The 121896-nt window shown below is 35.3% G+C and overlaps 1 protein-coding gene across 5 annotated transcripts; it reads left to right on the forward strand.

The window, feature by feature from the left end:
* The first annotated feature begins 22461 nt into the window (after positions 1-22461).
* On the forward strand, positions 22462-109570 carry LOC145664584 (AP-4 complex accessory subunit Tepsin-like). Of its 5 annotated transcripts, none has more exons than XM_081731371.1 (9): positions 22471-22739; positions 38054-38126; positions 40143-40234; positions 52136-52297; positions 71006-71171; positions 74467-74658; positions 74784-74922; positions 77361-77477; positions 108824-109570. In XM_081731371.1, the coding sequence occupies exons 1-9, from the start codon at positions 22659-22661 to the stop codon at positions 109095-109097; spliced, it is 1296 nt and encodes a 431-aa protein (XP_081587497.1). In that variant the 5' UTR covers positions 22471-22658; the 3' UTR covers positions 109098-109570. The 5 variants fall into 5 exon arrangements, with proteins under 5 accessions (XP_081587498.1, XP_081587502.1, XP_081587500.1 ...); XM_081731373.1 differs by lacking the exon at positions 22471-22739 and adding an exon at positions 23908-24501; XM_081731372.1 differs by lacking the exon at positions 77361-77477 and having other exon boundaries at positions 22462-22739.
* The last annotated feature ends 12326 nt before the right edge of the window (positions 109571-121896 follow it).

A 121896-nucleotide genomic window follows, 5' to 3' on the forward strand; every position in this document is an offset into this window, starting at 1 on the left:
GAACAAAAATTGAACTTCAACGTTTATCAGATATCAATATGTATATGTTTGTAGAAAAATCGATTCGCGGAGGTATTACTCAAGCTGTTTTAAGATATGCCAAAGCTAATAATCCTTATGTACATGATTTTGATGCGAAAAAAGAAAAATCTTATTTACTGTATATTGACATGAACAATCTGTACGGACTATCAATGATTGACTATTTACCATATGGTGGTTTTCGGTGGAAGGATAAAATTGACAATTGGCAAGACAAAAAGAAAATTATCAATTGGCCCACGGATAGTGAATGGGTTTTTTTCTAGAAGTGGACTTAGCCTATCCAAATTATTTACACGAATACCATTCTGATTTTCCGTGTGCTCCCACTAATGAAGTTACACCAAATGGTAAATACTCAAAATTACTATTGACACTTAAATCAAAATCGAATTATATCTTGCATTATAGAGTATTACAATTTTATCTAAAACAAGGTTTAATATTGGTAAAAGTACATAAAATATTATGGTTTCGTCAATCTAAATGGCTTGCATCTTATATACAAGAAAATACTCAACGCCGTGCAAATGCTACAATTGAATTTGAAAAAGATTTCTATAAGTTATTAAATAATTCTGTATACGGAAAGACAATGGAGAATGTACGAAAACGAATTGATATAAAATTAATTAACAATAAAAAAAGTGTAAAAAATTAGTAGTGGAAGATCAGTTTCAAAATTGGGTAAAATTGGCTGATAATTTGGCATTGTTTCATATGGTAAAAAAATCTGTAACCCTTAATAAACCAATTTACGTAAGAGCGACAGTTTTAGAATTATCAAAATTAGCACTATATAACTTCCGTTATAATATAATGAAACCTCGATATGGAGATAAAATTAGAATTGCGTATATGGATACTGACTCTTTCATTTACTATATTAAAACTAACAATATTTATAACGATATAAAAAATATGAATGACTATTTTGATACCTCAAATTATCCGGAAAATAATTCTTTATATAGCACAAAAAATAAACACGTTTTGGGTAAAATGAAAGACGAATTAGGTGGAGTTCCTATGATTGAATATGTTGGGTTACGAGCAAAAAATTATGCAATAAAAACTGGTGAAAATAAAGAATTGAAAAAATGTAAAGGGATCAAGAAAAATGTAGTTAAAGAACAAATTACGTTTGACGATTATAAATCATGTCTATTTCAAAACGAAACGATTCATAAAACACAATTTGAAATTAAAAGCAAATACCATAATTTAACAACAAATCAGGTGACGAAATTAGCGTTAGATCCGTATGATGACAAAAATTTTAAATTGTAATATACACACTGTTCCTTGGGGGTATCATAATAAAGATTTAACATGTAAGATTTGTATATTGTAAATATGATAATTTTTTTGGATATATTAGTATTAAAAAATATGTCACAATCAGTTCGAGAACAAATAGTTGCAAAATTACATAAAAGTGCAAGACGAAACTATCCTCGAATACCCGTTATAACGAAAGGGATTCATGATTTATGGCAAGCTGATTTAGTTGATATGAATAGTGGAAAATTGAAAGGTCTAGCAAAAATTAATCGAAATTACAAATATTTATTAACTGTGATAGATACATTCTCTAAATATGCTTGGGCTATTCCTGTGAAAAATAAAACTGGGAAAGAAATTACACAAGCATTTATAACAGGACAGAGAAAAGCAAACAAAAGCCCTAATTTTGTACAAACTGACAGGGGTCGAGAATTTTATAATTCAGAGTTTCAGAAGGCGATGAACCAAAATAACATTAAACATTATTCCACGTACAGTGATGTGAAAGCAAGTATTATTGAAAGATTTAATAGATCATTACCTAATTTAATGTGGAGAAAATTTACACTGCAGGGAAATTATAAATGGATTGGCATTCTGCCGGAATTACTACATAAATATAATAATACTATTCATTCCACTATTAAAATGAAACCTATCGACGCTATTAAAAAAGAAAATGAAAAACATGTATTGACAAACATCTATTGCAAAAAGTTTTCTGTGATAAAAAGAAAAAGTAAATTTAAGATAGGTGAATATGTAAGAATTAGTAAACTTAAGCGTCCTGGTTTTGATAGAGGTTTTACACGCAATTGGAGTACAGAAATTTTTCGAATTGCTAAAGTTTTCTTCACTAATCCTCCGACATATCACTTAGTAGACTCAAATAATAAACCTATTGAAGGAAGATTTTACGGACACGAATTACAATTAATGAAATTTCCAAAAACATATTTAATTGAAAAAGTGTTGCGAAAGAAAAATAATAAGGCCTATGTGAAATGGTTACGTCTGCCAAAAAGTGAAAATTCTTGCATTGATTTAAAACAAACTATATTGTAGAAAAAAGAGGAGTCAAGAATTTATAGGTGAAGCATGTCGTCACAAGTATTTCTTGTAGATTTTATAATTTCAAAAGGTGAATTTTATATTTTAAATTCTAGCAACAGTGTAAATTTTTGTTGCTTAGTTAAATTGTCATCGTCATCACGAGGTCTGTCAGTATCACAAGTAAAAAGTATATTAAATCAAATTTGTTCTTCCACAAACGCTGTTTTTTATGTAAAGGAGAAAAGAAAGCAAAATATTTAAAAACGCTATTTAAAATAAATTCAATATATCTGTAATAGAGATGGAATGGAAAATTCCTTTTACATGTATGGTAGCAGGTCCTACAGGCTGTGGAAAATCATATTTTGTTAAAACATTTCTTGACCATTATAGTAAGTTATTTAAAAATATTGTATGGTGTTATGGTGAATGGCAGCCGTTGTATGATACTCTTTCAAACTGTACGTTTAAAGATTTACCTCAAAATAATGAATTTCAAGCACATGAGGGTCCACATCTTGTCATTATTGATGATTTAATGCGTGAGTGTGACCATCGGATTGTAGATATTATTACTAAGGGTAGCCATCATAGAAATATAAGTGTAATATTTATAACACAGAATATTTTCCATCAACAAAAAGGAATGCGGGATATTTCGTTAAATTGTCATTATATTGTTTGTTTTAAAAATCCTAGAGACCAAGCTCAAATTAATTATCTCGCACGACAATTGTATCCAGGTAATACAAAATTTATTCAAGAAGCATATCAAGATGCAACTCGAATTGCACATGGTTATTTACTCTTTGATTTAAAACAAAATACTCCTGATGAGCAGCGAGTTCGAACAAATATCTTTCCAACAGATTCTTTTAATTATGTTTATGTACCTGTAAAAAAATAATTGTAATATGGTTTATATTCTAACAACTATTTGTGATTTAATAGCCGTAAAAAATGATTAGTAAGGAAAATGCACATTTGATAAAACTTTTAGCAAAGTCAAAACCGAAAGCACGTAAGGCAATTTTACAAAATGCACATCCTGATTTAATTCGCTCTATTTGTGAATGTTCCTATAACGTATTACAGGGAAATGTTCCATTAAATAAAACAGAGAATAAATAAGCTAAAAAATATAAAAAGGAACTGAGATATTTGGTGAAAAAAGGTCCGTCATTAAAACAAAAGAAAAAACGAATAATTATACAAAAAGGTGGTTTTCTTACTGCATTGCTTGCACCTATTATTGGAGGTATACTATCTAGTTTAATTAAATAATTATGCAAAACGCACAAAAACTTATTTTAATCTCACCAGAAAAATTACATCATTATCAAACGATATCTAATCTTGATGATGAAATGAAAGAAATTTTAAATAATAAAAGTTTAAATGCAGAAGAAAAATGGACAAAATATAGAGAAGTCTTACAAAAATATTTAAATATTATACAAAAACCGGCAGCAGTTACAACAACAGCAACTACTACTAATACGGAGGAAGAAGAAGAAGAGGATGATGATGAGGAGGAGGATGATGATGAAATAATATCTACTCTCCCTGAAATTTGTAAACGTAAAGCAAGACCTTTATTACGTAAATTGAAACAAAATCCAAATATTCAATGGGACGATAATGGAAATATGAATATTAATAATAAATTAATTACAGGTGCAAATATAGTGGATTTGATATCCGATTTTGTTAGATGTCGTAAGAAAAATATTTCAGTTGCTGGCTGGAAACCTTTTGCTACATTATTAGCAAAGGCCAATATACCCTTAGAGTACATTGGTAATCCTCAACGAATAGATTATATTAGAAAACTAACAGAAGACGAAGAGGACGAAGAGGATGGTCCTCCACTAGTGTTGTAAATAGAAAAAAAAACGGTTCGTATTTTTTCAGAAATGTACGTTTTTTTTAGAAAAAAACATTGGCTCTCGTTTTTTTTCTAAATTTCGTTTTTTTTCAAATAGTCATTTGTAATGCATCTAACGTCTATTTAAGTATGAAATATTTTTATGTAGGTGTAATCACCGTAAAATGCAACATAAATTAAACGCTAGATACTGATACGCTACAAATATTTTACAATTTACATGAATACCATACCTATTAACAATTCGGGTTTCAGCAGTTTTCATCAATATCAACTAAGAAATAAAAGCAGAATTGAAATTTTGTTTTTTCGTGAATGCAGGCCGTAAGTAGGCCTTCGGGAATAAGTACGAAAATAATGTCACGAACAGTATAAAATTCCAATAAGTTGTCTAAAGGTAAAAACTAATACTAATTTGCCTAATAGTATTTTTCTAAATGTCATATATAAATAATTTGTCGACTAGATATATATGATATGCAGAGCCGGCTCTACCATATATGCAGTGGCGTATTTACGATTTTGTTTCGGGAGGGGCTTTGCTAACTTTCGGGGGGGGCTTTGCCTGAAAATGTGAAAATGCTGCAAGATATTTCATATACTTTACTATAGTAAGATTTCGGGGGGGGGCTTAACCCCGGAAGCCTCCTAAATACGCCACTGTATATATGCAACACGTGCATTTGCGTGGAACGGCAAGCTTGGATGGTCCGGCAAAATCAGTCATAAGTATATTATTTAAATTAAATATTTCTTGTTGGAAACAAACTTCATGATGATGGTAGTTACATTTACTAAGCTGACCTATTTGAATAGGCCTACAACATTCATAAATTATGTTTAGGTTGCATTAGTTTAAGGCCACATGGACAATGCTAAAGAAAATGGTCAAATAAATCCGAGCACAAATTGCTTGATTGTTGTCAAATGCAAGAATTCAATTCTCGAATAGTAGAGAATATCTGTTCCATTTAGTAAGTTATCACAGTTTTGATATGAAAGTAGTCTTGTTTTTGTCAGAAGCAAGTTCCTTATCATTGAAGATAGAAACAAGTTTTTTTTAAAAAAAATGTTAGAAGATGTAGAAGAAAAATCAAGAAATAAAGATAAAAGAGCTAGTTGCACTGGAATTGCAAACTGATACATTGAGATTGAAGCTCGATAGTGAATTCTATAAAAAGGATTACCATCTTTTCTCTGCAGGTGTATTTGCTTTATCTTTAACTATCATAATAGATTAACATTTAAAGAAAAAAAACAGACACAACGGAATTGCATTTTTAGTAAGTATTTAAGCCTTTCTGAGTGCGACTGCACTTACATCACCTTTGTTGTTCATGCTGGAGTAGCATACTTAAAATCATGACTTCTAAGATTTGTTCTTTCTGGTGAAAGGTGGAGGCGGCAAATTATGCCATTGCACGAGGCGACAAATTGACTAGGACCTGAATATAGGATGACTCAATTTGAACTAATGCAGGGTGTTTCAAAATTAATATTAGGGTTTTGAATCTTTGTAGTATCTATTACAATTATAAATATTATATCAAATGAAAGAGCAACTCAAACAGTTTTGTACGCACGCATGTACATGCATTGTTTCTTCTGTCTGCCGTTAGAAAGAGCAAGTAGCAAAGATGGAGACTAGAGAGCATAAAGCCTTTTGTGTTTTAATAAAGACTGAACCTGTACAGTGCAACCGTCTGTGTGAGGAATATTAAGGAGACGCTTGCAACTACGTCTTTATTGTTTGCAGTTGCTACAAGTCTAAAGCCTACAGACTACGGTTTACGTGCCAATTTCGCAAGTGAAATATTCCTGCATAACAATGAAGATTTTCTGGATCGTGTCGTCTTCAGTGATAAATCGACTTTTCACCTAAGAGCTAATGTGAACACTCATAATGTTTGCATCTGACCGTCAGCAAATCCTCAGGAGATGGTACAATTGAAACGAAACTCCCCTAAATTGAATGTGTTTTGTGCCATATGGCGGAAAGTTTATGGGCCTTTCTCGCCTATCGACTAGATGTGTTCCGTGTGACGAATGAATCTCACATTGAACACTTGTAGCAAAGACTGTTTGAGGTGCTCTTTTACTTGATGCATTGCTTATAATTGTACGTAAAATGTAATAAGTACTACGAAGACTTAAACCCCAAAATTTATTTTGAAACACTACATTTCTCACCAACAGTGTTGGAACTAAGATGTAAAAAGGAGAGAAAATTTTCCTTATAAAGTTATTGTTTACAACGATATTATTATTAGTCGAGACTATAACTACAACAACAACACGAGTTAGTAGTCAAAAAAATGTAATCAAATGTATACTCGGTGGCCCAGGTGGCCAAAGTGCACACACAGGTGTGTCACTTGTTTAATCCGCTCCAGTGTGGACACTAATTAATATATCGGGATATTATTCTTGCCAAATGTGGTTGGACTATAGTTTATCATATTAATTTCTTTTTCTTCTGGTGTCCAATTTCCTTCTCAAATTTAACCCCAGTCAAAAATTCGAGAATTTCCTAATTTCGAATTTCCTTTACTTTTTTTCCCTGTAGCTTCCTTCGTTGTAGAAAGAGATTCTTAAGACTTGCCAGGTAGATACCTCGGATGGATACCTAACTGTTGACATCAATTGGACGGGCCTGCGCGCAGTGTTGCCAATTAGGGAAATTAAAATTCCCCTATATTTTGGCAAAATATTAGAAATTTTTGTTTACAAATCCGTACCTATACATCCGAGTGCAAGTCAACTTACGCCAATCGAACATTTGTCCTTATTTAACAAACGAAAGTACAGATAGTTACAATGGGGTAATTAGCGGGTGCACGTAAAATTCGTATTTAGGTTCTAGCCCTTGATTTTTCCAGTTTTCCCTTACTTTTCTCTTTACCGCAATATATTTTTGGTAATTAGAAGCTTTGTTCCTTAAATATCGCCATAATACTTGTAGGATATATTAGTGGTGTACCAATGTTTAATTTAAGATAGTTTGCGTCTGTTTGGTAGCAGTGTTGCCAGCTACAGAATATTTTAATTCCAGATTTTAGCGGGAAATTTTGGAAAAATTATATGTTTTGTCTCTATTATTTCCCTCTTGTTGGCTATATCGGAACAAACGTACAAGTATCTGGAAGTCTCGTCTTTGCTCTACACAACGTACTATATAAAGTTTCAATAGGATAATTAGGGGAAGTACAGTTGAGGTTTACAGTAAACCTTGTTCTCTAATTGGAAAGATAACTGTGATTTTTTTAAAGGTAGAATGAGATATTTTTATTGACATGCTTACTTTATTAGATATCGTCACAATACTTGTAGGATATATTAGAGGGATACCAAAGCTTATTTTAATATAGTTTGTGTGTGTCTGCTAGTAGTGTTGCTAGCTACAAAAAATTTTAATTCCAGATTTTAGGGGCAAATTTTGGGAAAAATTCCCTTTTTTATTTCTATTATTTCCTTCTTGTTGGCTACATTCGAACAAATGTACCAGTGTCTAACAGCCTCATCCTTAGCCTACACAGCGCACCATAAAAAGTTTTACTAGAATAATTAGGGGAAGTACAGTTGAGGTTTATAATAAACCATGTTCTGGAAATGGTAAGAAAATGGTGAATTTCTGAGGTAGAATGAGATTTTTTTTTTAAATTTCATGCTTACTTTGTTATATATCGCCATGATACTTGTACGATATATTCTTGGAGCACTACGGTTTATTTTCAGATAGTTTTCGTCTGTCTGACGGCAGCGTTTCCAGCCAAAACAATTAATTCCCGCTATTAGGTGAAAAATTCGGAAAATTTCCCTTTTCCCCTCTATTATTACCATCTTACTGGCTACATTGAAACAAACGTACCACTACCTGAAAGCTTCCTCTTTGCCCTACAGAACGCACCATAAAAAGTTTCAATAGGATAATTACAGAAGTTGTACCCCGGCATATTTGATTTTTGCTTCTGAGGCGTAAAAAGTGTCAAAATTTCATGTGTATGACAGAATTTTTTCTTTCCCTCTTTGAATGGAAGCCAGCGACTTCAGAATTTCACTGTACCTTGTCAACACACCAAAGATTTGTTTAGGTGACTTGAACCCATATAGCAGCAGTGGTGCTAGATACAAAAAAATTTTGAAATTCGGTTAGGAAATTTTTTGTAAATTTTCATCCCTACATTTCCCTCAATAATTTTCCACCCGTTGGCAACACTGCAATACAACTTACACAAAAAAATAGCCACATCCATTTTCTTAAAAACAAGGCCTTAACCATATCAATCGAATGAATAGTTTTTGAGCAATAATTCACTAACTGGAAATGTAGGAAGACGCCAAAAATGACCTGGGGCTGAAAGGAATAATCTCACAATTTTGCTCGTATAGGTTCAAAGAAACAAACGATTTGTAAGTTCCGAGATCTTCGACTCAAGTTCTGTTGATTATTTCAATGATCTGCAACATAAATCAATAAATAATAGTTGCCAGAAAAAAAACACTTTTGAAAAAAAAAACATGAAAAAGAACGATGTTTTTTATTGAAAAAAAACTTCACAGAAAAAAATCGTTTTTTTACAACACTATCCTCCACCCCGTAAACGCAAATGGTGTACTTATAAGCAATAATAATAATATTCTATTGTAATCTATTGATATTTTTAAGTATATAGAAAGAAAGAAAGAAAGATGAATGAGCCCTACCTTAATTATTACATACATCAAGCAGGAGGTGATTATAACGTGTATAGAGGTACAGCATATCAAGAAGGTTATGGCATTGGTTGTTTTCTAGGAGGTTTATTTCGTACTGTATTTCCTTTATTAAAACAAGGTGCAAAAACTGTTGGTAAAGAATTGATACGTACAGGAATTAATGTAGCAGGAGATGTACTAGATAATAATAGACCTATTGAAGGGTCTTTGCATGATCGATGGCAAGAAGCTAAAACAAATTTAAAAAATAAAGCTCAAAATAAATTAAATCAAGTGTTGGAAGGATCTGGAAGAAGAAAAAGAAAGTTCATTTTAGTGGTGGTGGTGTGAAACGGATAAAAAGATCCAAAGATATTTTTGATTGATTATGGAGCAAAGTGATAGTTTTTATCTCACACTTCCTAGCAATAGTTCTATGAAATATTTTCCTCAAAATACTCTTGGTTGTTATACTACTAAATTATATCAACCTATTGTACTGGAGAAGGGAGTGTGGGAAACAGCTGTTGTTGAAGTACATTATACAAGTTCGTTTCAGAATGTTTCCAAATATACAAATAATATTTATTATCGTCTCATGAATACAAAAAACTGGAACATAACTCAAATCTTACCAGGACACTATTATAATGTTGATGATATTCTATCTCAAATTAATCATAAATGTGATATATTAAATTTACAATTAAAAGTCAAAGCATCAGTGAAACGAATTGAGGTTAATAGAGTAATAAAAGATCAAGAGAAGCACATACAAGTACGCCTATCTCCTGAACTATCCAGAATACTAGGTTTTGATCATATACAGCAGGAAGATATTGCAGTTGTTCATCATGCTCGTTATCCACCTGATTTACAAAAAGCGCTACCTACACTTATGTATATTTACAATGATATTGTAGAACCACAAATGGTGGGTGACACCGTAGCTCCATTGTTACGTATTATAAATACAAATATTACAGAGCATGGTATTAATAATGTACATATTTTTGATAATCCTCATTATGTCACCGTGCAACGTAAACAATTTGATCAAATTATTATTGATTTAAGAGATAGTACAGGTAATCCACTTCCTTTCCAATATGGCAGTGTATGTGTAAAATTAGATTTTCGTAGACGTAATATGGTATTGTAAATTTTACCATGTGTGAATATTAATAGTAAGAAAAGAGAAAAAATGCAGTGTGAGTGTATGAAATCAGAATTAGATTTATTTGCTGGTTTACCCACTCAAACCAGTATTATAGGTAATAAAATAGTTCCATATAAGCCTGTGGCTTCGATAACTGATAATGCACCAATAGAATTTGTAGTCCCCGGTTATGGGGATGACTATATTAAATACCACACACAATGTTATATGTTAAAGGTAAAATTACTAAATCAGATGGTTCTAATTTAACTTATGCCGATAAGAAAATCGGCCCTGTAAATGATTTTCTCAATGCAATGTTCATTGAAGTGCAATTATATTTAAATAATCAACTTATTTCCTACTCTTCACATACATATCCATATCGATCGTATATTGAAAAACTACTAAATTATAATGCTGAAGCTAAAACAACGCATCTTCAAACATCAATGTGGTTTAAAGATACTGCAGGGCATATGGACAGTGTGGCCGATGCTAATGTAGGATTTAAACAACGTTTTCTTCTCACTACTTTAAGTCAGTCATTTGAATTATTGGGTTATATTCATGCTGATATTTTCAATCAGGAGAAATTTTTACTGAATGGTGTACAATTGCGTATTAAACTAATTCCAGCTAAACCTACATTTTGTTTAATGGGTGACGCAGATGCTGATGGAAAAGTTGTAATTACAGATGCAACATTGCTTGTGAAAAAGGTTGATGTATCACCAGCAGTTAAAATAGCACAAAATAAAGTATTACAAAATCCTAAATTTAGAATAAAATATCCTATAACAAAAGTGCAGGTGAAGACAGAAACTCTGCCACAAGGAATTATGGATAGTACACTTCCAGATCTGTTTTCAGGTCTAGTGCCTAAATGTATTATTATTGGTTTTGTTACTAATACTGCTTTCAATGGTACTTATCAAACAAATCCATTCAATTTTCAACATTTTAGTATGTCATTTTTTACACTGTATGTTGATGGAACTCCAATGCCCTTCAAATCTTTACAGCCAGATTTTGATAATAAGCTATATGTACAAGCATATTCTACGTTATTTACAGGTTCAGGTATTTATTATTCTAATCAAGGTAATAATATTTCACGTGCTGAATATCCTAATGGTTATACTCTACTGGTGTTTGATTTAACTCCTGATTCAAGCGCAAGTGCTGCATTTCATCCTAGTCCGCAACTGCAAGGAAGTGTACGTTTAGAGGTTCATTTTAAAGAAGCACTGCCATCTCCTGTAACAACAATTATTTATGGTGAATTCTCTTCAGAATTAGAAATTGATTTCCAGAGAAAAATATATATTAATTAAAGAAAAAAATGTTAAATACAATTGAGCTTTATGGAGCATTACAACAAAATTTGCCTAAAGATCATTTTATTGGTGTGTATGCTGCTGATGAGTTACCTTTGTTTATTCATACATTTCCAGCCGCCATAATTATAAATACTGATTCTAGTGATAAGCCTGGTGAACATTGGGTTGCTGTTTATATATCTAATATGTGTGTGGGAGAGTATTTCCATAGCTATGGTATACCTCCCTATATACAACATCATATAAGGTTTTTAAAAAGAAACTGTTTGTATTATACATGGAATAGTAGAAGTATTCAAGGTGATTTATCTCAATTTTGTGGACATTACTGTTTTCTATATCTAGCATGTCGTACATCTGGTTATTCGATGCAGGATTTTTTAAACAAATTCCCATTCACTACTATTGATGCTAATGATATTATGATTTATTCATTTATGAGAGTATGATGATGTTATTTTTTTAAACTCCGCCATTGCCGGTCCCAAGCCCTGGATGAGAAAGGAGGAGGTTTGGGGGTGTTGCTACCCCCGTAAAAGAAAATAAGCCCTGCTATGTTACATTAAAATAGGGGTTGGAAACGAGTACACTTCTATTCTCTGCTATGTTCAAATAGGGGTGGAATACACCCCCCGTAGTCTTATGTAATTTCTGCTATGTTAAAATAGGGGTTGGAAACGAGTTCACCCTATCTGCTATGTTTCGTAGTCTCTGTCTGATGCGCTATGTTCAATTAAGAGTTGAAAAAGTAATCATAAAAGAGAACGAGTTTACCCCCTTAAAAATCGACTATGCTCAAATAGGGGTTGAAAAATAGGACAACTGCTATGTTACATTAAAACGAGTACACCCTTAAAAGGGAACGTACTCTCTGCTATGTTCAAATAGGGGTTGGGAAAGAGAACGAGTTCACCCTTTAATAAGGGTTGATAACGAGTTCACCCCCTAAAAAGTGGTCATAAAAGACCATGGGTTCAAATAGGGGTTGGAAAATATACCATACTCTAAATAAGGGTGGAACGAGTCTTATGTATCTGCTGTGTATTCATAATCTCAGTGTAATTTCTGCTATGTTAAAATAAGGGTTGAAAGGGAACGAGTTCACCCCTTAAAAAGTCATAAAGTAGTATGAATACACCCTTGTTATGTTACGTACTCTTTTGTGTTATTTGTTCTGCTGTGTGTTATCTGCTTTGCTGTGTGTTCATAGTCTCAGTGTAATTTCTGCTATGTTAAAATAGGGGTTGGAAAATGTGCTCATAAAAGAGAACGAGTACACCCTTGTTATGTTACGTATTCTTATGTATTATCTGCTCTGCTGTATGTTCGTTATGTTACGTAGTCTGATGCTCTGCTATGTGTTCGTAGGGGTTGAAAAATATGCTCATAGAAGGGAACGAGTTCACCCCCTAAAATGTGCTCGTAAAAGAGAACGAATACACCCCCTAAAAAGTGGTCATAAAAGGGAATAAATTCACCCCTAAAATGGAGGTCGTAAAAGACCGTGGGCTCACGGTGTACGGTGCTCAATTTCCCAGGGGCTCCTGAGTTGGCCTAGGTTGTCTTATGTTGGCCTAGGTTGGCCCAGATCGATCCATTTTCTACTACTGAAAACATTATATTATTTGATGAATTATAGTTTATATGTGTTTTGTTAAGAAAAATTAAATATTACGATGATCACACTCTATGTGTTTTGTTAAGAAAAAGAAGCAGAGCTTCCACAGGAAGCGATTTACAGATGGTGATCAGAAAAATGGAAACACCTGAACGAAATTGCAACTTACCAGATTAATATGATGTCGGGCCACCTTTCGCCTTAAGAACAGCCTTGATGCGACGTGGAATGGAGACATAGAGGTCTTTAATGGTAGCAAGTCAAATTTTACACCATTCCTCGTGCAGGCCATCGGCCAATTCTGTGAGAGAGGATGGAGGTGGAAATCGTCGCCGGAGTCGTGTTTCCAAGACGGACCACATATGCTCAATTATGTTGAGATCTGGGGATTGGGCAAGCCAGGGGAGGTGTTGAACTTCATCCAGATGTTCCTCAAACCACGCTGCAACAACGCCCGCTGTGTGAATGGGTGCATTATCATCCTGGAAGATGACGTCATTGTCCGGGAACAACATCCGAACCATAGGATGCAAGTGGTCTCCTAAAATTGCGACATAATCGTTGGCAGTTATTCGTCCGCTAAGTGTGACCACAGGACCCAATGAAAACCATGATATGGCGGCCCACAGCATCACCGAGCCACCGCCATGTTTTACAGTTGGGCGGAGACAAAGCAGATCATAAGCTTCTTTGAGATTTTTCCACACATAAACACGACCCGTGGTTGGGAATAGGGTGAAGGATGACTCATCCGACCATATCACACGTTTCCAGTTCTCAACGGTCCAAGTTGCATGGTCGCGGCACCATTTGCGGCGTGCGAAAGCGATATGGTCCATGATGAGCGGTTTGACCCGTGCAACACGACCCCGTAAGTTCATGTCATGTAATTCGCGGCGGACTGTGCTTGTCGAAACAGGGTGGGGGAGGTGCTAATTGAGTTCCTCCGTCACTTGCTCTGCAGTGGTACGACGGTTCTGCGTGACAATGCGCTTTAATACCCGGCGTGACCTGTCACTCATGATTTTCTTCCGCCCACTGTTCCGCTTTCCCGACGTGGTTTTCCCGTGTGTTGTGTAGGCCGTCATCACCTTTGACACTGTCCCACGCGACACACCTAACCCAGTAGCCACTGCCGTCACACTCACTCCACATAACCGCGCACCAACAATTTGCCCTCTTTGAAAATCTGAGAGGTCTCCCATTTTACACTACCTCCGTCTGTTGCAGCCACTGGACACTGCTGTTCCACTGCGCCTGACGTAGTATGGAGACCGACCTAACACACCACCACCAGCGGTCCGGCGCTGCGGGCGCAACGACACCACGGCCAACCCATACATCTGACGTGTTGCCACCTACAGGTGTTTCCATTTTTCTGATCACCATCTGTATTTACAAGGTCACAGCATATAATTAACACCGAGCTGATGAAGCGAATCATTAAAAAATGCTCAGCAAACGATCCAAGTAAAATTTCAAAGGAAAACAAATTATTTACAAGTTGACAGTATATAATTAACACAGAGCTTCTAATGAAGCGAATTATTTACAAGTTCGAAACGTAGTTTCTCTTAATGAGTTTTTATAAGAAACGATCCACTAAATAACTAGAACTTCTGATCAGCCGAATTATTTACAAGTTGACAGCATAACTGTTTTGAGCTTGCTTAGCAAGCGATCCGTAAAAAATAATTTAAATAGATACAAACGAATATTTTTTAAAAAGTATACTAAATATTAAATATATATTATACATGTTACACAGTAACTATTTATTTTATTTTAAATAACGATGTGTTTCATGTATAGTATAGTCTTACCGTTAATTATATTAAATGGAAAATATAAACAGTTAACTATGTTTATTAACTTGCTTTTTTATATCCGTATACGTATTCTTGTATTAAAAAAGTGTTTACTTTTCTCTTTTTTTACTCGTGTATATAACATATAAAACGTTCAGTACCTTAATTGCAAGTATGTAATGTTATACATTTCGGTTGATGTAAAATAATATTATTATATGCTATATACAAATATTGTAAGCCTTACCACTTATACTATATATCAGTGATGCAAAGAAAAGCCATTAAAATCCACTATAGTGACCGCCATGTTTCTTTTTTAAAACAACGCCATCTGTGCACACAACATTCACATTGGTGTGTATAAGACTGTGCGTGTGTATGCATATACCATAGCAACTAACCGACTGTTGTTTGGTTTTATAACCGGCAATACTCCGCGCGGTTTCCGGGCGTAAATATTTTACGCGTCCCGCGTCGCGAAAACCTTTTTCCGGGCGCGAATAGTAATATCATTCATTTTACCTATTAGTGTAAAAATATATCCTTTAGCAAATATATTTCCAAAGTTTCAAAAAAATCGACGCCATATTGTTTATGCAAATTCATTATTTTTTAAAAGTTACATTGTTCTAAGTTGTATATTAGTATTCATTAGGTCCTAAGCTTCAAGAAAATATCTTTCTTTACTTTCTACGACCAATAGTTTGCCTTAAAAAGCAAAAAATGTATTGTGATCCACCTCATTTTTCCAACGCCGCTGATACTTCCGAAAAAAATTGTCTAATTTCATCGTGTAAGGTGTCATTCTATATAAATTTGGACCTGACAAATCTATTTCTCTAGTCAATTTTGTTCTAACATTAATAGATTAGAAGTTACGCTCACTTAAAATCATCATATTTTTATTTTAAAGTTACAATGTTCTCACATGTATATTAGTATTCGTTAGGTCCTAAGCTTCATGAAAATACCTTTCTTTGCTTTCTACGACCAACAGTTTGCCGTAAAAAGCAAAAAAATGTATTGTGATCCACCTCATTTTTCCAACGCCGCTGATACTTCCGAAAAAAAATTGTCTAATTTCATCGTGTAAGGTGTCATTCTATATAGATTTGGACCTGACAAATCGATTTCTGTAGTAAATTTTGTTCTAACATGAATAGTATAGGTGTTGTGGCCAGTTTAAATACATTATGGTACAAAATCTTTCTTTTTTCCATCAGCGCCATCTATTCAAGCAACATTGTTAGTACCCTGTTGAACTTTGTGCGTCTACCTTTGTAAGTTAGCGTGTGTTGTTATTCCTGCTAACGGCAATGTCTCATACGTTTACCGACAAAAATATTCTGTCGCTTCCCGTGTTGCCTAATGAAGTTTTTATTTTTTCCCGCCATATTTGATTTGTTCGTATACAGTTCCCGTACGTGCCTTCAAACACGTATTATAGCGGCATGCAAGAGGACAGTCTGTATTAGGTAAGTTACAAATTTTTAATTTGCATAATCTATAACGTCAATGTGCTTTGGAGTAGTAACCATAAACGTGTAATGTAGCATTACATAAACATATATGATACTCAAAACCTAATTTTAACTCCCATTTCGCCTTTCGAATGGTAAAAATACCTTTAAAGTAACGCTAAGTAGCCAAAAATGATCACTGAGAAACATCTACATATCCTTCAATCTTAGTTTACTTCCAATAAGCCTCCCACATAAACATATTCTGTATACGCCCCTGTTCTTAACAAATCATTCATATCATACAAACAAATCAATCCTTTCGTTAATAATTAAACTCAACCATTTGCTATTCGTTTTTAAAAATGTATTAAAATTCATTCACAGTTTACGAAAACACGCAAATTATAGCCTCCAAAACAAGTTTTATTCCCCCTACTCTTTTCTTCCTTGCAATGGAATGCCATAAACCCATCCCGCTTTCACTTCCCATTTAGCGCTGTTGGTGCTTGCATTCAAAAACACACACACACACACCAATACAAGTATACATTTTCCCCCTCTCCCTCTTTCTTTGAAAGTGGAAAAAGTACCAACACAAGCTATTCCTTCCCTCTCTGCCGTCTCCCAAAAACCCCCTCTGCGACCTTCAGCGTTCATTGAACCAATTTTTTTCTTTTTTCCTCTCTCTATCTTAGATACCCCCTATTCGTTTGTCTGCGTTTAAAATTGCAGGTAATCTGTCTCCCCCTTCATTTTAAATCATCTTCTACACCTAGCAAACAAGTGTGTATATATATATATATATATATATATATATATATATATATATATATATATATATATATATATATATATATACCTCTCTTTGTGTTAACTCATACATTTTTATCAAGTATTTTGTATATTACTGCAGCAAATACAACAAACCATCTCCCATTTTCTTTCTTAATTTATCGGTTAGCTAATCTCAATGTTTTTGGCAATCAGTTAGTGGTAAAGTCATTTTTGATAATTTAATTTTACTTATAGAAACCTGAGGTTCAATGTTGCGTTTACAAAAGCTTTTTAATGACTTCTATCCTTAGCCACTTGGATTTAGTTTGTACTTTGTATTTCTATTTCTGCGAGATTCATCTTACTTTTGTCCTCCCATTTTTGTATATGTGTTGACTTTTTCTAGTTAAAAATTAAAAGTATTTCCTTTCTAGCTACATAACATATTCAATTGGAGTCTTCTAGACTTGATATCCTAATAATTTTACTATTATCCGTTTTTTGGTTCAAATATATATGTTAACTAATACTACAATAGCCTTGGCTAGTGTACTTACTAATGCTTTTAATATTTTGTAAGCGATTATACTTTCTATTTTTGATATACGATAATCTCTTACTATTTTAAAAAGTTAAAATTTGAGCACTGTAATTTTTCAGCATGGTTAAAAATTATAATAACAAGACCAAAAATAAGTTTCACCTACATAATATTTGCTATTTACTATAGAGCTCACCAAATCATTTAAAATTTGTATAGAAAGCAAAGAGTGAAAATATTAACTGAGTTTCCTTTTATGAGATTTCATTGAAATCGATCCGTAAAAAATTATGAGAAGTTAAATAAGTCAGGAGTTTTCGTAGAAAAAAAAATCGGTTAATAATACGAGAGGTTAAGTAAATAAAAACTTTACGTAGTAAAACAAACTGTCCAAACATTTTCTACAAGGCCTGTTACTTGAAATAACACGAAAGAATTATTCGTGAAATCAAACTTTTTAACTACTTATGAGTTTCCAAAAGAAACGATATAATACATAAGCTGAGTTTTCTTTGGAATGTTTAACACATTCACACAGTGTTCGAGTATTTATTAGGACAATATAAATAATTAGTATTTTCGAAACATTTCTTTTTTATTCGTTCACAAATAAATTATTTAAGTTTTAAACTTTTATTGTACTCTAAAGCAAAATATATATTTCAAGTTCTAATACTTTAGTAAGTATTTTATTATTCGTATTTATCTTTAAATATTTTCTTAAATTGTAAAATAATATTACGAAAAATGAAAATAATGCAAACATGTGAAACAAAACTAATCGGCAAATAATATAAGTAAATGCAAAAAAAAATAAATATCAAACATATGTTACTTTCAATCATTTTCAAAAATTTTTCTAATTATTTATTTCATTAACAATTTTTTTTAAAAAAACAAGAAAATTATTATAATGCAAAAGTTTATTTCATTATATTTTCATCACATTACAATACAATAAAATTACAATAATAAAAAACTTAATGTTATCCTCAATCATTACACAATAATAATTATTATTATTTCTTGTATGCATACAATACATTTAATGTTATAGAATGTTTTATTTTCCAAATTAAAAATATTAGTTACTACAAAAATATTTTTATTCCACAAATGTTTTTTTCTGCACCTTTACAATACAATGTTAAATGTTATTTATAAAGTTCATATATAAGGTTACGTATATGTAATACAATACAATAATAATATTGGACAAATTTAACATAATTAAATGAAAATATTTCAATTCATTCGAAGTTAATCCGTGTAAATTTAATGTTCAATTTGTTTTTGACATGGTAAAATTTTATATTTACGTCTAACAAAACGGATTAACGAATTCACTGTTCACGCACTTTGCGTATAAAGTTTATACTTGAAATTTCACTATAATGTTCTTCAAACAAATCAATAAGAGTTATGTCGTTCGATAACAGCAAAAGTTCCAATATCATGAAGAAATAAACATTGATGTTCAAGATGCAGGAAACATTGTTCACAAGAAATATTATTAAAACGTAAGTATGCACTTATAGCTTTTAAAACACAAACTTCACTAATATATTCTTCACTACATGATACACAAATCATGTTTTATCGGAAACATAATATTCAAACATACATAGTCAAAAGTTTAAAGTATAAATCGTTGTTTCACTTTTTGTATGTCTTTATACTATTTATACAAACACAATGTTCACTTTACATCTGCAGTTCACTTCACATATGCTTTCTATCTTTCATTCTAAAAATATCAATCACTTCACTCAAAAATTTGTTGTCCCTTTCTTCAATGAGATCATAATACATTTCATAAAACATCTCCTGTGTACATATACCAATTACATGTGATTTGGCATAGGTATAAAACAGTTCATCGAGTTCTATTTCTATTAAACTTGATATTGCTCTTTCCACCAATTCTTCTTCACTCATAAATAAACATTCGTCGGCCATTTGGTTCTCCACACTTTCAAAGCAACCAGTACAAATTAAATTTTTTCGTCTCCCAATCTTTAATAGCATTTAAAATGCACTTTGAGTCCACTTTAAAATTTCCGCACATACAATCCAATCTACAAAATCGTGACGTTCTTGAAAACAAAGATGGTGATCCTGGTAAAAATTTTTCTTCAATATCTGTACAGGCACGTAGCCAAGGGGTGGGTCCGGACCCACCCCTTCGGATCCAGAGACGAAAAATATTAAGGAAGGATAAAAGAAAAGGAAACGAGCAGAAGATGAATCAACGTCAAAAATATAAAGCTACAGCAATTGTTAGGTTATTCTTTCTTATGAGGAACTTTATGTGGAGGAAACCGGGGGAGAGGGGTACAGTTGAAACCCCCTATTATTGTAACGAAGTATTCCGATTCCCTCTATCTCCATGCTAATCCTATGGACTACAAGTGACAATCGATAAACCGGTTGTCTACCTAAGATAGACTCTTAGGTAGAACTTAAGAAAGGCCCAGAATTACCAATAATATGAGTCATTTTGAATTTCACGGCAGCACTAATCCATTTCATAGGATGTCTTTACTTCCGAAAGAGATCTCGTTGCTATCCCTTACAGGCGTTAAACGAAGATAAGAAAAAGACGAAGAAAGAAGACAAGTAGAACCGAGTTCGAATGGCATCAGAATACTATATCCTTTCAATACTTTTTTATAGTTTTTTACTCAAGATTTCTTCATAGTTTTTTTTATTAAAATACTTACTAACATATCCTCATTTTATTGTCCAAAAGACCAATATGGATATGTTGCCAGTAAAATAGTTTAGATTGGTCGATCATCTAGTGTGTAACCCTTAATATACCAAGCTCAAATTACCAACGTAGATTACCAAGCTGGGGTCCTTTAAGGACCCCATGCTTTTTTATATATATATATATTTCTCAAAATTTAGTGTGTAAGGTGACTCAACTTAAGTTCTTTGGGTGTCCAAAAATATATTTAAGGTAAATAATCATAGATAACATGAAATGACGTGTTTATTTTAACAGTACTTATTTATTCATTATTTTTATTTTTGTATTTATAAATGTGATTACATATTTTTAGCAAGAGTTTCCTGACTTTCTTTAGAAACTGAATCATTTACAAACTGACTGGAAAGTACACGGACTGTTTTGTTTTTCTTTGGTACATAGCTCACCACTGCTATATTGTCTGAAAATATGGATTTTGATGATCACAGATATCTTCCTTTTTGCAGTTTCCATCTTTGAGGGAATGTCAGTTTTTTTTTCTCAAAGTTCCTGTCATGGTAATATTGTTCTTCAGTAAAAATTCAGCTGTTTGCACAGATGTAAAGCAATTGTCTGTAGTTACCCCACTTCCAGACCCAAACAGTGGTACCATCATTTCACATATTACACGGTGTCACAAATTTTTCCCTCGTGCTCCTCCTGGAAGCTTCCCAGTATAGACTTGCGTGTTGAACAAATATGACGTCTTCACGTCTGCAGCTGCCCAGACCTTTATCCCATATTTTCCTGGTTTCGATTTCATGTATTGTTTCATTGAACATTTGCCCCGAAATGGGACTAACTGCTCATCCAGTGTAGTTTCCTCAAAAGGTTCAAATAACGTCTTACAACTTTCTACAAACCAATTCCAAATTTCATTTATGGCTGCAGGTTTATCTTTTTCCTTTCAGCACGTGTTGCTTTATCATCAAACCTGATAAACTGTAGGACATGTGCAGATCTATTCTGTGTCATGGCAGCAATAAAAATTTCACGACGAATACATTCATCTGTCGTTCACATCTCAGAAATTCGTTCCTTCCGACAGCGAAGAGCTCCAGCGATCAGTAGCACACACACACACATACAAAAAAAAAAAAGCTCTCATTTCGACAGAATCTACATTGGTCCACACTTTCATTTTGTTTGGAGGATTTTTTTTGCATTGAAACCCTGAATAACACATGATGCTTCAGCATTAGTGTGGGCGCAAATTGTATATACAATTTGGTCATCAAGGAACATATTAAAAACTTCAGGCATTCTGGTTGCAAACGTAGCTGGTTGTTTTGGGCCGGGAGACGGCGAGTCACTGGCGGCTTTGCACTAGTCCATTTTTGTCCTGTCTTTGCAATGAATTCCTCTTCATCAGTATCACAATCTGATGGTTCACTAGCAATGTCACTTTCCTCAGAATTGACTTCCAGGTTGTCTTCTCATTCTGACACACCTTCTTGTGTAATGAAGTCCTCATCAGATTCACTCAGGACATCTTCTGGGCCACTGAGATTACATTCATTAAGTATATAAGCAATATCATCATCTGAGATCCGCCTACGAGACATTTTCAAAAAAAAAAAAAAAAAAAAAAAAAAAACTTCAACATTCACAATCTGTAAAAATCAAGAAATAAAGTAATTAAATTATGCAACATAGTTTATCAAGCGGGGTCCAGCCGTACCCCAGTTAAATTTTTATTTTTATCTTTTTCCAGAATGGAAGGAATGTATGTTTAATTATATAGTATACGTCTTTAAGGTATAAAGGACACATATAAAAATCAAGAATAAATTGGTTCTTATAGTTGCGGCAAATTCACTAAAAACATTCACTTGGGTCCCTAGAGGACCCCGCTTGGTGTACTAAGGGGTAACCATGGTATTTCATGTCACCCCCCGATTACGAAATCCTAGCCAAACGAAAGAATACATGTTGCCAGTAAAACAGTTTAGAATGATCGGTCCTCTGGTGTGATAACCACAGTATTTCGTCACGGACCCCCCCCCCCTATTGCGAAATCCTGGCTACGTGCCTGCTTGAACAAGCATAATAATTTCTTTAACTATCGCAAATTACATTGAAAATTTTGCGTTGTGTTGGCGCAAATCATTACGTTATAAGGCTAATAATTACTACTGGAATCATAGTGGTATGGAAGGAAGGATGTAAAAGAAAAGAAAGAAAACGCCATTTGTTGTTAAGTGCTAAAAGTCCCAGTGGAAAATAAATATGGATTTTTTAAAAATGGGAGTGAAAGGAATGGGAACAGTAGTTTCAGAAATTGTGGATAAAGTTGCTCTTAAGAATCAGGTCTGTTTTGCTCGCAGTATAAAATAGATACAAAAGTACTTGAAGTGCAAAGTATGATTTCCGATTGGGACAATGTTTAGCAGAAGGGATCCAGCTGTTTTTTCTTTAAAAAATTACAATTTCGTTAGTTTCTGTTCACAACAGGTTAGGTTAGTTTCGGTTAGGTTAGGTAACTTTATGTTAGATTATATTAGCGTAGAGGTCAGGCATAATTTTGGAAAAATGATCGAAGTTGGGGTCAATGTTCCGTTAAGGGGGTCCAGTGTCTTTGACACCACTTCTTTCTATTGATTTTCGTTTGATTACATAATATATCGTTATATTAGGTTAGGTCAGGTCAGGTTAGATTAGGTTAGCTTAGGTCAGGTTAGGTTAAATTAGGTTAGCTTAGGTCAGGTTAGGTTAGGTTAGCTTAAGGGAGTCGAGTGTAGTTTTGGACCCCCTTAACGGAACATAGACCGAATTTGGCTTATTTCTATTAAGTTAGTTCAGGTTACTTCGGGTTAGTTTAAATTCGTTTAGGGATATAGTATACATGAAGGTGCATCAGTTCCCGAATGAGCACGACGCTCATACTTTTAGGGATTATTCATTGAGTATGTACGAACTTACAAAGGGTGTAACAAAGCGACTTTTATTTACTTATCGACTGATACGAAAATAAAAAAGAACGTACCTGTACTTTATATCTGCATGTGTAGTGCCCTTGTACTTTACCTATGACTATGTGTGTGTGTGTGTGGGGGGGGGGATTTAAAGCATATCGCATGTCTTGTGCACATGGATACTTCTTACTATTACACTACGTAGAAAATTTATGGTACTTCATGTAGAAGTGGTAATAGAACACAGAAGAAACGCAGATCAGGGGGTTCTCATGTATACTATTACCAATTTTGCATTTTTTACGTACTTCTGGACCCCGTCTGCTAAACATTGACCGAGAAAACTTAAGTTAAATTGTGGATATGTATTCGTGGATTGATGTGATATGAGGTGAGAAGGCAGTAGAGCATGATCTGACAGTGTTTCAAACCCTCTGTGTTATTAACTTAAGGATATGTATCCTGCTGTAATGGAGGGAAATACATAAATGTAGAGCGAAAACTACTAAGAGGGGAGTTGCATTTGAGAGAAGTGTAGTGAATTGGGGCAAATGTATTCTCAGTGTGATATATGTATTAACATAAAAATACAATAATGAAAGTTAATCAATTAAACATTGATTCACTTGTTGAAGCCTTACATCACAGAGTAGGAAGTTAAGTTTATTATCTGAAGTCACTACAGTGATACTAACTCATCACAAGAAACCATAGAAATGTCCGAGAGTTGCGAGATCCGCATATTTGTGAAATTAACGTTAGTAAAGTGTTACGTTATTTTGAAAAACAAATGTGCAAGCAATAAAAATAATCGGAATAGAAGGGGCCGATCGCATATCTTTATATCGTGAAAACAGGAGTTTTTCACAATCCTCGCTTACGCGTATATCCACCATCGCTGACGCGCCAGCTCACTACGGACGCCAAAGTCCTGCAAATCCAGGCCCGAATGGATCTATATTCTGTGCCCGGCTCGAGCCGGGTGGAGAACGGGCCGGACCCTAAACTGGCCGGGCGTAACCGGCCTGAGAACAACCAAGTCTGATAAGTAAAGTCAATCCTTCAGTATGCAATGGAAAATTAGAAGTGTATCGTCATAATATTGCAATGTCTATTTGTCCCCCTGGAATGGAAATATGGTGTGAAAGAGTATCAAGGTTTGTTTTCTATATCCCTATTCTGTCTGTCTATGTGTTATCTATGCTTGCTCTGTCTAGCCATGTTTATTATACCTAGGTACAATAATAAAGCTCATGGACGTAAAAGTCGTATACTACACTCATTAGTGCATTACGAGTAACAGAGAAGATATGTAAAACTGCTACACCATATGTGATACTAATACTACAACTACTACTGCTAATACAACTATTACTATTACGAATGCTAGTGCTAATTCCACTATTGCTGCCACTGCTACTATTATTACTACTACCACTACTGCTACTACTCATTACTATACTAATACGACAGCGCTACTGCTGTTACTAGTAATACGAAAACAAAGCAATGAAGATGAAATCTTTGAGTTTTACGTCCGACAGTTATGCCGGCTAGGCTAAAGGAGAAATGGTGAATGAATAAAGTGGGAGGAAACGACAGAACGCCGAGAACCTCCCCTCCCACACGGTGTTTGTCCACCCAAAGTTCACTTGGCGAGAGCTAGGAATGAACCAGGGAACCCATGCACCAGAAGTGAACGCTCAACCACTGAGCCACCCTTCCAGGAACACATAATCGACCCTGGCGTCTTGGTGATTTATTTAATCATATTTTGTTATATTTGTAGTATCATACTATAAACAATACAGGAACATGTAACACCATTTGGTATTTCCCTTGCTAATTGAACATTACTACAAATTGCGCTGATCTTATGAGCACGCCAGTTCTCGGTTTTGGCGTGCTCTGTGTCTACTGGTAGCGTACCAAATTCTACTTAGTAGGTCAGGTGCTTGACTTTATCATACGTTCTTTAGGTAACTACGACTCAGGGCATATAGATGATGATGATTGAACTTTGCGATCAATTTGCGACGAACGACACTAAATGTAATTTTTGAAGTGACTAACATCTATATATTTAGTTTTTCATAAAGTAAATCTGGAAAGAAAGAGAAAAATTTTGCGTTGCACTGCGATTGCAAAGTTTGGAAGACAGGATAATTAATCGGCTCTATTGTTTTAGTCATTAATGAGTAGTGTGTACTTTGCAACACTTAACAGTTCCAAGGTACTAATTTTGCGCAGTAATACTATATTGATGAATATAGATTTAAGAAAGAGCAAAAGGAGCATGAAAATAAGGAATATTCGTGATTAACAGTGAATAGTAAACGCCAGAAATGAAACAGGGTTAATTGTAGGTAAGGTATATGAAAGTAAGAACAGGTAAGTTGTAATACATCAAAAACAGATTCATTTGGGTCTTATCTGGGTCCGCCATCTGTGGCAGTTTAGCCAAATAAGCATGTACTGTGTTAAAGAAACCGCTATATTAGCAGCTATTCTTTAGTCAGCTCGATAGTGCACTGCCAGATGTATATGCTGATAATGGTGCTTAAAGAATGTGGGTTATGACGGACAGATGGAGACCAAAATTAGGTTTAAAAAAAAATGTGTACAGGAGAAATCATTCCATGTTACGAAAAGGTAATTGAAGTGTGAATAATGTGTGATCGTAGTGATACCGAAAATCAGTGTGTGCAGTCGGGGGGTGGGAAGTATGTGATAGACTATTTGCTTTTCACAGAATAATACGTAAGGGTGTGGAAATACATAAACTGAAGTTGGAGGTATGGAGGGGTCCTGTATCGGGTGCGATATTTCAATTATGAACCTAACCTAACCTGGCATAAAGAGACCTAACCTGACGTATCCTAATGTAACCTAACCAAAAGTAACCTTAGTTTTAAAAAAGTGTGAAAAATCTACCAGGAAGTAACAATTTTTGGTAATGAATGCTGGCCCCCATCAGCCCGACATATGCCAGGAATTTTATCAAAGAAAGAAAAAAAAAAAACAGCTAATGTTTAGCAGAAGGGGTCCAGCAATTCTTTCTAAAGCGTGTTACAATTTCGGTAATTTCTTTTCACATTAGATTAGGTTAGTATAGGTCATAGGCGTAGCCACGGGGTGTGCCCAGGCACACCCTAATGGCCTGCTTTATCAAAGAAAATTAAAGAAAAAATAAGCGATATATTCCTTTTTCCAGATCAAAATTATTAAAAGTACAGATTATTTGAAATATTGAACCGCTGAGTATACCCCCGAATTCCACCTCTTTCTCAATATTGGTTTAAAACTTACCTATATTTGTGGAAATATGGAAACTGTGTGGATTTTTTTCCTGAACGCTCGAAATTAAAAACTGACATAATACAGAAGACAATACGTACAACAATAATAACAATGTTTACAGTAGCATATTTGCTGCCAATAATTACCTTCCCTTCCATTCTTACAAACAATTAATTATTGTTTTCTTTCTGTAGGGCAGAAAACTTATCAGTAAACATTTTGACAATGCATTAAATTTGAAGTAATTTATGAATGTCGCAGATGGCTTGTATTTTAATCTTTATCGACTAGTTTACTCCGTTGTTACTGTGACTGTATTTGTTTTTTTCGTATTCTGTTGCAAGCTCATATCTCAAAATGATCGATGGGACCATTATTTAATGAAAATTGCCTCTTGTTGGACGTGATATTTCGGTCGTGTATACTTACCGTAATTTTTCTTAAATAGTGAGGTTATGCTTTAAAAGAAAATGGACCGTTTTTACGTGAAACAAAAACAAACAAACAAACAAAAAAAAAAAAAAAAAAAAAAACAGAACAATTTTTAATACCTCAGCACTAGTACTGTCAGAATTCGATTTTGATTAGGAAAGGGTTCTTTCAATGGATCCGCAACAATGTCAGGGGTGCAAATGAAGTGTAAAGAAAAGAACAATTCAATAATGTACGTTCACTACTATGCTTATTGTTGGAATCTTGTACTTGTGGACTCATGTAGCTCGCGAACCGAAAATAGATTAGTTTCAGACTTTTTTTTTTTTTTTTTTTTTTTTTTTTTAAGGAAAAACTAAATTCCATTACTCTTTCATTGAAGGTATTTCATCAAGGCATGCAGTTTTGAAAGTATATGCCAGGAAACTGGTCTAAACTTGAGAACACTGAAGTCTGTCAACAACGAGATGGCCGTGGCACGCTGAAGCTGTTTCTGCAGTGAAAAGGAACAACTTGGCAATTATTTTAGCTTTGGAAGAAAATACTTAAAATAGTCATTAGGGGGATGTGAGAGCTAAAGGGAATGGACTAAAACAACAAATCAGATCGTTTGAGTTCATCTTTTATCTCATAATGCTTCATCCAATCCTGTAAATGATCGTGAAGGTTAGCAAGTTACCCCAAAGCCCAGATATAAATCTACTTTCGGCTGTATCTAGTGTGAGATCACTTCGCAATGCTGTGCAATCCATGAGAAACTCATCTTAATTCATGGGATTTTACAACGAAGCTATTAAGATCTGTGATAGTCTGAAGATTTCAATTCTCCAATAAAGATGCACAAAATTGCAGAGTGTTGACAAATCAATCAGTTCGCAGCATTTGTACGAAACAAAGGATCATCAAATGAAAAATTCTTGTTATTAGCCTCTTTCAGACTCAGTTGTTTGTGGTATTGATGAGAAATTTAGTCAAGAAACTATTGGAATCGTCAGTGCCGTGGGAAATTTGCTTGACTTGAATGTAAAGGATGAAGAAATAACCCTCTTAGCAAAAACATGCAAATTGTCAGGCGACGAGTTGGCAGCAGAAGTAAGACTTCTGACAGAAAAATCGTCTGTACCTAAGGGAAGTTCTTCTGTTCCGCTACAGGAGTGGTTTCTTTGGTTGGAGGAAGAAGATAGAATGAAGATTTACTATATTCTACTCTGTGATACAGCACTTTCCTTCTATACCTGTCACGAGCTGCATGTGTGAGAGAGCTTACTCAAGTTAAAAGTAAATTGAGAGAAACTCAGACGCAGGATAGATTGGAAGCACTGCTTTTGTTGTTTGTGGAACAAGAAAGAGCTTCGTCTATTGATGTAGATAAACTTATAGATGAATTTAAGAGTGTTGTGTCTTTCGACAGACGTTTTTGCTGGTATTTTTATCAGGGTGGATTGATTTAAATCACGTGATTTTTTAAAATAAAAATCGTTGATTTAAATCAAATTCCGAAATAAGTTAACTTAAAGTGTAAATAAGCAAAATCCCGTTTCTGTTCTGTTATTTTGATTTTAATACAATGAGACTTAAATGTATGTGCAACACAGTATGGAAACGAGTGTCATGCAGAGGATGATCAGGGAAATTCCGTTTTAAATGGGTAACGGGTGAATCCTGTTTTCTTCTCTTCATTACATAGGGTTTCTAAATCGTTAACTATGCCAACGGGAAAATCACCATGGACATTTAAGACGAAAATTCTTTTGTATCCACGTCTATTTGTTTGTTTCCAGATAATAGGGGCGTATTTAGAGGGGTTCGATCCCTCCAAAACAAAACAAAAAAAAAAAAAAAAAGATTTTTAAAACTTTAGGCGAAATGTATGTACTAAATGCATAGAAGTTTCTCGGGATCGTAATACGGCAAATTTTGGGTGCGCTAAAATATCGAATAATACTTTGATAAAGTGGATACTTTCAAATATCTAGGATCAATATTAACAGACGAAAATGATATTCACGAAGAAATTAAATGTTGACTAAAAGCAGGGAATTCGTATTATTATTCAGTTCAAGATCTCTTTTCGTTGCGAATTCTGTCGAGGAATTTGAAGCTTAAATTTGAAAGTATTTGAGAACAAGATCCTGAGGCGAATATTCGGATCCAACAGGAACGAGAATGGCGGAAACTTCATAACGAGGAACTACATAATTTGTAGGGTTTACTAAACATTGTTAGGGATATCAAGTCTAGGAGATCAGGTGGGCAGGTCATGTAGCCAGGATGGAAGGTAGTAGGAACGCTTTGAAAGTCTTAACAGGAAAACCAATCGGAAAACGGCCATTAGAAAGACCTAGGCGCAGATGGGAGGGCAATATTGAGATGGATCTCGCAGAAATAGGAATACAAAATAGAAACACGATTCAGTTGGCTAAGGATAGAAGTCAGTGAAGAGCTTTTGTGGATGCGACATTGAACCTCCGGGTTCCATAGGCCATAAAATTAGTTAGTTAATTTTGGGCGAAATTTATGTACTTTATATGTATTTCGTGCCGCTAGCTAGTTGAGATTTAAAAAAAAAAAAAAAATATGCCCCTGCTATATGTCAGTAACTTTCGTGAAAAGAAAGGTGTCATGTTGATAAACATTGCTGTACTTTTTCCTTAATGCTTAAGAAACATTGTTTGGATTGAAATAGGTTAATGATTGGGGATTAATTCAAAATTAAACCCCAACACTTTCACTTAAATAACATAATTAATATTTAATACTAATTCCCGATGCTTTTTCTTCAGTTTGCTACTTGTATTATGCAAGGAGAAAGATTTGATTTAAATAAAATAAATCGATTTAAATAAAAAAAAATCAACAAAATGATCTTTTTTTAAAATCATGATTTTTTTCCACCCTGATTTTTATGTATTTATTTGTAACATTTATGAACAATTTGTGTGTATGTGGAATTTCTATGCAGTTTGATTTATTCTACCACATAGCTATATCGAGAAATTTTCAACACTGTCATTAAGTGAACTTATATTCCTTTAAAAACATTAGTGCAATTAAAAAGGCAAGTAATTGTATTGTAAAGCTACAAAGGTATTTAGAAGGCACAAGACTTGATTTGTTTTATTTGTGCAAACCCAAATATAAGGTTCTAGCTACGCCTATGGTGTAGGTGAGTTTAGGTTATGTTAGTTTATGTTATATTATGTTAGTGTAAAGGTCTAGCATAATTTTCAAAAAAAAAAAAAAAAAAAAAAAAAAATCGCTCATATCTACTAATAGGCCTATTAGGTTAACTTAGGTTAATGAAATGAAATGAAATCTTTAAGATTTACATTCAACGTGTATTTCAGCTAGTTTAAAGGAGATGGTGATAATAAGAAATGAAGGAAATGGTGGAATGAGGAAAGTGGGAGGAAACGGGAGAACCCCGAGAAAACTCTCGCTCACGGTGTTTGTCCACCACAATGCTCACTTGGTGGGATCGAACCAAGGACCCCATGCAACAGAGGCAAACGCTCTACAACTGAACCACCGCAACTCCTGAGTTTAGGTTCAGGTTAGGATAGGTTAGATTTGGTTACCTTATGGTAGGTCTAAGTACTTAAATCATCCATTTCTCCAGTAAATTTTGTGTTTCTTACGTGCTTCTGGACCCCTTCTGCTAAACGTAACCCAAAAAACTTAAATATTTCAAGTTACACCAACATGTTTCGTGCTATCTTATTTCAAGTATGTATAGATAGAGATGCAAAAAAGCCGGCTTTTTTTGAATCGATGGTTTTTGCACATAAAAAGCAGGGTTCTTTGAAAGAAAACGAGAATTTTGGAAATATTGGCTTTTTTCATTTTCATGATTTTTCTGTTTAAATAGCTTTCTTATAGTATCAGTATCGGATTTAGAAAAATATTTGGGAGGGGTTTTTCTGAATAATGTTTGGTTTTCTAAAAATTCCTAACTTTTATTTAAGAGGAGCTTAAGTTTATGAGTACAGGCATAACAAATATTTGGTTTCGTTTCTATATTCAGCTATAATCTTCCAGATACAACCTTGAAGACCATTTCATACTGATAATCAGTGGCGGATTTAGAAAACTATTTTGGGAGGGTCTTTTCTTATTAATGTTTAGTTTTTTTTTTTTAAATCCTAATTTTTTATTTGAGGACACATTTTTTTTTTTAAACAGAAGTCCGGTTTCTTTTGCCCCACCTCGTATCTAGGATGAATATTAACAGGCGAAAGCAATATCCAACAAGAAATTAAATGTCGATTGAAAGTAGAGAATTTGGGTTATTATTCAGTTCAGTACTTTTATCTTCGTGAATTCTGTCGGGGAATTTGAAGCTTAAAAAGATATAAAACGATAACCATGCCTATCGTGCTGTATGGTTGCGAAACTTGGTCTCGTACTCTAAGGCAGTGGTCTTCAACCTTTTTCGTATGGCGGGCCATTTTCATAATCATAAAAGGCTGCCGGGCCGCATGGTTCCGGTCAAGTCCACAAAGTAATTGCAATATATATATGCTGCTATTTAGTAATAAAAAAATACTGCTTGTTTTTTCACATTAAAAATAAATGCAAATTGATAAGTAGAAAGTTCAATTGCAAATCGTAAATTACTCGTAACAGTTGAAACGAACAGTGTAAAATTTTTCTGTTCGGAATTACGCCTTGTAAATGTGCTTTGCTGGTCTCGGAGTGTCTTCTTCAATTCTACAACTTTATCCACACGAAATTGTCCTTGGAATTCTTCAAATTGGGAAGCGTGTTTTGTTTCGTAATGTCTCTTCAGATATTATTCCTTCATAGAAGACAACGAGTCAGTACAAATTAAACACACTGGCTTGTCTTTCACACTCACAAAAAAATACATGTTCGTCCATTTTTCTTGAAAGACTCAATGTTCGTCTGTAATCTTACGCTTTTTGCTAGAGCTAGCCATTATTGTGTAACTGGACGGAAATAAAACAATCTCACACACAAGCAAGTGAACTAGGCAAACACATGAGCAGCAAATGATTTAATAGGGGAGGACCGCGAGGAGGGCGAGTTTTGCAGCCCCTGCGTGTTTCGAATTATTAAGGCCCGACAGCATATTTCCATTCTAAACATTGTTTGAAGTATTACGTCTGGGGGAAAGGAGAGATTATTGGTTCCTTCCAGTCAATTCCTGAGTACAGTTTTTTTTTTCTTTCTTTTGGTTTGGATACAGTTGCTATTAATGCGAAAATGGAATTTACGGCCTTGTACATCTAAAAATGGAAACAATAAAAAAGGGGGAATGTAATTATGTGGCAGAATTGTCTGGAAAAAGTTAAAATCTTGGCTCGGTCCTCCTTTGTATTTCACTTTAAAACATAAGGAGGTCGCTTTTTAGAAGTACAACGATGTAAATCCAGTTTTCGCATCATAACGAAATATATTTGAGGGAACAAGCCAAACTTGAACTATCCTGTTGTCAGGAATTGACTGGAACGAACCAAGGTTCTCATCGTCCTCCAGACAGTATATCTCAAATAATGTACAGAATGGAAATATGTGGCCCGGCTAGAGTCATAATAATTCAAAAATTTGTCATTTCTCTTTTACAAATATTTCCTAAACGGAAGAAGGTGATAAAATGTAACTTACCATGATTACAGGTAGTATTTTAGTGGGCCGCAAAATTGGACCCGGCGGGCTGCGGGTTGAAGACCCCTGCTCCAAGGGAAGCATGCAGACTAAAAGTATTTGAGAATAACATCCTAAGACAATATTTGAACAAAAAAAAAAAAAAAAAAAAAAAAAAAAAAAAAAAAAAAAAAGGAATGGGGGTGCAGGCATCGGAGCAAGTCTCTTTTTCATCTAAAAGTTTTTTTGTTTTTTTTTTCCAAGTCTTTATCATATCAGTCTCTATTTTTGAAACATTAGTCTAGTAAGTCTCTTCTTTTTATTCTTACTTAGTCATATTGTTTGGATTGTGGCCAATGTACTAGAAAATGTCAATAATGAAATAAAAGAAAATAATAATGATGATGAATAGAAAATGACATAAATATAGTCAGTGTGCGTGTGTTTGTGTGGGAGGTTGGAGGGATTTGTCTCCCTAAAAGGAGGTTGCCAGGGAGACCCTTCTGTGTTTGTCTTACCTCTTTTGTTAACTACAAGGGAATTTGCAACATGTTACAATCTCTCTTTATTTAACAGGGTTCCCAACGACCTGGTAAACCGGGAAAGTGAGGGAATTCATCTAACTCAAAACCCATAGAATTTGATCATAATCATAGAAACCTTTAAAAACGTGGAAAAGTAAAAGAATTTTAGGTGTAGATTTATTCTTCTCAAATCCAGTTCCTAAACCTTTATTTCGCTACAGCATACTTTTGTTTGTTTGTTTGTTTGTTTGTTTGTTTAACATTCCGACTTAAAAATAATGTTACGGCTTAACGACCTAAGAGTGTACAAGCACATTATATTTCAGGTGGTAAACATTTGGTGCAAAATACAATGACTCATTCTGTTCACATTAAACGAGCGCTAGCATTTCTCAATCCTGAGGCTAGAAAATCACAAAGTAGCTGCAGATACATCAGGACTGTAGCAAGAGCACTATCTGTAGCAGTAGCAGATGATCAACTTGTTGACGAATGGAAATGTCTGCAGCTTGAGCATGAACCTGCTGGAAGTGAAATTACTTCTTCACGTATTGATAGTTACTGGGCTCTTTTATGGGACTTAAGAAGGCGGATGGTCCACCAAATTTTTTTCTAGTAAGTAAAGTAATAAAAGCTGCACTCTGCCTGTCTCATGACAATGCAGATATTGAAAGGAGAGTTTCAGTATCAAAAAATGCTCTGACAGAAGAAAAGACTCAGATGACTTGTAGAAGCTTAAAGATTGTGAAAGATGCCTTAAAGTTTTACGATAACAAATCTCATATCGTTCCAATTTCTAAAAAAATGATTACCTTGGGTCAGAATGCTCATAAGCATTACAAACAGTTTCTGAAGGAACAGCGACTAGCCCAGGAAAAAAGTGCCACACTTAGAGAAGAGGAAGAGAAGTTGAAAAAAGCTGAATCTTGAACAAAAACTGGAAAATGCAAGAAGTGCTAAGATGAACATAGAAGAAATTGAAAGCCAATTTAGTAAAAGGAAGAGGAAGTATAGTGAGACCAAAGAATCTGCAAATTCTCTGCTTGGTGAAACCACAGACTTCGGAAGGTTCTTAAAAAAGGGGACCTGAAGGAGGCACAGATCGCTCAAGGGATGTTGGAAGATGCCATGTCATTGAAAGAAGAGGAATACAAAGAGCACAAGGATATTCGAGCTCTTCAGAAAAGTGTTGAAAAGAAGAGAAATGCTCTAATTACATCGTTTTTTAATGCACAGTCAAAGAAGGACTGAAATTTATCCAAGTGCAAAGGTTGTTATATATATATATATATATATATATATATCGGGTGTTACAACTCTTGGGAGGTGAATCCTGCCACTGAGACAAGAAAAAAAGTTCTCTTGAACTTTCGGCTATCGGACATAGTTTCAGATCTACAAGGTGCCGAAAGCGTGGGGAAATGTAAGGAATAGCATCAAGAACAGAAATCCATTGCCAATTCACCAATAATATTCCATCAATCCTATGCAATATGATGTACACTGTTGCATGCCAATAAGGATGCAACAACTGACGCCAAGTTGAAATTGTGCAAGGGGACTCACTAAGAAACTGGGTAAACTAAAGGAATGTCACTAGTGGGAACGCATGATCGATATTGAAATGGGGCCAATGTGTGTGTTGATATCGACATGTAGCTAATGGATAAACGTCAACATGTCCCACTACTGCTGGGACACCGTCTCACGTGCGAAAACTAGGAAAATAACGTTATACATTCTGCTATTACATCTTTTCGGTAGAACGTAACTAGAACACGATTGTATCATTGTCCCTCTTTGTTTGGGACATTGTCCCACAGTCGAAACATATGAAAAGAAACCTCTTAATCCATGGTTCAAATTCTGATATAGCTTAAAGATAACAAACTTGTATCATGTCCCACGTATTCTAAGACATATGACGTACTCGAAATATAGGAAAATACCTCCAGAAATTACAGTGCACATACCAGGACAAATACGAAAATAGAGCTCCTCCGTGGCTAAGCGATTAGCGTACGCGATTTTGGCGTGGAAGGCCCGGGTTCGATTCCCGGCGGGAGCTCATGTGGTTCGGATTCCACGTTAATCAGTAGGTCCATGTCTCATATAGCCTCGTTGCTGAACGGGACGTTAAAATCAACTCAACAAATACGAAAATAAACTAATTTGGCACATGTAACACTAAAGCTGAAAAACCATACATATGGAAAATAAAACAAGAGAAATAGGAAGAAACGTCCTAAAGCTCTGATTGTTTACAACTGTGCAGTAGGAGTAAAAAAATGAAACTCATAAGCATGTCGGGAGGCTGTACAAGAGCGTTTGCCAAACAAAACGGGTACTCCTCAAAGAAATTAATACAGAGAAAGTGAGGCTCCCTAGAGCCTCAGGGCTAGAGCGCTCGCGTGCTCGCAGTTTCCAATCCTACTGGGAGCCCACGGCCTCAGATTCAAGACCCGAGTATTTATTTTCCTATTTTTCGCACGTAAGACGGTGTCCCAGCAGTAGTGTGACATGTTGACATTTGTCCATTGGCTACATGTCGATACCAACACACTCATTGGCCACGTTTCAATATCGATCATGCGATCCCACTAGTGACATTTCTTTAGTTTACCCAGTTTCTTAGTGAGTCCCCTTGCACAATTTCAACTTGGCGTCAGTTGTTGCATCCTTATTGGTATGCAACCGTGCACATCATATTGCATCGGTTTGATGGAATATTATTGGTGAATTGACAATTTCTTTCATGTTCTTGACGCTAATCCTTACATTTCTGACGCTTTGAACTCACGTTTACTGAGTATGAGTGCATTTCTGGGCATTTTCCGTTAAGTGTTTCCACACATGTGAATCACCCTGCATCATCTGTTGTGCTCTACCGACACTCCAGACGTCTTTCTAGAGCATTTGAGTACAAATTCGCTACACTTAATACTCAGAACGTCACTGTTGGCCAGCATCCGTACCTGGCGATTATGGAACCACACACCACGGGCATGAAGGTGTCCGCCATTTTGTATTTGTTCCAGATATCGACTTAATACAAAAGAATTATTGTTACCTGGTAGAAACCTTATCAATTCATATCCATTGAGACTAATTTTCATTTGGCAGATTATCCGGGACTTCCTACGTTCCTTTGGGGAATCCCTTGCGCATGCATGGTAGGATTGTGAAACATGCAAAATTCAATGCAGCAGGTATGACTTCTTCAGTGAATTTTTTACCCGCCCTCTTTACGTTGGATAGTTTCCGAACTATTGGCGTTCGAAAGTTATTTTCCCACGTTTTCGGCACCTTGTAGATCCGAAACTATGACTGATAGCCGAAAGTTAAAGAGAACTTTCTTTCTTGTCTCAGTGGCAGGAGTCACCTCCCAAGAATTGTAACACTTATTTTGCAACACCCGATATATAATGCTCCTGAGATGTCAAATCATAATGATGTTATTGTATCTTTGAAAAAAAAATCTCCATCCAGAACCAGAAATAAAGGCTTTGTTCTGTTGGAAGTCTTTTCAGATGAGTTGTCTTTATATATATTCAAAAATTAATGCCTTGGATCATTTGTGAAGATTGGAAGGTAGATAAATATTTTTTTTTATTTCTGGTCTTAACCGGCATCTTGGTAGGGGTAAATCACTATAAAAAATGTTACATTTTCTAACTTGTGACTGAAAGTTGATTTGTGAAGTTCCTTATCAGAGGCGGGTTGGTCTACAAAGTTTCCTTTTTTGCTTTATTTAGTCAACAAAGTCTCCTTTTGTACTTCATTTGGTCTACAAAGTAGCTATTTTCAATGCCATCAGACGCTCCGATGACTGGGGTGGTGGAAACTTCAAAATGATAAACTTCATAATTTAAACCATTTACCAAACATTGTTGGAATTATCAAGTATAGGAGGCTCGGGTGGGCAAATTATGTAACCAGAATGAAAGTAGGAATGCTTTCAAAATTTTAACTGGAAATCCAATCGGAAAACGACCATTAGAAAGACTTAGGCTCAGATGGGAGAACAATATTAATATGAATCTCGCAGAAATAAGATTAAAAATAGAAACAGCATCATGTCCGGCGGTTTTCTCGGGAGTACTTCAGTTTCCTCCCACTTTCTCATTTCATTAATTCTTTCATAATTATTCACTTACCTTAATCATCCATCTCCCTTAGCCTAAAGGGCATAATCGTGGGACGTTAAAATGAAAAAATATTTCAAAGTAGAAACTGGATCCAGTTGGCTGAGGACAGAAGACAGTGGAGATCTTTTGTGAACACTTTATTGAACTCTTGGGTTCCATAGGCCATAGAGTTAGTTAGTTAGACGGTGGCTAGATCGGGCCTGTGTCGCCTCGCGTTTGCCGGGTGCTTTCTGGTCAACAACGCAGGGTGTTACATAAAACTTCTTTTACGCCCCAGATGTACAATAGCCATGATATTTGGACTGATTCTACACAAGTCTGCAGACCTTGTCAAAACCTTAGTCCTTGGCAAAGTGAAATAGACTGGGCTAATACACCTCTGTTCTCCTTTACATTCTTACGAACTTATTATAGATCTTCAATTTCTTTTCTGCCTCACTGCCATCATTGTCAAGGCGTAGGTGTGTAAAAATGGCCCCATTGATGTTATCTGAATACTAACAATGAAAGCAGTGAAAATTCGATTGATTATGCTAAATTCGTAACAAGGTAGCGACGAGTGGGATCAATATCTTTCTGGCTTATGTGATTTTGTTTTATTTTTAGTTCTTAAATATTTCATTTTTAAATAATGGAACAGCGTTTCATAATTGAATACTTTTGCAGTTAATATTTGGAAAATGTTTTTGTTTTTACAGTTATCTCTTCTGGCTCGTGCAACTGAAGAAAACGATGCACCTACTCCAGGATACATGTATGAAGAGATTGTCAGTATCTTTTGAATTTGTTTGTTGAACCTAATGCAATGAAAACTTGAGTTGGATCATTCATCACGTTGATTATATTTGCACAAGTAATTTATTCTATTTGTTTACTTATATTAAGGTTCACCTTTGGTGGCTGCGTGTCAAATGAGAGAAAAATTACGTAAGATGTAATTCAATGGAGACAATTATTTCAGTAGCACGCTGCCAATAATTCAAAAATAATATTAACGGACATAATTTTATGCATGCTCTTTTCATAAATATAAATTTCATCACAATCATTATGTGGAATAGAGGTAACGAAATTGTATCAAAAGTCCGGTGAGGGCTCATGTGGTTCAGATCTCACGTTAAGCTGTAGGTGCGCGTCTCATATAGCCTTTTCGTTGAAATGGACAGAGAACTAACCAACTACTATTTAATGTATTGTTTTTAAATGAAGCACTATATTCACCTGATCATAGTTAAAAAACTAAACCTAAAGTTCGTATGTTATGTGACAGCGTATTTATAGTTACAAAGTATGTTTCTCTTTTCACCCCGGGGCGGTGGCTCACGAAACCGACTCAAGTGTGACACGAAATTGTGGATGAGTTTGTGCGCAAACGAAGTGTATTTGTGTACAATTAAACTCATTAGAGGGGAAAACCCTCGATCTCAACCGTTCCGGAGATATAAAGGAATAAGGGAAAGGTTGGTGCTCCGATATTTTGCGAATTTTTGAATATGTAGCGGTAGCTCAAGTAAAAGAGACTTATAAAAATAAAGAGTTCCTTCATTCACGAAACTTCAGTAATATGTCGCCTTAGACATGAGGGTTACAAAACCGAAGAGTCCATACAAATTCTAGGGATATAATGTTTTGGAGGGAGAAGGCGAAAATAAAAGAGTTCCATTGTTGCCTGAAATAGGCGTGTAAGATGTCTATGTATAGGTTTCTTTATACGCTGAATCAAATAAAAGAATCATCAAGTCAAATAGGATTAAAAATAATAGCAAGTAATATCATACAATTTTGTTTAGCAAGTAATATCCTGGAGTAGGTGCATCTTTCTTAACATTTAAATGCAATTTTCAAACATATTCATTCACAACATAGCCGAAAATCCACAAAATATCACAGCACCAGCTTTCCGCTTACTCCTCTATATCTCCGGAACGATTGAGATAGAGGGTTTTTCCCTCTAATGGGTTTAATTGTACACAAAAACGCTTCGTTTGCGCATAAACTCGTCCACAATTTCGTGTCACACTTGAGTCGGTTTCCTCGTCAGTGGTAGACCGTTCACCTCTGGTGCATGAGGTCCTTGGTTCGATCCCAGCTCGCGCCAAGTGAACTTTGTGGTGGACAAACACCGTGTGCGTGGGTTTTCTCGGGGTTGTCCTGTTTCCTCCCACTGTCTCATTCCATCATTTCATTAATTTCTAATCATCATCGTCTCCTTTAGCCTAACCGGCATAACCATGGGGTGTAAAACTTAAAGGTTTCATTTATTTTTTATTTTCTCTCACCCTTTTCTTTTTCTGGTGAGAAAAACAAAATGAACTGCTCATCTCGCCTCTTCAGGGCAAACGTGGTATTACCGCCGTGAACTTCAGAACAGGAACTGAAGCACATGAGGTTTGTTAGTGGGCGGGTGTGTAAATTCCATTAACTTACAATGTAGAAATGCAGAATTTATAGTATTTTTTCTATTATAGTATATAACGTGCCAAAATACAGTTATATTATTGAAAATGAGTTTTTCGGTGAACTTCCTATCAATATTATGAATTGTTTTACTGTATCTTCTTTAAATTAGTTAGCTGAAAATTAATGCTATATTACCGTCTAAGCAACCATACTAAGTCACCTAGTACTAACTTATGCATCATCAACTTTCGTATATTGCACGCGATATGTTGTTATTTTCAATTTTATATCATTTAATGAGTCTGATCTAAAATTAGTATAAGACAGCATGATGATCGCGGTAGAATAAAATTTTGTTTATGATTTTAAGCCTTAACTTTGTACTAGATGTTAGCTACGAGTCTCCACCTCATTGTCAAGAGTTGACCACGTTTTTGTTGCAGAGACTGGAAAGACCTTCTTTAGCTATAAAATTAAAGGTAAGGTTTTCAATTTCTTCAGTTATTTAATTTGAAACCCGAAAAATAATGAATAATATAGCACGTTTAAGATATATATATATATATATATATATATATATATATATATATATATATATATATATATATATATATATACATATATACATATATGATAAGTTGCCCAGAATCTTGAATAACTCCTGAGGATATTAGATTATGCTATATCAAAATAGAGAGAAAGAAAATAGCTTTCGATGTTTTCGTTACTAGAAAGATATGAATGTGTTAGTTTTCTAGTAAACTCGTTAGAATTTTCAGTGTTTGTATATATTGTTTATTTTATTAATGGTAATGTTTATGATAAAGATCCCCAAGTACTGATTGCCAATTCGAAGTAAATAAAAGTATTTAGTGTTATATGTGTCCTATTTGGTTTAATACTTAAAGTTTTCGGGTTACGAATAGTTAACGTGTTAGTTTTCGGATTAACTATGAAAATTCTGATTACACACACACAACGAAAAGTGAATAGTTTTCTAAATAGAAAATTGCGAGGACAAATCTAGATTTCTTCCTGATAGGCTTTCCCTATAACTGTGCTTCATTCATCAAATCATATTAAATTTTTTGGGGATAGTATTATAATGTCGAGCAACTTTGCTTCAGTAACATATACCTTTCGGCGTAAATGTAATCAAGTTTACTGATATATGGGTAAGAAAAGATGTCACATATTGTCTCGGTAATATGAAAACTCTACCACGGGCTGCAAGCGTTATCAAGCATACTTCCAAATAACTTGCAGTGAATTTGAAGTCTTCAAACAACCTTCATAAATTTCTGCATTCATTGTCCCATGATAATCGACAGGAACATCACTCGTTTTTTCACGAAACCAGATCAGTTATCTTAGTGCAGTTCTGCAGTTCTTTCTTCTTCTTCTTTTTTTTATCTGAGATTGCAAACATTAATTATCATAATCACCCACGTCCTCCTATCCTTTGGAGTGGTAAGATTTAATTTCTTCCAGATAACTGTATCGTCAATCTATAGCTGTATTCAACTCGAGTTTTACGCCTTACTAGATAATCCAGGCCCTGTCCATAAGAGCTGTAGAAAAATTGCCGATGACAGCAGATCTCTTCAGAACCTGTTAGATAGTGAATAAACAATAAAAAAAAAAATTGAAGGTAACACTTCCGCAACCGGGCCTTCATTATGAAATTCAATATTCAAGATGGCGCCCGTGCGCCAAGCCAAATTATATTTAAACTGGAATATCTTCTCACAGAAACAAGCTAGAAACATCGTTCTTGTATCAAATTAAAGATAATGGATAGTAGAAGTAAGAAAACTGGGTATATTGTTTACATGTTACCGCAATATTTAAAAATAACGGTCATTTGGGCCAAAAATCAGTTTTTATCGTGTTTTGTTTTTCATTTCATAACAAATAACTATGAAACTATTACAAATATGAAAACGCAAGCCAAAATAATTAAAGGAGTATAATTGTAACTTTCTATCGTTACTAATATCTTTAGTACATCTTAAATAATGATGGAGTTAATTAAGTTTAAGTGGCACAGGGTGTAGCGTTTTTTGGACTGTTTAACAACTTACCGGAAAAACACTCACTACGCGAAAACTTTCGGAGCTATTACTTTTCAACAAATTAAAACAGTCCATTCATTTTATCGGTAAATTAAAGGTAATAGGTTGCTGTGTCGCGGGAAATGAAATAATAATGTTATTGCATTTGTCAAGTATTATTATTTAAATGTTTTTTTCATATAATATGCAGCTCATATAATTTTTATACTGTTTTATTTTGCTGACTCTGATCTCATGAGAATTTACTTTGATTTGATGATAACATGATGCATTGTTGTGAGAGCTAGTAATATTTAACGCAAGTTTTTTTTTCTTTTTTTAAAGTTTCAGTTTTTACAAACGTATGAATTTAGGTGTGCTTTAGAGAATATTTACATATTTCTTTTCAGAATATAATGTAAAATTACTGACACTGAACATAAATACTCAGAATAATATTTAGAATTTTCCAAATATTTTAGCTAGTGCTTGAGCAATATTTGTATATTTCTTGTAAATTGAGAAATTACAGGATAAAGTAAAACTACTAAACTACTCACACTCAACACCTTAAAGTTATTAAAATAAGAAGAGATAATTTTCTAGAAATTAATCTTAATGTAATTACTTTTTATAATTTATTTTGGAATACAAAGTATAATTACAGACAAAAAATAAATTCTCAAACTAGTAAAAGGGTGTGAACATTTCTATATACCTAAAAGTAACAATAATGAAGTAATTTGCAAATGCTAAAATGTATTTTGTAGTTAATCACCTATGGAAAACAGGGAAAACAATTATACTATTGTGTAATATTTCCAATCACTTCCTTGGTATTTATTTTACGTATTTTAATATGGAATGCTACGGTCCATTGTTCTACGTTCTCAATTTGTTTACATCACATTCTTTTGCTATGAACTTAAGGACGTATCCACACACGAACAAGTACATTTGCAGTGTGAAACACAGTCTACATCACGTTTTCGACACTTACACCTTCTTGTTCCGAAACTTTTACATCCACATACACTTATAACATGTCCTGGCAAACAGTTGAGTGTTGCACTAGGAACTAGTGAGTTGTCTTCGTCTAGCTGCCAGCCATACTCTAAAGGATTGAGAGGGGCATTTCCTTCAAGCACAGTTAAACAAGTGTGTTCCATGGAGAATGACCTTTGCAAGTGACTTCTAACGGAAGAGCTTGTGGGCGGAATAGTTAACAAATTGGCCGTTTTTGAGTGCGTAATCTGTTCTTTTCGAAGTTCGTCAAATGATTTCGAAGAACTCCCACATTTGATAACTTGAACAAGGTACTTTTCTGCATTCTCAAAGTCTTTCGGCTCTTAAGACCTCTGTTTTCCGAAGTTTTAAAGCAATTTAACAGGATTTGCTTTAATAGGTGCTGATTTTGTACCTATTTTATTTGTGACATCGGAGCCTGTAAGATAATGGGTGGCAATAATGACTTCACTAAGAGGACCTGCTTTTTTAGAAAGTATGTGGATAGGAATAATTTCTGATGCGGATTTTCTCATCCATAGTTCTGCCAATCCTTGGATTTCAAAGGTTGAGAAATAATAGCAGATACACAAGAACATCTGTGTCATTGGAAATCACTACAATACGTTGAATATTTTTCCTGACACAATGCTCGATGTGAAGAATTATTCTTAAATCTGCTTCTTTTATTGGCCTTTTTAACTCTTCGTGTAATTTTGGAACATTTGAAGAAGCAGTGACAGATATAGCAGGAATTTTACCATTTTCAAGTAGTAATCCACTCAGTTACATTTGAAAGGGAATAGATTTTGCTTTTTTGCAGAGGTAGTCTTTTAAGACATCTTGAATTTCAATTTTGTTTCCCGAGGAAGCCCAAAATCTGTCCATTTGTACCGGTAGAGATGTGGTAGGTGACAGATTTGTTACTAGCATAGGTGAGGCGGTTACCCTTCGCTGTCTTTCCACATTTTTCACTGAGGTGGTTAGATAGCTATCAAACACAAAATCCTCGCGGGTGCTGCAAACACTGCCGCAGCTCCTGAAGAATACATAAAATAGATCAGCAAATGTTTGTAAGCATTTTACTCGGATTTTGCGAAGTTGGTTCATAACATCAACAATAGTTGCTGTATTCATTGATGAATGCTTTTCGAAGATGTACTCAGACGGTTCCAACAATTTCTGCGAAGTAGACATTAGTTCTGATTTGTTTGGCTTGGTGGTTGCACCCAAATTGTCCAGCAATGTGGTGGAGTGGCACAGGTCATATCGCAATATATCATCTAACAGTAACCCTCTCTCCTTAGCAATGTTTACCAGTCTTTGCACAGAAGCCAGCGATTTGACAGGTGACATCTTGGAAAAAGTGGAAGATGACATTACTTTATTTTCTTGACGGAATTGTGAAAGTTTTCGTCTGAAAGTCTTCGACAACGGAGTTGTTTTGTACAAAAAACGCTCGTTTCGGAATGCCACATAAGCTTCATGGCCACGTGTCAGGCAATTCAGGATTTCGTCTGCATCAGAATCTAGTACAACTTCATTCGACATGAAATGGTGCAACTTCACAGGACTGTGTACCTTGTACGGGTTTTCTCTGCGCTCCATAAATTCTAACATTTTGTTAATAGAGTTACGAACTTCGTCACCTACATTGCCAAGGAACTCACGATGAATTTGCAAGTCATAGTCAGTTTGTGATATACCAAGAATCTGACTGAAGGTTTGGCATATTGAAAGAACTTCATGGTATGACAGTTCCCATTCCGTAATATAGTTCTTTCTGCGCGTCTGACCCACAATTCCTCCCGATGATTTCCTTGATCTATTTATAGTCTGTTCAAGTGCATATCAGCTCCAACGACGCTAAATACATTGTTCGTTCTTCTGATTACGAAGTGACCATTCATGAACTGAGCATTTATTTCTGGGTGTTGAGTCTCCAAATTCTTCATTTGCTCAAGGTAGAGGTACGCCTATCGCGGGTAATTAATTCTATTGAATGCCATGAATACGAGAAACAACTGCTGTACAGTATATAGATGCAGCGGCCAGCCTCCTTCTCGGTCAGCTCTTATAAGGCTTCTCAGCAGAAATACTAGATGTAGAAACTGTTCAAGTGTAGCGGCACTGCTCTGAAATTGAGCTGAGTTTCTCTGAAAACCTCTGCAACGCCTTCGATATTTCTTCTGAATTACTGATCAATTCCATAAACTGATAGGAAGCATGTTCAACTTGCCTTTCTTTCATAATAGTCATAGTGTCAACGAACTGCTGGATGACAGACGTCACCTTCTTCTTCCAGGAAAGCCTTCCACTTTAGCATAAACACAACATCTGCAATCATAAACATGCCTCTTACTGCCCTAACATAGTTGGTTCCCTTTAGAATACTCTCCCTCACTTTGGACTCAAAAACAGAATTTTCTATGAAAAGAGACTCCAAACCACTACCAGATATATATATACTTTCCTATGCAGGCCAGAAGGACTTTTGTCATGTGGAATGATGCTAGCATGAGGACAATGTTTGGAAATTCATTGCTCGTAAGTTTAATTTCGGCAGCAATGTGATACACCCCTTCGTCACATTCTACTGGCATTGAAGAATAGTTTAAGTGTACAAGTAGGCTCTGGAAGTTTTTCATTGCTGTGTATACACTATCATATTCCGTTACTGGATACGGCAGTACTGGAAGAAAGCCAACTTGTTTCTTGGGAACATTTGAATCCGTTATCACGGTATTCACAGCACTCCACATTAGAGCGGATTCTTTAGTTTCTAGCTCGTACGCAAAGTGCATTATGTCTTGAGTTAACTCCTTCTGACGCAGATTATCGATGTCCAAATCATACAATTCAGGAGAAATTGTCAGTGTGTTTTGAATCGATATAGGTTGTACCTTCCTTTGGTATTTCTTCAATTCCTGAGATGGAAGCAAGGATCGAAGATGACTGGAGGTCTTGCTAATACCGACTTCAGACAATTTCGGTTTCGATGGCACTTTTGTTGGCACCTCCTGGAAAAGCACCATGACTGTATCGTAGCTCCAATGGATTCCTGACAGAATAGCTTCTTCATGGTCGAAATTGACCGTAGCTTCTATCGTGAAACTATCACCCTGAAAGTGACTTGGAAGAGATAAGGTGGAGGAATGTCTTAAGTGTATATTGTGTAAGGTTGTTTCGTGCTTGTATGATTTCTATATAGTCAACTGACACATCTAATTTGTTCATAGTTGAGATCAGTTACCTCCTTTTCCATTTCTCATGAATTGAATGTGCCGCCATCAAATGCATGGGGGTTGCTTTCCTACCACGATGTACATTGTAGAATAAAATCTGGAAGATTGACTTCAATACATTCTGCGAATTTAGATTTTGTTGGTCTGGAAATTCTTCAATATCATTTTCACTGTCTTCATCAGTGATACGTAGATCTTGGCTTGCGCCCGCAGATATGATGTTCAGCTTGTCCACTTGTAGCACTTCCGCTAGGAAATCCAAAATAGGTTGAGGAATTCAAGTGGTTGACCAGGACTTACGAAGTTGCTGACTGTCCTCAAATTCTTCTTCAATACCAAAATCTGTGTGAAGGAGAGCCGTTCGTACTTCTTTCGCTGCACTCTTAAGTATGTTAATCGATCTCAGTTTGTCGGCTACTTCTTCGGCACTAAGTAATGAACTGAAAACTAAAATCGGTTTATTTCTTTCCGAAGGCTTCGAAAACCTTACTTTTTCTCCGAAAACTTTTAAGATATAAAGTTTAACTTCATTTAAACTTCATTAAAAGTCAGTTCACTGTTTCCATTAATCAAGTCGCGAATTTCCGACAATGTCAATCCACAACCCTCATCCAATAGTTTCTTGATTATTGGCACCACTTTATTGAACACTTCACTTTTATTAGTTTTCTTAGACTCGGTAATTACGCCATCTGATTTCTGAGAACATTTATTGAACTTTAGAAGATAGTACTCAAGACAGGCCTTATGATAATATATATCTGCACCGAAAACAGAAAATTTATCCTCCAAGTCACTTTTTTGTAGTAAACACGTCATCTTTAAAGAACATGGTTGCTGATAAAAATGTAGTTGCACGATTTGATTCACACATTCTACACTTTTGTTTATTTCCGTTGTGCTTCTCTTTCCCACATACTACACATAAAATATTTCTTTGTGTCTTGTTTGAAGATGGTGATTGTCGGGCTGGAATATCTATTCACATTTTCCTTTGTGTTGGCTCAGATTGATATTTTATTGAACTTTGATCCAGTTCTGCAGTTTACTACGTTCTCTTACCCTTTTCTTTCGTAACAATACATTCTTGTTTGTATATAACTTGTAACGCGTTATTACAATGATACACAAATTCTGCACCTGGTTGAAAATCCTTAAGTCTTTTCACATCACCCTTGCGAATTTGAGCCGCAGCTATAATAACTTCTCTCCCTCGGAAATACGACATTGTCTTACTGGAAGATTTGTCACGATTCTGGCAAATGATGCAGGTATGTATATCCAACATAGATACAGAAGAAAGGGAGTCCCGGGATAGGGAGATGCCAAACGGGTTTTCTGTAGTCGTTGTTTAAGATATGAGTGCCAACTATGAATTTTTATTATTCCACTGACCATATCAGAGTCTGCAAAATAAAACAGTATAATAATTACATGAGCTACATATTATATGAACAAACATGTAAATAATAATACTTGACAAATGCAATAACATTATTATTTCATTTCCCGCGACACAACAACCTATTACCTTTAATTTACCGATAAAATGAATGGACTGTTTTAATTTGTTGAAAAGTAATAGCTCCGAAAGTTTTTCGCGTAGTGAGTGTTTTTCCGGTAATTTGTTAAACAGTCCAAAAAACGCTACATCCTGTGCCACTTAAACTTAATTAACTCCGTCATTTTTTAAGATGTACTAAAAATATTAGTAACGATCAAGGACGCCGATTTCTCTGTAAATTTTGGTGGGGGGCCCATTCAGATGCAGAAGGTGTGTATATATATATTAAGACAAGTTGCACTCAAATTATGCCAAATATTGTATATTCACAAATACAGTAGGTGTTCCACATGAGCTTTGGGGGACCTGGGCCCCCTCGGCCCCCCAGGATCTGCGCCCTTGGTATTATGTACTTACATGTTTTGTCTTCTTCATGAAATAGTTGTATAACGTTTTCTGCTTCCTTTTCTCCATCGCTTTACAGATATTTTTTTATAACTTCTTCACAATCACAGTGTATGTTCTGATAGCAGTGTATTTTCTGTTAGAAGTTGAACTTCTAAAGTGATGATTGAACATCTTGCATTTCACAGTCGTTGATTTCTTCGACTTCGAGTAATCCAAACGAGTCAGAAGGCGAATCTATTGTTTATAATCACACAACTACTCTACCAACAATTACTCACTCTTGCGCCGCGCCACCGATTTATTGAACAAATATAGTTTTTTCTTCTTTTTTAAACAGCGTTGCCAATTCAGCGCGATTTCGTCAAATATTTTAGCAACAACATTTGGTTCATTTACAATTTTTAGAATAGGAATTTAGAGATTTAAATCGAAACAGAAGTTTGACGGATATATTTAATAACTACTTTTGTGAGGTTTTTTTTTTTTTTTTTTTTTTTTGTCGCTTATTGTTCTTGTATATCTTTTCTTTTCTTAAATTATAACAAAACATGAATGATCCTTAACCAACAGAATATTATGTTTCCATTTTTCTTTTTTCATTCATTCATTCTTTCCTTTTTCTTTGCTTTTTTAATGGTCTTTTGCATTCATTCTTTCTTTCCTTTGCTTTTTAAATGTTTTTTTTCATTCATTCTTTCTTTCCTTTGCTTTTTAAATGGTCTTTATCCTTTTACGCGCGAAACTCCAAAAACAACAGAAACAATGCACGAATTAGCTCCTTTAACCAGAGGAAGAGTATTATGCGTGATGTAATTTACATATTTACGTACTGTAACACAATAATTTCAGGTCAGGTTTATCAATAAAATAGATCTGCTAAAGGGAGATACGCATTAGTAGAAGGGGAAAATGAATGACATAAAAAATAGGAAAACCGACTTCAACTTACCATTTTGCCCCCCCCCTGGAGGGGCCCACATGAGCCTTGGGGGGTCTGGGCCCCCCGGCCTCCCCAGGATCGGCGCCCTTGGTAACGATAGAAAGCTAAGATTATGCTCCTTCAATTATTTTGGGTTGAGTTCTCATATTTGTAATAGTTTCATAGTTATTTGTTATGAAAAGAAAAACAAGAAGCGAGAAACACTGATTTTTGGCCCAAATGACCGTTATTTGTAAATATTGCGGTAACATGTAAACAATATACCCAGTTATCTTACTTCTACTATCCATTATGTTTAATTTGATACAAGAATGAAGTTTCTAGCTTGTTTCTATGAGAAGATATTCCAGTTTAAATATAATTTGGTACTTGGCGCACGGGTGCCATCTTGAATATTGAATTTCACAATGAAGGCCCTGGTTGCGGAAGTGTTACCTTCGATTTTTTTTTTTTTTTTTTTTGTTTATTCACCATCTAACAGGTTCTGAAGAGATCTGCTGTCATCGGCAATTTTTCTACAGCTCTTATGGACAGACCCTAGGCTAAGATCCAAATTTATGTGAAACACCCCATACTGTGTAATAGACGACGAAATGTTCTGATAGAGTGAAGAAATTATAGTTCCGGATGTCTTCAGGTACATATTTCGAGGAAGAGTTCTTGGTGAAGGTGACATTTCTTTCTTACAATACTCACATACTGCGTCGTTGCAAACTTTGAGTAAAATCATCTGGGTCGCTGAATAGCAACTGCTTCTTGTTCACGTGTTGCTTATTCAGAGTATATCAAGATTTGAGATTTGTAAAACATTTTTTGTTGTAGCGAGTTCGGTCTTCGTTGTGTTCGATGTTAGTTTACATATATTTAACGAAACTCCTTCGTTTTTAAAACTATATTACGTAAAATCTTCTCTGTCTTTCGCATTACAGGAATCTGTATCTTGCTTTCTAGGTCTCCTTTCTTGTTCCTGATATAACTCTGCCTAAAAGGGCCAGATTACGGGTCGTACGATTCCGCAAATGTTTAACCATGGCCCAAAAAGAAGTTGAACATTTTTGATCAACGGTAAAATACGAAAAACCATCACGCTACAATCATCTTGCACAATTATCGAGGGAAATTAAGGAGCTCGACGGATAGACAGCACATTGTTAAAGGAATCGAAGATCTTTGCCTCGTTCTTTTTTTTATTTGTTTCCCAAAATAGTAGAAAAACTGTACTCCTGGTGTCTGTATCTCGTTGGGACTTCGAAATTGATTGCTCATTCATGAGTAAGGTTTTAAGCCATGGTGATCTTCGTGACGGGGACGATAGACTCGTTCCTAATATCCCTATTAAACATTAATCGGTTAATAATAAAGCATGCTGATCTAAAGAAAATTACTGCAAAAAATTCAAATTTAAATATGAAATTAAGGAATAAATTTAGAAGTGTGGTGTCTTTTGCATGGTTTCCAAATCCGGAAAAAACTATAAAACTCAGGGGAAGAAAAACTACTCTCTAAATTTGTAAGTCGAAATGAAAACAACAAAAAAAAGTATCTCGTAAGAATTTAGAATAAAATTTTACCATTTTCGAGGCAAGTATACAACGTTTCTTTTTTCCTACTTTCTCAATTACTTTATTAAAAAAGTATAGAAGAAAACATGATCTTAGTATACTCTTCAGGAATCTTTTAAGTATATACATAATACCAGTCGCTGTCTATATTAGATCGAGAAATTAATGTACATTTTTTCTGATTTCGTAAAAATCATAGTTTATGACGTCCTCTCCTAAAAAAATAAAAGTCGTTTAGGAAAGGATTGTGGCCGCATTGACCCCTTCATGAACACTATTGAAGTTCGTGATTGCTAACCCACACGAAATAGAGAAAGGTCATTCCTCTTCCAGGAAAAAAGCCCGTTAAATGGCGTCCCCGGATATACAATGTTCAGATCATTACTTTGTACCAACATATTGGTTAAACTTTGTACAAAAATTAAAAGTATTAAGCCTCGTAGGAAAACATGTTTAGTCAACCTATCATCCCACCAAAAGCGTAAAGTCACGAAATGAAATGAAATCTTTCAGTTTAACATCTCACGACTATGCCCGTTTTAGGCTAAGGGTGGCGGATGATTACGGCAAGTGAATGATGATGGAACAATTGTGGAATGAGATAGTGGGAGAAAATGGGAACACCCTCACGGAAAAACTCACGGACATGATGTTGTCCACCACAAACTTACTTGACCGGGAATCGATTCAAAATGCATAACATGAATATATGAGAAGACATATGTACACAATATACTAGCCCAAGTAATATTTTCAAACTTTCTTATAATAAATATCTTTCATTATTTATAATATTTATTTTATTATTCTTTTCCACGTTTTAATTCTTTATTCTATTACTTTTATTAATTAATTCTTTTTCTCCTTTTTATACTGGCATAGGGCAAAAATGTGTCATAAAACTATATATGCCATGTAAGATTATCTTTTATTTCTGTTAAAAATATTTCGTATAGGAATAGGAGCAAGTAAATTAACTAATTATATATTATTCATAAATCGAGGGCACAGGAAAGGAAATTACTGATTCACCAAATTATATACAAAGCCAGAAAAATTAAGATAGCAATTAATGCCTAAGGAAAATTAATATATGTATGAGGCCAAAGTTAAGTGTTTCCCACAGTAACCGAAGATTAAAGGAAATTGTAATTAGTGTAGAATGAAATGAATTAACAAGGAATTATAATAAATCAAGAAAGAAGATAATATTTAGGCTAAAATGATTAAGGTATTTCTTAAACACCCCAGCAAATGAACAATGACAAACACTGAAACAAAATCAATATTAAGTGAAATGCATTTAATGATTACTAATTAAAATGAGTAGTTTGTGAAATGTTTAGAGATGTACATTGAATTACAGATTTTCATGTAGAACTCAAGTTGGGTTAGGTCTATTGTCAGTTCAGGCACATCTCTTACATTAGCATGTTATTGGCGGCGGCACTATTCCACATATTATTGTGAGACTTGAAAAAAAAAAAAGTAAAATTTACGTACTTCATGAGTTCAACCGAGACTTCCTATTACAAGACGTAAAAACATTAGAATATATACAGTATATAAGAAATATTTATAAGTAGAAGTAGATGAGTTTTGTAATCGATTTATATGAATTTAAATACGAAGTTAATTCCGAATTATTGTGTGAATTTAAAGGTGCTTAAGGTTTTGCTCCATTTGGTGAAACATGGGCACGTCAACATACGTTGGTGCTTGAGAGAGAATGATGGCCCTATTAAAAATGCTCTGTCGTGTGCCGGTCCACCTGACCCATTGACTGGAACAGCTGTTTATGAACATGTCAGGAAGACTGCAAAGGTAAATTATTTTAAAAACTTTATTTGGATTTTATATTTTATAGTTTAATTGTTCCTAACTGCTACAAGATTTCTTGGATTCAATGACAATATAGTCGACGTACTAGTTTTAATCAAATTGTAAAATCGACGGGATAAATAATCGACAAGGCAAAATCCATAAATTCGGAGACTGCATACACTCACTGAAATACAAGCCTGTAGTTAAATAATCGATGACTGAATGTATTTTACCATCCCTCTCCTTCATAATTATTATAGTTTCTCCCGTGATGAGCGAAGTAAGTGCGAGCGCAGACACGTTCTTTTATTACTAGTCATATTATTGCTACGAAACAGGGAATGTGTACTTTTAACAGCAGTACGTAAACATTGAAGTTTGTTAGCATCTGGGGAAAAATGCCTTCAGAGTCATTCTTAATGTAAGAACTGTGCAGTGTCCCTACAATGACGACATATTCAAGTGACATCGGCGTTGTAAAGAGAGCCGAGAATCTATCATCGATAATTTGGTCGTCTGTGTCTGCAAGGCGGAGGGAAAACATTAATCGTGTGTCGCAATATGTTTGCAAGTATTGTTAGACCACTCAGTATATAGGTAATAAAAGTCAGTTTTTCAGTGGCTATGTCCCATCACATTTTTGATTTGAGGATTTTAACATTCACCGCGTGTGTAAACAGATTGTCCATTAACGTGCGAAAAAAGGGAGAAATAGATGAGTATCGGACAAGTTAATCAGAAAAATTAAATAGTGATCTTTCTTAAAGAGAAAATCGCGGGTGGTAAAATTTGGTGTACTTGTTTGATATCCAATCCAATCGGACTTCTTTCAACATTGGAATCACTATTTAAAAAGGGGGGCGCGGTGGCTCAGTAGTAGAGCGTTCACCTCCGGTGCTTGGTGTCCCTGGTTCGATCCCAGCTCGCGTCGTGTGGACTTTGTGGTGGACAAACACCGTGCTCATGGGTTTTCTCGGGGTTCTCCCGCTTCCTTCCACTTTCTTCATACCATCATTTCACTCATTTCTCATTATCACCGTCTCCTTTAGCCTAACCGGCATAACCGTGGGACGTTAAAGATTTCATTTCATTTCACCATCTAAAAACCGGTAGAATCACAACGAAGAGAGAGTCATGCTCGAGGTTTTCTTTGATCCTCAAAACATTGTTCATTCGAAATTCATTAGATTAGACCAGTAAAGGAGGAGATGGAGATATTTTACGTCGTGTGCGAGAGTCCATTTGTCGTAATTTCTTTTGAGTTGACGAAGTTAACAATGAAATCTTTATGACCGTGTTTACTTCCTGTGCCGTGTGCCTCCACTTCAGTTCTACTGGTCGCAGTTTTTTTTTTTTTTTTTTTTCGAACATCTGTGGTTATTCACTCGAATTAGTCCTCTGCAATTTTTAACTTTTTTCTCCGGTTGAAGCGAATTTTATAGACATTAGAATTAAGCAAAAGTACATCACAGGAGGTTGCAAAGGATAATTTCCAGCTTTTCGTCCAGAATCTACCAATGCCGGTCGAAGTGCATCGTTGCCCAAGGAATTACTTTGAAGATACTGATGTTTTGAAGTAATTACAGACTTTTGAATTTACTTCGTGCATATATCGTCAACGAATTTTTATGAAATTTTTATATTTTGTAAGTTGAGTCATTTATGGAATTCAAAGAGCAAATTTTATTAGATTTTACAAATATCCACAGAACTCATGGAAGCTATTCAAGGAATATTAACAAGTTCCGAGTTGTCAAAAATGGAGAAAAGATTTGTACAAGATTTTTGACACTCAGTACCTCGTAGCATATTCTTTGACTTTGGTAACAGCCCGGAAACGATTAGACATTGCAGTGAGAACTTTGTCTGTCGACTGAGAAATGTTCTTTCAGTCTTCCTTCAATTCTTGATTTTTTTCTACCATAAACCGATTTCTTTTGTTTATCATACTTTTCCAGTTCATCCCCGCAAGAGCTTAATTTTAGCGAGGTTCGATGGTTGGCTAATCCAAAACTTCAATGTGTTGACGCCTGATCCAGTTGTGAACCCCAGCTGCTTTGTGTTTCGGATTGTTATCATACTGAAATGCGAATCCAAATGCAAACGACAGCATAAAGGTTTTAAGAATTTCTGCTTAAACTTCACGATGTATCGTATCCTCAGTTCTGTAGAGCGGGCCCATACTCTTGGCAGAGAAAGGCCCTACACCAGGGATGGGAAACCTACGAACTTGGGAAACATAAAATGTGGTATTCTGGGCCTGTTGTGAAAAATGGTAAATTACATAAAAAATACGAAATATATGAGAAATATAATTTTGAAGGTATATATATATGAAATAGTATAACATTATAGAATATAGCTTAATACATTTTCATGTACATTTTTAAGGTAACTTATAATTGTAAAATAACCACAAAAACCTACGTCTATTCAAAACTGCTATAAACGGCCTTCTTGAAAAACGGGCATTGCCAACGTGCCCTTTAAAGCAAGAAAGGTTCCCTACTCTACCCCTGCTCTTGATCTGCATAAATTGCTGATCTTACTCCATGCTTCATCATTGGAATTTGATATCTTGAATGAAACTGTTCGTGATTGCGTCGCCTAATCTACTTACCCTGTCTATGCTAAACAGATTATACTTGCTCCCATCAGTCCATACCACCTATAACAATTGCTGAATTATCCATTTACAGTATACTTTGGACCAATCCACTCGTACTATATGATTTGTTGGAGAAATTAAGGGTTTCTGGCAGGGCGACGTACCATTAATCCTGCGGCTCGCAGATGACGGCGGATTGTTATTATGAATGAAATAGGCCTATCAGAAATGCAATAAGAGAAGTTGTTATGCAATCTACTAAGAATGTTCAAATATCTCGCATGATTAATATAGCGATATCGGCCACAGTTCCTTACTTATGCATTCTCTCTGTAACTTACACTGCTTCAGTAACTTGGTTGCTATCCTTCTAGATATACCAACAAACTGGTCAGCCAGTTGACAGTGCAATCTTCGTTGTCTGAAAAGTTTGTTTCTATCATTGGTCCAGGTCTCGAACATTCCTAGCACTGAAATCCAAGGCAGTTCTGATTATTTACAATGGGCAGTAAAAATAACAAAAATACCAAAAATCAAATAAGTAAAATACAAACGCAACTCATTGGTTGATTGATTGTAAGTGTAATGATAAAACACGGAACATGTTAATCTTCATGCCAAATTGAGAAACTGTTTCTAAAACTTGCGATTTTTCTTAATGTATATTTCCGTCACGTATTGCACCAGAATGCACACATCCTTGGCTATTAACTGTAAAAATCTGAGCGCAGGCTGCACTCTTAAAGTAATATTATTCTACACAGGAATACCTTCCATAACGCTATTAGTTAGTTCCAAGAAATGTGCACGCTATGCAAAACAGCGGAGTTCGAGGTCTATTTATAAGGATTAAAATTGAGTTGGTTCATCACTAAAATTTAGAATGATAAACAAGTTTAGGAAGTAAAGTAAAATATTTTTATAAAGTAAATAATACGAAAAATTCTTTTAAACATTTAAAAGTTGTTAAATATATATCTTCTCAATTGTAAATTAAAAATTGAAATGTGAGTTTATGTTCCAGGTAGGCTGAAGGAGAGACTTGTTTTGATCTTTGTCACGTTAGATGGAATGTAAAGTAGTGCAACCTTACATGTTAATAATTTTACATCAACAATTAAAAATTGAGAGAAAAATGGAAAAAGATTTTCTGTCTTTGTTACTAGTCCAGTAAAACGTAAACAAATAATAGATATAATGGAGGAGTGCGAAAACAAAGGAAGATAAAATTTTTGACAATTTTTAAGCATTATTATCCTGCTAATGAACTCTTGTCTAATTTTCACGAGATTATACTAACACTTGGTAATTTTTATTTTATTGTACTTTTATGTAACGTTTTTTAATTGAAGATAAAATTATGAACTAAATATATATAAAAGAAATATACGTATTACATACAAGAAAGAGGCAAAATAAAATTAAATAAAGTTAAAAGTAAATGTAATTTAATATGGATTTAGTACATTTCTGTATTGACATGGAGGTTGTTTCTGATCTATAGTGACAGTTACGAGATACACTTACCTCAGGAAATTCCATAACACCACCACCGATAATGTTCGATTTAGTGACCCTACCTTATGGCTATTGCCCGGTATCGAAATTTCCATTGGAGGGTGCTGGCATGCAGTCACAAACATTCCTCTTCAGACTTTCCATATGCTGTCAATAGCGCGGGGTTTTCGCTGTGCCATGGCTCGCGTCTTGAGAGGAACCAAAGGCACAATAGCTCATCGGTGATGTACCTGGGGATTTTACTGGAATGTAGATAAAGGGGAATGGCACGGATACCAGTTTTTTTGTGCCGTATATTAAAGAAAGAGAACCATCGAATGAGAGATATGCCTTCTGTTGATGAAGTCATACTGAACTTCTCTCTATCCCATACAGATGAGAAATGTCGTAGCAATAAATTTGTTTCAGAACGTTAGTTTGATAATAATTGGAATTCGCTTTAGCATATTTGATAATAATTGGAATTCATCTTAGCATTTTTGGCGACACAGTGTATCTCTACTTTCCTATTAGAACATAGCCAAAATTTTCCGTACGAGGTTGTATCTAAAAGTTTCGAGACTAGTTCTGTAACTTACCAAAATATGGCAGCGCAAGTCTGCACGCACAAGCACAGGGGGCACCAACCTTCTTAAGTCAATATGCCAAGAGACATCATCCTGTGTACATCAGAGCTGTGCAGCTGGTGCTAATTTGACCATGTGCGTTACCACGTCAGCGATTTCATCATGGACAGTTAGTTAAAACAACGAGCGAACGTGAAATTCTGTGTGAAACTGCGCAAATCCGCCACAGAGATGCTTGACGTGATTCGGCAAGTGTACGGCCATGCTGTAATGAGTCGTTCGAGGTATCTTAAGTCAAGAACAGAACCTTATATAATAACAAAAGGACATGTTTTTGATTTACAGGCGGAAGAAATATTTGCCGAATTCCTTTATCCACTAGAAGATGACTAGAGATCAGGACGACCGAACCTTGTGGTATCACAAAGTATGCTAAACAATGTCTCCCTTTCGATATTAGCGTGGTTCAGTGTTTTGTATCTATTAGTTTAAAAGTTACAAGAAGGTATCAAGGTAAATGGGCCACTATATATATATATATATATATATATATATATATATATATATATATATATATATATATATATATATATATATGTATACTGTGTGATCAAAAGTATCCGGACACCCCCAAAAACACGTTTTTCATATTAGGTGCATTTACTCATTATCAGCGACCTCAGTAGTCATTAGACATCGTGAGAAAGCAGAATGGGGCGTTCCGCGGAACTCACGGACTTCGAACGTTGTCAAGTGATTGGGTGTCACTTGTGTCAGTGATTTTCACACTCCTAAACATCCCTAGGTCCACTGTGTCTGATGTGATAGTGAAGTGGAAACGTTGAGGGACACGTACACTCGTACACCTCGTCTGTTGACTGACAGAGACCGCCGACAGTTGAAGAGGGTCGTAAAGTGTAATAGGCAGACGTCTATCCAGACCGTCACACAGGAATTCCAAACTGCATCAGGATCCACTCCAAGTATTATGACAGTTAGGTGTGAGGTGAGAAAACTTGGATTTCATGGTCGAGCGGCTGCTCATAAGCCACACATCACACAGGTAAATGCCAAACGACGCCTCGCTTGGTGTAAGGAGCGTAAACATTGGACGATTGAACAGTGGAAAAACGTTGTGTGGAGTGACGAATCACGGTACACAATGTGGCGATCCAATGGCAGGGTGTGGGTATGGCGAATGCCCGCTGAACGTCATCTGTCAGCGTGTGTAGTGCCAACAGTAAAATTCGGAGGTGGTGGTGTTATGGTGTGGTCGTGATTTTCTTGGAAGGGGCTTGCACCCCTTGTTGTTTTGCGTGGCACTCTTACAGCGCAGGGCTACATTGATGTTTTAAGCACCTTCTTGCTTCCCACTGTTGAAGAGCAATTCATGGATGGCGATTGCATCTTTTAACACGATCGAGCATCTGTTCATACTGCAAGGCCTGTGGCGGAGTGGTTACACAGGCCTGTAATGGACTGGCCTGCACAGAGTCCTCACTTGAATCCTATATAACACCTTTGGGATGTTTTGGAACGCCGACTTGATGCCAGACCTCACCGACCTACATCGATACCTCTCCACAGTTCAGCACTCCGTGACGAATGGGCTGCCATTCCCCAAGAAATCTTCCAGTACTTGATTGAAGGTATGCCTGCAAGAGTGGAAGCTGTCACCAAGACTAAGGGTTGGCCAATACCATATTGAATTCCAGCAATACCGATGGAGGGCACCACGAATTTGAAAATCATTTTCAGTCAGGTGTGCGGATACTTTGATCACATAGTATATATATATATATATATATATATATATATATATATATTATTGTGTACCACAATGTAATGAAACAAAATATTTAATTGAATTTTAAAATGTGTATAAAATAGGCAATGTATGAAGTGGAGGCAGTTTGAATATTCTTTAGGATTCATAATCCAATGGAAAATTTAGAGTGCCTTGACTTCTACAATGCAAATGACCGGCTATGACTTCTAGAACTAGGAAGACTCAGAAAGAATGTGCAAGAATGTTGACATGACGGAAAAATCATATAAATACTACCGGATTCTCTTCCGGGTATGAGAAGTTCTATTTTGACGTCGAAACTCTGCGAGTCAGATTATTCACAATTAGTTTTGTCACTCCGTCATTCTGTCCATCAGAGGTTCTGCTCATCATCGTTACCAAAAGTAAGTGATTATGCATTGTCTTCTCTAGTCTTTAAGTCATACCAGTCCATATCATGCTCTGTAGTTATTCAGTTATTCAAGATCAGTTCATTAAATTCTTATTCTAAATTATTTCTGTGTTGTCGAATTTTATCTTTGAATTTCTACTCCCATGTTTCTAATTCTTAGCTACGCCCCCAAGACTTGCATTAATTTAAATTATTTCTTGGAGGAACTGGGTGGATGTTAAGGCCATTCAGTAGTTTTCATGTATGAGAATTGTTTGGGGTTCGCAACCCAAACTAAAGGTCTCCGTTTGACATGCCTCCGGAAGTTTCTAACTGCCTTTTACGTCACAAATCCCATCACGTTTAAGGTAGATTGCGAACCTATTTTTAAGGTTTTAGCATGGTGGAGTGCGCGGTCTTTTGGATAGTGCTACAAGCTATTTTGTATGTTGAAATTCACTGTTCAAATTGATTTCGGTATCGTAATGTTTCACCAAGCGCGGGAGTGTGCAATCATATTTCAAAGAATATATAAACGTTTTAGAATTTAACTGCTAAGGTTGTATTTAAGGTGGTTTAGGAATTTAAGGTTATATTACATAGAATACAATGTCATATTAGTTATTTAAGTTAAAAGATTATTTTCCTTGCCTTATTTTGCTCATGCCCATTGATAAGTTAACAGAATTGTTAGATGACATACAGTTACATGTAGTGAAATTAAAGAAAAAGTCAGCGCAAACGCAAACAAGATTTCCACATAAATATAATACTAGGCTAAACAGCAAAATGAATCAGGGAACGAATACAGAAACTCCGGCAAACAAATCGGTTAAAGTTGATATTGCTCGAGATTTGTTGCCTATTCCGAGGTTCGATGTCAAAAGTGATGATGATATAGTTTATTTATGGAAGAATATGATGATGTATGTAGGATTAATGGTTGGGACGAAACTAAGAAAAAGGAAATGTTACCTTTAGCATTTACAGGGCAATTTAGAAAAAGGTTACGGGTATTTTTACAGAGACAAAGTGAAGAGCCACAATCTTATGACAATTTAAAAACACTTATTTTTAAGGAATTTGGTAGATCTACACTAGGTTTAGACATAGAAGATCAATTGTGAAAAAGAATACAAAAACCTGATGAACCAGTTACGAACTTTGTGTATGACATGCTTTTGCTGATTCAGAGATTTGATGACAAGTTGTCAGAGGAAAGGGTGATTGCTCTTATAGCCTCTGCATTACAAACTTATTATTTAGAGCGTATTGGAGTATATGAATTTACAACTGTAGAAGAAATGTTAGGTGTTTTAGTTAAGCTTGAGAAAAATAAAGCTCGTGTGAAGAGAAGGGAAAAACGCGAACGTAATACTTCCGTTACGAAACAATCTTGAAAGTCCGTACTTCCAAAGTTGAAAACTTCATTAACAGCAGATTCTTCAGAAGTCGAGTCAGACAGTGAAGTAGAGGTGAAAGCGCTGAACAATCAGAAAAAGAGGAAGAAAAAGAAAAAGTTAGTTAAGCAGTAGGCTAGTGAACCGAAAGTGCAGAGTCAATCAAGTAATGAGGCACAAAGTCCAGTTAGCTCCGATCAATTGCAGTCGTTAGAGAAAAAGTTAGAGAAATTAACTTTACAGATTAGTCAGCAACAATCTGATCAGAATAACAGTAATAGTAGTAATAAAAACAATGGTAATAAAAACAGAATTTTCAAGGAAAAGGGAATAATTTTTTCAGACAAAATAGAGGAAATCAGAATCATAACTCTAGTCAGAGAGGAAATTTTAGAGGTCGATTCCGTGGTAACTATAGGAATTTTAGAGGCCAGTCGAGAAATCAATTTTATCCTAGAGGTAATTTTCATAATTACCAGTTCCAAACACAAACACCTATGTATGGTAGTAATTATCAATATTATCCGACTCAGGCACAAACACATCCCATTTGTTCTGTTTGTGGTAATGGATTTCACACAGAGGATACATGTTTATTGCGGAAACAGTCTTTAAACGCGTAATGTCTGTAAATGTGGGAGGTACGTTTACAGATAACGCAGTATTCGGGAAAAAGGGCCATGTCGTAAAATCCTCCATTACCACTCAAAACAATATGATTTTAATGCCAATACTGATAGAAGATAAGAATGCTCATGCTGTGTTAGATTCTGCTTCACAGATAGCAATAATTACAGAAAATTTAGTTTCACCAAAGGCTAAGATTTTGAATATTGATACACGCATAAAAGGAATTACTCAAAATTCTCTTTTGATAAATAAAATAGCAATTGTTCGTTTTAAGATTAATGGGAGAACATTTCATCATGCTTTTCGCGTGTTAAACAATTTTTCCCAAGACATGTTGTTAGGAAATGACTTTTTAGTATCCCAGAGAGCACAAATAGACTTGAATAGAAATGTTTTGTTGCTACGTAGATTTGGAAAACCTCCTAGGTTTGCTATAAGTGATAACAGGGATATTTCAAAGGAATTATCACCACAGGCTAATAATTTAGTTTGTAATAGTATGAACCCTGCGTTTGTTTTGGTTAATGATGTTACTATTCCGCCTCGAACGAAACAATTTGTTGAAGTAAAATTAGCGAATTCAAAGACAGGAAAAGAATGGTTACTTGAACCAAACAAATCGTTACAAGACAAGACAGGAATTTTGATTCCTAGGACAGTTTTATCTCCCAAACAACACTTTGTACAGGTTATTAATCCTTTTGTGTCTTCAATTTCGTTAGCGAAAAATGAGATTTTAGGGTATGCCGAAGATCTAGCATATTTAAGTGATTTTCAATGTTTCAATGTACAGTCAGAGGATGTAGATTCAGAGCAGTTGTTGAAAGATCAGAAATTGTTTGATAGTACAAAACTAGATGTTGGTACAGAAGTTAAACCTGAGATTAGAGAACAATTGATTGATTTATGCTATAGGTATGCCGATGTGTTTGCTTGGTCAGAGGATTCTATAGGGAGAATTAAGAATTATGAGCATGTAATAGAGTTAAAAACACAGGTTCCTTTCTATAGAAGACAGTATCTCATTCCTGAGGCCCTTAGACCACAAATTAGAGAACAAATCAATCTTCTTTTAGACCAAAAAGTGATTGAATATAGTGAAAGCCCATATAACTCGCCCGTGCTGTTTGTAAAGAAGAAAAATGGAGATTTACGTCTATGTTTGGACTCACGTCTCCTTAATTCTCACGCAGTGTTACAATCTGTTTCTTTACCACCAATACATGACATTTTATCTACTATAGGAGGAAGACTGTACTATTGTTCGTTAGATATTAAGAACGCATTTCATTGTGTTCCTTTGGCAGAACAATCTAGACCTTATACAGCTTTTAATTTGCCTCAAATCGGGTCATTTCGTTATCGTTCAATTTCCCAAGGTTTCTTAAATTCTCCAGCAATATTTAGTAGAATTATGTCCATGTGTTTAGCGAACGTTTATCCTGAACATGTGATGTGTTATATGGATGATGTCCTGATTTCAACAAATTCTCAGGAGCAGATGATTGAAATTGTAGAAAAAGTGTTTCAAAGATTACGTAATGTAGGTCTGAAGCTTTCTGTTGAGAAATGTAAGTTTATCCACGATAAAGTAATAGCGTTAGGACATGAATTATCCAGGTTTGGTTACAAAATTTCGGACAAGATCATTAATTCAATCAAAATATTTCAGACACCAACATCAACTAAAAAATTAAAATCATTTTTGGGACTTACGAATTATGTTAGGAAATTCGTCAAGGACTATGCAGAAATAGTGGGCCCTCTTAAAACTGACGAGAAAATATGTGAAATTTCATTGGGCAGACGAACCCCAGAGAAGTTTTGATAGACTAAAATCAGAATTGATGAAGACATTCATATTGAAGCCGTACGATGCAAAGAAACCTCTAGCTTTGTACACAGATGCTTCCCGAAAATCTGTGAGTGGAATTTTGATGCAATGCGATGAAGATAAGAAGTGGTATCCAATAGCCTACTACAGCAGGAATTTGCGAGACAGTGAGAAGAATTTGGACATTTCTTCTTTAGAGTTGCTCGCAGTGCTAAGTGCATTCAAAGCGCTTAGAGTATTTTTAATTGGTCGAGAGTTCAAGTTGCTTTGTGACAATAGGTCAATTACCTACTTGAAAAATACCCCTAACCTACCATCGAAGCTAGCGAGATGGCAACTACAGCTAGCAGAATATCAGTATATTCCTATTCATGTTAAGTCTTCAGACAATGTGGCAGATGTACTTTCCAGGGAAACAAATAATCAACCAACAAAAGAGAACTTTGATGTTGAAGACCTGAATACATTCATTTCATTCAAGGAGGACGTTGATGTCGGCAAACTTCAGAGGGAGGACTCTTTTTGCGGTCCAATCATCCGAGTTTTGGAAGGAGAAGAACCGAAGGACGCGAAGACGGAAAACAAAAACATCCTGGAGGAATTAATTATTTATTATGTATTTCTTCTTCTTTGAGAGACTATGTTTTTGACTGTGTCCATTCTTCTAATCTAGGAGGGGGACATCTAAGTTTTTCAAAAACGTATTCAGCCGCAGTTAAGAAAGTTTACATGCCAGCTTTAAAGCAGTACATACAGAAACGTTGTCAGCAGTGTATATCTTGTCAGGTGAACAAACAAAGATCTGGTCGAACACCTCTACATCCACAAACCTATCCAGCATACTCTGCTATGAGTACGATAGTGATTGACGAGTGTGGGCCTTTTCCCTTATCGGCTACACACAGACATAATTACATTTTAACAATGGTGGATGCTTGTACAAGATATTTGGTGACTAAAAGTCTTTCTGACATTTCGGCAGAAACAATAACTAATGCCATTTATAACGAAATAATTCTCAAGTTTAGTATTCCTCAATTGATTTACTTAGATAGATTGACATCTCACAAATCGAAGATCATGGAAGAAATGGCAGAACGATTCAACATCAAGTTGAAATTTGCGAATACAGCTAGTAGCTATACCATTGGATTAGCTGAGAAATTTAACGACAAAATACAAACATGCCTTCGGCATTTTGTAAATAAGAAATCAAATGACTGGGACACGGCTTTGGCAAATATAACATTTTGTATTAATACCCACAAACATGAAGGTACCCGTTTTTCGCCTTTTTATCTTCTTTTTGGATTTGAAGCGAGAACGATGTTGGATGGAATGTACAGGATACGAGGGAGATTGCAGCGAAAAATCTTTCTAAGAGATTTGAGTCGCAGAAACAATACTTTCAGAAAAAGTACTCCGATCAAAAATTTCATTTAGGACAGAAAGTCCTAATCCAAGATGTTAACCCGCAGAAAGGAGTTCCGGCTTGCTTTGGAAACAAATTTAGAACGCAAGGGACAATTGTTGAAAAATTGAATGAGAATTCGTATCGAATTCGCTATCGAAATTCGAAAAATGAAGAAGTGGAGGATTCATTTAACATTAGAAGACTACGTCCGTTTTACGAAGATTCCAATTGCCAAATGGGAACGTTAGTGTAAAAAAAAAAAAAAAAAAAAAAAAAAAAAAAAGTGTTTATGAAATATAACATTATCTAGTATAGGTATTAACTGGTGGTGGACTATTTTATTATTTTGCGTTTTGATATGCTTCAGCGAATTCTGGACGCTGAACCTCAACCAAGTCCAGACAATCGACGGAAGTTGACATAGAAATATGTTAACATTTTCTAAATTCAATATCAAAACGTAATTTAATAATCTTCAATTGTGTCGTTTTCTATTCTATCCTTTTGGGTTAGATTAGGAATTATGGATTTTTCTTCCACACTTAGAGAAACGAATCAACATTAGAGAAAAAACGATCCTGTAAAGTAAACATTATATTAGAGAACATCCTATAAATAAATTTTAAATCTGAGATTTCATTTTCAACAAGCCGCTTAGTGGAAATTTTTATTCATTTCAGATGAATTGGATTTCCATGACTCTGATTCTTGTATGGTCCATGAGTAGCTACTGTGAGCTAAATCTTGACCCTCAGCAACAAATTACTTTAGCAGAACTAGGCATTGCTATTTCGCAAGCAGGCTTTGCAGTACATGATGCAGAGAACATCTATACTACGCTTCGGATTAATTTGGATATTAATTTTACGTTACCACACAATGATAGTTGTGCAGATTGGATTCAATTCAGGCAAGAATTATTGGAACATGAAAGAGAATTTTTTGCAGAAATTAGAGACGTTATACCATGTGCTTTCCAATTTTCGAACAATTCAGTTCATTGTGTACCTAAACAACGTAATCGTAGATCAATTGTATCTTGGATACTTGGTCTTACATCTTTAGGTCTTTCAGGTTATAATTTTTATCAAACCAGTCAATTAAAGGCATCTGTAAATGCGTTACAGGAACATCATCATTTGTTAACAACTGAAGTTCAAAATCTCAAGAAAGCTTTTAATCATGAAGTTAAAATTATACAGAATGTAGCCGTAACAGTCAAACACACTATGCTGAAAATGAAATCACAGATAGAAGAAGGATTTTGTAAAGTAGTTAGCATAGAAACCTATTTGCTTGCAATGTTTACGTACTATCAATCACAGCAAAGGATTATGAAAATGATATCTGATATTCTTCAAAATAGAGTGACTCACGAAATATTAAATTCAAAGCAAGTTTTAAGTTTAGTTAAAAACCACGCAACTCTAAAAGATACTTTGTATGTCCATGATATAGGTTTATTTTATTCAATTTCATCTGTATTTTTGGTTAACTTCAATTTTGAGACACTGAATGTTGATTTAGTTTAGAAAACACCAAACAAAATTTCAAAATTGTTTCAAGTTTCCAATTTAGGAATGTTACATTCTGATAAGCTTGTGAAGTGTAATATTCCAGAACAGGTATATGAAAGCGACAACAAATTCATGGAAATCAATAAGTTGTTATGTAAATGGCATTCATTTTTATTTTTATGCGAGACGTCTAGTTTACGAGTCACTTCTCCATCGAAATGTTTAACGAACATGGTTTTCAATAAATCATTTACTGATTGCGATGTTCAAACTATCCCCATAAGCTTGAGTATAGCCATCTTTATACTCCTGCAGGACTATTAGTTAATTCTTTAATACCAGGACACATTACAAAAATAACATCTCATAATGTTCTTCATACTGAACCGTTAGTCTATGGTAACAACAAAACACAATTTATTTTGTATGAAAACTTTGAAAACGTCTTTATAAAACACACTGTATTGCCCTCAAGGCAAACTATTAAGGAGGTCAACACGAATGTTGTTTTGACAATAAATATCTCAGCTCCACATTTAAATGTAACGTATGCAATTAAATCTTTAGATCAAAGCAGTGCTGAATTAGAATCACTCAAACTCAATGAAAATAGTTTGCATATGCTACATTTTGACAACTTGCATAGCATTTTTTCAATTGTAATCCCGATTATGTTAGTTTTGTTTCTTGCTCTATTGTTGTATTTATTTTTTAAATTGCGAAAACTAGAGAAAAATTATGCTAACTCACATGCACACAATCTTCAAGGTAGTAATCATTGAACTACTTACCGAACTATGTATACTTATTTTATCCTTATTAATATATTTATGTATTTAAGTTTATTATGTATATCAGTAACAGCATACATACCTGGAAAATATATTAAAAAAAGAAAAGAGAAACAAAATATTAGTTTTCTTTATACTTAAATACTTCCAAATATTAGTAGAAATAAGTTAGTATTGTAAGTTAATAGAGATAGTTCATAGGAATGTGGGCACTGTACCATGCATGAAGCACAAGTACACTTCCCCACCTCATTCCAAAGTTCAATATTGATTTTGAGAACTTTTTAAGTTTCTTCTAAATAATTTAAGATAGAATGATTATGGTAATAATTCATAGATGTATTTAGTTTTTATTTGAATTAACTCAATTCATGATCTAAGGCTACGAAGGTGTGAGACGTCATGCTAAATTTGTTAGTCTTATTTTCATGCAACCATGTTAAGAGTATGTTATTTTTTGTCTGCGTATTAAAGCGCAGGGAACATTTAGCTTTTATTGGAATATTTTATTAAGGATATAGAATATTAATAGTAAAACTAGTGTATTGAGGCACGAGATTCAACCTCTCTCCCTATTTTACAGGCTTGAGACCGTTCAGGACATACAATATCCTGAGCTAGGTTAAGATTGAATAACGTACCTTTTGTTCATGATGATTATAGAAACTTATAGTTGATCTCTAAGGTTCAGACAGACGAAGAGAACACAAAAGAAAGTAGTTAAGAAATAGGAAATAAGTTTTATTATTGCTTGTAGTTGTAGATATTATGTTATTTTATTTCGTTATGTTCAAAAATATTCAGTAGTCCCTTCACTCTCTTTCTTTTACAGAGATTGGACGGACAAATTATTTTTATCATCGAAGCTACGGCATTAGTTTGTATAATTATTGCAGTTATATTATTTATAAGACTGTTGTTCAAATATGATGGCACCTTCTCGAAATGTTGTATGCGAAACTTGGCAACACCGCAACCCACTGGCACTCACGTACCTCATTATGTTTCTAATCTGTCATTCGAGTCACGTGACAATCAATTTGTAATTGCAACTACGTCAAATTCATTACATTTATATGACGATGTCAATATTTCTATTCCTAGTAATTATGTTTCTAATATTCCTCTATCCAGTAACAACTTTACTTCAATTTCTTTGAATAAAACTCGTTTAGCCGTTTGCGATATGCAAATGACTATTATCTAAAACAGAGCATTCCTTTACCCTATATATCCTTCCTAGGCAATGCATGTCACGAATTTTTATAACAACTAAAAGCAACATTTCTGATTGATTAGAGGATAATTTCTACAAGATAATTATAGCAGGACTAGCTATGAAAATAAGTGAGGATGGATAAAGAAAAGGAAACAGTGGTTTCACTTCTGATGCACAACACCTCTGAACTGTAATTGAATTCACGACATTTTTTTTTTTTTCACTTTTGTTCACAATCCACTACAACTTTAAAAACACAAAGGACTATCACTATATTATGTTGGAAGCACCATGAATCACTCTAAAATAGGAAACACCGAAAACAGCAACTATTAATTTAACAAACTTTGTGCTATTAACTAACTTCACACAGACAAATAAAGACAAGATGCATTCAGCACCAGCTCTGTAGCATCTTACGAGGGGATTCTACCAATCAGTGTCATTCTACGCATCTCCAGTTTTTCCCCCCTGCTTCCGCTGTCCTTGAGCACTACTACGCTGTATTTCAGCTATCAACTGTGAATATTCAAGAGTGTTGCTAACTCTAAATATTCTAGAGTTACTGATATAGTGAAGTGATTTAATTTACTTTTTTTTTTTTTTCGTATTATTTATACATATTTAGTGATGACATAAGTGAGTTAGTGTATGTTCCTAACCAATATTTTAGTGTTGTATGCAAGCGCTTATTCCAGTGATTATATACTTCTTAAGTTGTGTATATCCACATACTTTGCGTGATTAAAACTTGGTGAATTTAAATACAGTTGGCAACGAGCTGTGAACATTCATGAGAACTTGGTCTCTGAGCCAACAACAGAGAATGCTTGTTTACTTCTCACAGACATAAAGTGATAACTCAACAGAAACATAATCTGTTATCTAACATGACTTCATACCATCTTTGCTTATTCTACTGTTATGTGTCTGCTTTCAACAGACTTTAACTAACAATATTACAGAGACTTATTTACCATTACAATAAAATGTTCTTTTTTATACAGGATAATCCAATGTGGGCAATATTTAAGAACATTTTTTTTTTAAATTTCAATCAAGCATTATTTTTCTTTTATTCATTTTGACGTTCATTTTATACATCATGTATTACATATAGGATACTTCATATCACATATAGGGTGTTTCATAATTTCTGGGTCAATATTTTAAGAAGAATTGATTATTGTTACTATTATCATTTTATGTAATTTTTGGTTTTGGTTTAACTTTTTATTATTATTTTTTCACGCTTTTGTTTCAACCACCAAAGAAACAAAATATTTAATTAAGCACAGGGAATATTGTGTACCACAATGTAATGAAACAAAATATTTAATTGAATTTTAAAATGTGTATAAAATAGGCAATGTATGAAGTGGAGGCAGTTTGAATATTCTTTAGGATTCATAATTCAATGGAAAATTTAGAGTGCCTTGACTTCTACAATGCAAATGACCGGCTATGACTTCTAGAACTAGGAAGACTCAGAAAGAATGTGCAAGAATGTTGACATGACGGAAAAATCATATAAATACTACCGGATTCTCTTCCGGGTATGAGAAGTTCTATTTTGACGTCGAAACTCTGTGAGTCAGATTATTCATAATTAGTTTTGTTACTCCGTCATTCTGTCCATCAGAGGTTCTGCTCATCATCGTTACCAAAAGTAAGTGATTATGCATTGTCTTCTCTAGTTTTTAAGTCATACCAGTCCATATCATGCTCTGTAGTTATTCAGTTATTCAAGATCAGTTCATTAAATTCTTATTCTAAATTATTTCTGTGTTGTCGAATTTTATCTTTGAATTTCTACTCCCATGTTTCTAATTCTGAGCTACGCCCCCAAGACTTGCATTAATTTAAATTACTCCTTGAAGGAACTGGGTGGATGTTAAGGCCATTCAGCAGTTTTCATGTATGAGAATTGTTTGAGGTTCGCAACCCAAACTAAAGGTCTCCGTTTGACATGCCTCCGGAAGTTTCTAACTGCCTTTTACGTCACAAATCCCATCACGTTTAAGGTAGATTGCGAACCTATTTTTAAGGTTTTAGCAAAATATATATATATATATATATATATATATATATATATATATATATATATATACACCATGGTATAACGTATTTGCACTAGCAGCCCGTTAGGTTGATGCTCGTAGAGCCATTGACAAGTAGTACGACGTTCTCTAATGTTTTGGCAAGTGTTTCTGAACACGTCCCTTTCGACGCTTCTCCAACCCCAGATCACGATGAAGTACGCTGTGAATTGTATTGTGGGATGTTTCAAAACGGTTTGCAGCACCTCTCTGCACCTGAGTTTATTCATGTGACGAGATTTTGCACTTTCCGGATAGTAGCTATTGTACGACTCGTAGAGAAGAGCGGTTGGTTTGTTTCTGCCCTACATGAATTGTCTTACTCCTCGTCTTCCTACTCCTTTCAACATACGTGCTTTCCCATTCTTCGACATGGTGAATTCACATTGCCTGCACACTTTGGTTAAGATACTATAGCTGTATTTGACACCAGTAGGTGTCGTCATGTTTCCTTCCCAGTAGGGGTCGATCTCCGGTGGCATCTTCAACATTAACCTCACCATACCTCTTACGGATAAACTGAGGTCGAATGTTGATAATGGTGTTATTCATTTCGCGCCGGGTGGCGTTACTATTGCTTTTGTAATTCGTCACAATAGACATCAAAAACAACCTCTGTAGTAATGGTGTTTGCAGATCCCATCTACATAACAGCGTTGTAAATATGAAAGAATACACCATACTGTTATATATTGATTAACTTGAAAGCAAGTTTTAAAAATACGATGAATATTGCGAACGAAACAATTAAAGTAATTGCAAATTGTAACGTTATTATTGTTTGCTTAATTTTTCTTTCAAGTGAAAATTATGAATAGGAACAACGATAGATAGGTGTTAAATCCAATTGTAAGGTATAATTATAAATCAAGTTTATTCTTTGTTTATAGAAAGTGAAAGTGAGATTTATTTATTTATTTTAATTTTTTAAGGAACTTCTTGACTTCCTCTTCGATCCCGAGACAATGGAACGGGAAGAAAAATCATCAGAAACAAAAGCTGACTTTCCTGTTAAACAACACTTAGGAGGTCTTGGGTCTGGCGGAAAATCCGGAGGAAAATATGATGGATTTGGAAGTAGTCCTGTACAGAAAGAAGGTGATGCTACCGTAACAAGTATTTAAAAGAAAGTAACAAGTATTTTTTCTTACTAGTACATCTAATGTTTATAGCTTATTTATTTCAGTTTCAGCTGCGTTGAATGAGGTAATGTTACTTATTTTTCTTATTAAAATGTAACTTCCTTTCCTTGCTCCGAAAAAAATATTGTTTAACTTCCCTTTCACAGTAACTTTTAAAAAAAGTAAAATTGCATTTTTCTGACATTTTATGATTATTTGGAAAGGGAATCTGAGTGTATTGAGTGTTTAGTTTCAAGCATTTAATTAGGAAGACTACACAGAGTTTGTAGAAAGCAGCTGCCACCAAAGCTATAAGCTATGTGTATGGAAGTCAAGAATATCGCAGCTATTATCTCCGCAAGACGTTCGAATTTATGAAACGATTTTTTATCACAAAACAGTTCGTCTAATAACTTCTTCGTAGACTTACGAGACATTTTTAGACTAATCTGCTTTCTAAGCTCAACTGTACAACTAACTTTCCAGGAATAGGTGAGTTTTAAGGCTTTTCAAATATACCATCCTGTATTCGATCCACACTAACAAGGAAAGTACTCGAAGTGGTACGCGGAGATCTGCATGTGTTATACATCGTTAGAAAGGTCACACCGAGTACACTTCCATGTGAAATATCTCGTTTGAATGGGGCCTGTAGGGTACGTTACGATTATTCACAGATACCATCTGAAGATCTGAACAATGACAGTGAAAACTGCATGCTGGATTTTGAAACATCGTTATGCTTCTGCAATCCCGTGTACAGTTGTGAGCCATATGTATGACAGATGTCTTCTCTCATTAGTAGGGATGATACCGACACCGAAACTAGTGTCGATCTCGTCTCTGTCTCGTCTTTAATTCGAGACCGAGATGTGCTTTTCCAAATCGAGACGAGACCCAGATGGAGCCCAGGCTCATCTGGATACATACACGTATATATTCATTCTGTACTTTTGCATTTTTTGTGCGCCATATTGGTCCGTCATACTAAATTTTGCACTTTTAACATTGGATTCGTACTCCGCGATCACGAAAACCTCTGTTTACCCGCTTCCAGATCCATAGCAGTGTTTTGCCTTTTGTCCGACATCTTGGATCCGCCATTTTGAATTTTACACTTTTGGTATCCGATTCATACATAGCGACGTCGAATATCTCTATATACCCAGTTTCAGATCCATAGCTTGTTTTTTGTAATTTGTGTCCGCCTTTTGATTTGTAAACATTTGATGTCAGATTTGTATTCAGTTATCTTTTAAACCTATGCATACCAGGTCTCAAAACAATTATGTCCACATTTTCTGTAGTTTATCGCGGAGCGTGCTTTGTTCGGATCTTCAAATGGTCCCCACGCCCCTTACAGGCCGCATTCAAGTGAGATATTTCACATGTGAGGTGTACTTGGTGTGACCTTTCCAACGATATATAACAAATCCAGATCCCCGCGTACCACTTAAAGTACTTCCCTTGTAAGATCACAGCTATGCTTAAAGGCACTCGGTTAGACTTAACTAGGGTCATATATCGGAAGAACTTCAGCTGATTGGAATGGAAGAAAAAACAGTATGGTCAATTATTTAACCCTATCAGAACTCCCAGTGCCGAGTTTTTACATACTATGGAAAAAAACTAACGATTCTAAGTATAGGAGTCTGAAACAAGACAGTGTACTGTCTCCTATACTATTTGACATCATTATAAAAGGCATATTTATCCTACTTACAAAAGCAAATGTTTTAGGGCGTCACGTTAATTCGTAATAGCAAACGTCACGCTAATAGATGTCGCTGGAATGCTAGACTTGTCGACTTAAAGCAATTGTTATGATTTAATTGTAACTTAAAAAGAATTGTTTTAATTTACGGTCATTATTTCAAAACAGGACAAAGGCCGTAACCATATTTAAATTTGAGCAATAATATTAGTGCAATCTCTTATTGTTTGGTGGGCAAACTAAAAGATAAATAAGGGGGGCGCGGTGGCTCAGCGGTAGAGCGTTCACCTCTGGTGCTTGGGGTCCCGGGTTCGATCCCAGCCCCCGCCAATTGAACTTTGTGGTGGACAAACACCGTGCTCGTGGGTTTTCTCGGGGTTCTCCCGTTTCCTCCCACTTTCTTCATTCCACCATTTCACTCATCTCTCATCATCACCGTCTCCTTTAGCCTAACCGGCATAACCGTGGGACGTAAAACTTAAACATTTCATTTCATTTTTTTAAAAAAGATAAATAAATAAATAAATGAAGTTTTAAAAATAAATAAATTTGTTAAATGTAAACAACTAGAGCTTTTAACTTAGAACGATTTTAGCCTATAGTGTGCAGCCGGCTAAAGGCCAAGGCGCAACAACTAGTATTAGAGTACGGCTGGCCGCGCACTGACCAAGTGAATGTTTCAGGGTCACAACAACACCACACAGCACTTGGAGCAGTGTCGGACGCCTACCCTCATTACGGGAGCATTTCGATTGGTGCGTGCGCAGATCGAGACCGCATATTTAAAACATGCACTGGTGTGAATATACCACGCACATGAAATTACCATGCTCGTTTGATCCCTCAGTGTGCGGCCTATCTAAAGGGACAGAGGAAATGAAATGAAATCTTTGATTTTTAAGTCCCACGGATATGCCGGCTAGGCTAAAGGAGACTGTGATGATGATAAATAAATGAAAGGTTGGAATGAAGAAAGTGGAAGGAAACAGGACAAAAATCCGCGGAAACCCACGCACACGGTGTTTGTCCACCACAAAGTTCACTTGGCGCGAGCTGGGATCGAACCAGGGACCCCATGCACTAGAGGTGAACGCTCTAACACTGAGCCACCGCGGCCCCAAGAACAGAGGAGTAGAAACATGCTTATATTCGCAAACGACATAATAATTTGCCAAGACCACAGAAGAGCACCGAACGTAACCACTCCTCCAGAACAGGAGATACAAATGGAAGTAACACCATCTGCAGGCTAAAGACATCATTGACCTCTCTTCTACGACGCAAAATTTGCCCAACCTACGTCATGTAATTTCTCAAAACAAAGAAGGTAGGATATTTTTTCGACAGGCCTCTGTTGAGATCATTTAAATATGAATCTTATATCCTGCTTGCCTCAATTTTAATTTGAACATGTTATCAGGATAGGTATTAAGGAAGTGACGTCAAGTGTCCATTACCATATAATAATAATAATAAAAAAAAACAGGAATAAAGATTATTACTATTCCGAGTGATAAATATTCTACTTTTAAAACAATAAAACTTATTTTGTTCTCAGAGACAATAACTGAAAAAATGGTGGACGCCTTCAGTAGGTTTCTTCAGCAGTCTGACTCCACATCGGAAATTGTTAAAGCTGCAATAAGTTGTCCTGTTGGCAATTACCAGCCGGTCAGTTTATCATCCGACATTGGAAGCCAAGTTGCATCTGCGTCCACGCAACTCCCAAAACTACCGGTAAGGGTGAAAGGTAAATATTGTTTATTTTTCTTTAATGATAAACAATGCAATAATTAAAAAAGGAGATTTTTTTATTTTTGTTTTCATTACACTATATGCATTCCAAATAAAAGTAACTTAATTTTTGTTCTGTAGCTCATGTTCCTGGAAGAGCTGGTGGTGGCTGGGATTCGGATGAGGAAGGGTCGCAAGGACAAGAGGCGATTCAGGCAGCTATCCCGTCCCATACAAGTAATCTGTCCTTGGATTCGTTGGAGAAGCTAAGCGATCATGGGTAAATTCTTGAACAATTTCATTATATTTCTAGTAACTTCTTTGGTGTTTGTCATAGACCTAGATTTAGAAGAGAAAGAAAATAACGCTGGGCTATTGAACAAGCCTATGTTTAAATTAAATAACGTAATGTTATTAAAAATAATTTCTAACTTGAAATTTCTTCTTCGTTAGTTAGGTGATATGTATAGATTTTATTTCGACAAGAGTGTACTTACTGAATTGAATAGTCAAAAATCTCTATAAATAAAATGAAAGTGATCTGTGTGATTCATGACGGTAAAACGGTTAAACCGATCGATTTTTTTAAAACTATAGTTAGACCAACCTACCTCGGGCTGGGTTGTTATAATGTCACTTTGATTAAAATGCATATTTTAAGCAGAGGATAGGGAGTTCAAAATTTATGGCAACAATTGATTATCTCACGAGCCCTTCATGTTAGGAAAATCAAACTTGGTGTATAAAGTCAAGATAAATGGACATGTGCTCTAGTCTTTTTAGAAAATTCTGCATCTAAGGGGAGAAATTTCTACAATATTTTAATTTTCCACTGTCTGTTCATAGAAGGCAAAGTTAGGAGACAGTTGAATAATTTAAAATGGATTTTCGAACGTAAGGAGAAAAGGGTTCAAATACACGAGGTGTGGCAATTAAATAACGAGACTGATGTCATAAATGTGATGTATTGCTGCAAAGAAAGTTACAATTGACTGTTATCCCCTTCAATATACTGCTCTCCCCTATCTATACACCGCTGCATACGTGCCTTTCATTGTTCAAAGCAATGTTGTAGATCTTCAAATGTCACACTGTTCAACAACTCTGCCGTTCTTCGTTTCACCTCTTTCACAGACTGAAAATCTGTTCCCTTCAATGCACTTTTCACTTTTGGGAATAGATAAAAGTCACAGGGAGCCAGGTCTGGTGAATACGGAGGATGGTTGAGCACAGGAATGCGCTTGGGTGCTAAAAACTGCTTCACGGAAAGGGCATTATGGGCAGGCGTATTGTCTTGGTGGAGGATCCATGCATCGTTCTTCCACAAATCCGGTCTCTTCTTCCTTATTCTTTCCCTCAGCTTGATTAGGACTTCTTTGTAGTAGGTCTGATTCGCCGTTTGACCCTGAGGCACCCATTCAGTCATGATGATACCCCTGATATCGAAAAAAACGATGAGCATTGCCTTCACTTTCGACTTGCTCATTCGTGCTTTTTTTCATTCTTGGCGATGTGGGAGCCTTCCAGTGCATGGATTGACGCTTAGTCTCGGGGTCATACTGGAAAATCCCTGTTTCATCACCTGTGATGACACGTGTTAACAACTTTGGTTCTGCTTTGAGTCGTTCCATGACGTCACAGCAAATGGTCTTTCGAATGTCTTGTTGTTCCTGAGAGAGGTTTTTCGGGACAATTTTTGCACAAACTTTTGTCATGTTTAAATTGTGATGCAAAATTTGTCTTACTGTCTCTTTGTTAATGTTCGTCATGTCTGCGATCATCCAAATGCTCAGACGTCTGTCTTTCCGCACAAGTTCATTAATTTTTTGAACATTTTCGTCCGTTCTTGAACTCAAAGGGCGGCCGGGTCCTTCAACCTCCTCCCTACCTTCTGAAAATCGTTTGTGCCATTCGAAAACTCGTGCACATGACATAGCATTATCACCATACACCTCTTTTAACATTGCACAACATTCTGTCGGTTTTGTTTAATTTCACCAGAAATTTGATGTTAATGCGCTGCTCAAGTTTACTGTTCACCATGATTCCGGCACTACTACAGAACACTGTCCTCTTCATGCAAACCTGGAAAAAAAAAAAAAAAAAAAAAAAAAAAAGCTTTCAGAATCATGAAACAAACAGCGGCTGCTCATGAAGATTCAAGATCAATATCATTAGCAACCTCCCCCCCCCACGATTCTGCGCGACAGGAGGTGGGCAGTCTCGTTATTTAATTGCCACACCTCGTATATATATATATATATATATATATATATATATATATATATATATATATATATATATATATAAGATATTTATCATAATCCTATTTTTCCCGTGCGAAAAGCAGGTGTTTCAGCTAGTATTTTTTAAAATTTTGGTGAACACAATGGTCAACGCAAAAAGCAGTTTAATCAAAACATTCTTGTTGACATAATTGTTTAACATCCATTTCTAATACTCAGGCTGTATGTATGAGATTGGATTTATAGCTAACGTGAAATCCAAATGAAACGTATTCCAACCGAAAATCAAATACGGATTTTTTGCACTAATACCGCTACAACCACAAACTCAACATTGAAACTCTTACGTTGAGATTTAATATCTGTAACTCAATTATACACATAGACATACAAAATTGTAACTTTGTTTTCTTTAATTTAAAATTACAATTGCAAGAATTGTTTCTATCACGTAACGTTTCTGTAATTTTAGGAGTGAAGCAGCAGTATGTGTAAAAGAATCTTCCGCAGAAAGGGAATTGATAGCAGAATTCTGTGGCAAAGATACTTTTCCTGTCTCTCGGCAAGAAATTGGTGAAACATTCAAAAAGTTAGTATCTTCTTTTTCAATTTTAAGGTATTATTCCTCACCCCTCCTTTTTAGTTTTGTTTTTATACAATATGTCTAAAATACCTAGTTCTTCTATAAATATCATTGTTCATATATTTAGAATTCTGAAAAAAAAAGAAGATATTCCTAGTTCATATATTTAGGATTCTGAAAAAAAAGAAGGAATGAAAAAAGAAAATATTCCTAAACGTTAACTTCGCCAGTAAAATTACTTGTTGTTTGAATATAATGCTAAATGTATCTCCTATATAGTCCACATTTTACGAAAAAATTAGTCGCTCTGCCATATATAGTTAATAACAAATAAAACCAGTCTTTTGCGTTGAGAATCATTTGAATTCTACTTGCAAATTACTTCACGAACTTGTGGATATATATACAGTATATACAATATCAATTTTCAGTCTTTCAGAGAACGTTGATGATATGACGGTGTTTTAGGCTGTTCCAAATGGTTCAGTAAAATTTGAATAGGATTTAAATTGGAGAACTTGATATGCTGTCAGAGTTGAATACCATTGCTGAATGCTTTGTTTGCTATTCAGATAATCGTTTAATCTTCTCACGTACGTGCTGTTGGAACTAAAGTTTCGAAGGGTCTTCAAATATTTAATCTAAATAGAGTAAGATATGCAGTTGAATGGATATATAGATTAGAAACTAAGTTGCTCATTTGATATGAGTTTCATATATAATTTACTGTAAACTTGAAATAAATTTTGATCCGTATTTTTGAATTGACTCATCAGCGTCAGTTATTAACACCATACACAACGGGCCATCAAAAGACATTAATCACTCTGTTTTTCATGGTAAATACTAAACCGTTACCAAGTCCAACCTTTTTCTATTTTTATTTATTTTTGCGTTATTTTGAAAAGTGTTGTTTTCTTTCTTTTTTTTAACGTCCCACGATTATGCTTCGAGACTAAGGCAGATAGTGAAAATGAAAGCGGTGATAACGATGGATGAAGAAAGTGGGAGATCCCCGAGAAAGCTCACGCACATGGTGTTAGTCCATTACAAAGTAGGGATGGCCGGATCCAAATCTGGCCAGATCCGAAGATCCGGATCTGATTGGGTCAGGATCCTTGGGATCCGGATCTCGGATTTAAATCCAGGTCTGGATCTCTGATCTGGATTCTGATCCGAAATTCCAATCTCTGATCTGGGTCCGAAATTCGGATTGGATCCGAAATCCGGATCTCAGATCTGGATTCGCATCCGAACCTACATCTCAAATTGTGATAAATTTGAATATCTAAAATTCATCACATTTAATTTTACAAACTCCTGACTGTGAAGAAAACAAAAAATTAAGAAGAATATTGACTAGTCTATTTGCCTCCCTCAGTCTACTCAAAAGATCAAATGCATGCCTTGCTAAAAAATGTGATTTGATCTGAGTGAGAGTTTAGGTCCGTATCCGGTTCCAGGATCGAGATACATACCTGGGATTTGAAACAGTTGAAAGCAGAATACATTTGAAACCGAATGCAAGACTCGAATATTTAAAATTCCTCAAGAGAACCGTTTCGTTGACAGTTAACACTAGAAGGACCAAAATTTTTACATCCCAGAAGTACCGAACCGTCATTTTGGCGACTATTTAATTGCAAGAGATGTATGTCTTTTTCTCTTTATATTTCTGTTATTTTAGCTTTAATTTAATATGTTGAACCGACTAGCTTGTGTTTCATGTAAGTTGTTCTCGTGATGTAGTATAGGGTGAGCCATTAAACCCCGCCAATATATTAAACATAATATTAATATCGTAAGTTCGCCCACAGGACAGTGACATGAAAAATTAAAATAAAGGAATAATACTTAAATTCCTACGTATGATTTTTTTTTAACAGTCACGTGATCACCCTACCTGCCCTGTAGACATTGGCTGGGCTTCTTTCCTTTACAGCAGACCTTGTGTATAATACACCAAAATAATTATTTTTATTCCGAACGTTTTATTACATGAAAATGAATTTACATTTTCAATATATTTTTATTTCAACTTGTATGCATTGAACTCAATAGAACAACACTTTTCTCGTGCTTACACTTGTATACTGTGAGTGGATTTCCTGATTGATTTTCATATACGTTTGTAGTGAACATATCCTTTTCATTCTGATTCAAGCATATTTTGGGAAGTTCTCTTCTATTTGGACGAATACTACCAATTAAGGTCGCCTGTTTCTTTTTGAAACGAAAAGTTATCGCAAGTAACATTCAGCCCTCTGTTGAGAAAAGGATTTATCGTCTTGAGAACAATATATCCGCATAACTGTAAGACCCGACGTCGTTCTTGGTCCTTTCCCAGGTAGAAAATGCCATTTCGTGCATATCTTGACTTTACATCTGCATGGAGCCAAATTTGAATCCAAATTTGTTAGCCATATATTATTTGAATTTGCATCTCATCTTAGTAGGGAATAACTGTTCATCCACACAAACACTTTGGTGGGATTTATAGTACCTGATACAATTCTCAACGAATAAGTTCCACACAGATGATGCCAAAGCAAACTTGTCCGCTTTCAGCCTTGAAGAGCTAGGACAATTTTCATCAAATCGAAGATACATCATTATTTCAAGAAATCTTTTTCTTCCCATACTCTTTTTGTAAAACACTGGGCCATAGCTTTTGCTCTATAGTTCCTTTACGGATATATCTGAAGCTACACGAAATATCAATATTGCTAGAAATGAAACGGGTTCAAAAATTGATAGCGGCCAAAGAGAATCTTGACGCTGTCTATGAGCTTCAACAATGGTGCATTTCAGGATGTTTCTCAACATTTTCGTCTATGAACCAGAGAAAAGCACTAACAACATCACCATCCTCAATAGGATGTAACGCATAATATAGCAAACCAGGTTTCTCGCGAAGGGTGTCGCGTGAGGCAGTACGCCCAGCATTGTTCTGTCTGTCCCCTTTGTTTCAACGTGTCCCATCAGCTGCTATAAAAATATTTGATCGATTACTTCTGGAAGCTTCTCTATCTGTTTCCTCCCTTTTAACCGAAGAAGTAGCTTCAGACACTGCATTCTAGCTACTACCGATGTCTTCATCGAAGCAATCTCCCTGTTCTTCTTCCAAGCGAAATTCATTTTCAAGAAATCACGTAACACTTTGTTATTTCTCATATTGCTTTCAAAAAACAATTTATTTCTACAGAGAACAGTATTACCAAAGAGATACGAACGTTATTGAAGAAGAAAATCATTCGAAGAAGTACCATATATTTTACATTACAGCAATGGAAAGCAGAAATAAAACATATATAATCAGCAAACTCATTGGAAAAATAATGTAAAATATTTCAAAATGTATCATTTCCAACAGAGATACTATCATATAGCGTACAGCCTATAAAACTGTCCATATCAACAACAAAATATAGATTTTTAATTGAGGCCGTCAAATTGACGGTCTGGTCCTTCTAGGGGTATACACCAAAAACAGGTATCTCTTTAAAATAGACAAACAATGTTTATATGCTATATCAAACCTCTCTTTAAAATAATAAAAGTCCTAATGTTTGATTGGGTAACTCAAATAAATATATGAGATATAGAAAAATTGTTTTAAGTGATGGCTTCAAAATGACGGCTTGGTCCTTCTAGTGTTATGACAACATAAACAGTTACGACAAGTATTGACTAGTTCGTACGTCTATTTATCTTGCTCAGTCTGCTCAAAATATCAGGTCTATACCTTACAAAAAGATTTAATAATTATTGAGTAAATCACAATATGAGCACCGAGAATAAAGCATTAATTTTGGTGTCTCTTATCTAGATTTGAAATTTGGGATTCATATATAGAATCGGACTGAGTACAAGATAAACCGAAACATGTGCTAGTATCAAGATCATAGCCGATGTAACTGAAAACTAACTAACTAACTCTATGGCCTATGGAACCCGGAGGTTCAATGCCGCGTTCACAAAAGCTCTCCACTGACTTCTATCTTTAGCCAATTGGATCCAGTTTCTACTTTGTATTCCTATCTCTGCGAGATCCATCGTAATATTGTCCTCTCATCTGCGCCTAGGTCTTCCTAATGGTCGTTTTCCGATTGGTCTTCCAGTCAAGACTTTGAAAGCGTTTCTACTTTCTTCCATTCTAGTTACATGACCTGCCCACCTAAGCCCCCTAGACTTGACGACCCTAACAATGTCGGGTAAACCGTATAAATTATGTAGTTCCTCGTTAAGAAGTTTCCGCCATTCCCCATTCCCATTCCTCTTGGGTCCGAATATTCGTCTCAGGATCTTGTTCTCAAATACTTTCAGTCCATGTTCTTCTCTCAGAGTAAACGACCATGTTTCGCAACCATACAGAACAACAGGCATGATTATCGTTTTATATATTTTAAGCTTCAAATTCCTCGACAGAATTCGCGACAACAAGAGATTTTGAACCGAATAGTAACACGAATTCGCTGCATTTAGTCGACATTTAATTCCTTCGTGAATATGATTTTCGTCTGTTAGTATTGATCCTATATATTTGAAAGTATCTACTTTATCAAAAGTATTATTTAATATTTTAACGTATCCATAATTTGCCGTATTACGGTCCCGACGCACTTCCATGTATTTAGTTTTCTCTGCATTTACTTCTAAACCTATGTCCCTGCAAGCGTTTAATAAGATCTCTGCATTTCTTTCTATTGTTCTCCTATCATCCCCTATTAAATTTACATCAGCATATGCCATAACCTGGTGAATACCGTTCAACTCTAGGCCCTGGTTGCTATCTTTGATTTTCCTTATAGCGTATTCCAGCACAAAGTTAAATAATAATGGCGACAACGCATCTCCTTGTTTCAGGCCATTTTCGACGTGAAAGTTCGTGGACAAAAATTTTCTTACTTTGCTTTGGGATTCATTTAAACATATCTTAATTAATCTAATTAGCTTTTTCGTTATTCCAAGTTCCGTAAGAACGTTGTATAATGCTTCTCTCCTAACCGAGTCGTACGCTTTTCTAAAATCAATAAATAGTTGATGTACCGGAGTATTGTATTCCCACTTTTTTGAGTATTTGGCGAATGGTAAATATTTGGTCGGTAGTTGATCGATTTCGTCTAAATCCACACTGATAATCTCCAATAATTTCATCTGCGTATGGGGTCAATCTTGCTAATAGAATATTTGAAAGGATTTTATAGGACGTTGACAGAAGAGAAATACCTCGATAATTATTATAGTCAGTTTAGTCGCCTTTCTTGTGAATTGGAAGAATGATTGATTCTTTCCACTCTTGTAGCAATTCTTCCTTGTTCCAGATAAGGAGAATGAGTTTGTGTATCTTGTTCCACAATTTTTCGCCTCCAGCTAAAATTAACTCAACCGGAATTTCATCTATGCCCGGAGATTTGTGTTCCTTTAATTTCTTTATAGCGGTTTCTACTTCTATTCGGTTGGGTTCTGGAATAAACGGTTCTGCGGTGTGTATCTCCTTTTCTCCACGCACACTAGTTTTTGGCTGCGTATTCAGCAAATCGTCAAAGAAATTTTTTCATCTATTTAAGATGCTCTCCGTATCAGTGAGAACTGTTCCGTAAGCTGTCTTTAATATATAAGCACGAGGTTGATAGCCTTTCTAAAATTCGCTGATTCTCTCATACATTCTCCGAATATTTTTATTTTTACTATTATCTTCAAATTCCTTAATTTTAGGTTTCAAAAAATCGCATTTCTTTGTTCTAAAAGTTTTGGAAGTTTCCTGCCTGATATCTGCGAAATTTCGTGTAGTTATTTCATTCGGATTTTGCAGCCAGCGTAATTTTGCCTGTTTTCTCTTCTCTTCTAGTTTAGTGCATTCCTGGTCGAACCATGGTTTTTTCTTACGTATTTCCGCGTGTCCCAATTTTGCTTTTACTGAACTTTTAATGGTATCTCTAATTTCAATCCAAGTATCCTCAACACTAGTGCACTCCGAATCTTCTAAAACCGAGAATCTATTCGAAACTTCAATCTGGTATTTCTATCCTACCTGACTCTCTTTTAATTTAGTTAAATTAAATCTCTCCGTTTTCGGACATTGAATATTACCTTTATTCAACGATAATCTCTCTCGTATTACCGCTGCCACCAGGTAGTGATCAGTGTTACAATCAGCCCCTCTAAAAGACTGGACATCAATTATGCTAGATAACCTTCTTCTATCTGCTAAAACGTGATCAATTTGATTATGTGTTTTTCCGTCTGGTGAGGTCCAAGTGTATTTGTGAACGCCGCGATGTGGGAACTTTGTACTCTTCACGATTAGGTTTTTGGATGTTGCAAAGTTCACGAGTCTAACACCTTTGTCATTACTTTCCTTATGCAGACTGTCGTTCCCTATAATCGTTTTGAAAGTATCCTCTCGTCCTACCTTCGCATTGAAATCCCTAATAGAATTTTCATATGAGTGATTCCATTTCAAATCGTCCAGGGTGGTCCACACGACTGTCTCAGATTTAGTTCATTTTTTTAAAATAAGAAACTACATACAAAATTATTGGACCCATATTTTTTCTTTTTGCTGAAAAAAATTTTTCCTTCGATATACAGCCTTCCAAAATGGCTGCCCTCCTCTCGGATTGCTCGAAAAACTGAAAAACATGTCAAATTAAAAATTTTATTGTAGACAAACGAGTGTACTTAGTAACGTAATCGCAATAGCGGGAAGAGTATAAAGTTATATGTTTCGTTGGAAGGCCAAAATTCGTCTATTGGTCCAATAGGAATCGCGCAATTCACTCGCAATGTTGCCAACTTTGATGAAATTTTTGCTAATTTCAAACATTTTTTTCTGTCCTCACGAGCAATATCAACCATCTGCTTCTAGCATCGAAATCTACTCCATAAGGTCTCTTGACAATGTGAAGGACTTACGTTTATGATTATTACATCCCACGTTATAGCATGATGAAAAGCTGAAAATTGCATTAAGACGCCATTTTCTCAAAAACCCCACCTTTTAAAAATCTGAATTTTTTACATGTATTGGAGAAGTACCTAAGTATTTAATATCCGTTAACCGTTCATGCGGCTGCAGCCCCTAACATTCGCAATTAATTATTGCAATTTCGATTTTTGTACTTGCAATGTAAATATTTCCTATGGGCATTTAGGTCCTATACAAAAGGCGATTTGAAAGGGAGTATGAAAATTTTGAGAGATGAATCCTGACACCAAATCCAGTAGAAAAGTTCCTATAAACATGAGTCGAATTCCGCTTCGTTTTCGAGTTACAGGGTTTCCAACTCGGGATCCAAAATCGGTTCGGGACAATAGAAAATAAAATATATATTTCGCGTCAAATCAGAAACTGTGTGTTAAAGCTTTGATAAAGTTCAGAAAGTTGATTTGTATCAATATGATTTTTACGTGCGTTGCAATTCAGTTTGCAGTGTTGCCAACTTGCTAGAACTTTTATGTTTCCAAATGACACTACGTAGATTTTATTTCATATTTGGTATTCGTTAATGATTGCAAACATCACACGAAGAACAATTTTCCCTCACATCACCACAGTTTTCGAAAACTTACATGTATTCCATTAATTGGATTTATCTCGTGCGTTATTGATAGTTTGTGTGATTTGGTGTCGTGAACATCGTCCTAGTGTTCTCTGGAACCATCAAAATTGTTTACACTGGTAGCATGACATTGTAGTGCACTAGTTAAGTGTTTGTGTGAATAATAATGGGGAAGTTCTATTACAGTAAGGACCGTATTAAATGTGTTGATTATGCTAAAAGCCGTAAGATGATTGTGCACAGAAAGAATTCTAGACAAAAAAATTATCTTGTGGTAAAATATATGGATTGCGTACAGCGTGTCAGCCCAAACGTACTATTAGGGGAGGATGATTATTTGTGTCTTGTACACAAGGCGATTTGAAAAGCAGTATGAAAAATTTTGAGATGTGAATCCTTCACCGTAGTCTAGGTTTCACCGATAACGGCCGTTTTAATGGAGGCACATTCATGTTTAGCATGTTAACTGTCTGGTTAATGGTTTCCAAATCTACATTCAGAGGAACAAATTCTTTATCTTGCTGGTGCATAATTTCATATTTACATTATCTTTCGAGATCACCAATATATCACACACATTCACGTTGTTCACGGTAAATATTCGAAGCACCCTTTACACGAATAATCATCCTCTCCTAATACTATGTTTTGGCAGACGCGCTGTACGCAATACATATATTTTACCGCAAGATAAAATGTTTGTCAAGAATTCTTTCTGTATACAATTATCTTATGCCTTTTAGAATCATCAACATATTTAATACGATCCTTACTGTAATACACTGAGAAAAAAAAAAATTGTACGTGGCGCACTTAAAACGATAGGTTACATGCGTAATTCCTGTAATTTTTGGACAACGTACAGCAGACGTATAACTGAAAATGAATGTTTTATAATACTTTCTGTATAAGTGTTCCATTTATACGTACTTTCTGTATGAAACAATGTAGGCGGTCAGGATCTCAGATACAAATGGACGTATATAACATATAACTGACGAAGGTAACATAAGTATATGCATGTGATATACGGAAAACTGTTAGATGTCAGACATCCTGCAATGACATGATGTAACATCTAAGGGCAGTGCCTATGTAGCATACGGATTACGTATGCTCCGTACTGATTTCTATAGTAAGCAAGAGGATACCGTATATTTGTACAATATACCGCTGTACGGAGAACGGATTTTTCTGTGTAGGACTTCCCCATTGTTATTCACACAAACACTGTAACTAGTGCACTACAATGTCGTTACCAGTGAAAACAATTTTCATGGTTCCAGAGAACACTAGGACGATGTTCACGACACCGAATCTCGTAATAAACTGTTTCGTGGTTGCAGCAGAACTTCTTGATTAAGTTCGAACTTGATGCGTGGAGTTACGAGAGGTTTTGCAATAATAAATATTTTTCTTCATCTTATTATTATTATTATTATTATTATTATTATTATTATTATTATTATTATTATTATTATTATTATTATTATTTGGTCTAGGAATTAATTCGTGCGGTTGGTACGCACACATTGAAGCTGTAGTACAAACACAAAATACATAAATACCTTAAGAAAAATATTGTCCATCGCTAGCCACCACTTTCGCCCATCTGTCACGCAATGTACGGATTCCGTGGCGAAAGAAGTCCTCATCCTTGGAAGCGATCCAGTCAGAGACCCATGTTTCGATATCTTCTGAAGAAGTAAACCGCTGTCCAATCAAATCGTTGTTCATGCAATCAAACAAGTAGTAGTCCGAAGGAGCAACGTCTGGTGAATACGGCGGGTGGGGTAAAACTTCCCATCCGACATTTTCTAAATAGGTTTTGACCGGTTTTGCGACATGTGGGCGAGCGTTATCATGTTGAACAATAAGTTTATCATGTCTGTTCTCCCATTCTGGTCGTGTTCTGGCCAGAGCTTGCTTCAAACGCATTAATTGTCGTCGATAACGTTCTCCATTCATAGTTTCACCCGGTTGCAGCAGCTCATAGTACACCACACCTTTCATATCCCACCATATGCACAGCATAATCTTTGCACAGTGAATATCTCGTTTTGGTTGTGATGGACCTGGTTCACCTGGTTTCACCCAGGTCTTTTTTCGTTTAGGGTTCTCGTAATGGATCCACTTCTCATCACCCGTAATAATTCGATGCAGAAACCCCTTTCTGCTCTGTCGTTGAAGCAGCAATTCGCAAATGGTTTTTCGTCTTTCAACGTCTCTGTCTTTCAATTCATGTGGAACCCAATGTGACATCTTTTGAATCATTCCCATGGCTTTCAAGCGTTTGGAGACTGTTGTTTGATCAACGCCTAATGCTGCTGCAAGTTGTTCCTGCGTTTGACACGAATCCTGCTCGAGCAATGCTGTCAATTCTTCGTCTTGAAATTTTTTTGGCTGTCCAGCTCGCTCTTGGTCTGCCAAGCCGAAATCACCACTTCTAAACCGTGCAAACCACTTCTGACACGTTCGCTCAGCTAGAGCATGGTCACCATACACTTCCACCAAAATACGATGACTTTCAGTCGCACTTTTCTGCATGTTAAAGTAATGCAGCAGGACACCCCGCAAAAACACTTTATCAGGCACAAATTGCGCCATGTTCACTTAACTACAAACTGGTGTTGTTGACGCTTTAATCCACTGCCCTATACTACGAACGATACGCGATGACAGGGGTTTGCAACACATGTGTGGATACACGGAACTGTGGGACGCTCCGTTCGTTGCGCCATCTCTTGTCCACCCGCACGAATTAATTCCTAGACCAAATATATTAATATTATTATTATTACAACTTACACAGACGTAGTTTTTATTCGACATTTTGGTTTTACTAATGATGGCAAACATCAAGTGAAATTCACACGTAATGTTACAAACTATCAATAACGCACGAGATAAACCTTTGAATGAAATACATGTAAGTTTTCGAAAACTGTGGTGATGTGGGGAAAATTGTTCTTCGTGTGATGTTTGCAATCATTAATGAATACCAAATATCAAATAAAATCCACGTAGTGTCATTTGGAAACAAAAGTTCTAGCAAGTTGACAACACTGCCAACTGAATTGCAACGCACGTAAAAATCATATTGATACAAATCAACTTTCTGAACTTTATCAAAGCTTAAACACATAGTTTCTGATTTAACGCGAAATATATATTTTATTTTCTATTGTCCCGAACCGATTTTGGATCCCGAGTTGGAAACCCTGTAACTCGAAAACGAAGCGGAATTCGACTCATGTTTATAGGAACTTTTCTGCTGGATTTGATGTCAGGATTCATCTCTCAAAATTTTCATACTCCCTTTCAAATCGCCTTGTGTATAGGACCTAAATGCCCATAGGAAATATTTACATTGCAAGTACAAAAATCGAAATTTCAATAATTAATTGCGAATGTTAGGGGCTGCAGCCGCATGAACGGTTAACGGTTATTAAATACTTAGGTACTTCTCCAATACATGTAAAAAATTCAGATTTTTAAAAGGTGGGGTTTTTGAGAAAATGGCGTCTTAATGCAATTTTCAGCTTTTCATCATGCTATAACGTGGGATGTAATAATCATAAACGTAAGTCCTTTACATTTTCAAAAGACCTTATGGAGTAGATTTCGATGCTAGAAGCAGATGGTTGATATTGCTCGTGAGGACAGAAAAAAATGTTTGAAGTTAGCAAAAATTTCATCAAAGTTGGCAACATTGCGAGTGAATTGCACGATTCCTATTGGACCAATAGACGAATTTTGGCCCTCCAACGAAACATATAACTTCATACTCTTCCTGTTATTGCGATTACGTTACTAAGTACACTCGTTTCTCTACAACAAAACTTTTAATTTGACATATTTTTCAGTTTTTCGAGCAATCCGAGAGGAGGGCAGCCATTTTGGAAGGCTGTATATCGAAGGAAATTTTTTTTTCAGCAAAAAGAAAAAATATGGGTCTAATAATATTAGATGTAGATCCCATATGAAAAAAAATGAATGAAACCTGAGACTATGATGGGGACCAATTGTGGTTTGCCTGGACGATTTGAAATGGAATTGGTCATATGGTATCGCAGGAGTTGGTCAAATATCCGTTCCACTTCTTCGTAAAAACTGTCTTTTATATCGTCATCCTTATCTTCAGTTGGGGCATGTATCCTCATCCGCAAAAAAAAGTTCGCATATACTGTAACTTCCACATTTTCATTAATAACTCGCTTTTCTGACTATATTATCGCTTCTTTGTGCTTTCCTTAACAAAGCAGTGTAATAATGCATAATTATTTATTATTTTAGAGAAAAATAAAGCAAAATAAGAAAATTATAAGCAAAAAACCTTTAATCTTATGAAACCTTAGTGTGTCAAATAATTACACGAAGAATATCCCGTGGGAAAAAAGAGGGAAAATGACACAGGTATTAGGAAACACTCACTAACATGTGAAGCTATTGAACAGAAACATGAACTGAAGAGTCAACTACGTATTTCTGCGTTTAATATGCAATTCACACTTCATGCACAGTTCCAATATGCAAAATCAGTCAATATCTTCAGTTGAAATTACTGATATAGGGAGAAAATGACTATTTAAAACTTCAGGTGTGAACGTGCGCTTGGAGCGATATATGAGCATTATTACAGCATATTCTTTTATGAATTGTCTCGGTGGTCAAGCGTGTTTAGTAGTGTTCTTGAAAGTCTAGCATCGGAGGGCGGCAGTTCGAATCTGCCTCCTGGCAGTTTTGATTTTTTTTCAACATATGGAAACATTTCTTTAAATATAAAGTTCTGCTTTGAAGTGCTTGAAAAAAAAAATCAGATGAACTATCACGTTTCAAAGCCTGTTACATTTGTTCACCCTGTCATCATTTATATACTAAGACGCTAAAATGAGGAACGTTAACATTGTTATAATGGGAACAACTTTCTGATTTGAATACCAACCTTAAATCACACGTCCAAAATGAAAATTATTCATGTTCTGATACCTATTGTAATATAAGGTGTGTATATATAGAGAAAGAAAGAGAGAGAGAGAAAGTATGTGAGAGAGATAGAAAACAATATATGCTGTAATTTTAATTACAACGTAAAAAGTTATTGCAATTCATAATCTGGATTTTTACAAAGCGATTTGAACGCTTGAAGCGACTTAATATTCATAAAGCATCTTTTTCTTGAAGTGTCACAAATTGTCCGATGCTGTGTAATATGTGCCAAAGAAATAAATGCATGTTTTTAACAGGATAGTGTCGTCTACCTTTTGCTTCAATTGATGGTATAAAATAATGTTGAGTTGATTTTAACATCCCTTTCAGCATCGAGGCTATATGAGACGTTTACCTACTGATTAGCGTGAAATCCGAACCACATGAGCTCACACCGGGAATCGAACCGGGTCTCTTACGTCAAAGGTGCATATGCTAACCGCTTAGCTACGAAGGAACTCGGTATGAAACTAGAATAGCACACATTACCCCATATTATTTCACCGAAAGATTTCTGTTTTATGATCAGTTAAAATAGTATTTCTGGACACCGTAGCGAAAAATGTATTTGCTTTTTCAAGTAGTGTACGAAAAATACAAAGAATAAACATAGTAGAAACGAAACCAAGAAATGAATTCAAAGTAAAGTGCTTTGCCTCTCTCGAATAAATCACTCAATGTATTACAAGTGCATATCTCGTGCATTTCCAGTAGAATTATTAAAACGCGCTGGCTTTATAACTTGGCTGTGTGGTCTAGTGGCTAGCATGTGTGTCTGTGGTGTAAAGGGTACCGGGTTTGATTCCCGGTGGGAGAACTTTTGGAATTTTAAATGTTCTCGACGTGTCTGTGTTTGTGTCCCTATCATTCAAGGTTACTGTAAAACGTGTATAACCGAGTAGGAAATATACAGAAAGTACTGATAAGGGGAAAGTAGACTTTGGTAAGTGAACTTCGGGGCCGCCTTTCGCGACGTAAATTAAGAAGAAAATAAGTGGGTTTAGCGAGGCGCTTGAAATTACAGTAATGATTGACGGTTCGGTTCCCAGTCCGGTTTTCTTTCAATATAAGGATATTTTATTTTTTCTAAATACAACGTTACATTTTTAACATTTGAATTGGTTATAAAAACAAAATCAGATAAACTGTCAGCTTTCAAACCTCTGTCACTTTTATTCATGATCTGTTTGTATACGAAGATGGCGCTATGGAAATGCTAGCACTGCCAAAGTTCAAATAGATTTCTAAGTTAATATCAAATTGAAAACACACGCCCAAAAATGAGAATATATGTTTCTGCTCTATATGTATAGTTCAGTTATACCAAACAAAATCCGCTATCCCCATTCCCTTTGGCGGTAGGGGTAACTTTAAAATTTTAAAGTGGGACCCCCATTTCTTATTGGACATTTCGATTCTCCAGAAAAAAGTGACTGATTTCACCCAGAATTGAAAACAATTCCTTCACGGATAGCACTTTAATCGATACGGGAAAAGGAGGGGTAGCAAAACGTTATGAAAATGTTTTTTGTCAGATCCGTGCTCTGTGGTCATACAGTTAGCATACTGGACTGCACAGTCAGAGATCCTGATTTCAATTCCTAGGGGAACACCAAATGAGTACATAACAAGTAGTGACTATTTTCATGAATATATGCATCATATAAAAATCGCTTAAAGTTTGATACTAAGATATTATTATTATTATTATTATTATTATTATGTTACATATTACTTGAGCTTATAATTAGGAAGACCTAGGCGCAGATGGGAGGACAATATTAAGATGGATCTCGCTGAAATAGGAATACAAAGTAGAAACTGGATCCAGTTAGCTAAGGATAGAAGTCAGTGGAGAGCTTTTGTGAATGCGGCATTGAACCTCCGGGTTCCATAGGCCATAGAATTAATTAGTTAGTTAGGAGGGTAAGTGTGCCTAAAGTCAGCCGTCTCCAGTAGTCAGCCATTTTTCAGTAAAAAGCATATTAAATAAACATACAGTAGCTTGTTATCAAACAAATAATCAACTACAACTTAAATCAGAGCTCCAGTATTCAACCTCAGAGCTCCAGTATTGTTCTGGCCTGGTGTGACTCCTCGTGGCAGAAAAGAAAGATTATCATTTGAGGTCTGCTGATTCAAGTGAGCAAAGTGCGCATTTTGTTAATAAAAAAATAAGGAAGAAGCTTTACTTCAAAGTTAAGTTAAAATTATATTATTGTAAAATAGTACGAGTTATTGCTTTCTTCTATGCATGAATGTATCGTAGCTTATCAAAAATTCGTGGTTTATGATACAAAACAAGATATTGCGTAGAAATAAGGGGGGCTGACTACAAGTTGCATTTTTGATAACGTTTTCCGGTAGTCAGCCATTAGGGGCTGACTACTGGAAATGACTCTTCACTTCAATTTCCAATGGTCAGCCCCCCATTACTTTCAACGGACGACTACTGGATACATATACTCCAGTAGTCATCCACTTATCATTCATTCAATTTAAATGACACATGACATACAACTAAGACACTTAACTAATACGTAGAAGACTTTTCTAACGATTTAATGAAAAAGTAACTGTTATGATGTCACTAATTGCATCATACAAGTATAATACAGTTATAAAGTACGGGACAAAATTAAACGATCGAAAATGCCATTAAAACTTATGACGATGTTGGTCGTTTATTTTTGTCCCGTACTTTAATATCAGTCTGGTATTGTAACCATTTCAATTCTTGTATTTTTCTAGAACTGAGGGAAAAAAGGTTAAGGATTTATGGCTGGTCTGAATTATTTCTCTAAAATTTAAAAAGGACAGGTAATGAGTATTTATTTTACCCTAAGCATACGCCCTACATAAGCTTTGGGGGCCCGGGCCCCCCGGCCCTAGCAGGATCGACGCCCTTGACCCTGATCATAGCTTAGTCTTTTAATCTAAGGTAGCTATGAGGAAGTAAGGGTTATCCATATCTAATTGATTTATTTTTTTAAATTACTCCGCACAATGTCGCGTTTCTGCACGTTTTTAATTCCAAGGCTGCAATTGCTCTTCAACTATTATTATTATTATTATTATTATTATTATCTGTTCTTATCTGCTCTGTTCCTAGAGTTGCTTGATTGCCGAAACAATACAGAATAATCATAAATATTTACATTCTAACTCACTATGAGCGTGAGGAAAATATGTCTAACAGTTTAAGAACGCGTGATTTAGCGTTTCTTTCAACCAGTCCAAAGACATCTACTGGAATAGACTCAGTGTCAGATGTTTTTGCAATCAGGTGCGTTGAGGATACTCTATCCAAAGAGTCTTCTTATTCTACACTAATAAACACATATAAGGCTATTGTTCTGTCCGAAGAGGATCGATCTGCTATCAGTAGATACTTGCTAGTGAAATGCTCGATATCTTAGTCCTGGAACATACCAAATTTTAGCAATTGGCCGTCTAGAGCCTACAAGTATATCTTCGATATCAGAAATAGACGTTACGTCTGACTCAAACCAGGAAAACAACATATCCGTTATGGCATCTTGTACTGAAGCGACGCAAGGTGAAAGGTCTGCTTCTGTTTCTACAGTCAGTAGAGCCAGAAATAACTCCATATGATCTCAGAAGAAATTCAAAGAAAATCTTCGTAAAATACTTCCATATCATCTGGCTTTGATTAGCATATTTTCTGGCTAGCTCCAATCAAAAACAAAACTACCAAACATGTGCCCAGAGAAAAAGTTCAAAGTGCAGTATCCTCCCAAGCATGGAGAAATTATCAGATGGTAAAGAATGAAAAGAAAAGAAAACTAGAAGAGGAACGTCTAAAATGAAAAAGGGAGAGAATACAAAAGAAAGGAAAAATTTTAAGTCAAACAAAAAGAAAAGGACTGTCAAGCCAAGTAGCACTAGTAGTTAAAAAGACGAGACGCAAGAAGTTGTTGAAATGTCGTCTAAGGCCTGAAGAAGAATTCATAAGTGATATTGAGAACGATACACTTAAATATATTGGGTGTCACTTTTGTGATCACTGGTACCATTTAAAATGCACGTGCCTCAGTGTATTATCGTACGAGGAACCTGCTAAACAAGTGCTTATGTGTACTGAATGTGCTTAATGAACTTCATATTAAAGGGTTAATGTCATAGCTAAATATAAATATCAATGTAAATATAAATAGGCCTATATATTAGTTTTAAATAGGCTAGTCTAGGCCGAGGCACATTTTTCTTAGTTTATGGTAAATATCATACAATAAGTCTTTTTTCCTGTATCGCAATATATTTTCCACCAGGCCTGCTTCTAGCCACAGAGGTTTGGGGGGCATAGATATGTTAGGGGGGGCAAGTCATTAAAAATCTCTTACACATATCTAAATTGTGTTTTTTGTGTTGAGGTCTGGAGGGGCCACGAAAAGTTTAGGAGGGCCAGGCCCCCTAGCTCCCTCTAGTTGCGGGCCTGTTTTCCACGTAGTTTTTCTTTGTAGGAACTCTGAGTGCAATATATTTGTCCCTTAATTTGCTACTGAGGAATTGATCTCTAAAATTCCATTAAAAAAGTCAATTCTATAGTGTGGCTGAGTACTGGTTAAAGTAATGGCTGACCTTTGGTTTTCATAGGCCGACTACTGTTTTTTTTCAGGGTTTCTGTTGTTTTCTTTTTCCTGTGTAATTATGTATAAAAGATTTCCTATGCGAGCTACACAAACGTAAAATTTAAACACTGTTCTTTCTAATGACATATGCAGTAAAAGTTATTAGTAAAAATGATTATTTTATACTTTTAGTTGAAAATCTCCTTAAATGGTCGACTACTGGCACATTTACCCTATTACTTGAGATGCAAACTATAGGTGCAATTTTTTGAAGGAATGTTGCCTAACTGGAAAGTAGAACTTTACATATTGTTTTGTCTGTGAAACATATGCTTGTTTAGCTTTATTTGAAAGTGTTAATTTTGCCAAAAATATTGAACGTTGGAAAACCGCAATAGCATTTCCTTATAGGGGCAAAAAAAAAAAAAAAAAAAAAAAAAAAGAGCTGATATTTCTAAAGGAGGCAATCGTAACAAAAACGGATAGGAGATAAACATAAATCGAAAATGTTATGTTGAAAACATTTTCATTGATTGTCTTCTGCCTCAGGCACTGACAAGGTCAGACAAATATTGTCTATTACGTTTAAAATTGCCTAAAGGAAAGTTGAACAGAATACCACAGATCTTATCACTCAGTAATCAGTTGTGAAGTGCTCCCTTGTAGTCAAACAACATATATCGAAATAACGTGTTTTCTGCCTCTTAGCAAATAAAAACTACGATCTTACTAGCTCTTGGAGTAACCAACTGCGCATGTCGTTTAATAGCTTCAACTAAAAGGGGTGCTCATTCAACGTGCAACTCGTGAAAAGGGTAGAAGTCAGAAATGGCTGAGAATAGAAAAGAGCGTGTTCTTGCTTTAGTGCAAGAAGGCTATTGTGCTGCACAAGCCGCTGAAAGGTGTGGAGTTTTACCAAGAACAGCACAGAAGTGGATAAAGCGTTTTCGAGAGACTGGAGAAACTATGCGGCGCCGAGGTAGTGGTAGGCGTCGTGTGACAACACCTGAGCAGGATGCCCAGCTTGTTGCTGCTGGGCGACTTAATCCCAACATGACCGCCAGACAACTTCGGCACGCATCAGCTTTTCCAGGCTCTCGAGATACTGCTGTACGGCGTCTTAGGGAAGCTAATCTTCACGCCCGTCGTGCTGCGGTGAAAGAATTCCTCTCGGAAGAGCATATAAGACGACGGCTTCAGTTTGCGGAAGAAAATGTGAACCGTGATTGGAGACATGTTGTCTTCACAGACGAATGCACATTTTCTTCCTCAAATAATGGCCCAGTAGTCGTGTATCGTCCGAGAGGCTCCAGGCATGATCCCAGATACGTTTTCCACAAACGTCACTGTGGACGCGTATCTGTATCTGCTTGGGGTTTCATGACATCACAGTGTCTTGGAGTACTCCATAGGGTAGAGGGGCGTCTTACAGGTAGTGATGAAAATTTTCCGGAAAATTTTCCGATTCATAAAAACATACTCCACTTATTCCTACATCCGTGTATAGCCGTGATGTGAGGTGGAAAATTTTCTTCTATACTTTTCCGGAAAATTTTCCGTTCTTAACAAATATCAGTGATCAAGTAACAATTCCTAAGTATTCATAAATTGATTAAATTCATGTATAAAAATGTTAAAAATTGAAAGATTGTTTAAAGAAACTGAAAATTTTCATGGCTCAGACAATTTTCAGTACTACGTAGGAACAAGTGAAACAATGTTTCATAAATGGAAATATTTTGTGTTTTATATGGAAAAATTAAAGAACTTCTTATGAGTCGGAAAATTTTCATCATTTTGAAGCAAAATGTAAAACAACTTTTTGTGAATCGGAAAGTTTTATTGCTCTGTAGAAACAAATGTAAGGAATTTTCATGGATCGGAAAATTTTCATCACGATGTAGAAACAAGTGAAAACACTTTTCATAATCCGGACAGTTTTGGATATTATGTATAGTGATGTTAGGTGGAAAGTTTTCCACTATATTTAACTGCACATTGAGATATACAATTTATTAATGTAGAGGAAAATTAGACAGCAACAAATTATAATTTTCTAATTAGATTTCGGGAACCAGAAAATTTTCTAATATTTCAAGTTGGGAAGTAAAAATTTACATAGTGTTTCTCCCCCCCCCCCCCCTCTCTTTCTCTATTATATCTACTTATTTATAAATGTTGCAGAATGTAAATCTATAAAAGTAGTAAAGCTATGAGAAAACCGTCTTATGCGTATTAAACTGACGAAATGTAATATTGTAAGATCAAAGGTGGATTCTGAAGGAAGAAAGCATTGAAGTTTTTCAAACATTCTTGAAATGAAGAATCGTTAGATTTTCACTTCATGAAACTTTCTAAGACAATATTTATCACCAATAAACTTTACGGCTAAACAAGGATGTAGGAATAAGTGGAGTATGTTTTTATGAATCGGAAAAATTCATGACTTTTAATAAATTGAAATTTTAAATAATAGAATGGGATATTTGTACTCTACGAACGCATGTCCTCTGCACTTTGCATACACACACACACAGAGAGAGAGAGAGAGAGAGAGAGAGAGAAAGAAGAGTTGAATTGAGTTGATTTTGAGTTTAACGTCCCTTTCAGCAGCGAGACTATATAAGACGGGACCAACTGATTAACGTGAAATCCGAACTACATGAGCTCCCGCTGGGAATCTAAGCCAGGTCTTCCATGCCAAAGGCGCGTATGCTAACCGCTTAGCAACGAAGGAGCTCGTAGATGAAGAGAGAGAGAAAAACTGTGCAAAAGTTTACTTCCCAACTTGAAATATTAGTAAACTTTCCGGTTCCCGAAAGCTAATTGGAAAATTATAATTTGTTGTTGACTAAGTTTCCTCTACAGAAATTCAATTTTGTAGCTGAATGTGCAGTTAAATATAGTGGAAAATTTTCCACCTAACACCACTATACATAATATCCAAAATTGTCCAGCTTATGAAAAGTTTTTTCCACTTGTTTCTACATCGTGATGAAAATTTTCCGATCTAAGAAAATCCTTTCACTTTTTTCTAGAAAGCAATAAAACTTTCCGATGCACAAAAAGTTGTTTTACTTTTTGCTTCAAAATGATGAAAATTTTCCGACTCATGAAAAGTTCTTCAATTTTTCCATATAAGACTGAAAATATTTCGATTCAGAAAAAATTGTTTAGCTTGTTCCTACATAGTACTGAAAATTGTCTGAGCCATGAAAATTTTCAGATTCTTTAAACGATCTTTCACTTTTTTACATTTCTGTATATGAATTCAACCAATTTTTTGATTGCTGAGGAATTGTTACTTGATTACTGATATTTTTTTAAAACGGAAAATTTTCCGGAAAAATACAGCGGAAAATTTTCCACCTCACATCACTACTTACAGGTGAGCAATATTTACATATCCTTCGGGATGTTATGTTGCCATCTGTGCGTTTTATCTACCCCGATGGAGTAATCCAGTTTCAGCACGACAGGTCTCCGGTTCATATGTGTCAATTAGTTCAGAATTGGCTCTCGCAGCAGGCTGATTTAGAGGTCCTAGATTGGCCACCGCGTGGAGCCGATATGAATATAATTGAGACAGTATGGGCAGAGGTCAAAAGGGTGATGAAGGAGAACTGGCCTAACCCGCCTCCATCCACAAAAAATCAACTATGGGAAATCGTTGAAAACAGCTGGGAGGAAGTCTCCCGTAGTGAACGCTTTCTCCGCAGACTTACCGAAAGCATGCCCAGAAGGCTCCAGGCAGTCATCGATGTAGAAGGTCATTGGACCTCCTATTAGACACTTATATATAAACAGCCCTTTTCAGGGCTACGTATTTCCTTCCATTTTTTTTTTTTTTTTTTTTTTTTTTTTGAATGCCAATGAAAATGTATCTACGTCACTTTCACCGTTAAACAATGAAAATGAAAAAAAAAAAAAAAAACCATAATAGCAGTGGACAAGACTCGATCGTGCGAACTTGTGTATTGTAATCTCTCACTTATCCCCTGAGCTACGAAGTAACACGTAGATTTTTTGAAAAAGATATTAGTAGTTCATAACAACACACTCCCTTTTTATGGAATTCATGTGCCCCTTGCTGCTATCGATGGCGTGAAAACAAAATGCTACACATTACCCCATATCATTTCACCAGTAGATTGCTGTTTTCTGATTAGTTAAAACAGGATTCCTGGATATCTAAGCGAAAAATGTATTTCTTTTTCATGTATTCTACGAAAAACCTAAAGAGTAAACAAAATCGAGACAAGCAACTTTCTCGAACAAACCACTCAATGTATCAGTGTCATTGCAAACAACGTCTCGCTGATGTAATGAATAACAACATGTAGTAAAGATCATGGGGTCTTCAGATCAAATATAGCTTGTCATATGGTTTTGTTTTCTTCAGCACAATATAATTTTTTAAAAAATTATCCAGTCATGTGAGAAAAACAAATTTTGCAGAAATATAACATTTCGTTTTGAGAGGCGTATTAGCACGAAGAAATAGTTTTATTTCTTGCAATCCAAACCGTGAAGAATGAGCTAATGAATAGCGTTTATGGGTCTTTCAATAAGCACCATCCAGTGTGTTGTCGTCGGCAACGTTACGTTTTTCCTTTTCTTTTTTTCTCGTTTTCGCGCATCACATTCTGTTTTTCAATGACTTCTAATGCTAAATTTTAATCCGCTGTTAATTCGTTCGTCGTTTTCACTTCCACCTACAATATTAGATTTAGGCATAGCTGACTATCCTCTAATTTGTATCGAAGTTTTGTCAAGTTTCTAGTGAACGTCAGCTAACCATTTTCTTCCAAGTACTAAATGTATTCAAATATTTATTTCAAACGGCTGATTTGATTTCCCGTGATGATCGGACAGACAAACACGACGTCACTTTTACATATTGACCGCCTTATTTGGAACTTGCCCCATTTCCCCCTCAAAAGTGGATTTTTAAGGACAACGGAAGATGGGCTCACATATTTTAAAATAAGGTGTTTATATCCATCTGTTCCTCTTACGACATATGTGTTAATGAATCCGACTGGACCAAATGCTAAATACCGTATATTTAAAAGATAATTTCAAGTGCTTCATCCGTTTTGCTGTGAAGACAAGACACAATCTCGATGTCATCATTCTTAAATATTGAGCAAAAACGATACAAATTGCCCCTCTTCTCCATTTAGTACCGAAATTTCTAAACACGGTCGGACACGTGCACACTCGTTTTAAATAAGGAATTTATGTATCATATTTCATCTCACAAACGTGAGAGATTCTATTTTTGGCATACATTTTAACCCCCTCTTTTCTGTTTGGATACGCATTTCAATAAAAATGGCGTGACAACAACCCAGTCCGAGGTAGGTGTTAACTATGTTAATAAAATTCATTTCAAACGGTTCAGCCATTTTTCGTTATGATAAACAACGTGTTTTTAATTTATATACTATGCAAATATAGGTTAATAGTATTGTTCTGTCTTGTTATTTATTTATTTAAGTTATTTATTGATATAAAATTGAGGTGTTACGTTTAATGTTTAACAATACCTAGCATTAACATGTTATCAACCGTGAAGTAGCGAATTTTGTGTCTAATATTTATATTATATTCAATTTAATGTGTCACGCTAGTAGCAAATTAAGCATAAATGCGAAAACATTGTTCGCTTTCAGTTCTCAAGAGAATTTCTTTCCTGTCTTTCTATTATTTTGTCAATAGCTTACAAAACACTGGCATCAGACTTTTGCAATTATATTTTTTAACGTTTTTCCCATAAACTCCCCTGAAAATTTAACCTGAATCGACCCTTACCGGGAATCGAACCCGAGACTACAAGAACTAAAAACACTCGCGCTAGCTACTAGACTTTTTTTATTTTTTTCCACGTTAATTAGTAAGCCCACGTTTCATATAGCCTCGCTGTTGAAAGTGTTACGTGAATATAAACTAGACCAAAATTAATTGTTGGTGTCCATTTCAGGATCACTCAGTATTATGTTTTTAAGTGTTAGAGTGTTACAAAATCCAACACTTTTCAGTGCCTTATTAAACAACTTATTTTTTTAAAAAAAAAAAGTCTTGAATGTGTATTCACGGATACAATAAGAATAAAAATCACTATTAGAAACAAACATTTGCAGTAAAAGGAAAAGCAGAAATTATTTGTGTAATAAAAATGTATATCTTTGTCAAAATATTTGTGACTTGGTGTAATCTATATTCACGTAACATTCCTCCACTAAAAACATGCTACCGAGTGATCCTGAAATGAACACCAGTAAAAAATTTTGGTCTAGTCTATATTCACATAACAAAAGGAACAAGAAACTAAAAATCAACTCAACACTACTTTTATACCACCAATAGCAGCAAGGGGCAGACGATACTATCCCGACAAAATGCATTTATTCCTTTGACCCGCATTGCAAAGCATCGGACAATTTGCAACATCAATTACAAAAGCTTGAAGAGAAAGAATCTTTATGGACAGTAAGTTTCTTACATACAATATTCAATTATAAAATGCCTACTACTTATCTTTCTTATTTAATTTATGGGGCGCGATGGTTCACTGGTAGAGCGCTTACCTTTGGTGCATGCGGTCTCTGGTTTTATTCCGTTCAAGTAAGCTTGTGGTGGACAACATTATGTCCGTGACTTTTCTCAAAGCATTTCCTTTTCCTTCCACTTTCTCATTCCACCAATTCTTATATCATTTTTCTTACTTTAATTATCTTCTCCCTTAGCCTAAAATAGCAGGATTCTAGAACACTGGTCCGTATACCAATTGAGTGGTGATGAAGAAAGCAATCAACCTGGTTAACCTGCCTTCACTCGCTATCGCTTGCTCGACATTACTATATGAATTGTGTATTGAGATTTGATAAAGAAAAGAACCAAACTGGTTACTAATCGAAATTCTCCTCTATGTGAGGACCAGCAATCTAGAACCTTCCCGCCTAAAGGGCGTAATAGTGGGATGTTAAATATTTCATTTCATTTTCTAATTTAATTTAGCTCTTCCACATAATATTTTATCTGAAATAATAATAAGATATTATCAAGTGCTCGCAAAGCTGGGAGCGATCTCGGAATCTACCGTAATGTGCGGTAATCTTATTAAATATGTTTCACTACTAGATCAGTTGTTGAATGTTTCATAATGCTATACTAAATTCCTAAACATTCAAGCGAAAGAAGTAAAATTGATGAGATTGACAATTTAAACCGCACAGTATTGCAAAGCTGGCGGTGTAAATATTTACTCCATTACGCAAACTCTGTTTCAAATACAACCATTATTATACAGTTCATTTTCATAAACTTGTTCTTATAGCAACTATATCATTTCCTATTTAAATTAAATTTATAGATAATTTTGTGTTACATATCAGCTGATACTCATGCTATAAACTATACAATAAGTTAACATTCGATGTAAATAAATAAGAAATGTATAATGTTACAGATTCTGGAATTGCAACTTAATTCAATTTTAAACTGTATACATTTTCTATATGATTGTTTCATTTACTTTATAAAAATCCAGATTATGATTTACACTAACTGTTTTAATTAAAAATACAAGCTTATACAGGGTGCGGGGAAAGTCCCGGAACGGTCCAATATCTCGCGAAATATACAGATCAGCAAAACAAAAATAACACATGTTAAACAGTTTTAAAAAATCTATCCAATGATACCAAACGCAACCCTCCATTCCCACATGGGGGTTAACTTTAAAATTTTAAATGGAAATCCCCATATTTTGTTGCACATTTGGATTCTTCAGAATAAGTAACAGTGATTTGACCCCAAATTGAAAACAGTGCCTTCACGGATAGCACTTGAATCGACACATAAAAAATGGAGGCGGCAAATCTTTATGAAAATGTGGCCTCTCAGTGTCGAGCTCTGGGCCATGCGGTTAGCGTACGGGACTGCGGCATGAAAGGTCATGAGTTCGATTTCCACGCAGAGTAAAATTTTCATGTGATTTTTTTACCCACATAACGAATTCATACATTTTAATTTCCATAAAATAATGCATTTGTCCATATTTATTAATTTGCAAGAAAATACAAATGGTGACAAAAATGGCTTATTTTTGTTGTAAATAACCCTACTACTAAGAACTACTTCATAAAGCTACTTTGCAAAACAATTATCGATATTGTATTCCATGTAACTTCATCTTCGCACACACTGTTTTCAATTTTTGATCAAATCACTATCACTTTTTCTGGAGAATCCACATATGAAATAAGAAATAGGGGTTCCCATTTAAAATTTTAAAGTTATCCCCCGTAGTCCCCAAGGAGGTAGGGATAGGTGATTGTGTTTTCTATCATTGGATAGCTTCTTTAAAACTATTTAACATGTGTTATTTTTGTTTTGGTGATATTTATACTTCGCGAGATATTGGACCGTTCCGGGAATTTTTCCGCACCCTGTATACAGTATTTTATCTCTCTTTCGCACTCTCACTCTCTATATTACACACTCTATATTGCAATACTGAGTGTTGCAATAGGTATCAAGAACATGAATAATTTTCATTTTGGACGTATGGTTTAAGGTTGGTATTCAGATCCCAAATCTGTTCTCATTATAACGGATGTGGTATTAACGCTAATAAGGATCGTTAACGTTCCACATTTTAGTGTCTTCGTATATAGCCTAATTGATGAACATAGTGAATAAATGTGACTGAGCTTTGAAAAGTGATTGTTCATCTGGTCTTGTGTTTTTAAGCACTTCAAACTAGACATTTTAAAAAATATTTCACTATATTGAAAAAAAAAAAAAAAAAAAAAGCGTTCCGCACTCAGGCTCGAACTGCCACCCTTCGGTTCTAGAATTTCAACAGCATTGCTAAACCCGTTGCAACAGCTTGGCCACGAAGGCATATTACGAAATAACGCGTTCTGATATTAGAAATAGACTCGCTCCAAGCGCAGGTTTACACTTGGAGTTTTAAATAGCCATTTTCTGTTTTTTTCAGTAATTTCAACTGAAGATATTGATTGATTTCCCATATTGGAATTTCACGTGAAGTGTGAATTGTATGTTCATCTCAAAAATACATTATTTTCTGTTCCTTCAATTTTACGTATTTGTGAGTGCTCCTAATACCTGTGCACTGTATGGAGTGAATTTCCCTCGGGATATTCTTCGCGTAATTATCTGACAGACTAAAGTTTCATAACAATCACAGTTTTTTGCTTATAATTTTCTTATTTTGCTTTATTTTTTCACAAAAATCATAAATAATTATTCATTACTACACTGCCTTGTTAAGGAAAGCACAAAGAAGCGATAATATATTAAGAAAACTGAGTTATTAATGAAAATGTGGAAGTTACAGTATATGCGAACTTTTTTTTGCGGATGACGATACATTTAAAACAGTATCATACCACTGTCCCTTAAGAGTAATAAAAGAAAGTCTGTCAGTGACAAATTCAACCCGTTTAATTGCTGGTAATATTCGTTTGTGAACGAAAAACCGTGTTCCTAACTGCGAAAAATCCTGTAGCCGATGTAATGCGACCTAAAACCACTTACAGTAATTCCGCATGTACTTGGGGAAACATTAGAAGCTAAAACAGATAAATATTCCTTTTCAGGGGTAAATCGCGCTTTAACATGGCTTTTCATGAGTGTTATGTTCAAATACGAAAACTATAGTGGCGATTTGTTTGACATAAAGGCCTTTTCATTTTTAACAATAAATTTAGGTACTTTCACATTGGGGAAAAATTAGCAAGACGTATCCCACTGATTAGAGTCCTAGTTGTTACGGGAGCTTTCACATTGAACCGGAAGATTTCCTTATGTAGGTATCAGATTGCCACAATTTACCTTGTGGAAAGACATAATTTATCAGGAGGTCTGCCAAGACTCTTCTGAACGTAGCCTCTGGACTCCTTCTGGTCTCAATTATTTCCATATAACAAGACTAACCATATATATAATTGGTTCGGAATGAGTTAAAATATCACTAATTGACCTGAAGGGGACAGTCGTGATATAAATATTCGTAAATCAGAAGAGATGGGAAAGTTAGACGTTAAAATAAATCCGATAATTCCGGAATGAAAAGATTTATATGCAACCAAATGATAGCAGTAAAACTCCTTACGTAACATTTTCAAACCTAAGATTAAAAGTTAATCATCTTTTTGAAGAGGGTTTCCGACTACACAGATTCCGATAAATCCAATTATTATAAGTAGTACCACTGACAGCCCCGCATTTCACATCACCAGCGCCCTTCATCCTGACAAGTGGGCAATTCACTTACCCACGATAATCTTTCAGCCGTTCCAGTGGCATCAATATTTCAGTTTGGGTTTGGGAGATCATTCTTCGGCGAATCTTGACTATCACCATCAGGAGCTATGAGAGAATCAGAACTTATCTCTGTACTAGATAATGTGGGTAACTATAGCTTTTCGTCTATAAAAGACGGAAAGGGTATGATATTATCACAAGAAATATTTGATACATAAGACTTAGATTGTCAGTATTTAGGAGCAGCATTTAAGATAATCAGTTCTTAAATGTCGTAAGCCCGCTGGCAGGTCCAGATCCCAAGGGGCTGTCGCGCTAGGAGTTTAGTTTAATTATCTTAAATACCTTTCTTAAAGTTTTATCCAATATTTTCTTTTCAGCTGGTTTGCGGAACTCAGCGCTACGTTTTTTCTTCTTAATTCATATTCATAGTTAGCACAACTAATCACTAAGAAAAACAATCTTTTCAATAAAATTCGTCTCGCATCTTTCGTAGCTCCAAGTTTAGTATTTTTATTTTATTTTATTTATTTATTTTTTTAAGTTAAAGGGTGTTTATCGTTTTCCCCTCGTTTTTCCGATTTTTTGTTTAGTTTCCCCAATGTTTCTTTGCACGAACGTTGCACCCATGGGCATGTGCGTAGTGTGTTCGTTTACACGAAAGCAGGCCTTTTTCCTGACACTATAGAAATAAGAGTCTGCTATATCAGAGAAATATTAATTGGCATATGTAAGTGAATATATCTGTAATGAAGTCATAATTACTCAGTTTTTGCATCGTCCATAGTTTCCTCATCCTCATTAATCTCTTCATCCCCGCTTCCTGAATTCCAGTTTTAATATTCCCTCTTGAGCAAGGCCCATTTAATGGTAGCTGGGACCGGGGACTGATGTCTCATGTAGACCTCTTAACTATAACATCAGCAATAAAGAAAATAGAGTTTAATTTACACTAATTTTAGAACATTACGTTAATTATTAGCTAAATAATAATAATACCGAGCGAGCTTAGGCTAGTTGTTAAACGAGTCTTCAGGGTTCCCACTTGTCGTGGAAATGTCCTTGAATTGATTTTATCATGGAAATGTTCTTGAAAATGCATTTCTGTCCTTGAAATTTTTCAAGTACTGAATGTCAGATTTTTCATAATTATAATGAAGATTTTAATTGTTTGCTATTTTTGTTTCTGTGCTGAATAATAATTTGTCGTGGTCCTGCATGTGTGAGTGTTTGGTGAGCTTTCTTTCTCCCAACAGGATAGTTGGCTTGGAGAATTTCTCTCTTCTTCTTTCATCCACTTGTCTGTCAATCCATTCTTGGATGCTGTCTTCACTAGCACTATCCTCCAGAAACTATGCTTTATAGTATCAATCCTCCATAATCAGTCTGTTTTCGCAGCAGTACTTACTCTTCAGTAAAATTTCATATGAATGCTATATGTGACAAAGTCATAAAACAAGAGGAAAGAGATACTTGAAAATGTACAGCAGCTGCAGAGAAAGAATAGGAAATTGATGGAAACAAGTGAAGATTTGGAGACAAAAGGAAACCAGCTTGCACATGAAGCAGAGCAGAAGTCTTGCTTTACCTTATTGGCAAAGTCAAATGCTATCTGTAGAGCAGCTTCGCTAAAGAAGAAAGAAGTTATGACTATAGATGAGGAAATCAAACAACTCCATATTCAGTTGAGAAACTGTAATATAATTCCTTTTTTCTCCTAATTATATCTGTCACACTGTCACGCAATGAAGATTTCATGTACGAAAAATAAATTTTTGTTGCTTGTAAATTTGTTCGGTGCACAATTAAAATGTCATGTAGAAAGAATGAAAATGCTGGATGTGGATGGATCGAGTTGCTATAAGGGAAGTTGGGAGGAGAAAAAAAAAACGCTCCGCTTTGTATATTTAATTATTGTGTATTAATACTGTATTTGCGTTAATATTCACTGCATGAGCTAATGTACTTTTCATTTCACTGTTGTGAGTTTTGAACCTACAGTTACAATCCTGATATACCTTCCTGTGTCGAAATCCTGGAAAATTGGTGATTTGTCCTGGAATTTTTTGGAGGAAAGAGAGTCTTGCTTCGCAATTGGGTAAAACCGGGTTATAATTCGGAGACCGACCATCCTGACTGGATTTTCCAGGGTTGTTTCTCAGATACACTAAGCAAATACTGGATTAGTGCCTTAATCTAAGGCTCTGGAGATCTTCCTTCCACTTCCTTTTCCAATGTGGTTTTCATCTGTTGATTACTCCAGTGTAAAATGGTCTCTGAGGGTGTATGTGGTAGTTTATAGTAAATAAACAATGACATAATATATCTTCATGAAACGTGTGGCTTAATTTAACTACAGACTTACAGTCTCAACAGACAGCTTAAGTTTTAATATCAATTTCCTGACTTAAATACTATTTTCATATTGTTTTAACTCCCAATTGTCTCATGTACGTTCTCACTGGGAATTGAACCTGAGATCATATGAACAAATGCGAATATGTTAAATATTTTTGAACACTTTAATATACAAAATACAAAACACATCAATGATACGATGCATGAATATGTTTTGATTACGTCCTGCAATTATGATTAAAGAAACCTGGAGGGAGAAGAAAAAATAACAGAAATATCTTTTTTTAGTTACTCCTTCAATAAATCCTCGACCTCAGAAGGGCAAGCAATAACTTAGGTGATACATGCCATATAACGAACGCTTAATTACTAATAATGTACATACACTACACAATCATATCGCTCTCCTGAAATTCTCGTGTGTATGTTTAAAAATCTACTATGCCACGCCACGCCAACCAGTCTCTATTTTTTGTTGTACCTTCGAAGTGAAAGATATTCATTATTAAATTTGTTGATGGTTGGACTCCAGTGAGTCAGAAACTACAATAAATAAAAAGTTTGTTTTGTCTAGTATTCCTACGATTGGATGGTCTTTATCTGAAAGATCTTTCATTTTTATATGAGAAAATAGTGAAGTTTATTTTCTAAGAATAAAATAATTATTTTCAATGTGGAGATAACATTAAGTTTTGAAGAGGAGCTGAGTAGAAGAATTACCTTTTACATCAGTTCTTTCAGACGGTTAAATTCGATATACTCTGAAATAAGAAGAAGTCAAACTTGGAAGCATTTTACTAAAGAGACTTCCACAGAAAGTGCAGCATATAAATATTGCAAGGTTAAAAGAAAAATAAAGAACAAAGGTAGCACAAATGTGTCATGGAAACATTTAAAAGCGCAGCATCCTACTATGGAAGCATTTAAAAGCACAGCATCCCACTATATTAGTGAATCCGAAAAAGATTTAGACGAATTTTAGATATTCAAATTTGTTATCACCACAATTTCAGATGTAGGTTTGGATTCCGGATCCAAAATATTTTGTCCATCCCTATTACAAAGCCTACTTGGCGATAACTGGGATCAAACCAGGGACCCTACCTACCAGAGTGAATGCTCTTGTCACTAAGTTACTGCGGCCTCAAATGTAAAGAAATGGCCTTCTAAGACTTTCTTTTAAAGCATGTTAAAAGAAATAAGGTAACCTCTGAATAAAGAGGTGTATTAATGCTGTTATTTTTTCATACTAACCTTATTATGCATGAAACAGACAGACAGCTGACGAGTGAAAATAGTGGCAACCAAGATTTGCGAATTCTAATAGTGCACTTCACTTCATTTGTAGTCAAGAACCACTGGCAGCAAGTTTTACATAATTTTGCTTTGACCATAGTGTTAATCACATTCTATCATAAGCTAGACACTTAACTGAAGTACAGTTAGAGAGGTATCGCCTAGGCATTTTTAGATTCTGATCTGTGTATATAAATAGAAACTTTATTTATTTTCAAGTGCTGAGTGGTTGTTGTATTGATTATTACAGGTGTACAGCTCTAAGTTGTGTGGATATCCTTCACTGTGTTGCGGAGCTCTTGTCAAAACAGTCATCTGAAGTTACTTTAATGCGTTCTTTATTGTTGGTAGAATGTTTTCTACGAACTGATCATGTATCACCATCCATGATATCTCAGATCTTGTCTTCGGAATTGGATCAGCTGGGAAAAGCGGACAGTACACCCAAGTCCGTAAAAATCAAAGCACGTAAAGTAGCTCTCATCATTAGTAAGTTAAATTCAATCCTCCAACCACAAGGATGATATTTACAATTATCAAGTTTTATGGGATCGAGTGGTATTTAAAATATGCAAAGTACATCCTACGATCTATTGTTTAGCTATGTGTTATTGCATCTGTTACAAAAAGAGATGTAATTAACTAATGAGATCATCTCGTTTTACTTTTCTAAATTTGCACTTTAAATGATAAAACCAATTTTCTCTGCATTTTTGAATTTTTGTATCATGAAGTCTCAAAACAGTTCATACAGCCATGTTCAGAAACTTGATTACTTTTTTTTTTTTTTTTTTTTTTTTTTGTAAACCTATTTATCAAAACGCTGTGCCTCTTGATGCGAGTAAAGAATAATCAAAACGAATATGGGTGTTCTAGTTTTAGTAAGCATGACTGTACACACACAATTTTAACAACAACAGATCTATGTGATATTTGTGCTGTATGTAAGTCACGCAGATGACATTGTTAAATGTATTAAAAATTTATTTTTGTTTAATTTTGTTGTATTTATATGGTATGTATAGTCAAAACTCTTCAACATCCTTTCCTGAAGTTGATTTGCAGGTAGAAAGAGAAATAACCCGTTCTGTTTATGTAGTTTATATCTTGGAAACAAATTCAAATATACGAACAGATAATCATGAAATAAACTACGCAGTTGTCAAGTGTGAGAAAATCAGGAAAACTCTCAGATAGTTTTATTTAATTTAGACTAATAAAGTCTGGATCTTTACCGCAATTTCATGAGTACTATAGGTCAACCACGATGGCTTGATCGCTGAGGAATTTTGTAACTAAAGTTAAGATAGTTTATTTAAATAGCTAAGATAGTTAAAGTTACAGTAATTAAAATTGTTTATTGATTTTAGAAAAGTCCACGGCTCGGTTAGGAGGGAAACATTCCACAAAATTCTTACAGAATTTGAAATAAAGAAAAAGCTAGTTCGACTAATTAAGATGTGTTTAAACGAGTTCTAAGTCCGAGTGGGAAAACTCTTGTCCATGAGCTTTCATGTCGAGAATGGCCTGAAACAAGAAGATGCGTTGTTGCCATCATTATTTAACTTTTTTTCGAAGTACACTATAAGGAAAATCAAAGATAGCAACAAGGACATACAGCTTACAGGTATTCACAAGGTTATGGCGTATGCTTTTATGTAAATCTGATAGGGGATGATAGGAGAACAACAGAAAGAAATTCAGAGGTTTTATTAATCGCTTGCTGGGACATGGGTTTAGAAGTAAATGCAGAGAAAACTAAATACATTCGCCGAGACTGTAATACTGCAAATTATGGATATGTCAAACTACCAAATAATACTTTCGACAAAATGGACACTTTCAAATATCTAGGATCAGTATTAATAGACCAAAATCACATCCAGAAAGAAATTAGATGTTGACTAAAAGCTCGGAATTCATGTTGTTACTCAGTTCAAAATCCTTTGTCTTCGCAAATTCTATCAAGGAATTTGAAACTTAAAATACACAAAACGATAATCATGTTTGTTGTGTTGTATGGTTGCGAAACATGGTCGCTTATTGTGAGGGAAGAACAGAGAAGGGATATGCGGGCTGCCCCAATCTTTTAAGACGCATTAAATTATTTAGTAAGGAGGAAGTTATTCCCTAACTGAAAATATTTGAGAATAAAATTCTACGATGAATATTCAGAACGCGAATGTCAAAAATTTCATAATGAGGATCTGCATAATTTACCTATACCGTTTACCAAACATCATTAAGATAATCAAGTCTAGGAGGCTCGAGTGGGCGAGTCATGGAGCCAGAGTGAAAGTAGGAACACTTTCAAATATTTAATTGAAAATCCAATCAGAAAACGACCATTAGGATGACCTAGGCGCAGATGGAAAGACAATATTAAGATGGATCTCGTAGAAACAGGAATACAAAATAGGAACTGGGTCCAGTTGGCTAAGGACAGAAACCAGTTGAGAGCTTTCATGAACGAAACATTGAACCTGCGCGTTCCATAGGCCATAAAATTAGTTCTTAAAGTTAAAATAGTAAAACAAACTATTACATAGTCAAATGTGTAAGATAGTAGGTAGAGATAATGCATTCTAGATAACCTATTGTAACTAGATAATAATGCAGTGTCTTAGACATCAAGTCATTGTATACGACCTATGTTTGACTCTCATGTGTTCGAAATTGCTAAAGCATTTTTCTAAAGTGGAAAGTCAGTAAAAAGTAAAGGAAGTAAAATAATTTATTAATAAAATAATAAATTATTAAGTAATAAAAATAGCAAGTAATCAAAAGAGAAGTCCTACGCTAGACTCTGAAGTATGATAATGCATATTGTAATGTCCTATGTGATGTAAACAAACAATTCCACACGTCAGTGTTTACAAACACCACCAACGTGGTTCGGCAAGAAGATTTCACACCAGATGAATCTACAATCACTTGCAGAGCAGAAGATGACATTGGAACAGCAGCGTCACCACCACCCAAGGAACCCTATAAATTGGATGGACAAAGGCAATTCAGTACGTTTTCTGGTGTCCCTCCTATTGTTTGCTTCGGGACTTTAGGAGTAACCTAACCCCAGGGTCTCTAGTCTGCTTCAGGGCTTTGACTGGGAATCCCAAATACAGCCGCTTAGCCTGCTTCGGGGCTCTGCAGAGATCCTATCTGCGACCTTACGGTCAAAGAAAACCTATAACTAACCTTTGATACTAGAGAGATTAATTTGTACAGTATTTTGTGAAAATACTTTTATAGAGAAATATTATAATAAAATTGGTAGTGGGAGTTTGATTCCGAACACACTTTTTATTAACGCTCTACCTATACCTATATGGGACAAAGTTTTACAATATTCTAGTAATTTTTTAAAAATTTTATTTCTAAAAATAAAAACGTTACATACAAATGCCTTACGCTGGACAATACACATAATTACATTGGTACAAATAAAACAGTAAAGTCAGCATTCCATCTCAGGATCGATTCTGCATCAGAATCTGTTTTCTCCTTAGCTAGTATCTGGAAGTTACACAAACACTTGTACATTTCTGTTCACAAAAACCTAGAAACCCCTTCAGAGAGTAAGTCCAAAAAGTGAGCTAGATCTATCACAATTCCCACAGATCCATACAGAGGGAATTACATTTTCCCTCCGTTCTTTGTATAGACACTAGCTGTAAGACGTACCGATGGTAGTCGAGCATGGTGAGCCACTGAGTCTTCGTAAAGAATTTGTGAAACTTGATGATCGAGAGTCCGAAACCCGGTCTGAGATTTTATTTATTTTTTAAACATGAAGATATTATGTAATAATTGAAAGTGTAATATTTGTTACACACGTAAATTTCAAATTTAATGCTTTGGTGTTAAAATTGATGTTTCTTTCTTATGTTGCTTTTTTTTAACTTTTAGCTTCAAACAAAAAAAAGTTGAGAATGCTCCAAGAGCATTGCCACAACGAATTTAAAAAGAATGGAGTGATGGAGCGGGAAGGATAATTGTGATTGTTCCTACATGTAAAAGCAAATCCTTCTATCCGCATCTTCTGTTTCTCGCAAAAATTCGCAAAATATCCTCTATATGACTTACGGTTCCCGAGACATGGCTCCTTAAATCTCCCGAAATTCGAACTTTTTTGATCAATATCTAGGGAACAGTAGCCAATGGCTACCGGTTACTATTTGGTACCAAAATGTTCACCATCCTCTTAGGTATTGATCAACACCAATATGATCTCTCTATGACTTACAGTTCCCGAGATATGTCTCCTTAAATATCCTGAAATCGGTACTATTTTTCGGCCAATATGTTGGGAACGGTAAGTCATAGAGAGATAATGTTAGTGTTGGTCAATACTAAAGAGGATGGTAAACATTTTGGTACCGATATTAACTGGTGGCTACTGGCCAAAGGCCAAAAACCAGTGGTCATCGGTTATTGCTTGGTACCAAAATGTTCACCATCCCCTTAGGTATTGATCAACACCAATATAAGCTCTCTATGACTTATGTTTTCAAAGATATGGCTCCTTAAATCTCCGAAAATCGGCCATTTTTTGGCCAATATCTCGGGAGAAGTAAGAGTGACGGGAGAAATTATATGATTTTCTCAGATAGTTTTTGATGATGTATTGAATGGAGGGCTAGATTTTAAAAAATAGCAAATAACAGACAGACGGACAGAGAGACAGATACACAGACATAGAGAATTCAGTAACGAACTTCGTTGAAATATATATATATATATATATATTGACAACCTCTCTGGTTCGTTTCTAGTTTGGGAATGATACAAGTGAACTCAGAGAAGTTACCTTCCTCTCACCATCTGAAATGAGTGGGAATACGAATTATAACTAAGCGAGAGGTAATAACTCTACTCATGTCAATACGGGGATTTCTGTGTCTAAATAACAACTCCAAATTTCGAGAATAGAATTAACGCTGTATTTTCTTAAGCTTATGTAAGAGTGTGTAAGGTGTTGTGTATAAATTCGGGTATTTAGAAATGCCAGTTCAAACACTGCATATCCAAACATTGAGCCTTCGACAAATGTTTAAGAAAGTAGCACATACCTCTGGTTGTCCGGTTCTGCCTCTCCTGGAAATGCTGGTCCAATAGGCTCCTCTCAATTGCCAAGTCACAGGCTGGATAGTGTCTCGCTGGCAGGTCACTCCAAGGGGTAGAATGGAGTTAATATCTGAGAACGGTCTGCGATGTAATTTGGTGACGCCGTAGTCGATCAAACGGTCGGCAGCATAATAATATTTACTCGGTACTACTCAATAAATTTCTAAGTTCGTCTAACAAAATACTGACTTGCTCAAAAATAAGAACAGTACCGCTTTCCTATCATAATCAGAGATCAACTTTTTAGGAATTCTACTTGTTCGATCTTTAGTTTCGTTCTCCGATTCGTCGTCGTTGTTCCGTCTCTCCAACTCTCCTTCACTGTCCCTGTGACCTCTGGTCCTCTGGTTTTGTTGGATTTTCCTGCAACCTGGAATTTGCCGCTTCTGCATGACGTCAGAGGCGTGTGCTCTTTCTCATCTAGGAAACGAAACGGTTTCCTCATTGTGGCCGACGACTGGCAATCCTTGGAATGCCTTGACTCACTATTCCTGGCAATTCTAACATACCCGAGAAGAGTGTGTTGTCTTTACAAGCATCTTACAAATTTACATACATAAAATTCTACCAATTCTTTCCAGTCATACATTAATTAAATTCTGATTCCAATTTCCTGTAATTAAAATAATTTGTAGTCAAGACGTACTACATACCAACATTACATAATTATTTTTACACTCAAGAGCAATGTCCATCATTTATGTAATTTGTTTTCTTGTATTATTATTTTCTAATACTTTACTGTCTTCTGTGATTCTAATAATCAAAATCTAAATCTTTATTAAAAATACAATCAACTAAAAATAAAACATAGAATAAATAATAAAATATATAGGCTCTGCCACAATATATACAGGGTGTTAATGAACTATATCGACAAACTTTAAGAGGTGATTCCTCACTTCAAAATAAGAGAAAAAGTTCATATGGACCTATGGCGAAAAGTGCATAGTTTGAGAGTTAGGGTTGCCCAAAATCGCGAAAAAGCTAAATTTCAATAGGCCCTATTTCGAATTTTAGAAACTGTGGATGCTGGTTCTTATCAGCGTAAAGGAAGCCACGCATACATAATCCAAAATTGTACATTTCATCAATTGTCAATAGGTTAGAGGGTATTCCCTACAGGGTGTAATACTCAGATATGTTTTCAATAGAGTTTTCAGATATACCCTGATTTCAAGAAGGGTCCAAAGTAGGCAGAAGATAAACCTTGACAACAATGGACATCCAATGCTTCGGAGGGAAGGCGGGAGTGTTAGGAACAGGCAGCTGCATGTTTCTTTGTGTTCGGAATAACGTGTGATGATATATATTTCGTCACGCTATATTTCACGTTTTCTTTACTTACAAGCGTGAAAGAAAACATCGAAACATGCGTTTTCCCGAGTACGAGTAGTGTTGTAAATAGAAAAAAAACCGTTCGTATTTTTTCAGAAATGTACGTTTTTTTTAGAAAAAAAAACATTGCCTCTCGTTTTTTTTCTAAATTTCGTTTTTTTTCAAATAGTCATTTGTAATGCATGTTACGTCTATTTAAGTATTAAATATTTTTATGTAGGTATAATCACCGTAAAATGCAACATAAATTAAACGCTAGATACTGATACGCTACAAATATTTTACAATTTACATGAATACCATACCTATTAACAATTCGGGTTTCAGCAGTTTTCATCAATATCAACTAAGAAATAAAAGTAGAAATGAAATTTTGTTTTTTCGTGAAAGCAGGCCTTTAATAAGTACGAAAATAATCTCACTAACAGTATAAAATTCAAATAACTTGTCTAAAGGTAAAAACTAATACTAATTTGCCAAATAGTATTTTTCTAAATGTCATATATAAATAATTTGTCGACTAGATATATATGATATGCAGAGCCGGCTCTACCATATATGCAACACGTGCATTTGCGTGGAGCGGCAAGTTTGGATGGTCTGGCAAAATCTGTCATAAGTATATTATTTAAATTAAACATTTCTTGTTGGAAACAGACTTCATGATGATGGTAGTTACATTTACTAAGCTGACCTTCTATTTGAATACTACATTCATAAATTACGTTTAGGTTGCATGGTTGCATTAGTTTAAGGCCACATGGACAATGCTAAAGCAAATGGTCGAATAAATCCGAGCACAAATTGCTTGATTGTTGCCAAATGCAAGAATTCAATTCTCGAATAGTAGTGAATATCTGTTCCATTTAGTAAGTTATCACAGTTTTGATATAACAACTAGTCTTGTTTTTGTCAGAAACAAGTTCCTTATCATTGAAGATAGAAACAAGTTTTTTTTAAAAAAAAAAAAATGTTAACAAATACAGAAGAGAAATCAAGAAATAAAGATAAAAGAGCTAGTTGCACTGGAATTGCAAACTGATACATTGAGATTGAAGCTCAATAGTGAGTTCTATAAAAAGGATTACCATCTTTCCTCTGCAGGTGTGTTTGCTTTATCTTCCACTAACATAATAGATTAATATTAAAAAAACACACACACACACAACGGGATTGCATTTTTAGTAAGTATTTAAGCCTTTCTGAGTGCAACTGTATTTACCCTCTCCTTTGTTGTTTATACTGGAGTAGCATACTTAAAATCATGACTTTTAAGATTTGTTCTTTCTGGAGAAAGGGGGAGGCGGCAAATTATGCCATTGCATGGGGCGACAAATTGACTAGGACCGGCCCTGATGATATGTATATAAAAGACATGAATATAGGATGACTTAATTTGAAGTAATGTAGGGTGTTTCAAAATTAATATTAGGGTTTTGAAACTTTGTAGTATCTATTACAATTAACTTACAATTATAAATATTATATCAAATGAAAGAGCAACTCAAACAGTTTTGTACGCACGCATGTACTGTACATGCATTGTTTCTTCTGTCTGCCGTTAGGAACAGCAAGCAGCAAAGATGTAGACTAGACAGCAGAAAGTTTTTTGTGTTTTAATAAAGACTGAATCTGTACACTGCAACGGTCTGTGTGAAGAATATTGCAGTTGCTACAGGTCTAAAGCCTACAGACTACGGTTTACGTGCCAATTTCGCAAGTGAAATATTGCTGCATAACAATGAAGATTTTCTGGATCGTGTCGTCTTCAGTGATAAATCGACATTTCACCTAAGAGCTAATGTGAACACTCATAATGTTTGTATCTGGCCGTTAGCAAATCCTCAGGATATGGTACACTTGAAACGAGACTCCCCTAAATTGAATGTGTTTTGTGCCATATGGCGGAAAGTTTATGGGCCTTTCTCGCCTATCGACTAGATGTGTGCTGTGTGACGAATGAATCTCACATTGAACACTTGTAGCAAAGACTATTTGAGGTGCTCTTTTACTTGATGCATTGCTTATAACTGTACGTAAAATGTAATAAGTACTACGAAGACTTAAAACCCCAAAATTCATTTTGAAACACCCTGCATTTCTCACCAACAGTGTTGGAACTAAGATGTAAAAATGAGAGAAAATTTTCCTTCTAAAGTTGTTGTTTACAACATCGATATTATTATTAGTCGAGACTATAACTACAAGAACAACACGAGTTAGTAGTCAAAAAAATGTAATCAAATGTATACTCGGTGGCCCAGGTGGCGAAAGTGGCACACATGTGTGTGTCATTTGTTTAATCCACTCCTGTGTGGACACTAATTAAGATATCGGGATATTATTCTTGCAAAATATGGTTGGAATATAGTTTATCATATTAATTTTTCTTCTGGTGTCGAATTTCCTTCTCAAATTTCACCCCAGTCAAAAATTCGAGAATTTTCTAATTTCGAATTTCCTTTACTTGTTTTTTCCCTGTAGCTTCCTTCGTTGTAGAAAGACCTCCTTAAGACTTGCCAGGTAAATACCTCGGATGGATACCTAACTGTTGACATCAATTGGACGGGCCTGCGCGCAGTGTTGCCAATTAGGGAAATTAACATTTTCCTAAATTTGGGCAAAAAATTAGAAACTTTTGTTTATAAATCCGTACCTATACGTCCGAGTGCAAGTCAACTTACGCCAATCGAACATTTGTCCTTACTTAACGAACGCAAGTTCAGATCGCTACAATGAGGTAATTAGGGAACGCACGAAAAATTCGTATTTAGGTTCTAACCCTTGATTTTTCTAATTTTTCCCTACTTTTATGTTTACTGTAATATATTTTTGGTAATTAGAAGTTTCGTTCCTTAAATATCGTCATAATACTTGTAGGATATATTAGTGTTATATCCTAATACTAATTTAAGGTAGTTTACGTCTGTCTGGTAGCAGTGTTACCAGCTACAGAAAATTTTAATTCCAGATTTTAGGGGGAAATTTTGGAAAAATATCAGTTTTGTCTCTATTATTTCCCTCTTGTTGGCTATATCGGACCAAACGTACCAGTATCGGGAAGTTTCGTCTTTGCTCTACACAACGCACTATATAAAGTTTCAATAGGATAATTAGGGGAAGTACAGTTGAGGTTTACAGTAGACCTTGTTCTCTAATTGGGAAGATAACTGTGATTTTTTTAAAGGTAGAATGAGATTTTTTTATTGACATGCTTACTTTATTAGATATCGTCACAATACTTGTAGGATATATTAGAGGGATACCAAAGCTTATTTTAAGATAGTTTGTGTGTGTCTGATAGTGTTGTTGCCAGCTACAGAAAATTTTAATTCCAGATTTTAGGGGCAAATTTTGGGAAAAAATTACCTTTTTTATTTCTATTATTTCCTTCTTGTTGGCTACATTCGAACAAACGTAACAGTGTCTAACAGCCTCATCCTTAGCCTACACAGCGCACCATAAAAAGTTTCACTAGAATAATTAGGGAAAGTACAGTTGAGATTTATAATAAACCATGTTCTGTAAATGGTAAGAAAATGGTGAATTTCTGAGGTAGAATGAGATTTTTTTTTAAAATTTCATGCTTACTTTGTTATATATCGCCATGATACTTGTAAGATATATTCTTGGAGTACTAAGGTTTATTTTCAGATAGTTTTCGTCTGTCTGATGGCAGTGTTTCCAGCCAAAACAATTAATTCCCGATTTTAGGTGAAAAATTCGGAAAATTTTCCCTTTTCCGCTCTATTAATACCCTCTTACTGGCTACATTGAAACAAACGTACCACTATCTGAAAGCTTCCTCTTTGCCCTACAGAACGCACCATAAAAAGTTTCAATAGGATACTTAGAGAAGCTGTAGCCCCGGCATATTTGATTTTTGCTTGTAAGGCGTAAAAAGTGTCAAAATTTCATGTGTATGACAGATTTTTTTCTTTCCCTCTTTGGATGGAAGCAAGCGACTTCAGGATTTTACTGTACCTTGTCAACACACCAAAGATTCTTTTAGGTGATTTGAGCCCATATAGCAGGAGTGGTACTAGATACAAAAAATTTTGAAATTCGGTTAGGGAATTTTTTGTAAATTTTCACCCCTACATTTCCCTCAATAATTTCCCACCCATTGGCAACACTGCAATGCAACTTACACCAGAAAATAGTCATATCCATTTTCTAAAAAACAAGGTCTTAACCATATCAATCGAATGAATGGTTTTTGAGCAATAAGTCACTAACTGGAAATGTAGGAAAACGCCAAAAATGACCTGGGGCCGAAATGAATAATCACACAATTTTGCTAGTATATAGGTACAAAGAAACAAAAGATTTGTAAGTTACGAGGGCTTCGACTCAAGTTCTGTTGATTATTTCAATAATCTGTAACGTTAATCAATAAATAATAGTTGCTAGAAAAAAAACAGACATTTAAAAAAAACATGAAAAAGAACGATGTTTTTTATTGAAAAAAAACTTCACAGAAAAAAAACCGTTTTTTTACAACACTAAGTACGAGAGACCGTGCTGCTGACGATCCTTAACACTTCCGACATCGCGCCAGAGGATTCCGTGTTCATTGCTATCAAGACTTATCGTTTACCTATTTTGGACCAATCATAAAATCAGAGCTTATCTCAAAATTCGGTTGATGGCATTCTGGGAATTTCATCCTGCAGGGAATAATCCGTACACCGATTGAAGATTAATGAAATATGCATTTTTGAATTGCGTATGCGTGACTTCTTTTACGCTGATAAGGACCACCATCCACAGTTTCTCGAATTCGAAATAGGAACTCTTGAAATTTCGCTTTTTCGCGATTTTGGACAGCCCTAGCTCTGAAACCATGCACTTTTCGCCATACGTCCATATGAACTTTTCCTCTTATTTTGATGTGAGAAATTACCTCTTAAAGTTTGTCGACATTGTTCATTAACACCCTGTGATCAAAAGTATCCGGACACCTGGCTGAAAATGACTTACAAGTTCGTGGCGCCCTCCATCGACACTGCTACAATTCAATATGGTGTTGGCCCACCCTTAGCCTTGATGACAGCTTCCACTCTCGCACGCACACTTTCAATCAGGTGCTGGAAGGTTTCTTGGGGAATGGCAGCCCATTCTTCACGGAGTGCTGAACTGAGGAGAGGTATCGATGTAGGTCGGTGAGGCCTGGCACGAAGTCGGAGTTCCAAAACATCCCAAAGGTGTTATATAGGATTCAAGTCAGGACTCTGTGCAGGCCAGTCCATTACAGGGATGTTATGGTCGTGTAACCACTCCGCCACAGGCCTTGCAGTATGAACAGGTGCTCGATCGTGTTGAAAGATGCAATCGCCATCCCTGAATTGCTCTTCAACATACAACGAGATACTTGTATAAATTGATAATTACTTGTATTTTTGGGCAGAAAGTGCTTCTACATAAGCACTATACCAGATATAATGTTAATTTAAAAATAACAAAAGAAGAATGTTTCTAATATATGTAAGAAACATACATTATAGGATAATTAGTTGCTATGTTGTTGTTGATAGATACCTTAACAAACATGTACGATTGCAATACAGTCTATGTACATATTCGTTCAAAGAGAATCAACGAATAAAATTGTTTAAAACGTATCATCGACTTGTAATTTCAATATAAAAGGTGAGAATACTAGTAAATGTAATCACGGAAGATATTTTAATGTGTAAACAAATACTACCACTCAAGATCTACTTATATTATTAGCCGAACCAGGTTGATGACTACCTTTGGTGAGTCGTTGTAAAAATTTTGGTTTACCTCACCCGGGATTCTTGCAAATTCATATCCCGAAGTAAAGTAAGGGTGAATTTACTTCTGTAATAAGGTTAATGACTACAAACTTGACAAGACTTAGAAGTGGTAGAATAATCACAAGAAAAATGAACGGTGAGGCAATGCAGAAAGAAACCAGTGATAGTGATAACGGTGAACAAAATGCAGCACCAGGAATGACATTAGAAGACCGAATTTTATTAGTCTTACAGCGGCATGAACAAAGCCGAAAAGACGATATGGAAGGATTAAAGCAGATGATAGAGCAGAAGTCCGAGGAATCCAACAGACGATATGAAGAATTAAAGCAGACGATGGAGCAGAAGTCCGAGGAATCCAACAGGCGATTGGAGCAGAAGTCAGAAGAGACGAAACAATTTATTATTCAGGCAATGAATGACATCACTTCGCAGTTTGATGAAAAGTTAAAAAGAATATCTGAGGATTGCCAGGATAATCAAAACCACCTAATCCAAGAAGTCAATGGTGTAAAAAGGGATTTGGAAGTAATAGAATCTTCTGTACAGCAACAAAAGATTCAGGTCATGGATAACTCCAACCAGATACGTGTGAATACACAGTTGATAGCTACCTTACAAGAGAAAATCAGGACACTACAGATCAAGGACAACACATACCACAACAACATGGATAATGATCGTGTAGAATTCCCTTGTTCACAAGAGATGACTTCGCCTTCACCCGTATCTGATGAGGACATTATTTTGGAAGAAATTCATCCGAGGAGTACAGATGGGCGGAAAGGAGATGGTGCAACTACACATCACGCCATAGGTAGGAATTGTCACTCAACAAGAACACGGGATGATAAAAGGAAGGTAAAGTTAAGCGTCAAGATGAGTGAAATACGTGCTATGAGTAAGTTCAGTGGTAAATGTAATGAGAATGCTACTTCTTTCCTAGAAAAATTTCAGGACGAGTGCAATATAATGTGTATAGATAGATCACAATATATGAAACTAATCCCTCATTTATTACTCCCACCATGTTCTTTATGGTTTAAAGCAGTACGAGATCACGTTAGTACGTATG

This window comes from Thermobia domestica, chromosome 11, assembly GCF_964235325.1.
Source record: "Thermobia domestica chromosome 11, izTheDome1.hap1.1, whole genome shotgun sequence".
NCBI lineage: Eukaryota > Metazoa > Arthropoda > Insecta > Zygentoma > Lepismatidae > Thermobia > Thermobia domestica.

What these genes read in the sequence shown, in the direction of transcription:
- LOC145664584 (XM_081731371.1), top strand. Translation starts at nt 22,659, where the DNA reads ATGGATTTTTTAAAAATGGGAGTGAAAGGAATGGGAACAGTAGTTTCA. An exon ending in AAGTTGCTCTTAAGAATCAG is followed by an intron (nt 22,740 to 38,053) that starts GTCTGTTTTGCT and finishes TTGTTTTTACAG; the next exon opens with TTATCTCTTCTGGCTCGTGC. An exon ending in CTTTAGCTATAAAATTAAAG is followed by an intron (nt 40,235 to 52,135) that starts GTAAGGTTTTCA and finishes GTGAATTTAAAG; the next exon opens with GTGCTTAAGGTTTTGCTCCA.